General features: G+C 55.6%; 6 protein-coding genes across 15 annotated transcripts; 2 read left to right on the forward strand and 4 right to left on the reverse strand.

Annotated features, from left to right (window-relative positions):
* Positions 1-26,739: 26,739 nt before the first annotated feature.
* On the reverse strand, positions 26,740-40,191 carry IL9R (interleukin 9 receptor). 2 transcript variants are annotated; one of them, XM_045540962.1, is made up of 8 exons: positions 34,577-40,191; positions 34,085-34,196; positions 33,787-33,965; positions 32,971-33,116; positions 32,129-32,330; positions 31,481-31,586; positions 29,954-30,038; positions 26,740-28,238 (listed from the first exon to the last, which is right to left on the reverse strand). In XM_045540962.1, the coding sequence occupies exons 1-8, from the start codon at positions 35,019-35,021 to the stop codon at positions 27,768-27,770; spliced, it is 1,746 nt and encodes a 581-aa protein (XP_045396918.1). In that variant the 5' UTR covers positions 35,022-40,191; the 3' UTR covers positions 26,740-27,767. The 2 variants fall into 2 exon arrangements, with proteins under 2 accessions (XP_045396918.1, XP_045396917.1); XM_045540961.1 differs by having other exon boundaries at positions 34,085-34,268.
* A 2,743-nt stretch (positions 40,192-42,934) lies between these two features.
* On the reverse strand, positions 42,935-48,827 carry POLR3K (RNA polymerase III subunit K). Its single transcript, XM_045540990.1, has 3 exons — positions 48,678-48,827; positions 46,884-46,971; positions 42,935-43,432 (listed from the first exon to the last, which is right to left on the reverse strand). The coding sequence occupies exons 1-3, from the start codon at positions 48,786-48,788 to the stop codon at positions 43,305-43,307; spliced, it is 327 nt and encodes a 108-aa protein (XP_045396946.1). The 5' UTR covers positions 48,789-48,827; the 3' UTR covers positions 42,935-43,304.
* Positions 48,828-49,039: 212 nt separating this feature from the next.
* Positions 49,040-51,758, forward strand: SNRNP25 (small nuclear ribonucleoprotein U11/U12 subunit 25). The gene is made up of 5 exons (XM_045540991.1): positions 49,040-49,268; positions 49,899-49,989; positions 50,224-50,329; positions 50,898-50,972; positions 51,393-51,758. Exons 1-5 carry the CDS (start codon positions 49,227-49,229, stop codon positions 51,448-51,450), a joined length of 372 nt encoding a protein of 123 aa, XP_045396947.1. The 5' UTR covers positions 49,040-49,226; the 3' UTR covers positions 51,451-51,758.
* Positions 51,759-52,406: 648 nt separating this feature from the next.
* On the reverse strand, positions 52,407-67,067 carry RHBDF1 (rhomboid 5 homolog 1). Of its 5 annotated transcripts, none has more exons than XM_045540944.1 (17): positions 67,000-67,067; positions 59,140-59,502; positions 58,027-58,240; positions 57,364-57,573; positions 57,167-57,289; positions 56,936-57,093; positions 56,195-56,449; positions 55,963-56,074; positions 55,765-55,839; positions 55,508-55,669; positions 54,769-54,869; positions 54,550-54,613; positions 54,079-54,173; positions 53,762-53,837; positions 53,592-53,692; positions 53,323-53,476; positions 52,407-53,084 (listed from the first exon to the last, which is right to left on the reverse strand). In XM_045540944.1, the coding sequence occupies exons 2-17, from the start codon at positions 59,454-59,456 to the stop codon at positions 52,665-52,667; spliced, it is 2,637 nt and encodes an 878-aa protein (XP_045396900.1). In that variant the 5' UTR covers positions 59,457-59,502; positions 67,000-67,067; the 3' UTR covers positions 52,407-52,664. The 5 variants fall into 5 exon arrangements, with proteins under 5 accessions (XP_045396900.1, XP_045396898.1, XP_045396899.1 ...); XM_045540942.1 differs by having other exon boundaries at positions 59,140-59,542; positions 67,000-67,066; XM_045540943.1 differs by lacking the exon at positions 67,000-67,067 and adding an exon at positions 60,935-62,782.
* A 6,212-nt stretch (positions 67,068-73,279) lies between these two features.
* On the forward strand, positions 73,280-79,482 carry MPG (N-methylpurine DNA glycosylase). The gene is made up of 4 exons (XM_045540978.1): positions 73,280-73,375; positions 74,474-74,707; positions 77,499-77,703; positions 79,037-79,482. Exons 1-4 carry the CDS (start codon positions 73,352-73,354, stop codon positions 79,411-79,413), a joined length of 840 nt encoding a protein of 279 aa, XP_045396934.1. The 5' UTR covers positions 73,280-73,351; the 3' UTR covers positions 79,414-79,482.
* On the reverse strand, positions 79,444-120,575 carry NPRL3 (NPR3 like, GATOR1 complex subunit). 5 transcript variants are annotated; one of them, XM_045540955.1, is made up of 15 exons: positions 120,362-120,541; positions 115,982-116,051; positions 111,954-111,992; positions 108,240-108,369; positions 106,420-106,494; positions 101,281-101,434; positions 99,430-99,511; positions 90,830-90,967; positions 89,419-89,575; positions 85,079-85,185; positions 84,532-84,661; positions 82,360-82,549; positions 81,302-81,494; positions 80,266-80,427; positions 79,444-80,092 (listed from the first exon to the last, which is right to left on the reverse strand). In XM_045540955.1, the coding sequence occupies exons 1-15, from the start codon at positions 120,477-120,479 to the stop codon at positions 79,807-79,809; spliced, it is 2,031 nt and encodes a 676-aa protein (XP_045396911.1). In that variant the 5' UTR covers positions 120,480-120,541; the 3' UTR covers positions 79,444-79,806. The 5 variants fall into 5 exon arrangements, with proteins under 5 accessions (XP_045396911.1, XP_045396912.1, XP_045396913.1 ...); XM_045540956.1 differs by lacking the exon at positions 111,954-111,992 and having other exon boundaries at positions 120,362-120,575; XM_045540957.1 differs by lacking the exons at positions 111,954-111,992; positions 120,362-120,541 and adding an exon at positions 114,505-114,568.
* Positions 120,576-121,896: the final 1,321 nt, after the last annotated feature.

Consider the following 121,896-nt stretch of genomic DNA (forward strand, 5'->3'; position numbering starts at 1 on the left):
AGCAGAACAATTCACAATTGCAAAGATGTGGAATCAATGTCAGTGCCCTTCAATTCATGAGGGGACAAAAATGTGTGTATATATGTGTGTGTGTGTGTGTGTGTGTGTGTGTATGTATATAAATCATGAAGTACTATTCAGCCATAAAAAGGAGGGAAACACCATCCAGAGCAAGAGTGAGACCCAGTCTCTAAAAAAAAAAAAAAAGAAAGAAAGAAAGAAAGAAAAGAAAAGAAAAATAAGGCAGGCATGGTGTCATGTCCCCGTAGTCCCAGCTACTCAGGAGGCTGAGACAGGAGGATCACTTCAGCCCCAGAGTGTGAGGTTGCAGTGAGCTATGATCATGCCATTGCCATGTATCCCAGGAAACAGAGCAAGACCCTATCTCTAAAAAAAAAAAAGGACTGAAGTAATGTCATTTGCAGCAATGTGGAGGGAACTAGAAACCATTATCCTAAGTAAACTATCTCAGGAATGAAAAACCAAAAACCATATGTTTTCACTAATAAGTGGGAGCTACTAGGTGGATATACATGGACACAAAGTGATATAAAGGACATGAAAAACCTATGGGGGGGGAGAGAGGGAGAGTTGTTGTAAGATAAAAAGTTGCCCACAATGAACACTATTCTGGGGATGGACACACCAAAACCCTTGACTTCAGCATCATACAAGACATCCATGTAACAAAAAGACTTGTACCACCTTAATTAGCATTTTGAAATAAAAAATAACATTGTACTGAAAGTTCTATCCAGAACATTTACATAAGAACAGGAAATAAAAGGCATCCATATGTGAAAGGAAAGTAAAACTATTCACAGATTCCGAATCACATGATCTTAAGTATAGAAAATCCTAAGGAATTAAAAAAATTATTTGAGCTAGGAAACAAATACAGCTTAGTCACAGAACAACATATTAATGCACAGAAATCTATTTTATTTCTTTACACTAGTAATCGACAACAGGGAAATAAAATTAAGAAATAAATTCCATTTGAATAACATCAACAACAATAATCCAGTTAGGAAAAAACTTAACCAAGGTGCAAACCTGTATGTGGAAAATTACAAAATGCTACTGAAAAAATTAAGGAATATCTAAATAAATGTAAAGATAGTCCATGCTCATGGACTAGAGACTGAATGTGTTTGAAGATGGCCATACTACACAAAGTGATCTCAAATTCAATGCAATTCCTACAAAAATCCAAAACGGCCTTTTGGCAGAAATGGGCAAACTGACCCTAACATTCAGATGGAATTTTAAGGGAACACAAATAACCAAAATCTTCTTGAAACAGAAAGACACACTTGGAGCCTCACACTTCTCAATTTTAAATCTTAAACCTTACTGCAAAGCAACAGCAATCAAAACAGGTTGATACCTGCATGAGGGTACACATATAGATCAATGGAACTGAACTGAGAGTCCAGAAATAATTCCATACCTTTACGGTCAATTGATTGTAAACAAGGCCCGAGGTCATTAAATTCAACAAGTGATGTTAGAGAACTATCCACATGCACAGGAAGGAAACTATACCCTTACATCACATCACACACAAAAAAATTAACTAAAAACGGTCCAAAGCCCTAAATGTAAGAGATAAAAACATAAACTCTAGAAGAAAACACGGAGATAAACCTTCATAACTTTGGGTTTAACAATGGCTTCTTAGATCTGACACCATCAACACAGCAAGTAAAGAAAATATTTCCTGAAAATTGAAAACTTTTGGGAATCCAAACACACCACCAAGAAAGTAAGATGACAACCCACAGAGGCGTGTTATATGTGATAAGGGTCCATTATCAAGAGTATATAAGTAACTTTTAAGACTCAACAGCAAAAAGACAAACAACCCAATTACAAAATGGACAAAGAGCTTAAAATACACACTGCACAGAAAAAGACAAGCAAATGGCCAACAAACACGTAAGAAGATAGTACACATTATGAGTTATTATGGAAATTCACATTCCAACCACAATGACATACCCACTCACACACACTAGAAAGGCTACTGTTAAAAAACATTAAAGATATGTGTCGGCAAGTATGCAGAAAAACTGGATCCCCTTAAACACTGCTTGTAGAAATATAAAATGGCACAGCCTGTGCGTAAAATAGTTGAATGTTCCCCTCAAAAATTTATAAGTAGAATTACCATGGCTCAACAATTCCATTCCGAGGTATACACCACAAAGATTAGAAAACAAATGTTCAAACAAGAACTTGTACATGAACATTTATAGCAGCTCTGTTCACAATAGCCAAAAGGTGTAAACAACCCAAACGTCCATCAACAGATGGATGGATAAGCAAAATTCGATACATCATAAACTAATATGTTTATTATTCATCCATCAAAGGGAAAGAGAAAACTGAAATGGAGCAGTTGTTATGGAACACAATATGGCAATACCTCAAAAATTAAGGATGGAATTAACTTACAACACGGTGATTCCACTTCTTGGGTATATACTGAAAAGAACTGAAAACAGGGACTTGAATACCCACGTTCATGGTAGCATTATTCACTGTGCCAAAAGGCCAACACAAGTGTCCACTGACAGATGAGCAGATAAATAAAATGTGGTCCATCCACACAATGAAATATAATTCAGCCTTAAAAATGAGTAAATTCCGACATATGTAACAACACAGATGAACCTTGAGTCACCGTGCTAAGTGAAACAACCCAGGCATACAAAGACAAACAGAGTATGCTCTAGTTATGAGGCACCTGGAGTAGTTCTCAGGGGCTAGGGGGAGAGGAAATAGGAAGCGGGTGTTTAAGGAATACAGGGTTCCACTTGGGGAAGATGAAAGAAATTCTGGAGATGGATGGTGGTGATGGTTACACAGCAATGTGCATGTGGTTCATGCCACTGAAGTGTGCACTTAAAAATGGTGAAAATGGTGAATGGTGTATGTATTTAATCATACAGAAAAAAGGAATGAAGTACTGATGTATATCGCAACATGGATGAACCTCCAAAACGTCCTAAGTGAAGGAAATCAGACACAAAAGGCCACATATTATATGAGTCCATTAGTATGAAATGTCCAGAGCAGGCAAATCCATGGCGATGAAAAATAGATTAGTGCTTGCCAGGGACTTGGGGGACAGGGCAAGGAAAGTGACTTTGTAATGGGCTGTGAGTTTCCTTCAGAGGAAGAAGAAAAGCATCTGGAACTATTAATAAATACATGGTGGCACAACACGGCCAATGTATGACACTCCATTGAATTATATATTCACAAGTGGTAAAAATGGTGAAATTTTAAAAGGTGCTTTCCAATATTTACATACATTGTCATAGTATAGACTAGGACTTTGTCATATCGATTGGTGATGTAAACATAAGTGTGCAAACCTGAGATACCTCGCAACTGGTGGACACACGTGTGCACACACACGGCTAGAGAACACAGCAAGGTAACATGGGGTTCAGTAAATTCTTATGAAATTTCCATGATCAATTAGGCCATTTGCCTTTCATTTGGCAGTGAGATTTAATTTTTCTTTACTAATTATCTAAAATATAAACTGTTTTTGACTACTATTTCCTTGGTCTATATATAAATCTGAGTCTCACAAATGATACACTAAATAGTGAATTTTTTTGCCTTTTGAAAAATCACATTATCAACTTTTCTACTGTTAGATACTACAAACTGCTGTGACTTTAAGGCTCTAGCTGGGCAAACGCTTTGAAAATTTGCTAAGGGTGTCCACTGGGTGGATGCCTTGAGAGACCCTGAATAAAAACCCTGAGACACCAAAACCCGGCTGTGTCCCTGAAAGTGAGAGCAGAGTAGACTGCAGGCAGCTGGGGTAGACTGTGTGGGAGAGGGGAGCAGGCAGGACCGCTCAGGGTCTGGAGGCCATGGCCAGTCCTGCGTTGTTTCTCCAAGGCCAGTAGGAAACCACTGGGAAAGTTATAAATCAGGAGAGCGACATGACGAGACTTGAGTCTGTAAAGCGCTGTTTGCCTTTGTCAGGTTGAGACCACCAGTGTGTGTGGGGGGGGATCTGCGCTCCCCCTGGGGGGCTGCACTGAGAGCACGGCATAAACACAGGGTGTTCCTGCCCGGAATGTGGGGTCTGCGTCTGCTCAGGAGGAAGCGCTGCCCAGACCAACCTTGGAGTCATCTCTGCTCTTTAGATCTGCCAAGGCTGGGAAACTGAGGGATAGTCTCAGAAACAGTTCCAGAAAAAGAAAACTGGAACCGAAGGGAAAGACACATTTTTCTCCCAGTTGGGGAAGGCGGTGAAGTGGGCCTGGTGGATCGGACTGTCAGGGAGAAAGGTGTGTTTCCTGATTTGGGGTTAACAGTGATGACCTGGGAGTGTGTGGCTGCTGCAAAACACACGGTGAAACACACGGGAGTACCTACCGTGCAGTCGCAGACCTCACACAGCAATGACGCTGGAGACTCTGAAGGCAGGACACAGAGGACTTTGCGCTGCGATGGCACGTTCCCTGGAAGGAGGAAATTACTGTAAGGAAACTACGTTTATGAACAACCACCTGCACACCCTGCCAGTGAAACAGAGATGACAACGAACTCCCTCACAGAGGCTGAGCCAGACCCACGTCCAGCTCAGAGTCTGATACTCCATTAGGGTAGAGAGGCCACCGCGTGCACGTCACACCCGTGGCTACCACGTCCTGGGCTTGGGGGACCTCAGTGTGGTGGAAACTGTGGTTCCCCGTTTCCAAATGTCCACCCGGAGCCCCTCCCGGGTCTCTGAGGACCGGCCGCCCCTCAGCAGGCGGCTGCAGACAAGAAGGCACTGTCCCCGGGGCTGGGACCGGAAGGTGGGACTCACCCTCGGGGCCTCACCTCTGGGCACGGGAGGGCCTCACTCACTGGCAGCCGCATCCTCTCACACAGGGCGTGACGCCAGAGGGCAGGAGCAAACAGATGGTATATCTGATATACCATCAGAACAGAAAATGAAATAACTTTTTCAGACCAAAAAATGAAAGAAATTATCACCACCAGATTCTCATTACCAAAAAAAAAAAAAAAATTAAAAGAAATTCTTCAAGCAAAAGAAAAATTAACCAGCTGGAAAGCTGGATCTGCACAAAACAACGAGGATGACAAGAACGATGCCCTGTCCCCATCCAACGATCCTGCGTTTTCAGACCAACTCGCAGAGTCCCAGAGGGAGGGACCGTCTCACCCACGCGCGCAAACGCTAACCTCGGTGACGGCTCTGCCGGGTCCCCCACGACGGGGCCGACACAGACTCGGCAGTGGCGGGTCAAGGCAGGGGCGGCAGCTCTGCCTGGGCGCCTCAGCCCTTCCCAGGGGTCACGAGAACACGACTTCCCCAGAGCCCAGGGGGACTCAGGGCTTCACGGTGTGTCCCGAGCCCCGCGGGGCCGGAGGGCAACACCGGCTGAGCTGTGGCCGCCTCCTCCAGGGACGCTGTCGCTATGGCCGTCTGGGAAGGGAACGCTGGCACCTGCCATGTGCAGAGCGCCGTCCGGCCACTGCTCCCCCCCACCCCATGCAGAGAAAGAGACTGAGTCAGAAGCCAAGGAGGGCCCTGCTCGCCCCTGGTCACTGGGCCACAGGGGACAGCTCCAGGGCAGGGACCCGGTGGTCCAGCAGCTGAGGCCCCAGCGGCAACGCCCTCTGCCCCCCACCCTGGCGCCATCTGCCACCTCATGGCCAGGCCGGGGCATCTGCCCCCCCACTGCCCGCCATCGGGCAGACGTTACCCGCACTGCAAGGAGCGCAGAGGAGACCACAGCCTCTCAGCAGCCCCTGCCGGCCAGTCACACTCAGCTTTCCCACGAGCCCACGGTGCTGCCTGTGCCTGACGCCTCCAGACCAGAAAGCGGCCTCTCAGCTGAGCTGCGGGTTTGCTGTGCTGTTACCTTCAAAGGCCAGGGAGAGGTTCACCTGCTCAGGCGCCAGAGGAGTTTGCGCACACCTGGCGAGAAGCTCACCAGGTGACCCAGGAGTTCCCCCACAGGCTGCTCAGACGTGGGTGCGGGTCCCTGCTGCATCCTCCCCGTCCGCGGCCCAGGCGGGAGCCGACAGGCACCAGAAGCTGCTGTGTGGTCAGCACACGGCTGGGAGAAGCCCCGGGGACAGGCAGGGCCAGACCAGGCCCGCATCAGATGATTCAGCACCGGCCATGCAGGAGCCCAGGGCAGGGCAGAGCCCCAGCCGTGCCCCTCCACACAGCGCCCTCCCCACAGTGCAGACGCTGCCTGCTTCGTGGTTCTGTGAAAGAGGAAGTAAATCCAAGCGTTGTCCTTGTGAGGACACAGCAAGGGCAAACCCCAACCTGGGAGAGCTGGAGGCTGTGCAGCGGCCAGGCCATCCCTCCTGCTTCCCAAGTATTTTTCAGCTCAGACAAGGTAGTTTTCATTTATGTAAGTTTCATTTGGGTCTTCTTTATTTACATCTTCTATACCTCTGCTTTGAACACGTTGATGCAGTTATGACAGCTGTTTTAATGCCCTTGTTCTCTGCTGACATCTGTATCAGTTCTGGTTTGCTTTCAATTTATTGACTGCTCCTTAGTATGGGGGTCATATTTTTCTGCTTGCTCGGACATTTCGTTGGATGCCAGACCTTGTGGATTTTACCTTGTTGGGTGCCAAGTGTTCTTATGAGGCTACGAATACTCTTGAGTTTTGCTCTGGGATGCACCTGGGCTTCTTGGAAAGCATTGACCAATTCGCATTGACCAATCAGGACTCAGCCACACTAACCAATCAGGACTCAGCTGCACTGACCAATCAGACTCAGCTTTAGCACATCTGGAGCTCACATGCATTAAGCAATTAGAACTGAGATGCACTGACCAATCAGTCTCAGCCACACTGACCAATCACACTCAACGGCATTAACCAATCAGACTCAGCTCCATTGACCAAACAGGACTCAGCTGGACTGACCAATCAGATGCAGCTGCATTGACCAATCAGGACTCACCTGCATGGACAGATCAAGTCTCAGATGCATTGACCAATCAAACTCAGCCGTATTGATGAATCAGGACTCAGCCGCACTCTAATCACACTCGGCAGAATTGACCAGTCAGACTCAGTCTCACTGACCAACCAGACTCAGCCACACTGAACAATCAGGACTCAGCCTCACTGACCAATCAGACTCAGCCTCACTGACCAATCAGGACTGAGCTGCACTCCAATCAGACTCACCTGCACTGATCAATCAGGATTCAGCTTCCCTGACCAATCAGGACTCAGCCACAATCCAAACAGACTCAGCGGAATTGACCAATCAGACTCAGCCTCACTGACCAAGCAGACTCAGCCGCATTGACCAATCAGGACTCAGCCTCACTGACCAATAAGGACTAAGCCTCACTGACATACCAGAGTCAGAGGCACTGACGAATCAGGACACAGCCGCACTGACCACTCAGGACTCAGCTGCACTGATCAAACAAGACTCAGCCGCACCGACCAATGAGATTGAGCCACATTGACCAATCAGGACTCAGCCTCACTGACCAATCAGGACACAGCCACACTGACCAATCAGGACGCAGCTGCACTGACCAGTCAGGACTAAGTCGCACCAACCAATCAGGATTCAGCCGCATTGACCAATCAGGACTCAGTCTCACTGACCAATCAGACTCTGCCACATTGACCAATCAGGACTCAACTTCCCTGACCAATCGGAACTCAGCCTCATTGACCAAGCAGACTCAGCCTCATTGACCAATAAGGAGTCAGCCTCATTGACCAATCAGGACTCAGCCTCACTGACCAACCACAGTCAGCTGCACTGACCAATCAGGACTCAGCTGCACTGACCAATCAGAACTCAGACGCACTGACGAATCAGGACTCTGCCGCACCGACCAATCAGGACCCAAGCGCACTGACCAGTCAGGACTCAGTCGCACTGACCAATCAGATACAGCCGCATTGACCAATCAGGACTCAGTCTTATGACCAATCGGAGTTAGCTGCACCAACCAATCAGGACTCAGCTGCACGGACCAATCAGGACACAGCCACATTGACCAATCAGGACTCAGCCTCACTGACCAGTAAGGACTCAGCTGCACTGTCCAATCAGGACACAGCCACATTGACCAATCAGGACTCAGCCTCACTGACCAATCAGCACTCAGCCTCACTGACCAATCAGACTCAGCCACATTGACCAATCAGACTCAACCCTATTGACCAATCAGGACTCAGCATCACTGACCAATCAGGACTCAGCCTCACTGACAATCACTACTCAGCCTCATTGACCAATTTGGACTCAGCCTCACTGACCAATCAGGACTCATCTGCACTGACCAATCAGGACTCAGCCTCACTGACCAATCAGACTCAGCTGCACTGACCAATCAGACTCAGCCGCATTGACCAATCAGGACTCAGCTTCACTGACCAATCGGACCAAGCCAGTGAATCCCTCATTTGTATAATGAACCTGACCGGAGCCTGGGCGGGAACTTCCGCTGTGTGACCTGAGCCTTCCCTGTGCTCTCTGGAACGGCCACCCTATCACCCAGAAGGCGCGGTCTCTGGAATGAGTCTCTTTCCTTCAGACTCCTTTTTAGAGAACTTCTGTTCCCGACATGCGCGCGTCCAGCAGACCTTCCCCCAGCTGTCCATACCCGCGGGCCAGCCCGGCCCCGCCCTGCACCCTCCCCAGACCTCCCGCTCAGGCTGCAGCTCATCCCTGCCCGGGCTGCACGGGAGCTACTGGAGCCCCGAGGGCACGGACCTCGCTCGCTTGACAGTGGGCTGCATGGTCGCGGTGCCCGGCAGAGGCTGCCTTGCTCCCGCGCATCATCTGGTTCTGGCGAGCAGTGGGGCCCCGGGGTGTGTTCCCTGGCAAGGGCTGTCATTGGGAGTGTGCAGATGTCCGGGGGACACCTGCTCCGGACACCAGCTCCGCCTTTTTCCTCTCACTTCCTCGGGAACAGTGAAGGAGACCTGCCGGGCTTCATCCTTTCCAGCCTGCAGGTTGCCCGAAGGAAGGGCAGGCACACCCGGCACCCTCGCGGGGCTGGGGCGTCACTGGAGGCAGAGACCTCGTCCCAGAGACCTTCTGGGCCAGTGAGCAGCCTGAGGCCGGGCCCCTGGGCTGGGCTAGAGCTCAGCAGCCCGGCCGTGCCTGGCCCCTGGGTGGCCTGTGCCCGCAGGGTGCGGGGACAGCGCTGTGGCTCACAGCAGCTCAAGCTTCCGTGGCTTCTGCTGGGTGTGCGGGGGAGGCACAGACAGCCAGTGCCGCTCTGTGCCGCCCTGGGAAGCTCTCCCTGTCTGGGGCAGCGGCCGCAGCCATGACAAGTGGCCACTCACATGGAGTGTCCCGAGGAGAGGCGGAGGATTGCCCTGCTGTGACTGGAAACACGGACAACCGCCCCAGGGCCCCTGCACTCGACTGGACTGTGAAAGAAGAGCTGAGAACGCCCAGTGTGGGAGCTTGGTGCCGTCTGGGGCGTCCACAGCCTTTGAACGGCCTTTGTTCCCCTGGGCCTGTTCACTCGGGCCCTGGGGACCCCGGGAAGCGCTGGGCTCAGGGACGCAGCACAGAGAGGTGAGTTCTTCAGGGGTGCCAGCCACTTGCTCCCACCAAGGGCAGTAGGGAGCCTCCCTCCCCCGACTCCAGACTGCTGCAGTCTTTCCATTTCACTGTCCCCAGGCCTCACTGTGACCACCAGGGGTCTCGAGAGCCCCAAGCAGCCGTGGCCCAAGCGCGGCAGGCAGGTGCCTCCCCTTGCCCCGCGGCCCGGCCTCCCTCTCGGGGGCTGCAGCTGGCTTTGGACTTAGCTGGGGGCTGTTCCCCTCCTATCCCTGTCTCCTCTTCCCCACCCCCTGTCAGCTTCCAGGGACCAGGCCATCATGGAGCCCAGGGCATGTTCTGGAGAGGCTGTCTGGGGCCCTGGCAGGACTTGCCTCCGTGGAGACCCGGAGGAGCCAGAGCTCCTTCCCTTTCCTCCTTTTCCTTCTGCCCACTCTGGGCTAGGCAGGCTGCCTCTGAGGGTCCAGTCACGTCCTGCCTCACGACTCAGCTGCACCGACCAATGAGGACACAACTGCACTGACCAATCACGATGCAGCCGCACTGACCAATCAGACTCAGCCATATTGACCAATCAGGACTCAGCTGCACTGACCAATCAGGACACAACTGCACTGACCAATGAGGATGCAGCTGCATAGACCAATCAGGACTCAGCCGCACTGACCAATCAGAACTGAGCTGCGCTGACCAATCAGGACAAAGCTGCACTGACCAATCAGGATACGGCTGCACTGACCAATCAGAATTAAGCCACACTGACCTATCAGAACTCAGCTGCACTGACCAATCAGGACACAGCTGCAATGACCAATCAGAACTGAGTCTTACTGACCAATCAGGACTCACATGCACTGACCAATCAAAACTCAGCCTCACTGACCAATCAGGACACAACGGCACTGACCAATCAGGACTCAGCTGCACTGACCAATCAGGAGACAACTACACTGACCAATAAGGACTCAGCTGCACTGTCCAATCAGGACACAACTGCACTGACCAATGAGGATGCAGGTGTATTGACCAATCAGGACTCAGCCACACTGACCAGTCAGAACTCAGCTATGCTGACAAATCAGGACACGGCTGCACTGACCAATCAGAATTCAGCCGCACTGACTATCAGGACACAACTGCACTGACCAATCAGGACTCAGCTGCACTGTCCAGGTGCTCTGTCCAGCCCTCGCTCCCGTCTGCCCGGACCCCCATCATGGTGTGGAGGGCGCCCCCCTGCCCCCCGGGAGGGGAAGGGACCCACAGTGCCGCCGGCCAGGGTGGCCTCTGCGCACCTGACTGAGGCATCAACACCCAGGCGGGCTCTGGGGAGGCCTCGGGAGGGTCCTGCCATACCCTGACCTTCGTTCCTATGTCACCGAGGCTGCACAGGAAAGGAGCAGACACATGACGCCAGAGGTGAACAGGCCAGTCACCCTTCCAATGTCACAGAGCACATGATGGGGACTCCTGGGACTGCAGGACACGGTCTGCCATAGGTGTCCAGGATGACAGGGTCAGACAATCGGGGGAAGGCATCTTATTTCCAAACTCCTTTTACTTGGGGGACCAGAGAGCAGGCTGTCAACACCCCGATACATTATTAAGACTGTGTCACCCCCACCAGGAGGCTGCCAGGGCCTTCAGAAGGGGTGGCAGGTCCTTCAGGCGTGGGGAGGCGGCGTGGGTGCCCGTGCTCATGGCCCATTTGCTATTTTAAAAACTACCCGTGACAGGAGCCCCCACAGCAGAGCTGCACCCCTCCCACCGCTCTCCTGCAGAGAGACTCGCCCAGGGCCCACGGGGGTCCGCAGGTGAGCCAGGGGCGGGGTCTGCCAGTCACCCCGCGCTCTCCATGCAGGAACTGCTGCGGGACCCTGGTCCCCCTTCCCTGGGTGGGCTCTGGGTCCGGAAACCAGCTTGGGTTAGAACTGGGCGTGAAAAAGTCATTTTCCACTTGCCCCCACCAAGGCCACCTCGGGCAGAAGAGCGGTGACGTCCTTTTGTTCTCAGATGTGGGCCCCAGGGTGCCCTCACTCTCCCCAGCTCTGCACCACCTTTTCTTCCTTGTCTACGGCGGTACCACCCTGAATGCGCCCGGTCCTGGCTCATCTCGGACGCTAAGCAGGGTCAGGCCTGGTTAGTACTTGGTGACCCCAGCAACCCCAGCCTGCTGTAAAGGCTGCAGTTGCCCCACCCTGTGGGCGGAAGTCCTGTGCCAACCCCACATCCACAGCCCTCGCTGCGCTCCCTGACTGCACCTGGACAGACCCGGGGCCGGTCCTGGGGCAGGACCCCAGGCACAGGCTCTCTGAATCATCTCTGGGTGTCTGGAATAGGTTCTCTGCTCCGACCTGCAGGGCATTCACACCCTGCTTCCCGAGGTCCTGGGTGCTCGTTGCCCGCAGGACTGGCAAATAGTGGCAAAATACTAAAATTGTCACCTACAGGTACATCTGTAGTCAAGTGTGGGAGGCGACTAAGTAGCTGCTTCTAAGCGTGTTGCAGAACTTGGGGGAAAAGGGGAAAGCCCCCAGTTTAGCACCAAAGGTCCCGGGCAAACAGGGACAGTTGCCATAACAGATGGAGACACTGCTCCGAGACCAGGGAAGCAGGCTGGGAGCGCCCGAGTCCCAGCCCCTGTTGGTCTCCTGCACAGAGGTGCAAAGTCTCCGGGCCCCAAGCAGCCCGGGGAAGGAAATCCCTGCACCTCCTCTGCAGCCAGGCCTCTGGCCCAGGGGGTGTGACCCTCAGTTCTCTTAGGCAAGGGACCTCCAGCCAGCCTGTGGCAGGGATCAGGCCAAAGCTCTGCCCACCCCGCTCCCCGCAAGGACTCATTTGGCCTCTGTCGCCTCACCGAACGCTGCAGATGGAGCAGCCTCTGCCAACCAGGGAGGGCTGCATGTTCCCGGGAGGGGAGGGCACTGTCCCAGGCCAGGGCCTGCCTCCCCACCTGAAGGACCGCAGGGCCAGCACGGATCCCATCCCCAGGGTACAGGGGTACCAACCTGGCCCTGACTCCAGCCCTGCAACGGGCACACACGTGGGCATTTAGGGCTGCACTGGCTCTTGTCCCCAGCAGCGACAGAAGCTGTGATCGAAGCTCTCGCCAGACCCGTCCAAGGCACCCGAAGCCCGGGCTCAGTCTCAAGCTCTGGGTGGACTTGGCTGACCCTGAGCAGGCCGAGCCCCCGTCACTAGGAAATTTACCTAAAATCAGGAACTTGCTCACCACTTCGAGTCCCCTCGACGTTGGCTAAACTAATAGTAATTGCATTGAAAAACGTGTCTGCCTTTACTCTTACCTGAGACTTTGACATTCAAAGTGTCTGTCAGTTCAGTCGTCAAGAGTAGTTACTGCTGTGTCACGTTTAGGTGGGTCTAACCTGACATTCAGGCCAGACGAGGGTCAGGCGAGGGCTGGGTGAGGGCTCAGGCCCAGCTCTGGCTTGTGCTGTCCAGGGTTGGAGTCCCAGGCCTGCTTTGGCCTTTTCACTGGTTTGTGTGTCTCAGTTTCCCCACGAGGACGACCAGAATAGCTAGTGCCTGTGAGCGCTGTCCCCGCGGACCACGAGCTCGCGCTGCACGATCTGTTTCCGCCAGCCACGTTCAGCGACTCATTACAACGACCGTCACGATGCTGCTCGCGGGGAGTGTCAGGCTTGGCCCGCCGGGGACCGCGGGGTGCCCCGGCCCCGACCCCACTCCTCTCCCCTGTCCGCCCCGGCCCCGCCCCTCCCGTCCGCGCCCAGCCCCCCAGCCCCGCGCCGCGGCTCCGCTCGTCACCCCGCGGCCACACGGGGGCGCACCCGGACATCGGGCGAGGGCGGGGCGGGGCGCGAGGACCGCGATTGGGGGAGGACGGAGAGTGGCGGGGAAGGGGGCGCCGGGGAGGCGGGGGTCTGGCGTGTGGCGGGGCAGGTGGCGGATGGGAGGGGTGGGGGGGTGGACGGGCAGGTGGAGGATGGCGCGGGAGGTGGGCCCAGGAGGTCGGCCCTGGGGCGAAACTTTGGGGGGGAAGCCCTGAGGGGTCCCCAGGAGCGAAGCCTTCAGCCCGCGGCCTTTCCCTCCCAGGGCTGGGGGTGCGCTGGGCCCCACGGCCCCCCGGAAGGGGTGCGGGGTCTCGGGAGCTCCTGCCAAGGCTGGTCCGCTCCGGGCCGACCTAGGAAAGCCCAGGAAGCGCTGGAAAGTGGGAGGCGGGGCCTTTCCCTCCTCCGCGTTTAAGGCTTCAGGTGGCCCTGTGGCCTGGCGGGCCGTGGAAGGCGGAGGAGGTGGGTGTGGTGGCCCCTGCCGGGCACCAGGTGCTCCTCCCAGGCCCAGCGCGCGCCAGGCCCCACCCCAGCGCCTGGCCGGGTGCAGACGGGTGCGCTGCTGTCTGCTCAGCCCCCATCCCGCTAGGTCCCTGGCTCAGGGCACATTCCCAAACCTACCCCAGGATGAGGGCAGCTGCTGCCACACTGCACTGGCTGGTGAGAGGGCGGGGACGTAGGCTCCTTCCTGGGGACCGTCTCCAGCCTGTCTGCCCAGTGCACGCCCGGTGAGGGATGCAATCCGGTGTCTCCCCCAGTGCCCCGTAAGCAGGGTGGGCCCCGTCGGGCTGGCACGGCGTCTCCATCTGAGCCAGCCCCGCAATGGCAGGAGCAGCCCCCTCCCCGCTATGACTCAGCACACACACGTGTGCGGTTCAGGCCAGCCCAACAGGTAGAATCTTCTCTTCTCTCGACAAAGGATGAAGGTTTCCCTCTGCAGAGCGAGGCTTCCCAAGTCCCTCAGCAGACCTCAAGGTCACCCGCATCTCGGACCCGGGGTCTGAGCCTTGGGGCAGGCCCTGCCCCGCGAGAGAAGGGACAGGGTGGCAGGACATGGCTGTGGCTCTGGTCAGGTCCCTGCCTGGCTTGGACAGTATGTTTCCCCGGCCGCACTGACCAATCAGAACTAAGCTGCACTGATCAATCGGGACACAACTGCACTGTCCAATCAGACTCAGCTGCACTGAACAATCAGGACTCAGCTGCACTGAGAAATCAGACTCAGCTGTATTGACCAATCAGGCCTCAGTTACACTGACCAATCAGAATTCAGCCACACTGACCAATGAGGACACAACTCCACTGACCAATCAGGACTCAGCTGTATTGACCAATCAGGACTCAGCTGCAATGACCAATCAGAACTCGGCTGCACTGACCAATCAGACTTAACCGTATTGACAAATCAGGATGCAGGAGCAATGACCAATCAGAACTCAGCTGCACTGACCAATCAGGACAGAACTGCACTGACCAATCAGGACTCAGCTGCATTGACCAATCAGACACAGTCGTATTGACCAATCAGGACTCAGCTGCACTGACCAATCAGAACTCAGCCTTACTGACCAATCAGGACTCTCCTGCACTGACCAATTAGAACTCAGCCTCACTGACCAATCAGGACACAACTGAATGGACCAATCAGGACTCAGCTGCACTGACCAATCAGAATTCAGCTCTCCTAACCAATCAGGACTCAGTTGCACTGACCAATCAGAACTCAGCCACACTGACCAATCAGGACACAACTGCATTGACCAATCAGGACTCCGCTGCACTGACCAATCAGGACACAACTGCACTGACCAATCAGGACTCAGCTGCACTGACCAATCCGACTCAGCTGTATTGACCAATCAGGACTCACCTGCACTGACCAATCAGAACTCAGCCTCACTGACCAATCAGGACACAAGTGCACTGACCAATCAGAACTCAGCTGTATTGACCAATCAGGACTCAGTCCCACTGACCAATCAGACTCAGCAACACTGACCAATCACGACTCAGCTGCACTGACCAATCAGGAATTGGCATCACTGACCAATCAAACTCAGCTGCTCTGGCGAATCAGGACTCAGCCTCAGTGTCCAATCAGACTCAGCTGCATTGACCAGTCAGGACTCAGCCACACTAACCATTGACACTCAGCTGTATTGAGCAATTAGATGTAAGCCGCAGTGACCAATCAGACTCATCTGTATTGACCAATCAGGACTCAGGCACACTGACCAATCAGACCAAGCCAGTGAATCCCTCATTTGTATAATGAACCTGACCAGAGCCTGGGCGGGAACTTTCGCTGTGTGACCTGAGCCTTCCCTGTGTTCTCTGCAACGGCCACCAGACCAGCCAATTTTCACAAAGTCCCCGTCTGCCAGGGTCAGAGGCCCCACGTGTGTCTTGAGCATCTCCCGAGTTTGGCTTTTGTGTCCCTGGTGGATTTTGAGGTGCTTCGCAAGGTGCTCACAAGTGCTCACAAGCAGGAGCTTTGATCACTGCCATATTGCCTCAGTCCCCCGACCCCCAGCAGCTGCCCACTCCAAACAAAATGATGGGGCACGTTGGGGAGGCCCAGGAACACAGACACGGCTAGGACCAGGCAGGTGAGCTGCTGAGCTGGGTGGTTCTGTGCCCAAAACAGGAACCAGATCGAGGCCCCTGTTCTGGCATCCGGCTGCTCGATCCCCACGTGGCTCTAGTGAGAGGGCCCTGGCACTGCCGCTTGAGGACAGAGCCTGCCCTGGGCCAGGTCCCTGGGAGGGGCCCAGCAGGCCTGAGGCTGTGGCAGTCAAACTCCAGGGCCAGGGGCCAGGTGTGCTGTGGGCTGGGTGGTGTCTGACGGGGCTGGTCCTGCCTTGCCTCTGCGGAGGGGGAGGGTGTGAACGTTGCTGTCTCTCCAGGGAGAGGCTGAACAGACGTCCAGGAGTTGCTGTGGCCAAGCATGACCGACCACCCACTGCCAGCAGCCCCAAGGCCACCTGGAATGAAACTCCAAAACCCGGAGCCCCCCGGTGGGGGTGGGGGGGTGAATGCTGAGGGAGGAGTCACACCATGCAGGAGGGACAGAGAGGGGCCTGCACGGCCCGGGGGGGCGGGCAGAAGCCCCTTAGCCCCTGCACAGTCCCGCACCTGTGGATTGGGCACAGGGAGCTGTCCAGGAGCCCTGTGTCCCTGAGACTTCTGCACCCCACAGCCACATGACACCCCGCTGCCAAGTCAGCGTCCTGACACCCTCCTGGCGCAAAGCAGTAGCCCAGGGCCTGGTCACCCAGAGAGGCTTCCAGGAGGGAGAGCTGCCCCCCGTCCCCACCCCACTGCTGCAGAGGACAGAGGGGTAGGACAGGTGTGGACACAGGTCCCCCAGCTCCCCTCTCTGGGCTTCCCTGGGAGGCTTGGTCCCACCAGGGCCTGCCCCACACCTGGCTGTGTAGATGCCACTGGTTCAGGAAGGCCCTGGGACTTTCTACCAGGTTCACATGGTTGGGGAGAACAGGGGGGCTCCGTGACCATCCTTCGGTAAAACTGAGTCAGTTCCATCCACGGAGCTCCAGGGCAGGTGGCACTCCCAAGATGTTATGTGGTGTTGCTGTGCCGCCCAGGTGGCCACACCTCCTACTTGCTCCCTCCCTCCTGTGTGTGTGTGTCCATCTCTGCCTCTTTGTCTCCCCTGTTGTCTGTCTCTGTCTCTGTCTCCCTCACTCTCTTATCTCTGTCTCTCTCGGGAGGTGCAAGGCCAGCCGCAGAGTCCAGAATCTGACAGGCAGGGAGTGGGCACAGCCCAGCCAGCTCAGGCATGAGCAGAGGGCAGGGGAATGCGCACCCTCGAGAGCAGGCCTCCTGAGGGGACCTCTGAGCTCCCAGCTGTGCACAGGGTCCCTGGGCAGGGAGCTGAGCAGGGCCACTGGGGACCTGGCCCTCCGGTGAACACCCCTGGCAACTGCTCGTGCCGCTGGTAGAGCTGCTGTGATAGCACCCCCCAAATTCGCATCCACCAGGAACCTCAGAATAGGAACTTATTTTAAAATAGGGTCTTTGTAGAAGTAATTAAGGATCTTGAGATGGGGGCCCCTAAATCCAGTGACAAGTGTCCTTATAACAGACACCCCAGGAGGAGGCCCCATGAGGACAGAGCAGAGGAGGAGCTGGTGGCCACAAGCCCAGGGTGCAGGGAGCCACCAGACGCTGGAGACGAGGAAGGGTCCTTCCCTGGAGCCTCCAGGGGGCACATGGCCCTGGACATCTGGCCTGCTGGCCGGAAGACAGGAAGCTCCTGTTCTTTAAGCCACTCGGTTTTCCAAACACAACTTCTGTGAAGAAGTTCGTTCACTGATGGCGAATCGGTCCTTAAAAACTGGAAGGTAAATCCGTGGAAGTTGTCCAGGTCTTGTCAATGGACCAAGAGCCCAGAGCAGGGTCAAAGGGCGCACTGGTCAGGTGGCCATGGCTGGTGAAGGGCCACTAATTCCCAAACCAGGATCTAATTTTCCTGGATGAGCAAGACCCTATGCCACTATTTTCAGTGATTTTCTAAGTGCAGACTGAGCTGACTGCCTGCTAGGAAATGACTCACCTGCCATCTAAAATCAACTCCATTCGCAGACAGTCAGGAATGGTCTTCATGAGCTGGCTGGCTCCTGGTGTGACACTGGGGCCCTGTCCGGGAGCAGGGCCTGGCTTTCCGGTGGTGCTGCACGGCCGGCCTGGTTCTCCTCTGGGCAGGGGACTCGCTTAGCTCCCTGGGCGGCGACCGCCTGCCTGCCTATCCTGGAATAATTCTGCTCCCAAAGCCGAGGCCACCTCTAGCTGTGACTCTATTGATAAAATCACTGAATTTATGTCAAGAGGATTGGTACTCGTTTTGAAAAATGGACTAGTCACCTTTTGTGTGTGCATACACACACACACACACACACACACAAATACATGTATAAATATCACTGTGTACTACTCAGCCATAAAAAGGAATGAAATAGCAGCCTGAGCAAGAGTGAGACCCAGTCTCTAAGAAAATGAAAAAATTAGCCGGGCATGGTGGCATGTACCTGTAGTCCCAGCTACTCAGGAGGCTAAGGCAGGAGGATCACTTGAGCCCAGAGTGTGAGGTTGCAGTGAGCTATGATCATGCCACTGCACTCTATCCCGGCCACCAGAGGGAGACCCTGTCTCTGAAAACAAAAGGGAATGAAATAATGTCATTTGCAGCAATGTGGGGGGAACTGGAGACCATTACCCTAAGTGAACTATCTCGGGAATGGAAAACCAAACACCATATATTCTCACAAATAAGTGGGAGCTACTACATGGATACACAGAGGCACATGGCAATATAAAGGACATGAAAAACCTAGAAGGGGGAGGAATGGACAGTGGGTGTAGGATAAAAACTTGCCCACATGAACACTATAATCTGATGACGGACACACCAACACCTCTGACTTCAGCACTACACAGATAGCCATGTAACAAAAATACTTGTACCACCTTAATTAGTATTTTGAAAGAAAAAAATAAGATTGCACTGACAGTTCTATACAGAACAATTAGAGAAGAACGGGAAATAAAAGGCATTTGTACATGAAAGGAAAGTAACTCTATTCACAGATTCCAAATCACATCACCTTAAATATAGAAAATCCCAAGGAATTCAAAAAAATTATTTGAACCAGCAAACAAAAACGGTAAGTAACAGAACAACATTTTAAGTACACAGAAATCCATTTTATTTCTGTACTCTGGTAATCAAGAACGTGGCAATAAAATTAAGACAAAAATTCCATTTGAATTATATCAACAAAAATAACCCACTCGGGAAAAAAATTAACAAAGGTACAAGACCTGTATGTGAAAATTACAAAACATTATTGAAAAAAGCTAAAGAAAATCTAAACAAATGTCAAGACACTCCACGTTCATCGACTGGAGACTTAATATGTTTCAAAATGGCCATACGGCACAGGTGATCTCAAACCCAATGCAATCCCTACAAAAATCCAAAAAGGCCTCTCGGCAGAAATGGGCAAACTGATCCTAACATTCAAATGGAATTTTAAGGGAACACAAATAACCAAAACCTTCTTGAAAAAGAAAGACAAACTTGGAGGTTCACACTTCCCAATTTTGAATCTTAAATTTTACTGCAAAGCAACAACAATCAAAACAGGATGATACTGGCATGAAGGTACACATGTAGATCAATGAAGTTGAACTGAGGGTCCAGATATAAATTCATACCTCTATGGTCAATTGGTTGTGCACAAGCCCTGAGGTCCCTCAATTCCACAAGTGATGTCAGACAACTAGCCACATGCACAGGAATGAAACTGTACCCTGACATCATACCACACAGAAAAACTGAACTCAAAATGGTCCATAGGCCTAAATGTAAGAGGTAAAAACACAAACCCTAGAAGAAAATATGGAGAAAAACCTTCATAATGTTGGGCGTAAGAATGGTTTCTTAGAACTGACACCATAAGCACAGCCAGTAAAGAAAATTTCCTCAAAATTAAAAACCTTTGGAAATCCACTCTGTGTAGTGTCTACACAGACAGCATCATTACATTTAAGCAAAGAGGATGTGTCTTCAAAAAAAAAAAATGGAGAAAATAGTCTTATCCTTGATAGTTAAAAACTTTTCACTGTTTGTAAACCTTAACTTGGATTTAATATTTAATTTTTTTTACAGGGTGATAAGGGTTTTTTTGTTCGTTTGGCTTTTTTATTTTTCCTTTGTCATTAGAGGTAGCATGGCAAAATGATGAAGAGCACAGACTTTGAGACACAACAGCTCAGGTTTGAATCTCTCCTCTGTCCTTTACTAGCACAGTGACCTTGGGCAAATCACTTTAACTTGCCATGCCTTGTCTCAGTTTCCTTATATGAAAAACAAGGGGGATAGTAATTGCAGCAAACTCATAGGGTTATTGTGAAGATTAGATGAGGTACCATTTTTAAAGCACCTGAAACAGTGCCTGGCTCATAATGAGCACAGCAAAGATAGGTAAACACAAGTTGAGCTCCTTCTTACAATACATTATTTTCAGGTTGATTTAGGAAACACAGATCCTCGACCTGTAGTCTCAATAAAGGTATTTCCGTACTGTGTTCCGATATAGGCTGTCTTGTGTTCCCAGTGACAGTCTAACCTTAAGAATTCTTCCTAAATTTATTTGTTTTTTCTTCATTCTAGTAGGAGAAGGAACATGTGTAATGCATGCCCATCACTATTTTTTAAAAGCTGCCAGTATAAAAGTTGCCTATTAGAAATGGTAGTTTTAGTATTTGGAGCTCAAGTACCATATACCTTAGGTTTTGAAACCTCATGTGCCCACAGCATGGATTTAAACGAAATTCATAAATAACCTAAAACCTCATTCATCATTGATTTTGACTGTTGTTTCCTATGATAGAAGTTATACTTAGACAGTTTCTGTGTTTAGTTTGCTTTGTTTCTGCTTTGCTTTTCCCAGTGTGCTCTTATTATTTTTTTATAAGTCATATTAAGAATAGAAGGAAGCAGAAAATGGACTGTCACATACACAGAAGGTAGTCATAATGGTTTACGAGTCAAATCCAATTCAGAAAAATAGTAATTAAACTAGTGTGGAAAGGGATGAGATCTGAAATTATGGTATGACATATTCACATGTTATATGCCTTGTCTTATTAATTTGTGTTTAACTCTCATAGCATACATCTGAATCTCTGCTTTTGCACATTAGTTATCTGCAAATGTTGGAAAATAAGCATTCGTTACACTCCTGAGGGCTTGTTTACTTGAAGCAATTTTAATATTTTTTATCATTACTCAGTCTTTGGTGAATAAAAAAATACAAATATCTGAAATACACAGTGTGAGAGTTCTTATTTTAACCATTGATTTTTTTTTTTTTTTTTTTTGAGACAGAGTCTCACTCTATCACCTGGGCTAGAGTGCCGTGGCGTCAGCCTAGCTCACAGCAACCTCAAACTCCTGGGCTCAAGCGATCCTCCTGCCTCAGCCTCCCGAGTAGCTGAGACTACAGGCATGCACCACCATGCCCGGCTAATTTTTTCTATATATATTTTTAGTTGGCCAGATAATTTCTATTTTTTTAGTAGATACAGAGTTTCGCCGTTGCTCAGGCTGGTCTCAAATTCCTGAGCTCAAACGATCTGCCTGCCTCGGCCTCCCAGAGAGCTAGGATTATAGGCGTGAGCGACCGCGCCTTGCCTTCAATTTTTCAATATTGTTTCAACTACTCTAATGCTGTAAGAAAACTGAGCCATTAAAACATGAATAAAAGCCTTTATATGGGGTGCACACGTTTCCTTTGAGGCACCTGCCCATCCCTAACTTTCACCCCAACCGTCCTGATGTTGCATCTCAGCATTTCTCCCCAGGAACAATCCCAACTCTGTAAAACATATTTTGGCATGCTTTGTGGGTAAGCAGTCAAAGCCTCAATGGAGGGATACTTTTGTAAAATAGGACTTCTAAACTAGTACACGAGAAAGAAATACAGCAGAGCTCCCTCCTCAGCACTCAGGGCTGGGAAAGGAGGCTTTTTCCTCACATGCCCCCAGGTGTCCTGAACCCCTCTCCTGGGTGGGTTCTGAAGAGGAGGAAGGTCCAGTCCTCACCATTGTTGCGGCCCCCAGGTGTCCCGTGGCCTCTCCTGAATGGGTCCTGAGGAGGGGATGCCTGTGGTGGATTGCAGATGCTGACGTGGGGGTCAGGGAGGGTCACGGGCCGAGCCTGCATCGCTCTCTGCTTGGCCGTGGCCTTGTGCCTCCTCCCAGCAGTCCAGTGAATATCTGAAATGCAGTGGTTAGATTATTCCAGGCCATAATTTCAGAAATTCAAACCAAAATACAGCCCACTCTATTACAGATATAGACGGTCAACAGACGAAAGTCAATTGATTTCCTTTATATCAGCAATAATGTATAGAAATGATTATAACATGAAATTTTTAAAAATACCATTTACAATAGCACCCTAAAAATTGAATCCATTAATTATAAATCTAATAGAGAAATATATACAAATATGTATTCAGAAAACCTTGAATCATGGCTGAGCATAATCAAAAGAAATATAAATAAATGCAGAGATAGTCCTCATCTAGGAGCAGTATGCTCATTATTTTTAAGATGACAATTCTTCCTACCTTCATCTAAACATTCAGCCAAATCCCAATCAAGTTCCAGGCAAAGAAATGAACGGTCTGTTTCTAAACCTAGAATAGATGACATAATACTGAGTGAGAACAAAGTTAAAGAACTTACATATCTGGTCAGGTGCAGTGGCTCACGCCTGCAATCCTGGGCACTCTGGGAGGCCGAGGCGGGTGGATCGCTCGAGCTCAGGAGTTCGAGACCAGCCTGAGCAAGAGCAAGACCTCGTCTCTACTAAAAATAGAAAGAAATTATCTGGCCAAATAAAAATATATATAGAAAAAATTAGCTGGGCATGGTGGCACATGCCTGTAGTCCCAGCTACTCGGGAGGCTGAGGCAGTAGAATCACTTAAGCCCAGGAGTTTGAGGTTGCTGTGAGCTAGCCTGACGCCACGGCACTCACTCTAGCCCGGGCAACAGAGCGAGAGTCTGTCTCAAAAAAAAAAAACAAAAAAAACAAAAAAAAACCTTACATATCTGAATCCAAACACTTCTCATAAAGCTACAGTAACAAAGAGAGTGTGATATTGGTGAAGGAAGAGACAAATATAAGTTGAACAGAATAGAGAGCTCCAAAAGAACTGATTTTGTCAAAGGAACGAAGCCAATTCAGTTCCTTTTTCTTTCTTCAGAAAGAAAACTCTGTTGCACAAACGACAATAGAACAATAGGAAACCATATGGGAAAAAATGAACATAGACACAAACTTCATAACATACCCCCAAAATTACTCAAAATTGTTCATAGACTTAAATTTCCAAATGCAAAGTTGTAAGAAGAAAATCTGCATTGCCTTGGGCTGGGTGATGAGTTTTTAGATGGAATGTCAAAAGCTAGTCCATGAAAGAAAAAAAAACATTGACAGTGCAGACTTTATTAAAATTTAAAATGTCTACTCTGCAAAAGTTCCTGTTAAGAGAACCAAAAAACAAGCCACAGACTGAGAGAAAATATTTAGAAAACACATCAGAAAAAGGAATTTTATGCAAAATATACAAAAAAAATCTAAAACTCAACAACCCAATTAAAAGGTAAAGATATGAACAGATACTTCATCAAAGAAGATATACAAATGGTAAACAAGCAAGCTTGCTTATCATGGGGAAAGCAAATTAAAATGACAATGAGATAGCACTAAATGGCTAAAGTCATCTTTAAAATGCAACAGAAATTGCAACAGGATCTGTCATTCATTACTGGTGGAATGCATAATGGTACAGCAATTCAGGAAGATGGTTTGGCAGTTTTTTCCAAAGCTGGACGTGGTCTTATCATATAAGCCAACAACTGCACTCCTAGATACTTAGACAACTGCTTTGGAAATTTATACTCAAATAAAAACCAACATGCACTTATGCACAGCTGCTCTCTTCATAATGCCCAAATCCTTTAAGAAGTCAGGGTGACCTTCAATAGGTGAGTGAATGACCGAGCTGGGGTCCATCCATGGAATGGAATACTATTCAGCAAGAGAAAGGGGTGATCTATGAAGCCATGCAAAGACACGGATGAATGTGTCATGCATATCGCTGGGTGAAAGAGAGATCACATGCTGTATGATCTCATCTCTATGACGTTATGGAAAAGGAAAGACTACAGAGATGGAAAATGGATCCGTAATTGACAGTAGGGGCCGGGGAATGATTTAAATAGGGGAATAGGATGATGGATGCGGACACAAATGGGCCAGGTGGGCATGGTGAGATCATGCTGGCATTTGTGTGCTTATTGACACTGGATTTGTCAATGCTTCTTGGATATGACAATGAATGCACAGAAAACAAGAGAAAAATAGAGAAATTGGAATTCATCAAAATGTAAAACTTAGTGCATCAAAGGACACTATCAGGATAGTGAAAAGAAAACCAACAGAATGGGAAAAAATATTTGCAAGTCATACATCTGATAAGGGTCTAGTATCCAGAATATATAAAGAACTCTTACACCTCAACAGCTAAAAGACAAACAAACCAATTTTTAAAAAATAGGCAGAGGACTTCAGGAGACTCTTCTCCAAAGAAGATACACAAATGGAAAACATGCTCAACGTCACTAGCCATTAGGGAAATGCAAATCAAAACCACAATAAGATACCACCTCACCTCCATTAGAACGGCTATTATTTAAAAAAAAAAAAAAAAAACGCAGACACTAACAATTATTGGCAATGAAGTGGAGAAATGTGAACATTGCTGATGGGAATGTAAAATGATGCAGCCAGTGTGGAAAATACTTAGGAGGTTCTGCAAAAAGCTAAACATAGAATTACCGTAGGATCCAGGAATTGCACTCCTAGATATACACACAAAAGGATTGAAAACAGGTACACTTATGTTCATAGCAGCATCCTTCACAATAACAAAGAAGTAGAAACAACCCAAATGTCCATCAACAGATAAACAGGAAAACAAAATCTAGTCTGCCTATACAATGGCATAGTACTTGGCTGTAAAAAGGAACCAGGCGCTGATGCTACAACATGGAGGAACCTCCAAAACATTGTGCTAAAAGAAAGAAGCCAAACACGAAAGGTCACACGCTGAATAATTTCATTTATATAAAATATCCAGAATAGGCAAATCCGTGGAGACAGAAAGCAGATTAGTGGTTGCCGGGGTCAGGGAGACAGCAGATTGCGTAGCAGCTGCGACATGATAGGAGATTTCCTTTTGTGGTGATGAAAATGTTTTCGAAGCAGTGATGGCTGCACAATATTGTGCATGTACAAATGTCACTGAAGTGCACATCCTAAGACAGCTAATTTTACCTCAATCAAGAGGAAAGTCCAGTCGCCAGCGTTCCCTCACCGGGGCGAGCCCTCTCCCCGCGGTGCCCCCTGGGCCTGGTGTCCAGGTCCCCCCAGTGCAGCGCCGCCTGGGCCTGGACCACGTTCTGGACACGAGCTCCGGCCACACCACCCACCGGCTCCTACACCCACTGGCCATTGCATCATTCCAGGTCCAGCTCACCTTCCCCCTGATGCCTTCACAGACGCCCCCGCGGCTCACCCAGGAGGGTCTTTCTTCTGCACCGTGCCCTGCCGTCATGCAGGTCTCCCAGGGTTGTCCGGTCTCAACAAGGAGAAGTCGGTGTGTCTCAGCGCCACTGTGTGCAGGTGTCTCGCTCAGGGGGACTCACAGCAACTCTGCCAGGTGTGGCTGGTCCCGTGTGCAGGGGAGGCAAGGCGCAGCTAGCTACATGACTCACCTGCAGTCACACAGCCTCTAGGTGGCTGCGCACTCAGGTTCCAGCCCAGAGCGGGGTCTCCAGGTGCCACTCAGGAAAAAATTGTGAGTCAAATGAACATGTGTCCAGGCCACCCTGGAGAGGCATCCCAGCTGTGGGGGTCACTTGTCTGATCATGAGATGGCCCAAGTCCCATGTGAAGCGTCACAGGCCACACAGACACTGCTGTAAATACACCGGCCCAGGGCGCCCCAGAGGGCGACTCCAGGAAGTGGATTCACACGAGTATTTTTATACTTGGTTAGAGCTGAAGATGCTGCACCTCGCTTCCATCCACATCCCTCCTGCTCTCTGGACGCTAAAGATCTAGGGCCTGCCTGGCCCCTGCTAACCAGGATCCGGCTCCACTGAGGCTCCCCACAAAACCTTGGGGGCCCTGCAGATATGCAGGGCAAGAGGGATGTTTATCTGAGCCAGAAAGGGCTCTGGCCTTTGGGGGCCTGGGGCTGCAAGTACTTCTTTCTGCCTAGGACACGGGGAACATGGGAGCCCCCGGGAGAGGGGCCCCGTATGGCTTAGTGTCCAGAGACCAGCCTCCATTTTATCCTACCCCCAAAATTTCAGCATCCCCAACCCCAGAATGGTCCCATCCCAACCCTCTCTAGGCAGAGAAGCCCAGCGCCAGCCCCAACCCTGGCTGTCAGGGCCTGCTGTGATCTGCCTGGGGCACCCAGGAAAGGGATGGGGCGCCTTGGGAGGGGCCCGGCACCTGGGGCCAGCAGGGATGGACGTGGAGATCACTGGCAGAGGCAGAGACAGTTATGGGTTGACTCGTGTCCCCCAAAATTTTTATGTTGAAGTCCTAACCCCAGTACCTGCAAATGTGACCTTACGTGGAAATAGGATCTTTGCGGACAATCAAGTTAAGGAAAAGTTATAGGGCCAGTGTTTTAAGACACTACGATTGTGTCCTTACAAAAAGGGCAAATTCAGACACTGAAACACACAGGGAAGACGTGTGAAGATTGGAGCTTTACTGCCACAAGCAAGAAACTACCAGAAGCTGGAGAGGGGCCTGGGACCCCCTCCTTAGCACCTGCAGAGGGGGTGCAGCCGACAGACTCCAGACTTCTGGACTTCGCAGCTGTGAGACAACAAACTTCTGTGGTTCGAGGCCTCCCAGTCCGTGGCACTTTGCAATGGCAGCCCCAGGACACCCCCACGGGCACGTCCCGCTCTGCCCTCCACTCCCGCTTCAGACCAAGCTGCCCGTGGGAGGGCGAGGGCCCCTCACAGGCCACAGCCACTGCCGGCTGGTCATTCCTGCCCGGCTGTCTCGAGTCAGCGCGCAGCCTCCTGGGGCCAGTGGAAGGACAAGGACAGGAGGGGCAGGAGGGGCAGCGTCCCTGCAGCCGTCCCTGAGCCTCACCCTGCTGTGCCTCGAACCATCCACCTGCTGTCCCTGGAGCCATCCCTGGGCCTCCACCTGTGGTCCCCGGAGCCCAGAGAGCCCAGGGCTGGCCAAGCCCCCACCCCTCACACCTGCCCTGGTCCCTCCCCAGCCACCAACACTTGGGAATAGCCATAGGTCCCTTTTAATCTCAGTAGCAAAGGTGCCACAGGAGGGCACAGAAAGAGGTCACACCACCCAGTCACAGTGTCCCGCGGGTGTCCGCTGGGCCCAGGCTGGCCCTTTGAGAGGTTGAGGCCCGTCTTCTCAGACGGGCTGCAGTGAAGCCGGGGACAGTGAGGGGCCACCAGGGGCTGCGGGCAGCGGGCCGAGGGTGGAGGCCCCTCCGCACAGGTGCCAAGCAGGGAGGATGACGAGGGACTCCAGCCTCTTGCAGACAGGACCTCTGACCGCAGTACGGTGCCCCCTCCCGGGAGGTCTGGGCTCAGCCAGGGTCAGCTCCAGAGACTTCAGTCCATTTTCCCCAAAATGGACAGGATGCAGCTGGCTGAGGCAGGGTTCTAGAATTTTCAGCACTGAGCCTACTGCCTGCCTGCCAAGGACAGAAGGGAGCACACACACTGCAGGTCCTCATGGAGCCCGTGCCTCTGACCGGGACCAAAGGCCACCTTGCCGGGTCTCCAGGTCCTGCTGGTCGCAGGAAAGGCCACAGGCCGAGGCCGGGATGGGCCTGGGGCTTTGGGTATTGCCCGGGACGGCCAAGGGCTGGGGCCCCTCATAGCAGCCCAAGGCACAATAGTCGCTGCTGCTGCTGCCGCCCTCTGACCCTGGGGGAGCCGGCCCAGTGGGGGACACATGGGCCCAGTCATCCTGCGGCAGGTAGGCAGGTGGCTGTCCCCCCCACTCTGTGCACCCTGCTGGTAGCCCATCCTGGGAACTCCGAGCCCCCAGGGTCCCAGTGCCCTCCTCCTCCTCCGCGCGTGCGGGTCGCAGGCCAAAGGTCAGCAGCACAAAGGCCTCCTGGACGCTGGACTCCGAGGCTCTCCGTGGGGATCCGTCCTGGCTCCACTGCACACTGGCTCTGTGGGTCCCCGTCCAGGTCTAGGACAGAGCACCAGAGGGGACAGGGCTCAGGCGGTGTGTTCAAGATGCACACTGGGAGCAGAAGCCTCCTCCCAGGCAGGCCCAGCCTCCTTCCTCCTCCAGGAAGCCCTTCTGACATCCATTCCCAGAGGCCAAGTAGCACCTGTGATCAGAACATTCTGTCTTCTCCCCATGTGCCAGCCCAGCCTCAATATGGGACCCTGAGTCCCTTCAGGCCCCACGCCACTTCCCCAGAGCAAGGCCTGGTGCTCACAGCAGCCTGAACCAGGGCACAGATGGTGACAGGTGCAAAGGGCGAAGCAACCCGACAGCATGCCACCCCAGGGCTTCCAGCAGCTACAGACACCGGGCACCCCACCCCACACCCACCTACTCAGTCTCACACACACACACAAGACAGCAGACGCTGCCAGGACTGGCAATTTTCAAAGGCCGGGCTAAGGCCAGCAGACCTGGATCCTCCTGTGGGGCCGTAGGAGGCTACACCTCCCAAAGGAAGCTGCTCCCCTGGCAGGACCAGTAGCCTCCAACAAATGCACCACACACACCACAGCCCCATCACCGTGCTGCTCCCTGGAGAACCCACCCGTGGCGCCAGACTGCCACAGGGGGGTCCCAGTCACTCCTGGCAAGTACCCAGGTTCTACGGAGAAGCACCGGAGCCTGCAACTGGGGGACACAGTCCAGGGCCAGTCACAATCTCTGCCCAGAGCTCCTGACAGGCACACCCGCTGCCCTGGAGAAGGGGGTGGACTCTCAAGAATCAAGTGCTGAGTGTTAAGCTTCAAATCACATTTTTGGACAAGAATCTTGAAAACTAGGCTCCCCATTGACAGAGAAAAAGATTTTTCTGCACAGTAAGCTGGCGCCATGATGGGAGGCAATGTCCCTGCCCCAAAGTCCAGGGAAGCGCTGGGGCCCCAGGAGGGGGACTCTAGAGAAGAAGGGGCAGCCTGGCCCAGAGCCTGCGGAGGCCCCGTGCCACCTCCTGCCCTTTGCCCAAAGTGAGCAGCCTGAGAGGCGAGACCAGAGACCACCCACTCGAGCTGTCTTTTCCCCTTCCTCCTACCCAGGCGGCATGAACTGCCAGCTAGTCGGGCGGGAAGGGGTCTGCACAGACCCTCTGAGTTGCTCACACTGGCCCGTGGCCTGTGGGAGCCCAGCGGGGCCACCAAGGGGGAAATGTAGAGTCCACTACAGGCCACGGTGCCAGCATGCTCCCCAGGGACCAGGGGGCGCAGCGCTCCACACAGCCCACCAGGGCGGGAGCCCCAAGGGCAGCACAGACACTAGAAGAGACCCTTCCGCATGGCCACAGGACACAGACAGCTTTGCAGAAGGAGGAGGTGAGACACGGGGGACAGGGGACACAGACCACAGCCCCACAGTTTGCACCTTGAACTAGCAATTTACCTCAGCTGCAAACAAGAGGGAACAGAAAAGCCATGAGAAAGTTACGCTTTTTCTATCAACAATGAAACTCTAGATAAGAGAACAAAAGTAAATCAGCAATGGAAAATGAAGCTAATTTTTTTGCCCATTTGAGACAGTGTATAAATTTAAATCCATTTATATATCACAAAAAAGGCTCAAAGCACTGGCAAGGTCCCCACACTTGCCCCCAACCCTCACCAAAGCCAACAGCCTGGGCAGGCCACACCTTCGGGCACCACCTGCCCCAGGCCCTGCCGTGGCCACGGTGGCCCACACACCTGGAAGTTCCCATTATGCACACGGTACAGGGGCTGGAAGAACACGGCTGGAGAAGGCACATTCTGGTGGAAGGATCTCTTCACCCTGAGGCCAGGAGAGCACAGTCAGAGGCCTGAGGGGGTCACGTGGGGGCTCCTCGGAGGCCCCGTCCAGACCACCTGGGTCACTGCGGGAAACAGCTCCCTGGCGCCCAGCAGACGCCGGCCGGGCCGGCCCGTCCCCGCTGCTGCCCCTCGCCCCGCCCGCTGCGTCCAAACCCGCTCTCAGGGCAGGAGACCCAACTTGGCATCCTCCCCGGCTGATGGCCGTGTAGACGTGGCCCTCACAGCCTGAGCAGTGACGGCCGGTGCGGGGGCGAGCAGTGGCCGGCAGGACCCTCAGCCGGCGGGGGAGCCTGCACCTCCAGGAACCGTCTTGCCCTCGGCAGGTCTGCGGCTCCCACCCGCTCCACGGCTCCCTGAGCACCAGACCTGCCCGCCCAGAACCCGCTGGTCCTCCCGGGCGGGTGTCCCACAAGCCAGCGGGTCCCAATTGGTCCCGTGGACCCCCCAGCGGCCTCGCCCTCGATTCCCCACCTCAGGGCTCCCCACTCACACCTCATCCGCCCACACGGCCCAGTTTCTCCCCCTGAAACCCTGGCAGTTCCCTCCGTCTCCACTTCTCTCCCAGGCTCAAGCCCTGTCCTCTCTCCACAGGCAGCACACGTGTGCCCACCAGCCTCCCAGCAGTCCCCCACGTCCCCTCGCACCCGGCAATCCTTTCTCAAACACACCAGGTCATGCCACGCCGTTCCACACCCTTCAGCGTGTTCCTTCGCTCCAAGGAGAAGCCAGGCGCCCGTCCACCCAGCCCCAGCCGGCCCCGTCCTCCCCACACCCTCCGCCTGGCGTCCTCTCCTCCGCCTGACAGCCGCCTGTGCTCCCTCTTGTCATCCGACATGCGGCACAGGAGGCAGGAGGGCTTATCTGATCTGTCTGGTTTTCTACGGCGTCCGCCAGGCCTGAGGGTGCGGCTCGCACACACCAGACACCCAGAGCTGCATTTTCACAGGACGCGTAAACAGATGAGCAAACCGCCCAAGGCCCCCAGAGGCAGGACACAGGACCCTGGGCCTTTCCCTCTGGGTGACGCGAGGTCTGGTCAGGGCCAAGCTCATCTCTGGCCTCTGCCACAAACCCCCCTTCCCTTGTCTGCCCTGGCAAGCCCCCGCTGGCCCTGGGTGGGAACTTGAAAAGCCCACCCCATTCAGGACCAGAAAGTAGACAGGGGAGGAGGGGAAGGATGGGCGTGGGGGGCCTTGCTGCCCCTCCCCCCATCCCCCACTAACATGCATGCACACACACTAACATGCGTGCACACGCTAACATGCACGCACACACTAACATGCACGCACACACTAACATGCACACGCACACTAACATGCATGCGTGCACACTAACATGCGTGCACACACTAACATGCACGCATACACTAACATGCGTACACACACACACACACACACACACACACACACGGGGGCTACCTACCTGGGTGACAGCTTGAACAGCAGGTAGGTCAGGCCGGTCAGCAGGAGAAAGACGGACACAGCAGCAAGGGTGCTGTCTGGCCGGGCCCAGGGGGAGGCCAGGGGACCTGTGGGCAGGAAGGGCCGAGGGCTGTGAGCGGCCTCAGACTAGGAGGCTCTCCCCAAACCCACCTGACAAAGGAGCCCCTGTCAGTGCCCTGGGCCCAGGTGGGAACTCTGTGCCGGGCGTGGAGGCTGGTGTCACGCCCGCTGAAGTGCCTTGGGTGACCCAGACCCCTGGGCCTCGCCCTTCTCGCCACAGGCCAGCTGGGGGCCCGTGAGCCTCCCCGGCCATGCTGCGCACAAAGGTCAGCCGGTCCTCACGGAGGACACTGAGGTCACCTCTGGCCTCCGGATAGAGCCACCAGCTCTGGTGAGCAGCCCTAGGCCACTCTCGTCCCTAATCACAGCCACGACGATGGGTCCCCAGGAAACCTACAGGTTGGCAGGGGTTTGTTTCCGCCTTACACACCTCCGCTCTCCAGGGAAGGGGCCGATGGGGGCACGACCGGCTCAGGCCACAGTTCCAGGAGGGCGAAGGGGCTAAGGGCAGGAGGAACAGGGAGAGAGGCCCAGCCCAGACCACGGAAGCGGCCGCAGCAGCGCCCACCTCGTGTCTGCGGGGAGGTGAAGCGCACAGGCCGGCTCCACTCGCTCCACTGGCCCGCGTACTGCTCCCCCTCTGCCACGTCGTCCTCCAGCGTGGCCATCTGGACACGAAGCCTGGCCTCGTACACGAAGCCAGGGTCCAACTCGGTGGCTTCAAGGTTGAGCCAGGTCACCCCAACAATGTGGTCCTTGTGCCGGGCCAACTGTGGGGTTGGGGACAGTTAGCAGGTGCTGAGGGTGGGGCTGGGTCCCTCAGCCCTTGAGAATGTACACACACACACACGAGGTACAGACACACCTGTGCACACACAGCCACACACATCTACAGGCACACTTTCACATGTGCATGCACACTCACACACATGTGCACAGAGTCACACTCGCCATAGTCACGTACACATTCATGCACATAGGCATACCCATGTGCACACTCACACACACGCATGTGCACAGAGCCACACTCACCATAGTCACGTATTCATGCACATAGGCATACCCACGTGCACACTCACACACACGCATGTGCACAGAGCCACACTCACCACAGTCACACATAGGCATGCCCATGTGCACACTCACATGTATGAACAAAAGGCACAGGCATACTCAAGTACACTTATATGCAAACATATCTGTGTGCACATGCACACATCCACTCACGCACAAAGACACAGATATACTCAAACTCACCCTACTGTCACACACATACACACACACATGCACACGCATGCACACATCTGGCTCTGCTCTCTCCCCTCCCCGTCATTCCCTGTGAGAGTGAGGAGTCTGCCCTGGGCTGCTGCTCCCAGGAGAGGCCCTCGGGGAAGCCAGCCCAAGTGTTACCTCCCAGGCCTCCTCCTGCCGCTTGAAGGCCAGCTCGTAGCTGAGCAGTGAGGTCATCGGCTCCAGGGCAGGGCTGACGCCCCAGGTCAGGACGCAGGAGCCAGAGCTGATGTTGCTCTGCAAGTCAGAGGGAGGGTCCAGCTTAACTGGAACAGAGTGAGGCCGTGTGAGGCCGCAGCCACGTGGGTCTGGGTGGCCGCTCGACACACCCAGGACTGGGCATCTGAAAGGTTCCAGGGGAAGGTCAAGGCCCTCTCGGATCAGGTGCCTCCCAGGGAAACTGGTCCAGAAAAGCCCCCAGTGGAACCGGACAGCAATGCCTTCCTCCAGCCCCCTCAGCTAGACAACGCGGTTTCCGAATCTTGCCTTCCCGTTCCTTCACAATCTGCTGCTGGAAGTTCTTCCCAGCATCTTACTGGAGTCCTTCCTGCTATGACTGCAGAGCCTTTCACATGACTCAAGCTGCAGTCCCTGCCCTGGCTCGCAGCCCTGTGTTTCTGTCCTCTGCCAAAATCCTGCCCCTGCGGTAGGGGAGCATTACGGGGCCAGTGGAGCCAGCCTGTGTGCTCCCTTCCCCCCCGAGACGAGGTGGGCGCTGCTGCGGCCACGGTGCTTCTGGGGTCCACCCTGGCCCTCGGCCCCTTCACCCCTGCAGTAACCCTCCCCTCCCCCAGGGGCCCCGCCTGCCTCTGGCCCTGGGCCTCACTTGGCAGGGACTGAGGGCACTCACTGGGCCACAGGGTCACAGGCCGCAGGGCCCTGCCCAAGCCCCCCAGCAGCCAGGACATTCCTGCCAAGGGTGCCACCCCTGCTCACCATGCCTCCGGGGCAGGTACTGGGGATCCACCAGGCTGACCAGCTCCTTCCCAGAGACGCGGTGGTGGAAAGTGACGCTGAAGCTGTCTGAGGGCAGGAGCACACCCTCGGGCGGCAGCTCCACGGAGCACTCGCTGCCCCGGAAGGTGCACTTGTGCGAGCCACCTGGCACCTGGTTGCTGGGAAGGGGCGGCATCGGCACCAAGGGATCGCTACGCCACCCTGACCACAGCTGCTGCGACCGTGGGGCCCCCTCATCCCTGTCCCACACCTGGGGGGCCTGGCCCTCCACCCTCACCTGGTGAAGAGGAGCCAGGGGCTGGAGCCCTGGCCCGGCTCTGGGGCAGACCAATGGCAGTCGATCCTGAGGATGTTGTTGGTGAGGCAGGTGAATGTGCCAGGTCTCGGCCCTGGGGACAGTGACCGTTGGAAGCCCACGGTGGGTGCGTCAGGGGAGAGCTGAGCCACGGTTGGGGGAGGATCTGACAGTTGACATCCTATCAGGGTAGTCGCCAGAGAACAATCCCGGCATTCTTCAAGGCCAGAGCTGGGAGGCCCAGGAGGCGGTGGGCTCCAGCCCGTGGGCAAGTCAGGCCCAGAGAGGCGCCCAGAGGGCGAGGCAGGGAAGACTAGCGGTGGTGGGGCCGAGGTCCAGGCTGACCCCTGACAGACATGGCCAGCACAATTTGGGCAAAACCCTTTCCCGGGGGCGTGGCAGAGGGCAGGCCTGTCTCCCAGCATGCCCGAGTTCTCCACCCGGCTGACACAGGCACTGGCGCCCCGCCCTCACCTCTGCCGTCCCCGGGGACAGGGGCTCCCAGGCAGACACAGGTGCAGACACAGGTGCAAGTCAGGAGCCAGGTGCCCACGTCTCGCCGCAGGGCCTCACTCTCCAACATCCAACCTGCAAGGGACCAGGCCGCGGGGTCCGGGGTAGACGCCCACCCCTGGGAGGGGTGCTCCCCAAGAGCTGCTCCCCAGCGCAGTGCTCTGCGTGGGCTGGCACCCAGACCCTCACTGTGCCCCGTGAAGCAGGCTGTGCACCACGGTCCAGCCTTTACCCAGAAGAAGCCGAGCTCAGAAAGGTCACCAAGGACCCGGGCTGCAGCGCAAGACGCAGCCCTCAACTCAGATCTCCTGGTGGGTCCCGGACTCAACTGGGTCTTAACGAAGGCTCCTCTCAGGGACTGGCATCCTCCTCCAGCCCAGCCTCTGTCCCTGGACCCAGGCTCCATCCTGCAGGGCACTCGGGGTTGGGGGAACAGGTTACCACCAACAGCTACCGCAATAAGTCACCGAGCCCTCGGCACTACACCCCGTGCTGATTGCATGACATGTATTTTCTACCTCAATTCTCACACCAGCTCTGCAAGGGGGAGCCTGTCCGTGTCCACAGACGCTGAGTCCCAAGAAGCAGAAGCCTCTGCCCAGGGTCACACAGCTAAGCTCCAGGCATTCTCTCTCCCTTTTGTGTCCTTAAATAGAGACCCATTCCAGGGTTCTGCCCCAGGAAAGTGGACAAGGATGGCAGTCGGGGATCCATGCAACAGACGGCACTTCCCGAACTCTCACACCCCTGTTCAGAGGTGCCCTGTGAAGGACAGTGCCCCCAGCAGGGCAAGGCTCTCAGCTGCTGGGGTCCTGAGCCCCGGGATCCCTGGGGCCCCAGAGGTCGGCTGGAGATGAGGGGCTGTGTGTCAGGAAGTGCCTGGGTGTGGGCCGCTGCTGACGCCCTGTCACCCCCTTTGCAGCTCCAGATGCCACACTGACAGCCCCTGAGCAGGAAGCAGGGCCAGCCTGGTTATGTAAGACTGATCAGCGATAAGGAGAAAGAGGAGCAGACACGCACACAGACCGCAGCAGGCACCACGCCAACGCACCCCGGCCCTGACTCCTGGCAGCCTATCCACGTTTCGTAGGACAGACCCCTGTCAAGACCAACGATCAAGCAGACCTCGTCCCTCGCTAGAATGCAGGACCAAGCCTGGCACCAGCAGCCACAGCAGGAAAGACCGGCTGGTTCTCGGCAGCAGCATCTGTCCCCTCCTGGGAAGGTGGGGATGGGGCAGACAGGGAAGCAGCCTGAGCAGTCAGCCTGCTCTCGGGGTGTGAGGAGCAGAGGGAGGTGGAGCCCCAGCACCCGGGGGAGGCTCAGGCACGGCAGCCACTTCCCGACCGAGGGGGGACAGCCACTGCCCCCGCCGTGGAGGGACACACACCTCTGTGCAGAATCAGGCCAGCCCACCTACGAGCTGACCAGGGGTAGGTGGTGGGAGAGCAGGGGGGATGGCTCCAAGCTCAGCAGGCCCTGTTGCTGGCACACGGGTGGGAGAGGTAGGGCAGGAAGCCCCACGTGACACCTGAGGGCAGCAAAGCAAGAGGCCAGGACACACCCTGGGGAGGCACCGGAGAGTTGGGCACAGCCACAGGCAACATGACCATCCGGGGGAAGGTCCCTGCTTTTCCTCTGCACAGAAAACTCCCATCCATACCTAGTAAGCCAGGTAGGACAGCATCACCACCCTCCTACAGACAAGGAAACTGAGGCCCAGAGAGACCTGGGACCTGCCCAATACCCGGCCACCTGACGCCTGATGCCTCTGTTCTTGGCACAGGTCCCACCAACTTCCACACAAGCCGTGAGAGTCTGGGAGCAATGCCTGGGAGATGCCCCTCAGCACATACCCCCACAGAAGACTCCACAAATGCCACATAAACAGGGTGACGCTGTGGGCAGAATCCAAGCTCCCCCCTCCCCCAGAGCATCACTGCCCCCTCTCTCTTTGGCGTTCCTCAGGCATGAGATGGGACATTACTGAGACAGGGTCACCCCCATCCTCAACCACAGACACCAGGCCAGGCAGCCAAGGCAGGTGCTGTCACACCCACCACATGCTCCCTGGTCCTGGATGGCACCAGGGAGGCCTGACCACTGCTCAGACAACACCAGGTCACAGGATGGTTGTGAGGACAGGAGGAGAAGCCAGTGACTGCCACCTGGGACAGTGCTGGCACCTGACAGCCCCAGTCCTGCTGGGAAGCCTGGCTGCCATCGCTCCCAGCACAGCCTCTCCCTTCTCGGGTCTGTGGATGTAGCCTTCAGCCTGTGGCCACTCTGGTCCCCTCTCAGGGCCCCACCTTGGAGCTGAGGTCTGGCCCAGAAGGCCACCGGGCCCCACAGCCTGCATGCCATGCCCCGTTTCCCGGGCTGCCCTGCAGCTGCGTCCCAGCCTCAGGCCACAGGCGGATCTCCAGGCAGGCTCACCCCTCACCTTCCCGGCCCTCGTGCCCTGAGCACTCACCTGAGGCCAGGTGGAACCTCAGGCCAGAGTAGGCCACCGTCACGGGGGCTGGCCAGGCAGCCCTGGGCTCCTGGGTGCCTCCAGCACAGTCCCCGAGTTAGTTACGGGTCCCTGCACCCGCTCACTGCGACACACGCCTATTTCACACATCGTAACGGGAGCGAGGGGTGAGATCCCCGTCCTCCTGGCCCACGCAGGAAGCTGGGATGCAGAGGTGGGTGGGACAGAGGTTGCTATTTAAATGAACACTTACCCAGCATTGTCTTCTCTCTGCTGGGGGAGGATGCACAAATGCAGACCCTGGCTCGCCAGCAGCAGCTGGAGCCTGGGGGCCACGGAGGCTGTGCCAGGAAATGGGGCTGGAGATCGGGGCAGGAGGCAGCCCCCACTCTGGGCCACAAGGACACACAGGCCGGTCTGGCACCTGTGGGAGGCCCCAATGCTCCTGGGCACAGAGGGTGTGAAGACGCTGGCGGGGCAGGCAGGGGCAGGAGGGACGGAGGCAAGAGGGCCAGCGGGGGCCAGTGCACAGAGCCCAGAAAAAGAGGACACACCAGGCACTCAGAGGAGGTGCAGGGAAGGCAGGAGGAGGAGGGAGGGGACACTTTCTGAGCAGGGGAAGGGCCGTGGTGCTGCCAGCGATACAGAGGTATTGGCAAAGGCACAGACCCAAGGCAGAGGGGGCAAAGGGCAGGCTGCAGTTAGAGGAGCATAGAGACACGGGGGGGCACCGTCCCCTCTGCCTGGCTTCCTTCCCCATCACATGCCGCTCCCTCCATAAAGCCCCCCCAGCACCCCCATCCTCCCTTCCCAGCCTCACGGCACCTGAGCCAGGACCAGCCTGCTGGCGTCCTGCGTAGCCCTGAATTGACAGGGTCCAAGGCCCGGGCAGGGACCGTGGGCCAGGGTTAGGGCCAGGTACTGACACAGCTTTCTTGGGGGGTCTGGCGGCAAGGTGGGGGGAATGCCGCCCCGATTCTTCCTGCTGTCTTGTTGTGCCTTCTGCCTGGACTCCGGCAGCCCGTGCAGCCCTACTGTAGCCCCAGCTCCCCACTGAGCTGCGCCCCTGCAGGAGGCACCCGTCTGGAGCTGCGTCCGTGCACCCATGCCTGCCTATCTGACACCCGCTGCCTAAGCCTCCCCACACAGGCCGCCCTGCCTCTGGATAGTGTTCTGCTGTGGGCTTGCGGGAGGGGCTCAGGGGTAGTACCTGAGGACGCACTGGGAGGAAGCCCACTCTTGACCTCCCGTGGCGAAGCCCTGGCCATAGGGTGAGGTCAGAGCAGCGTGAGTCACAGAAGAGCAAAAGGGGTCAGGGAGAGTGGAGGAGGATCCCAGCAGGGCCCACATCCTCAAGCTCAGCACAAGAACAGACTGGCCCAGACCCCAGGAAACTGAAAGGGTGATGTTCGTTCCGTAACAAACCTCCTCTCCTTCCGCCGGGTGGCCAAGCTGAACCTCCTTCTGGAACCCACCCTCGCTCGCTGCCTCCCCCACCTGCCTCCAGTAGGGCATCTTCATCCTACCAGCTCCTCATCTTCCCTGAAGCTCCACAAATGCCTGGGGATTTGGAGGGGCTCCACCAAGCCCGGGACCCAGACCTCAGCTCCACCTCGCGGCCAGCGCAGCTGACTCCGTCCAGCACAAGGCTGCCCACCCCAGCACCCACAAAGGTCAGTTCAATCGTCAAGGAAGCAAAGTTTCTTCTGTAATTAGAAATTCTACCTGACAAGCCCAGTGCCCTGCCCTCTATCCGGCTGGAACGTGGACACACTGGTCACAGCAGCACCCCCTGCCCCCACAGGCCTGGAAATTCGTTTATAATTCTTACGGTCAACGCTGCAAATTTTGCCATCTCTGACAGATGCCCAAGGCCAGGACACCAGAAGAGGGAAAGCCAGGGTGGTGCTCTCCAATGCCACACTTCCACCGGCTGCTCCCTGGGCCCAGGGACAGGACCACTCGTCCCTCTCTGCCTCCTCAAGTTCATGCTGACTGCAGAGGGTGGAAAGCCCCAGGTACAGACTCACCTTCCCAGATGCGTCTGCCCAGTCCCATCACAAGTCTGAGGCACCCCAACCTGGAGGTGACTTGTCACCCAACTGTCCCTGGGTGTGCAGCAAAGCCCCTCAGCCTGATTCAGGAGATAACTGCAGCATCTGGTGACGTGAGCTTTGCATAGCAGCCTCCCACAGGCCGCCCACATCTGAAACCACGAGCACACTGCAGAGCTGCTGTCCCAAGCAGAGCTGAGAGGCGACTGTCACCACTCATCACCTAAGGGAATTGTGAGGCCGAACACCCTTTCCCTCCCCACAGCACTCAGGATTGCCAAATGTGAATTTCACTGATTTGTCTCTTGCCTGGCAAATGAGCGTCTTCCATGCTCCTCCCAAGCAACAGCCCTGGCCGGGCGCGGTGGCTCACGCCTGTAATCCCAGCACTCTGGGAGGCCGAGGCGGGAGGATTGCTCGAGGTCAGGAGTTCGAGACCAAGCAACAGCCCTGAGCTGCATTCGACCAGCCCCAGGGGGAAAGGACCCTGGCCAGGCATGGAGCAGTGGCCTTGTTCCCTTCTATGCTTTCCCAAGACCAGAGGTGCAGGCTCAGCCGTCAGCCTGGCAGCCCTCTTGTTCCTCTGGCTATTTGCAACCTCTCTCTAGGTCAGGACAGAAAAACCTACCTCATGCCTTTCATGGCAGTATATGCCACGGTTTACTAATCCCTGCAACGCACATTTGGACTGTTGCCTGCACTCACTGGTTTACATGAAGGTGGTGAACAGTTCTGGGCATGGATCTTCAATCAACAGAATGAGCACTTCTGTAGAAACATCACTAGGGTAGAATTGTGGGGTCTCAGGGTTAGCATTTTAAAATGCTGATACACCAGTGCCTGGCTAGCTCCGTTGGTAGAGCATGAGACTCTTAAAAATACTGACAGAGATCAGGTGTGGTGGCTCACGCCTGTAATCCCCACACTCTGGGAGGCCGAGGCAGGAGGATCAGTAGACACCAGGAGTGTAAGACCAGCCTAGGGAACATAGTGAAACCCTGCCTCTACCAAAAATAGAAAAAGTAGCCAGGCATGGTGGTGGCACCTGTAGCCCCAACTACTCGGGAGGCCGAGGTGGGAGGATCACTTAAGCCCAGGAGTTGGAAGCTGCAGTGAGCTGTGATGACACCACTGCACTCCAGCCTGGGCAACAGAGCAAGACCCTCCTTATCTCTAAATACTGGCAGATATTGCCAAGCAGCCCAACAAAGATTTTGCACAAACTTCTACCCAGTAAACATTATCAGTCTCTAATCTTTGCCAATACGATAAGCAAAGATATTTCAGTTTTGTTTCAATTTGCACTTCCTTGATTATTAGTCAAGATAAGCATATTTTCATATATTTATTGGCTGTATTCTTTAGGGTCCCAAATAAGATATTTCAGTGTGTGTATGTGTCTGTATATGTACGTGTGTTTATATGTGTTTGTAAGTGCACACGTGTGTTCATGTGTGCGTAGTGTGCATCATAACCTCTTTTATAAGGTTTGGGTAAGACTGCAGCTCTCTGGAGTCTGAGAATACCGAGACCCACAAAGAGATGGAATCAAAGGCTCACACCCACGAAACACCTTAGCAATGACTAGGCACACGTTACATTTCCTTCAACTATTTAAATTTTGATCAGCTGCGTAACCCATCTTTCCTGCTACGAGCACACACTGGAGCCGTCCCTTCTTTAGTATCCTGACAAAAAGAGCGTGCTTCTTTCCTTTAAGGTCCCTTCCACCTTGCTGAAGCCAGATTTTACTAACGTAAGACCAGCAGACCACACTACCCACACCCTAACCTCAGAAGCAGAGACCGCAAGGGCTATACGAAGAGGAAGGAAATCCTGGAAAGAAAAAAGCTAGAGAGGAGAGCCCCAAGTTCTGCATCTAAACTCTACCAAATCTCTGGATGACCCCTGAACTACATACGTGCAGGCCAACCCCAAGCACCCCAGCTAAGGTTAAACAACATGAACACAAGTCTCAGCTGCTGTCCACCTCAGAACACAGAGTCTGCAGCCTGCTAAAACAACAAACAAAAACAAAACAACTAATGTTCTCCAGAGAAACAACAGAATCCATAGTCTCAGTAATGCATATCACTCACAATTTCCAAGCTAAATACAAAATTACTGGGCACAGGAAGAAACAACTCTGTGACTCACACTTAAGAGGAAAGACCATCCAGCGGAGGCCGACGCTCCTGGACCAAGTCGCGGAAGCAGCAAAGGTTTCAAACCTTGCTGGGACACAGCAAGGAAGATGTGCTCCCGACGGACACACGGGAAATCTCAGAGCAAAAATAGAAACCATAAAAAAAAAACCTAAAAGAAAATAAGTAAGTGAAAACACATCTTAAATAAAAGGAATAAATCCTAATAGTGCGTAACACCAGATGAAAAATTAACCCTAAGGAATCCCTCAAGGAAGGCGACTGAGATTTGCCTGAGTTGACAGGAAATCACATCCTAAAGAATGTCCGCGAGAGCTGGCACAGGGCCCTTCCGGAGAACAGGAGGGAGACGGAGCCCCGGGTAAGCACCAGGGTTGGAGCCCTGAATGAGGGGAGGCATGCCTCCCCAGCTTGACTCTATGCCAGTTTTACATCAATAACATACACAAATTCTGCTCCTGCAGTTCCATCCCTTTCAGTTATTCATGCCCTGGAAGCTGCTGCAGCTGGAAAGGAGAGCACTGAAGTGTGGGGAGAGGTGGCACCTGTATGTCTGCACCTGCCACATCAGGAGCAGCAATCAGAACAGACAGCCCCAATTTTCTGGAAGACGGGGCCCTCACGGCTCACCCTGACTTCCACCAGGTGTCAGGAAGCTGTGCCAGGAACACACGCACGGCTGCCAGCACCAGGACTGAGGGCTGCACAGCTGCTAGGAGCTGAAGTTGGCTGATGTTAACCTCAGTTTACCGTCCAAGGCTTCCCCTGGAGGTTGTGAGCTTTGGAAGAGCCTTGAGAGTCCCAGAACAGTTACATCAGACTCTGCTAGTGCAATTGTGTCTAAGGGGAAAGACAGTTCCCTGCTGCTTCCTCATCACCATCTTCCCAGAACCCTATGTCCACGACATTGTTTTCTGTTTTTTCTTTTAGAGATGGGGTCTCACTCTGTTGCCTAGGCCGGGGAGCAGTGGCACAATCACAGCTCACAGCAACCTCAAACTCCTGGACTCAAGTGATGCCCCCGCCACATCCTCCCAGGTAGCTGGGACTACAGGCGCGCCACAACCCCCGACTTTCTGCGTCCACAGTTTTATTGAAACACCACGCTCAATTATGTATCGTATGCAGCTACTCTGCACTATGGCTGTGACACATTTTGCAAGGCTACCTGGCTCACTGCAAGTCAGTGTTGCGGTTATAACCCAGGATATTTCAAGGACCACTATATTGTCACATTGTAACATGTTTTTTTGCTTATTACCAGCGCATTCTGGATGTCATGTTCTTAAGGCATAGTGGAGTGTGGAGTGTTATCAAACTGGATGGCAAAAGATTGTTTATTTTGCAACAACACTATAGCTGATTGACGTTACCAGCCTAAGCAATCATCACTAGAACTATTCTCAATATACAACAGAATTTCTTAACAAAAATTAAAAATGAAAATGAGGCTGCAATCAAACTAAGTACCCAAGTAGCTCTTGTTAGCCAAGCAAAAAGAAAGCGATTTACTGATGGTCACTGAGTAAATCATGTTAGTCGGGCATGGTGGCGCATGCCTGGAGTCCCAGGTACTCAGGAGGCTGAGGCAGGAGGATCCCTTGAGCCCAGGAGTTTGAGGTTGCTGTGAGCGAGGCTGACTCCACGGCACTCTCCTGGGCATCAGAGTGAGACTCTGTCTCAAAAAAAGAAAAAAAAAAGGGTGTTGGTTGGTGGTAAGGGAATGTCAACTGCCCAATACATGTAAAAGATGAATATACAGGACCTTCAACAGAGAATACTTAGGTATAGGTCTCCTCCTCACACATAAAAACTCCCTGGATATTAAAAACTTCATCCACTCTGATAGGCAATTGGGCTACTTCTCTTCACACCTGGCCCTTCACCCCGAAAGGGTTAGTTTTGTGCCATACCAGCAAAATTACACAATGCCCCCAGCTGAGAATCCACCTGGGGGACAAGGTAGGCAGACACGCAGGCAGCTGGGCCACCTGGCCCTAGTCCCTCCAGCGGTGGCCACACTGAGCGTTGCAGCACTTGTAGAAGGTGGTCATCGGCTCGTCTGCAGAGCGGGTCTGAAGCTGCATGAAGTAAGCACGAGGATGTTCGCATTTGGGACATGGCTCTGGCAATGAGAAAAACCAACAAGTGATCCACGTTATACAAAAGTGATGCTCATGACAAACATACCTGTTAAGAGTATTACTTTATACCTTTAAAGGTGGTAAAATCCCTACCTGCTCGTCTGCTCTCCTTTGCCAAGGGTAAATCTAAAAACGGTGACATCACTCCCACTACGCTCTAACCCTGAGGGAACCAGGGAGACCTGTGACATTGAAAATACTACTCCGGGCCGGGAGCGGTGGCTCACGCCTGTAATCCTAGCACTCTGGGAGGCCGAGGCGGGTGGATCGCTCGAGGTCAGGAGATCGAGACCAGCCTGAGCGAGACCCTGTCTCTACTAAAAATAGAAAGAAATTATCTGGACAACTAAAAATATATATAGAAAAAATTAGCCGGGTGTGGTGGCGCATGCCTGTAGTCCCAGCTACTGGGGAGGCTGAGGCAGTAGGATCGCTTAAGCCCAGGAGTTTCAGGTTGCTGTGAGCTAGGCTGACGCCATGGCACTCACTCTAGCCCGGGCAACAAAGCGACACTCTGTCTCAAAAAAAAGAAAAAAGAAAAAGAAAATACTACTCCTTCCCCTCCCTTGGTCCCACTTTTCTTCTCAAACCTGGTTGAAGACTGATTGGAAACATAACATGGAAGGTGACTGAATTATTCTGTTGTGTGCTGCTGTGACAAAATGCCTGAGACTGGATGATGGGTAGAGGGTGAAACAGTTTTGAACATGCTAGAAAATGCCTGTATTACCGTGAACAGAGCATTAAGGGTGATTATAGTGCGTGCTCAAAAGAAGAGAAGAGGCCGGGCGCGGTGGCTCACGCCTGTAATCCTAGCTCTCTGGGAGGCCAAGGCAGGCGGATTGTTTGAGCTCAAGAGTTCGAGACCAGCCTGAGCAAGAGCCAGACCCTGTCTCTACTAAAAATAGAAAGAAATTATATGGACAGCTAAAAATAGATATAGAAAAATTAGCCAGGCATGGCGGCGCATGCCTGTAGTCCCAGCTACTTGGGAGGCTGAGGCAGGAAGATTCCTTGAGGTCAGGAGTTCAAGACCAGCCTGACCAAGAGCAAGACCCTGTCTCTTCTAAAAATACAAAACTTGGCCAGGCGTGGTGGTGGTGCCTGTAGTTCCCAGCTACTCGGGAGGCTGAGGCAGGAGGATCACTTGAGCCCAGGAGTTTGAGGTTGCTGTGAGCTAAGCTGACGCCACGGCACTCTAGCCCAGGCAACAGAGTGAGACTCTGTCTCACAAAAAAAAAAAAAAAGAGAGAAGAGCTATAAGGAAAATCTGATTCTTCTTATAGATTATTTAAGTGATTCTGAACAGAATGTTGGTAGAACTACATGGACAGCAAAGACTATTACTATTCCGATGAGGTCTCAGATGAAAATAAGGAATATCTTGTTGGAAATTGGGGAAAAGGCCATCCCTAGTACAGAGTGGCGAAGAACTTGGCTGAATTATGTCTCTGTCTTAGGACTTTGTGGAAGGCAGAACTTCCACTAAGTTCTAAAGCAATGAACTAAGATATCTGGCAGAAATCTCTAAGCAGCAAAGAGCTCAGGGTGCTGTATGGCTTCTAATAACTGCTTATGGTAAAACTGTAGAAGAGAAACAATTTAAAGCCAGAATTTATACTTAAAGGGGAAACAGAATGTAAAGATTCAAAAAACTGTCAGCCTGGCTACGTAAAGAATACAACAGTGTGTTTAGGAGAGAAAACCACAGATGTGGTCAAATAGTTGTCTGGTAAGATTAGTATGGACGGAAGGAAGGCAAAGGCTACTCATCAAGACAATGGAAGAATGACCCCCGCCAAGGCATTTTAGAGACCTCGAGGTGGGGGGGTTCCCTGCTCATCACAGGCTGAGATTGCCGGGGCCTTGGGGGCAGAGCGGTTTCGAGGGCAGGGCCCAGGGCACCCATGAGACCTCGGGGCTCCCCAGGGCTCCCTTGGGTCTCTGCTCCCCGCATTCCAGCACACTTCGCAGTCAGATCCTCACCAGACACCAAACATGCTGACAACTTGATCTGGACTTCCCAGCCTCCAAAATTGCAAGAAATAAATTTCTTTTCTTTATTAATTACCCAGTTTGTGGTATTCTGTTAGAGCAGCACAGACTGAGACAGTGACTTACGTCTGCTGTGTGTATTGCACACGGTGTTGATTCCCCTCCTAAGTGCATCACCTTCCCCTGGGCTGGGACACTCCCGCCCTTTCATCTTCCCAGCGGGCCACTGCGACCAGGGATCCACTCTGGCAATAGCTCCTAAGGCTACTCTTATCAACACCTTACCACACACCCCACACCTTTCAAAGTGCCCCAAAGCATGTTTACATTCAAAGTGACTTCACTTTGAGAAACTGATCCTGCTCTTGATAGAAACACCTTCAAATACTCTCAAACTCTATTTCGTTTTTTTTTTTTTTTTTTTTTGAGACAGAGTCTCGTTCTGTTACCCAGGGTCAAGTGCCCTGGTGTCAGCCTTGCTCACAGCAACCTCAAACTCCTGGGCTCAAGCGATCCTCCTGCCTCAGCCTCCTGAGTAGCTGGGACTACAGGCATGCACAACCATGCCCGGCTAATTTTTTTCTATATATATAATTTTAGCTGTCCAGATCATTTCTTTCTATTTTTAGTAGAGATGGGGTCTCACTCTTGCTCAGGCTGGTCTGGAACTCCTGACCTCGAGCGATCCTCCTGCCTCAGCCTCCCAGAGTGCTAGGATTACAGGCATGAGTCACCACGCCCGGCCTCAAACTCTATTTCTAACATTAGATACATCATCCATCTTTTAATTACAAATTCTGCCAGTGCTAACTCTTTAACATAGCAGATTTGTATGTTCTTCTATAGGGGGAAAAAGAGAGTACTAATCATGAATTAGCTTTTCCCCCTCTTGATACAGGTTATATCTAGGGCCCTCCTCTTTCCTTCCCTGCTCAAATCTATCAGACATGAATCAAGATTTGAAATAAACATTTCTTTTACCCGAACTGCAGTTTAATTCTCCCTGGCATTAACTTCTTAAGCCTACATTAGAACAAAAAGAACATATTTTTCTCCCGAGATTCTGATCCTTATTACTCCAGTCATCAGAGCTACCACCTGCTGAGTGCCCCTCACAGACCAAGCACTTTATGCTCTCACAACCCAGGACTGCGGATTAGCCCCAGACAGGTCCCGAGACCCAACCAAGGTCCTACGATAATAGGAGCTTGTCCTTAGAGTCTAACTGAGGCCTGGATGACCCCACGGCTTATACCAATATTGTTTATGTAACAAATTATTAAATATCAGCAAATACAAATAATCATTATTAAAGAAGAAAATGTTTTCTATTTTAAGAAGCTACATCACACAAGCACTCAGATTCGGCCATGGAGTGGCATGGGCGACAGCCTCACGCTGCCCCCAGCTCAGCAGTGGAGAAGGCCTCCCTCTCACCTGCAGTGGAGTCGACGTTCTCCCAGGCAGCTGCTCCCCCAAGCACATCATCCACTTCTTTCAGCTTTGGATACTTCCGATTTGTTACCTGCCAAACAAAAACAAGCCTTCAGACTACAAGTAAGTGAATGGTACAAACCTGGGACATCAAACCACAACTGCTGTCAAGTGCCTCCCAGACTTCCTTCCTGCAACAAAGAATGGAGGGACACCAAATAAAAACAAAGCTCCTATCACACAGAGCAGCAAGCTCCACTGGAATTTAGAGGATCCATGACTGGGATGTCTCCCAAGCAGAAGAGAGAGATTCAGCTGTCACAGATCTTTGCAAAGACTGGAGAGTCACGCCAGTAATCCCATCACTTTGGGAGGCCGAGGTAAGAGGATCACGCGAGGCCAGGGGTTTGAGACCAGCCTGAGCAACAAAGCAAGACCCTATCTCTACTAAATAATAAAAAAAGGCAGCAAGGCATGGTGGTGGCTCCTGTGGTCCTAGCCACTCAAGAGGCTGATGCAGGAGGATGGCCTGAGCCCAAAAGTTCAAGGTTGCAGTGAGCTATGATAGTACCGCTGCACTCTAGCTTGGTTGACAGAGTGAGGCCTTCTCTCAAAAAAAAAAAAAAAGGCTACAGAAAGCACTGGAACAGGGGGAGGAAAAAAAAAAACAAAACATCTTAGGTGTGACTCTCTTCTTCTCCCATACCTCTAAGAAATTTGACTACGCAAGATGAAAGAAACCAATACAACTGAAGCCAACCAATATCATTTAGCTAAGTATCCCAGCCACTCCCTCCCTGCAGACAGCTTTCAAAGCAGGTCCCACTTAGTGTCTTTCCCTAGTTTTATCATCTGTCCCTGAAATTTCAGGGTTACATAAGAGTTCACTCTTCCCATAGTTTCAGACTCTACACTCCCCCACGACACAGCCATAGGTCTAGCACAACAGTATGCGAACATTAAGAATGAGGTAGCACCGATGCGCTCTAACTTCTAAGACATAAAGGTAGTCTAAAAAGTAAAGATGCATTATCAAGGGAAAGTAACTTAAAGTTATAGCACATTGTGCATCATTCGCTTACTGAATACCCACTATATTCCAGGTTTCCTTCTAGGCATTCAGGCCAGAACATAGCAGGGAACAAAACAGAAAAATCCCTGCCTCCGGAAAGCTTATGCCCTAGTATTAATAAACGAAGCAGTAAGTAAATTACGTAATGAGGTAATGAGCCCAGTGAAAAATTTTAAACAGGGAAGGAGGGCATATTGGAGGGAGGGGCTACAATTTAAAATACGATGATCATTTCAGTAAGGCGGCTGTCTAAGTGAAGAGTGAACCGGGCAAAATAGCGTGCAAAAGCCCTGTTGGTGCCACGTGCAGGTGGCAGAGCCTCCAAGAGGCCGGTGTTACTGGGGCAAACGAGCAAGGACCCGAAATCAGAGAAACGAGCTGGGAGGGGTCGGTGTCACAGCCCGGTCGGCCCCGGCAGAACCTGGGCTTCCACTCTGCGGAAGGTGTCTGCGCGCGGGACGGCCGTTATCCCACCGGGCTTCAGCAGGAGCGCTCCGGCCGCTGTCCGAACGCAGCGAAGGGAACCGGCGCGAAGAGGAGGTGCCTGCGGCTGGGCCGGGGCGACGGCACCGGGGGCTGAGAAACGGCGGCGGGATCCTGGGCGTATTCGGAGGCAGCGACCACAGGATCCGCGGCCGACAGGAGGCGGCCGCCGGGGCCGTGGTCGCATGGAGCGGGCGGCCTGCGAGAGGCGCCCGCTGCCCGCGCTGGCCCCCGGGGCCCACCTTGCGAGTGACGTTGTGCACGTAGGGGCACGTGTTGCAGGCGAAGCGGTGGCAGCGCTGCCCCTCCTCCACGATCAGCCCGTTCCCGCAGCTCGGGCAGAAAAGCAGCATGGCCTCCGACTCCGCCCTCGGGCTCCCGCTCCCGGCAGCCCCCGCGGCAGCTTGGCGCTGCGTGCCGCCCGCCTCCAACTCACATTGGTCCTGGCAGCCGCCCTTCCCCTGAGCCAACCAATAGACACGCCGATTTCGCGCTCCCAGTAGACCTCGCGACAGGCCGTTTGGCATTTCTCATTGGTCATCGCAGCCGCCCGGCGCCGGGCGCACCAAGGGCTGGGCTGGCTGCCTGGCTGGGGCGGGCCGCAGTGTCCGCGCGTGCGCGCTCCGCGTCCTCCGTGCGGGCTGGCGGCGCCCGCGGAGCCCAGCCAGGGGCTGGCGGCCCCGGAGGAAGCGGAGGCCGCGGGTCGGCTCGAGACGCCGCAGGACGATGAGGACGAAGAGGAGGCGCTGCCGCACTCTGAGGCGGTGGACGTGTTCCAGGAAGGTCTCGCCATGGTGGTGCAGGACCCGCTACTCTGCGATCTACCGATCCAAGTGCGCGGGCGGGAAGGGCCAGCACGGCCCCTGGGGGTGCTCGTAGGGGGCTGCGGCCCGATGAAGGCGCCTCTGGGCGCAAACGAGGGTCTTAACCTGGGCCGGGGGTGCGCGGGGTGAAGCCCGCGAGGCATTTGCCTGCGGCGCGGAGTTCTGCCCATCACGTGGGTGGTGAAGATTAACTTGTATTTCTTCACTGTTGTATTAAAGTTACTATTACCCTTACTGCTTTTTGGCGCCTTGGTAAATTTTGCACACCCGCCTTACCCTAGTGCTGGGACCCTGGCCCAGATCCTGGTGATGCATGACTCTCGGGGTGAACTGACAACCAAACCCAGTGTTTCCCTACCCAGATCATGGGGCTGATCCTCCTGTGGGTTCATCCTCCCTGCCTGTTTCTTTGCACTGCTTTCCCCAGAGACTCTGTCAACTTTGGATGTTAAATTAAGACGTGGGTGGAACATGAGATTGGGGTGCTGAAGAAACCCTTACATGCAAGAGCCCCTTCCCTTCCTTGCCCTTCACAAAATGGAGCATCACTTCTTGGCAACTGTCAGCTTGTTTTCTTTGTTGTTGTTTGAGGTAGTTAAGAAAGACAGGGTTCCTGCTTCCACCCTTGGTCTTTTCTAGGTTACTTTGGAAGAGGTCAATTCCCAAATAGCACTAGAATATGGCCAAGCAATGACAGTCCGAGTGTGCAAGATGGACGGAGAAGTGATGCGTAAGTGCTGCCCCCCTCCCTTCAGGCCTGTGGTCCAAGCTGTCACAGGGGCAGGACGTTAGGCCAGTGAGCACAAACTCACAGGCCATGCCCAGGGGTGTTGGGACGACCACAGACCTGCCCCGCCCAACACATCAGAGCTCAGCAGAGGTTCTGGGTCACTCTCCTGCCATCTGAGGATGTGGCTGTGGGTTCCCACGATGGATCTTCTCCCCTTTGTGTCCGTTGGCGCAGCTGTGGTTGTGGTGCAGAATGCCACGGTCCTGGATCTGAAGAAGGCCATCCAGAGATATGTGCAGCTGAAGCAGGAGCGGGAAGGGGGCATTCAGCACATCAGCTGGTGAGTGGAGCAGCAGCTCCCAGCTCCACCTGGGCATGTCACCACTGCAGTGACAAGCTCCCTGTTCCAAGAGTTCCAACAGGGCAGGTGCTTCTGTGCCTGAGACTCCTGCCTCAGCTGTTCTTTCTAAACATACTGGCTCTTTCATGCGCATCACCCCACCCAAGCTGCTTGGTGTCTTCACTCGGGGACGCCTTAGACCATTGCCAGTGTGTCCGGAAGGGGCCTCCTTAGTTACAGATGGTGCATCTGTCAAGGCTCTGTCCCTCCTCACGTACGTGTCGCCAGCCCTCACTCTCCTGGATGAAGTGTCCTGTTAGCTGAGTCTTGGCACTGTCGCCTATTTTATGAGCAGTGTTTGGACCCACTGCCCCATACAGCCCTTCGAGAACAGTGCCTCCTTAAAGCTGCCTCAGGCCTGATGCATAGATTGTGGGGGAGAAAAGCCCAGATGGGGAGGACAGCTGCCTCGGGCCCCTTAAGGCTGATGCCTCAAGTCCCTGTCATGCACAGCAACCCGGCTCGCCCTGTTCAGGGCATCTAGTTTACTTGAGTCCCCTTCTTGCAGGTCCTATGTGTGGAGGACATATCATCTGACCTCTGCAGGAGAGAAGCTCACAGAGGACAGGAAGAAGCTCCGAGAGTAAGTATAGACCATATCTTGAGCTGTAGGGGGACATCTGGTCTATCGCCCTCTAGTCCCCAGTGCTCTGCCAGAGTGGGGCAGCCCCCTTCCAGGAGGTGATGCCCTCCAACAAGGAGGCACGCTGGGGCTGTCCCCACGAGGAGAATGGCAGGCAGAGGTGCAGCTCGAGGGGCCCTGCCGTTTCTCACTAGCAGCAGCTCAGGGCTGCACGGTGCCAGCAGGAAGGGCGTGGATGTAAAGGCTGCCCTGCTGGTACAGTGTGGGTCTGTGGAAGGGCGGCCACTGCCACCTCCTGGCCTTCCTGGATGCCACACTCGTCCGTATCTGTTGTTGTTTCCTGGTCCCTCACAAGCGTCTGGTGGGGAGTCACAAATGAATCCTTCTGTGGGTCAGTTTGCACCTTTCCTTCTCTTTCAGTTACGGTATCCGGAATCGGGATGAGGTTTCCTTCATCAAAAAGCTGAGGCAAAAGTAAACCTCCAGCTGAGGACAACTCTATTCACTGGTGGTCGAGCTTTTTCCCAGAAGGATGGTGCCCTCAAGTCATTGTCCCTCTCTCACAGAAAGGATGTTGAGGTGGCCTCAGCCCAGCTGTGTCCACCTGGGACTGTGAGCACGAACCCTGCAGCCCTCGGGACTAGGACTGGGTGAACCAGTGCTCCTCTTTCCTGTGTGCTTGGCCTCAGCCTACCTCTCCCTGGGCCCAAATACCCCGATCACACGGCCAATCCTACAGGGCTATAGGCCTGGCCCTGCGTACAGAATAAACCTGTTTGGTTCTCACTTTGAAAAAAGTCGGAAAGCCACAGCACCCTGGGCAGGAGGGACTGGGGCTGCCGCATCCCAGAGGGAGGTACGAGGAGATAACTGTTGCAGGTGAGTCCTAAAGCCCAAGATGTCACACTTGAGGCCTGTGGCGACACCACTCCCCAGATCACATGATTCTTTTACCATGATCTCCACAGCAAAGCAGAAATACTAGCGGGGCAGCTCCCTATTTCTGCTTGTGGGGAGGCAAGGGCATCAGAGCCCACAGTGAAAACGAGCAGGTAGCACAGCTGTGGTAGGACCTCCAGCCTCAGCCCGCAGGGCTCACCCGCACCAGCGCCTTCATCAGGCTCGGTGAAAAGGGAGGCAGCAAAGGGTGGGGACTGGGACTGCTGGGGGTGAAGGGAGCACTTCCCCGCGGCGGGGCAGGGTGTGTGATAGCTGGGCCTTGCCCAGCGTTGGCTACCAGCCACTCTAAGGAAGTGGGGCAGCAAGGTGCACCTACCTGGCTGAGGGACTTCACTGGGAAATGAAAGAGCCTACGACTGCATCTGACACTTAGTTGGATGTCCCGGGGAAGTGTGAGTCGGAGGCCAGGGGCCTGCAGGACCTCCCCCTCCAGCCCCCAGCCAGAAACCAGGTGGAAGGAGGAAGACGCCCTGGTCAAGTTAGTGGCAGCTAAAACGCTCCCAAGTCCATTTATTGGCCACACGAGGTGGTCGTCAGGAGACTGGTTAGAAGATTATCACAGGAAGTAGTGTAATAAATGCCCGGCAGTATGAAGGGTTCAGCAGACGTGAATAAGGCACAACAGGTCTGTGTTCAGGAACCAGGTGCATCCCATGGGCCTGTGAAGCTAAGGATGATCCTGTCGGTCTGGCTCCGGCCTGAAGCACGTGGCCGCCAGTGCCGGCAGCCAGCTCAGTGGAGCTGAGCATCCAGCTCGTACTTCTCACAGAACTTGTCCGTGAAGGGGATGCAGGTCAGGAATTCACACCACTCACAGCGGACAGGATAGAAGTAGAAGAGGACCACCAGGCCAGCTAGGAGGCCCAGGAAGACCACCTGAAAGACGATGATCTGGCAGCGCTTGCGGTACAGGTCAAACTTGCCAAAGCTGATGTAGGGCAGGAAGGCAAAGGAGAGGAAGAGGCCACTGACGAAGCCCGAGATGTGGGCGAAGTTGTCAATCCAGGGCAGCAGCCCAAAGGCGAAGAGGAAGAGCACCACGGCCAGCAGCTTGAAGAAGGCGCGCCAGGGCCGAGCCAGGATCTGCCAGCTCTGGAAGAGCTCCACGAAGAGGCAGGCCAGGATGCCAAACTGCGAGCCGGCAGGGCCCACCTGGGAGGCAGTGGGGGTGGCTGTGAGCCAGGGGGGGCCGAATGGGCCCCCCTGGACCCAAGGCCCCGTCTCCCCGCCCACCTCCCATGGCCAAGAGCACACCAGGACTGAGGAGGCAGATGCGGATGCCCCCAGGCTGGGCTCTGTGAAGACCCACACTCAGTGCTTGACATGGACGGAGTTCACCCCTGACCACAGGTACGCCCAGGAGCGTCCCCACCCTGAGGGGCAGCCTTACCTCTGCCCGGTATGGCAAGAAGATGGCACTGGCCAGGTTGCCGGTGACACCACTCAGCAGGTAGATGATGGCTATGCGGTGCCAGCCTGCCAGCTTCTCCAGGTCCCGCAGGACGGTCATCTGGAAGCAGACGGATACCAGGCAGTGCAGGATCCTGTGGGGGTGGCAGTAGGGAGGCACTCAGTGGGGACGGGGACATCTCTGCCACTCCCAGCGAGCCACTCCTGGAGTCCCCGAGACCACCGCACCCAGCCCACAGGGTCACTTGCCCGGCGTGCAGGAAGAGGGACAGCCACAGGCGGTAGAACTGGTCAGGCACCTCAGGGTTGAGGAAAGGCAGGAGGCCACACACGTCATCCATGCAGTGCACCTGTGCAGAGCGGCACGTCAGGACCCACAGCGGCTGGGGAGGGGGAGCACCCTCGCCCTGGGGACCTACCTGGGAGCACAGTGTGGCCTCCTCGTGGAAGTAGCCCCTCATGAAGTCACAGTACTCGCGGGAGGTGATCTCACACCTGGAAGGTCAGGCTAAGGTTTGGAGGGGGCCGCTGTGCAGAGGGGGCCTGCTGGGCTCCAGGAGCTGCTTCCAGCCCCACCCTCCCGCCTTTGTTGGGCCTGAGCAAGTCCAGACCCTTCCTCACCCCACACTCCTTGATATGCTGGGTCATTCCAGGATTCGGTGAGGGAGAAGGCCGCAGCCCCAGGGCAGTGCTCTGAGACCAGGGACCAGCTGCACACTCACACAGGTACACCCACCTGCCCTTGGTGCCGATGCAGCAGGGCCGGCCTGTTATGACACAGTCCATGTGGGGATGGTTGGTGTGGTTCCCAGCACTGTTTTTGGTGCAGATCTGGGTCACAAATGGGGGTGAGATGGGTCAGCACCTCCTCCAACCCTCCACCCGACACCATGTTTGGGGTTGAAGCAAAGATGGACAAGCCCATGAGGTAGAAAGCAGGCCTTCCTTGACTGCAGGCTCCCCCCCCCCCCCCCCCCCGAGCCTTAGCTGGGCCATCTGTCAAACTGGAATAACATCATTGGACCTTCGAAGTTTTCACTGAGCTCTCTTGCTCGGACTGCTTGCTCAGAGGGGCAGGCCAGGCTGTGCAAGGCCAGGGGAACTGCGTCAGAAAATGTGTGAGTCTCTGGCATTACTAATGGGTGGGTGTGGCTTCCTCCACCACATGACAAGGAGGACTCACCAACAACCGCCCACCCCAGCTCACCGGCCACTTGGTGATGTCTTCTGGCCACTCATGGGGGTCTTCGGATGAGGGTTCATCACACACCCTGCATGAGCCAAGTGTGTGGTCAGGCCCTGCTTCAAACCCCTAACATCGGTGCCCTTCCACCCCACTCAGCACCGAAGGGAGCGTCCCTCCCTCACACCCCCCAGGAAGGCGTGGGGGACAAAAGCAGGTGGGAGAGTGGCCAGCAGGACTGACCTGGGGTCCTGGTGGCAGACGGAGCCAAACTGCCTCTTGTGGCCTGCCAGGTCTGGGGCACTGGGATGGATGGGCCACTTCACCCACACTGCCAGGGTGGACTGTGGAGGGGACACAGGGTCAGCCCCTGCTCAGAGCCCACCCCTTACCTAGTCCAGTCAGGGCAACCTGGGGGCTCAGGGAGTCGGGGGTCAAAGGCAAAGCCAGTGAAATCCTCCCTCTGACTCTACAACTCGGCCTCTGTGAATTTATACTCTTGAAATGCACATGCATGTTGGTAGAGATTCTGTTACAAGGCGTTCAGCAGCATAATTACTATTAACTTAAAATTAGAAACGACCTCTGTGTCCTAAATCGGAGAACTGGTATAAACTATGCCACCTGCATATAAGATGATGTGATGTGATAAAAGTTTGCATGAATCTTTTTAAAACCTGTTTAGTGGGAACAAAGGCAATACCACTTACGCAAACTTTAAGATACATGCACACAAACAAGACACACCCTCAGTGAGTACACCTAAATCAAAAGACCAAATCAAAAAATCAAACGATCATCTACGGGGCGAGGAGCTGGAGCTGCAGGAGGATAGGATAAGAACGAACGAGACGGGAAAGGCCTTGCGCATGCGGACGGCTCTACGTGCCGAGGATGAAGGTAAAGGATCGCTCAGCCGGGTCGATCTGACGGCTGAACACACAGCACAGGCAAGGGTGCGGGCCGGGGCAGGGAAACGCACCGAGCACTCCTCCTCCGACGTCTGCACGCAGCCCGACCTGTCGTTGCGCACGCAGCAGGCTGAGTGCTTTTCGCGCTCGCGCGCCGCGTGGATGAAGCTGTGCACCTGCGGATCCTGGCGCATGCAGGGCGAGAACTTGGCGCCCAGATGAATGAGAGCCTCCTGTGGGTGAAGGGGTACGTGCAGCGGCGGCCCCAGGCCCCAGACCCCCTGCCCGCGGGGCACCTCCAGGCTCCGCCCCCTGCCCCCGCCCTCACCGAGCTGGGCCCGATCCAGAAGTTCTCCTGCTGCACGTACTTGACGTTCTCGTAGACCCCGCGGTTCCGCAGCACCTAGGAAGTTGGGGAGCGGGATCAGACAGGCCAAGGTGGCCCCTGGTAGCCCCTCTTCTCCCTGACCAGGGCAGGAGGGGGCCCGAGCCCAGACTCCAGGCATCTGGGCCCAGGGGGGCTCACCGAGTCCACGGTCTCATGCTGTGAGAAGCCCACAGGCGCGATGCCATAGATGCACACGGCTAGAATGGTGACGAGCGAGTGCACGAAGGTGAGCCAGTAGGTGAAGAAGGGCCTGCGAGGCGGAGCATCAGCAGGGGCGGCATCCCCAGCCCACAGCCCCACCCTCACCCGAGAGCCTCCATCCCACCCAGAGGATCGCCAGCCCGGGCCTGTGTCCCTACCACACACCTACCTGTGGTCATCCATGTCCTCGATCTGCCGCTTGACGTAGCTGTCTATGCGCTTGCGGTAGGTGCGGTTGGTGAGCCGTCCCACCATGCCCAGCCCGTACGGCCGCTTCTCCCTGGCGAAAAGCTTGCGCACCGGCACGGCGATGCGCTGGCCCCGTCGCGGCCCGGTGGTGCTCACCACCTCCTGCCGAAGCCGCACCTTGGGCTGTGGGGCCGCGGCGCCCTCCTTCTGCTTCCGCCAGCCACGCTCCAGGGGCCTGGAGGGAGCCGGCGCGTTTACCTGCCTCCCCAGCCCCCCGACCTGCTACCGTTCCATTCCTCACCTCGGCCTCCGGGAACCGGGGTACCCGTCTGTCTCCATCCCGCCCAGGACTGGCGGTGATGATGCTAGGTGAGTCATTCAGCATCAGCCTCTTCCTTACCAGCAAAAGGGCAAGCCTGCACCCCTCTGGGGACGGCAGGGAGGAGGGAACCAGGACGCGCGAGAGGTTCCGTGCTTCGGCGAGTATTAACTATGTCACCGGCTGCTCCCCGCTGGATTCTGTCCAGCCCCTGGGCTCTGGGACTGCTGTCCCATCCCACAGATGGGCAGTTGCGATGGGCGTCACGCCCAGCCCCGGGTCTCCCACCTGTGCTGAGTTCCCGGTCCGCGAGGCAGCCCTGTCCAGCACCCCAGACTGGGAGCGCCGGAGCCTTGCCCAGCTGCCCCCGAGGCTGGACCCCTCACCGCCTCCCGCACTCACAGCATCAGGTGGCTGCGCTCAAGCTCGCTGCGGTCTAGGGCCCCGCCGGTGAGGTCCGCCTGCTCCGGGGCTTTCTCCCAGTCCTTGAGCGCGGCCTCCGACGGCGACTCAAAAACTTCGTCCGGGTATGTGGACAGCTCCTCATGGAGGATACCTTCCTGAGCAAACAAGTGAGGTCAGGGCGGGTGCAGAGATGAAGAGGATCGGGGCGACGCCCTGGGTGCTTCTTACCCGGGCAAAGAAGGATGTATCCAGCTCATCGGGGAAGTCGGCTGTGTCTTCCTCCAGAAAGCTGGCAGGAGTGAAGCTTCGGCGCTGCACCCGGCGCAGTGTGCCATCCCTGACAGAGCGGCCCTGGGGGCAAGGAAGTGAGCGTGGGACCCAGAACCGGCTCGGTCCCCATCCCCACCCTTGGCCCCTGCACCCACCTTCACCAGGGCCGCTGCCGCCCGGAAGCTCATCTTGGCCACCGACTCGCGCTTGCGCCGCCGCGGGAGCCGGTTGAAACCTGAGCGGGAGCTGGAGAAGGAGCAGAGGGAGGCGGCACCTGGCGTGACGGGAGTGTGCGGGGCACTCAGGCCATCCACAGCATCATCGGCCACCCTGAAGGCCCGGCCGCGGGCCAGGGGGTCTATAATCTGGCGGAGGGGAGGGGACGCTGGAGTCAGAGCTGGGTCAGCAACGTGGGGGCTCCCGACCCACCCAGACCCACACAAGCCCTGTGTACAGAGTGCGACTGCTTCCCCTCACTCTTCGTGGGCCCCTGGACAGCTGTGTGGGCACCATACCCACCCTACAGCCCCTGGAGGGGTCCTTCTCCCTGCTAGGAGGGCGTTGGCACTGCTGCTCAGCCTGGGATGCCTTCCCATCCAGGAGCTGGGCCTCGGGTGCAACCCCAGGACCCTGTCCCCATCACAAGGGGGAAGGTCCCCCTTCCCAGAGAGGATCTCAGGTCCCTTCATGGGACTATCTGACTGCTCTCCCAGAATCTGAGCTCCTGAGGAAGCTCCTCGGCTCAGGCAGGCTGTGTCCCTGGCCCCAGCCCCGGGGAGACGAATGAGGGGCTGCAGGGGCGGCAGCAGGCGGCATACCTTCTGCATGCCCAGCTGGCACGGCCCCACATACAGTGGGGGTGGCGTCTCAGTGCTGGTCAGTGACACGTTGTCCTGGCTGGGCAGGTCCAGTTCCCGGATGACTTGGGGCTTCAGCTTCCCATAGCGCTGGCTGCAGTGACGGATGCTCTTGCGCTGCCACTTCTGGGTGCTGTCACTGTCCTTGCTCACTCCAAACCAGTCAGCTGTCCCCCTGGCATAGGAAGGACTCAGCAAGGGGCAGCCAGATCTCCCTGCTCCTAGGCAGGGGGGTTTCAAAGGCCCTCCTCGGGGACAGCATGCCCTGCCCCTGACTTCCAGTCACCCCAAGGCCCGGGGTCTGGGTAGTCACGGTCTAATTAAGAGGATGAGTGGGTGGCATCCCTGGCCACACCCTAAACAGTTAGCCAACTCCAAATTCCCACTAGACCACAGCTAGCAGGCCTCACCTAGTTGAGTGCCTCACATGGGCCCTCACCCCACCCCTAAAGGGGGACAGAGGGGAGACGCTGAGTCCAGACAGGAAGCCGAGAGCTCAGCCCAAAGAAGCCTGGCCCCAGGCAGCAGCCAAAACCCAGGACAACACAAAACTCAGAGGGCAGGTGTGACAGGGCCCAGAAGGCCGCACACAGCCCTGGGACATGCAAACACAATCACTTCCAGCACCCGCTGTTAAGAGCCCCGGGGAATGCCAACCACGCTGGCAGCTCCCAAGACGCCGCATGCCATTCACATGCCGAAAAACACCAACACACTCATGACCTGTAGGAGGCACCTGAGCAGGGACCAAGACAGAGACTGGCGCGGCGGGAGGGCCCTGCAGGCAGCCTGGGCACCCAAGAGGGGCAGAGTGTGCACACGCCCGAAGCGTACTTGTCGGCTGCTGAGAGGCCAGAGCACGAGGGAGGTGGAAGGAGAGCACGGGGGGACGGGGCGGGAAGAGGGGTAACGGGAGAGCAGTCAGTCCCCAGAACAGGAGGAGACAGGAGATATGGGGACCAAGACCGAGGAGAATACTGGGGCAGGAGGGGCCCCGCCCCCGCCCCGTGTGCCTGCCTCTGTCCCCACAGCCCCCGGCCCCCGGCCCAGGCAGTGGCCGGCACGGCGCCATACCTGCGAATGGTCTGTGTGATGGACGTCTGCCGCTGCAGCACTGGCCGCCGGGGCTCGGGGTGGGGCGAAGGGACGCGGGCTGTCTCGGCCGGCATACTCACACTCCGCAGGAAAGCCTGGCGCCTCAGGGGCTGGGCAACAGGGTCACGGTGAGGGCACGGGATGGGGTGCACCCACGGCCCCCGCTGACCAGGGCCTACCTGCAGGAAGCTGGGCTCCTCTGTGGCCGGGGGCACCACGGCTGGGATGTCCAGCTTTAGCCAGGGTGGCTTCTTGCGCTGCAGACTGCTCGTGCTGTCTCTGCGGGCCTCACTCATGGCTCCAGGTGCAGCGAGGCAGGCCCGGCAGCAGGGCTTGGGGGTGCTGTTCAACCGTGCGACACAGACAGACCTCTGAGGACTCACTGGGCCCAAACCCGGGAGGAGGGAGAAGCAATGATAAGCCCCACAGTGGTGCTCATGGCTGCTGCTGTCAGAGACCTACTGTGTGCTCGGCACTGACATGCTCACCCCAACAGACAGTGCTGGGCACACCCTAGGTCTTCAGACAACATAAATGTTCCCCAGACAACTCTCTGAGTGCCTACCACGACCAAGCCACTGTTCTAGGTGCTTGTGACACACTGGTGAATGAGCAAGACAAAGTCCCTGCCCTCTTGGAGTGTACAGCCTAGAGAATAATAAACCTACAAGTGAGTCCATGCACCGTTAAAAGATGCTAAGTGTGACTGGAGAAAAGCCAGCACATTACGGCTGCTCGGTGGGAGGCGACATCTGAGCAAAGGCTTGAAGGAGAAGAGGGAGGGAGTGTGCTGGGCTGCGAGGGTGTTCCACACACGCAACAGCCAGCGTGAGGTCTCAGGGGGCACGGGCTCACCCCCATCTACACAGGGCAAATCTCTGGCCTGTCTGACCCGGACTTCGTCCCCTTAACTGTGACTTCCACTCCAGAGACGGAGTGCCCGCTGTGTGCACAGCAGTCTGCAAGGGGGGTGTGATCAGTCCCTGGCATGGAGCCCCCACATTCAGAGGAAGACGTGGCTCCCCAGGGAGCAGAGCAGCTGCTGGTGGTGCCAGGCTCCCGTGCACAAATGGCTTTCCAAAGCCACCTGGGCACAGACACCACGGTGACTACCAAGTGGTCCCACGTGCCCAGAAACAGAGGTGAGGGGGCTCGACACAGGGGCAGTGGGGAGCATTGCATGGTTGGCACTACCCTGAACACCTCAGACCCCAACCCCAAACCTATCACTTGGGCACAGGGCAAGAGCCAAGCGCAGAGAGGCCAGGGTTCGATTTGGAGTACCACTGCCTGGCAGTGTGACTGTGAGACACGGCATGGCCTCCTGGGGACGCTATTTTCCCCCATTATACCTTGGGACAGATCTGTACCTCCCCCACCAAGAGGGACAACAGGGTCTAGGACGTACAGATCCAAGACTGGAAGCACAACAGGGACACAGAGAGTGTGGGGGACGGCTGGAACTTCCGGGAGCCATTTTGGGCAGAAAACCCAAAATGCCTCAGCCTCTTCAAAGAGCTGCAGACCCTGACAGGCTCCGGGCTGCAGCGTCTATAACCCCCCCACTGAGGCCCCCAGAAACGGCTTCCACTTGCGAGTCTCCCTCTCAGCTGCTTGACGGGGACACGAAGAAAGCTCCCCCCATACTGTATAAGCAGGGAAACTGAGGCCTAGAGAACAGAGGCTTGCCTTGCTCAAGGTCACATATTCAGGGCAGCACAACGAGGGAAAGGCCCAAGACGCTGCTCAGAGCTCCTAATGGTCTTATACCAACCAGGCCCAGTCCTAGGACAGTGCTCACAGCTCCTAGCGGCCCTGCACCAACCAGGGACAGCTCCAGGGACTGCTCTCAGCTCCTCCTGGTCCTGCGGGGGCCAGAAATAGGCCCGGTGGGAGGGGGTCCTGCAGGATGCCTCCTCCTGGCTCAGCCCACCCGCACATTCCAACCCCATCTCTGAGCTGACCACACACTTCGGGTCCCAGGGGGCAGTTGGGGGCAAAGCTCAGGGGGGCTTCCCAGGCACGGTGCCCAGGGGTCTTTCCACCCACACGGCCCCCCAGCGCTGAGTTCCTCTCCATGCCCTCCGCAGCCTGATCTCAGGGCAGCATTTGTCTGCACAACACTGGGAGGCCCTGCTGGGCCCCCTGCCCGTGCTGAGCCCACAGTGTTGAGGCGGCCAGTGTCCGGCATGAAGGCGCCTGACGGAGAATTCCAGCAGTCAGCATCTGACTCTACCCCAGACTCAGCCTAGACCTGTGTGTCCCCCGATGTGGCCCAGCCACAGTACCAACAGGGCACAGGTCCTGTGGATGGCAGTTCCATCGCCCTGCTGGTAGGGAAATGGCCAGCAGGGGCCGCCTCTGAGTCTCAGACACCGAGGGTGGGACTTCCAGCCGGTGCCAGGCGTGGTGCCAGGCGTGTGGGCAAGGCCATGGGGCTCGGGAAGGAGCTTCCTAAACCGACGGTGCTGCCACACCCTCCCAGCCACAGTCAGGCCGGGCCCACCAGGTGGGCGTGCTGACCCTCAGGCCGTGTGGGCCCCGCCGCAGGTAAGGGGCCAGGCACCAGGCAGGATGGAGACCCCCTTAACATGTCAGGTAGGGGAAGCCACGCTGCCTTCAGTCCACCCTGAGGGGCCGCTCTGGCCCTGCCACCCGACAGTCGCATGCCTCAGCCAGCCTTGGTGTTCCTGCCTAGAGAACAGGCCGCTGTGGGGTCCAGAGAGGAGCAGGGCCACCACTGGAGTCCGCAGGCTCCGTGCCGGGGGCTACCCCTCCAGGAGCCTCTCTGCCTGTGCTCGGCAGCCCTAGGTGACATCAGCTGGCCCTTGGCTCAGAAACGCAAGCAACCTTTGCCACCTGATCGACTCACACTATCCATAACCCTCCACAGCACCTGCTTCCCCCAGCAAGGCCTGTCCTCACACCTGGCTCCCTCCCATCCGGGAGCCCCCGGCAAAAGGACTCTGCCCAGCCTCAGTCAGGCTGCCCCACTGCCAACAGGTGCCCCTCGGCCTGGATCCCCGGGCAAGGAGCTCGTTCATACGTGTGCGGTCCTCTGGCCTGTCATTGTTGAGCCCACAGTGCCCAAGACAGGCCTGCTCTGAAGCCACCGCTGGGTAAACACTGCAGGGCACAGGCTGGCAGGGGCCTGTATCCATGATCTGGGGTAACAGAGGATTCCTCAGGACCCTCAACTGGCTCTGACAGACATGCACGGGTGGGAGTGGGAACAGCACACGTCAGGAGGTGAGAACGGCTGAAGCTGTGAGCATGCGCAGCGAACCTGACATGCCCCAGTCCCTACCTTGGCCTGGGCCGGCAGTTGGCCCCGGGAAATGCTGGAGAGTTCCGTTCACGAACCCCCATGCCTATATATCCAGGTCTCCTGGGGGGCCTCACCACCACCCAAACCCCTGCTGTGCCGGGGCTGGAGGCAGGAAGGAGTTTGAGAACCACACAGCTCCAGGTCTGGCAGGCGGCAGAGGACGCCCACCCTGCCCTCAGTACTGTGTTCCTGGCCTACCACGACGTGCCTGGCTCCCCACCCGGGCCTCAAGTGGGTGGGATTCGCAAGGCACATGGTGGGGAGCGCCACAAGCAGACACGGGGGGGGGGGGGGGACAGGCCCAGGCGGGACAAAGAGTCGGGGCAAAGAGTCGGGGCCAGGGAGCTGCGCGTTGCCTGCCCAGAAACAGAGGCTCAGTGTCCAGGCCTTCCCCAGGCGCACAGTGGGCTCTTGTTCCCAGACAGCCCCTCGAGGGGAATCCCAACAGCGTGTCCCCTCCGCTGACCCCACAGTGCAGGGGAAACTGCGGCCATGGAGAGCCTGACCGCCGAAGGGTCACACAGCATGAGTCACTCCTGCCCACCCGGGCCAAGCCCCATCCGAAGGTGCCACATGGGCATCTAGAAGTGAGGTGGGAAATACTGAGGAGTCAACGCCAGCAGTGGTGACAGAGTCTGGCAGGGGGACAAAGCAGCAGCACATCCCAGGCCGTCTGAGCAGCTCAGGACCGGCTCTGAGGCACGTGGCAGGAAGCCCACCCTGGCTGTGCGGAGACCAGTGTGGAGGGGCAGGGGGCTGGGCGGGGGGCTGGGCGGGGGATGGGGGAGAGTCCTGCCGACTCGGGTTCCTGCTCTGGGCACGACTGGGGACCCTTCAAGCTGGCCCTGTGCACAGGAGCCGACACAGGGGGGCCAGTAGGGACAGCCCAGGGGAGACACTGCGTTCAAATCCAATTTGTCTCCACCACCTACAACCCTAATCTGAAAATAGGGGTCATAGCAGTGCCCAGCACACAGTAGGTGCACAACTTTTAACAGCTGAGCCAACAATAGAACATCTGGTGCTGCCTGTGGACCCTGGGGCAAAGCTGCAGGCAGGAGCTGGAGCGCAAGAGGGCCCCGCGGCACATGCACCAAGAGGGCAAGCCTCGGGAGGCCTGCAGGCAGGACCCTTCAAAGGTGTTGAGTTTAGGAAGTGACAGGAGAGGTTCGGGCCTGCCTGGGCCTGGACAGTGGCCACAGCCAGCATGAAGCCACATTCTCAGGTGTGAGCAGCAACCCCTCATCTCATGCCTGCCCTGTACATTCCCACGGCAACGCTGCCAGGGACAACTGAAGGCAGAGCGGACGGCCAGCCCAGGGCCAACAGCATCAAGCCTGGGCCCTACTCTGCCCAGGGGACTGCCCACTGCCAAGGTCATCTGGAGCAACACACCTTCCCAGACTCAACTGGCCCAAGCCTGGTCCCAGGAGGTGCTGGCTCCTCTAGCATCTCTGCCCGCACCTTGGTGTCTGACATTCAGTCTTCTATTTGACCCCTACTTTGATGCCCAACCCTGGACCCCCTGGGAGGGGAATCACCGGCTGTCTGGCAGCCTAGAATCCAGAGCTTCTCTGTGCCTCGTCTGCAAATGGGACCATGCCAAGAATGAGATGTGCCAGGCCCTTTGCAAACCACAAAATGCCCCCCACCCTCCCAGGGACCCCTCGACTCTTCTGTGGAAGAAACAAGTTTCAGGGTGGAGCAGGGCAGGACTGAGACCTGGCCGGTGGCCTCTGCATTGCCCTATCCCTGTCCCCAGAAGGACACGCTAGATCCCTGCCTGCCCGCATCACCCATCGCCTGCAGCACCCCAGACGGCATGCATGTGCAGGGCAACAACGGAACTAGAGGCTTCCTGCTACAGGACGCCTGCGAGGTAAGCCGCACGAAGCCCTGGAGACACAGGAATCCCTAGCGACAAAGACACACCGGGACCTGACCTGAGAGTGTGGTACACAGGGGAGGAGAGGGGCCAGCCCTGGAGAAGGGACACTGCCCTACAGCTCAGCCGGCTCACTTGGCACAGGGTCAAGACAGCCCCTGGCCCATCTGACAGGGGCTGACATGACAGGCCCACCGGGGGGTCAGTGAGCCTCAAGGCTCAGGTTAGGGGACCTGTCCAGGCCATATAGTCAGAAAGAGGGTGGGAACGAGGACTTAGCTGCACCAGATTCTGGGTGTAACTTTCCCTTTAAAAGCTGGATACTTCTGGTCCCCAGTCTGGAGTCCAGCCAGGTCCCTGAGTTACGTGAAAGCACCCTCTCTAGGCTGGAGAGGGGAGAGGGCCACATCCCACCGACAGACCTGCCAGAGGGCGGAAGAGCAGCCCGGTCACCATGAGAGCCCTCCAGAAGTGTCCCTGGCTGACCTTGCACACATGCTGCCTGGTGCCCAGCCACCCCCAGGCTCAGCAACCCCCTCCCAGGAGCCACAGGCAGCAGGATAGGACCGGAGAGGCTCCAGGAGGGGAAACCAAGTCAGAGCAGAAACAGCTTCAGGCACCAGGAGCCTGGCACACCTGCCTCAAATCTGATCCTGACTGACCCCATTGACCTGTCATAACTCCTGGGTGTGGTCTCTGAGTCCATCTCACAGGTAACGAAAAGGCTTTTAGAGGCCAGTCACTGGCTAAGGCCACAGATCCTATGGGGGGGTTCAACGCCTTGGGCCAGGCCTGCCCAGCCGCTGTGGTAGGAGGGACCCCATCTGCCTGCCCACCGGGCCCTGGTTCCAGAGGAGGGGGCAGACCACCTGGGCTCCTCAGCCTCCAGGCTGTGAGGGCTGTCAGACCCCGCTGGGGCCCCAGGACACAGGCCTTACCAAGGGCATCTCAGTTGAAGGAGGAAGGAGTCACCCCAAACATGCTCAACCTAGAAAACAGGCAGAAGCCAAGGAATCCAATCCTTGGGCAGAAAGTCGGTCCTGTCATAGACACTGAAGTGGGGACCTGGGGCTGCTGGGGGGCGGGGGGGGGGCTCACATCCAGGAAGGGGCTGAAGCCACCCAGAAGCAGCTGGGGGTGCCCCGAGCAGCAGCTGGAGCTGCCGGAGGGAGCCCTGATGGTCCCTGAAAGTCAGGGGAGACCTGGGGGATCTCCCCTGAACCAAGGGTGGTCGGCTCACTGATGTGGACAAAGGCTGAGGGCCACAGTGACCCTCCCACTGTGCTGCCCCCCAGCGGCCTGTCTGTGCAATGGGAGGGAGGCTGCTGGGGGGCTGGGCTGGGAAGGGGTCCGAAGCCCACTGCCTTCCATCTGGGTCTACCTGACTCCCATGCCCGTGCTCAGGAAAAGGGACCCAGCGCACCCACAGTGACCCCTGGTGGCAGGGGGCTCAGCCTCAGGGACCCCTCGAGCCCCAGCCAGCTGCTTGGTTCCCCAGCTTCCTCCCAACCTTGGGCTGGGGGCTGTGGGGCTGGGGTTGGCTCTGTGGGGGCGGGGAGAACCCAGCTGGGGACTGCCTAGGCATCTAGCTGGGTCAAACCTGAAAAGCCAGTTTCATCCTTGAATCTTCTGTCTCCAGCAGGAAGTCCCAAGGCGGGGGTGGGGGGTTCCCAGCACAGGGCTAGGCCGACAGACCCAGGCCCACCCACCCAGACACACACAGACTCTCGACTGGGAGCTGACACCAAAGAAGGAACTCTGGTCAGGACCATCCGGGCTGGGGGCAGGCCCGGCTGGGGGGCTCCCCTGCCCATCCATTCCCTCCCCGGCCCTACAGACATGTCCCCAGCATGGCAGACAGCCAGGCTCGGCCCCGGGGCCCTGAGCACCTGGGGTCTGGCTGTCACCCAGGCTGGGAGAAGGCCTGCTTCAAGGCACCCGACAGCGGCGTCTGGCCCAGCCTGCCGCTCCGGGGCTCAGAGCACAGAGTGGGGGGCTGTCTTCGGGAGGAGCTCCCAGCCCACCCCGGGTTTCGGTGTTTCCAGGCGGGGGGGGGGTGCCAGTGAGGCAGAAGCCAGGGTCAGCCCCCCCCGCCCGGCTGCACAGCTGCCGCTGTTATTCCCACCGGGTGAGGACGGCTGGGACAGGGACTATCCGAGAAGTCCCACCCTCTGAGCTGGAGTTTCGCCTCGGAGACACCACCCACCGGTGGTGGCCGGGAAGGAAAACGTGGGGGCGGGGGGTCGGAGGAACCAGGGGACGCCTCGGACTCCGAGCCCTGCGGCTCCCGGGACCCTCAGCTGTCGGGCGGGACCCGGAGCCGCGCTGTCCGGCCGGGTCAGGCCGCCGGGACACGCTAATCCGGCCACAGGCTATTTTTGCGGCGCCGGGTGAGGAATCCGGGGCTGGGCCGCCTCCGCGAGAGGCTCGGGGAACTCCGGGGAGGAAAGTCCGGCCGCCGGGGCGCGGACCCGCCGCAGCCCTGCCCCGGCCCGGCCCCGGCCCCGGCCGTTCCGAGCAGCTCCGGGCGCGGCGGGCGCACGACAGGCCCCGAGCTCGGCGACGCGGCCCCGGCCCCCGCCCCGCCCGCGGACCCCGCGCCCCGCTCCCGGCCGCGCTCGCTCACCGCCGCCGCCGCCGCCGCCGGGGGTCCTCGGAGGGTCCCGAGGGTGTCGGGGAGGGGCCGCCGCCGCTGGCCCGGAGGGCGCCCGCGCCGAGTCCCCGCCCGCGCGCCCGCCCGCCCTCCGGTCCGGCCCGCCCTCCCGGGAATGCCGCGGAGCGAGGGGCGTGCGCGCCGGGGGCGGGCCCGGCCGGAGGGGGCGGCTGCGCTGACTCAGGGCTCAGGAATGCGCGCCGCCCGCCTGCCCGGCCGAAGTCGCCTCCTCCAGGAAGGCCACTGGGCTCCGCACTCCCCAGTGCCCGGCCGCGGGGACACCTGTGGCTGGGGGTGACGAGCGCCTTGGCCTAGGAGGGAGGGCCTGGTGGGATACGGCAGTCAACAGCAGTCCTGGGCTTTTCAGCTTCTCTCTGACTCCACAGTGAGTGGAGACCTCATCCTGCCTTGATCTGTGCTTGAGAAGGTGGGGAGTGAGGCAGGAGGGGCACAAAGGGGGAAGATGACGGGGGATGGGAGACTGTCCCTGGATCCCCTTAAACGGGACCTAGAACCTCCTGCAGAGGTCCGCACTGACAAATCATTTCTCCCACACGCAACCAGTCCCTCGTGAGCACTCACACTCCCTCATACACATCCATGTGCACACACTCATCACTCACAATCACACACACACACACACACACACACACACACACACACACGCTTCTGCATTCGTTCATTTACACATGCACCTGCTCACACACCTGTTTATACAGACTCACATGCACACACCTAGCTCACGTACACACTTTCAAAGGTACTCACACATTCACACGTGCACACACACAATTGTACACACTCTTATACGTGTGTACACTGTGAACTAAAATAAAATTTTAAGGCTCACCCCCCCACCGGCTGACTGAATGGACCCTCTCGTGGCCAAAGGAACATCCTAAAACTTAAATTGCCTGCGAGGAGGAGGGAGGTCAGACATGCCTCATCAGGCCCCCCTCCCTTCTTGGGGACATCCTTTGTAACCCATTAACAAGCCTAACGGTATGCAAGACAAACCTACAGGCCCTCAATTTACCCAACAAATCTATGTCGGTGGCTTGTCCTGATAAACAGCAACTATGTTAAAACATTCCAAATCTTTAGACAAAGCTTCATGTCTTTAACCAATTACAAGCCAAAGAATCTTTAAACCCACCTTATAACCTATAAGCTTCCGCCCCCCCAGATGGGCCACCTTTTTGGGCCAAACCAATGTGTGAGTCCCACGTATTGATTTATGACTTTACCTGTAACCCGTGTCTCCCTGAAATGTATGAAACCGAACTGTGACCCAGCCACAGCGAGTCCACTTGCTCAAGGCCTCTTGGACGTGGCTCTGGGTCATGATCCTCAAATTTGGCTCAGAATAAATCTCTTTAAAATTATTTTACAGAGTTTGGTTTCTTTTCCGTTGACAACACCCTGGAAGTTCATGCATACACTTGATCACACCCACACCCAGGTCGGGATCAGAGCAGTTACGCCCTCCCCAGGCCCCTGTTCCCCCAGCAGGTGCTCTGATGTCGGTTTTTGGTGTCCACTCTGTTCTCTCCCCTTTATCTCAGTGCTCAACCACCACCCCGGGGGGGCTCATCCCTGCACTGAGTTGGATACAAAATGGCCCATCTGCTTTTAGCTGAGACTGCTGGGGGAGTTCCCTGGCATTCCCCTCTCTGGGCACTGGGTGGGCCGACTCACCCAGAGAAAAGAACGGGGGTGGGGGTGCCAACAGCAGGCTACAGGCTGGTAGAGGGCCCCAGGCTTCCTCTGGGTAGTGGGCACCAGGGGCTCCCTCCTTGCTACAGGTTCCTAAGGACCCTTCCACTAGGTGCCCCTCAAGCCTTGAAGGGTCCACAAGCATGTCCTCAGGCCCTGTGCTGTGTGTGACTGCTTCAACCACATCCTCTGGGACCAGGTGGCCCTCTCAGCACTGAGTCGCTGCTACCAAAGGTGCATCCAGTGCCCAACTACAGACAATGGCCTGGTCCTTGGCTACACTGAAACTAAAGTTGACAATCTGAACTAAAGGTGGAGGTGCACTTCCCGGCAGGCACCAGAGCCTGGGCAAGTGGCAGAACCCTCTGCCTGAATCCTTGTCCGTACCACGAGATGGGGGTGCGGGAGGGGGAGGTGGGAGTGTGTCTGCTGCACACAGTGGGTCCTCTGTGAACACAGGTGATACCAACACAACTCCTCAGTAGAAGGGGGCAACGAAAGCTTTGGAGGGGTAGAGGGGAGCCCCTTCACCGGGAGGATGACACCACTGCTGCATCAGGGACATGAGGAAGAGGGAGGCTGCCTGGTGCCGATGCTCAGGGCTCCCGCAGTCTACACGTGCCCCTCCTGTGCCAGGCTCACAGCCAGAGACAGGACAGTCTCCAGGCCTAGCATTCTTGATCCCTGCCAGGGGTGAGCAAGCCCTGCCGGGCCTGCATGCCCAGACTGGCTGGCAGCGGTGTGCTCTCTGGGAAGCCCGGGGCAGGGCTTGCCTCCAAAGCATGCCACACTAGGCCTCTGGTGTCAGCAGGTTCCTCCTGCAGTGGACGCTGCAGGGCACCACCCAGACCCACTCCAAGACCCAGACGCTCATTCCCCGCTGCCAGGAGCACCAGCCACAGCTGAGACACACACACCCCTGCCCGGGAGTCATTTTTCAGTGCGGAGCTGCCTCGTCCAAAATCAGGTGCCTGCCAGAGAAGCCAGTGTGTGTCTAGACAGGTAAAAGGCTTCCCACTGTGTTCATCCAGGATACCTTCAAAGGGCCCTAGCAGCCCCCAAGCTCCGTGGGACACACAGCAGCCTCTGCTGCAAACCCTTTTCCCTCGGCCCTCACAGGTGTTACTCTCCAGAACACGCTCCCAGTGCACCCTGCAGGCAAACCCCCATCCCAGTCTGCCCAGGAGTCCCCAGGCTTTCTGCCCACCCTGGCCTCCTCATCAGGATGGTGTGAGCAGAGAATGCCGGACGCCTGTGTGCTCAGGCCTATACCCAGTCCACACTGACACACGTGTGTGCACACACATGTGCTCTGCCTCATGCTTGCCCTACTACCCTATCTTCTGGTAGAGGAGCCCCCCACATGGAAACCTCTCTTCTCCCTTCATGCCCCCTGGAGAAATGAAAGTCAGCTACGATTGCCTAGCGCTCCTGGAGCTGGTGAGCAGGCATCTGAGGACGGTTGTGTCTGGATCACCCTCAGGGCTTGTGGACCTCACTCCAGGACGTGAGCAGGTGGGAGCCCTGACCAGTAAGAGGAGTCTCCAACAGCTACCCTAGAATCCTCAGCTCAGTTTCCAGACCACAAGTAATCACCCCAGGGGGCCATTCCCTGGGCTTCGGAGGGTCTGTGGGGGGAGCAAAAGAAACTGCCCCTGCCTGGAGAGCAAAGCTGCAGGGATGAGGGCAGGACCAGCCCCTGGCTATTCGGGAAGGAGGCAGAAGTAGGCTGGGCCAGCCAGTGGCCTGAAGTCACAGGCTACTTGTGAGGCAAATGTCCCCTCCCCATGGCCCAGGGCTTGGCAAGGGGGTCCCAGGGCCCAGCAGCACTGCCAGCACAGCCCCAGGAAGGGAGGGTGCAGCCCATACACCTCTCCCTCAGCCTGCCTAGGAGCTGCCCTCTCTGCCCAAGGGACTTTTGACCCTCCCAGGGCGCACCAGACACAGAGGTCCCACAAGCCAGTCAGGAGGCCACAGCCACCCTACTGAGAGGCTGCCAGATGGGTGCTCACAGCAGACTCGCAGGAGCCCCACTCGAGCCCTGCTTCAATAGCTGTCGGCCACCCCTCTACTAGAGAGGAGACTGAGCCAGTGTGCTGGGCACCCCGGGACAGTGAGGCCAGTACTGGAACCCTGGCCTCTGTGCCCAGTAGAGCCACCATCTCTCAAGGTATTGCTTATAAAGGCTCCAGTCATCTGACGGCCTCACTCCCTATGGCGGGATGCAGCTGCAGCCCCTCCACAGCCTGTGTGGGAGAGCAAGGGGCACAGAGCTGCTCACCCCGGCACTGACCCCAGCCCTGAATCCTTTCAAAGTATCAAGGGTGTCCTCACCTCCATCTTCCACCGACATCCTTGCCTCCTCCAACAAGCCTCTCCCATCCCATCAGCAGAGCACACTGGGGACAGAGGAGGCCCCAGGACCCTTCCTCTCACCTGGCATCACCTCTTGCCCCTGGCCAGCCTGTCGGCTGGCTCTGCAGGCCACAGTGGGAATGCTCAGCCCCCCACTTCCAGCTGGCAGGAGACCACAAACCCGGAAGTGAGTGGGGGGAGGGAGGTAGCGGGGGAGGCAACAGAGATTGCGCAAGTCCCCCCACCCCATTCAGGCCAGAACATCTGGAGAAGTGGGTTGCTGGCACTGGCTCCAGCTCCTCCTCCTGGCAGGGGCCACACTACCCACCAATGAGTCTCTCTTTCCTCATTTGAAAGGTAGAGATAAAACCTCTCTGGGAGCCTCTGGACTCTCCACGATTTCTACAAGGACCAGGCACCACTTGAGAAATCAGAATATTAGTACAAAATACAAAACGAGGCCAGGCGCGGTGGCTCACGCCTGTAATCCTAGCACTCTGGGAGGCCGAGGCGGGTGGATTGCTTGAGGTCAGGAGTTCGAGACCAGCCTGAGCAAGAGTGAGACCCCATCTCTACTAAAACTAGAAAGAAATTATCTGGCCAACTAAAAAATCTATATAGAAAAAAAATTAGCCGGGCATGGTGGCGCATGCCTGTAGTCCCAGCTACTCGGGAGGCTGAGGCAGTAGAATCGCTTAAGCCCAGGAGGTTGAGGTTGCTGTGAGCTAGGCTGACACCACAGCACTCACTCTAGCCGGGCAACAGAGTGAGACTGTCTCAAAAAAAAAAACCAAAATACAAAACGACACCCACTCTCTCCCTGCTCCCGTCAGGAAGACAAGGGTCCAGTGGGGGCCTCAGTTTCCCTCCTAGATTGTGGGGGAAGGCTGATGGTGCTCTTCCCCCAGGAAGGGAGTCATTGGGTGGGACGGCTGCAGGGGACAAGGAGGAGGGTGGGGTCACATCCAGGCCTGCCTCACAAGCATGGATTTAGGACACATTCCCCCTCACACAGTGCCACACACAGCTGGGTGGCTTCCAGCAGGCAGCTGGCAGCCCCTCCGTCCCCAGGAAGTCCTCGCTGGGGCTCAAGGGGCGGGACAGCTGGGCTCCAGCCTCGGCCAGAGTTCGGTCCCTGAGCTGGTCAGAAAAGGAGAAACAGTTGGAGACCAGGGTCCCACCCCGCTGGCCGTGCCCTAGGACCAGGCGTCACAGTCACCTGTGGGTCCCAGAAACATGGCCCGTGCCTCTGTCCTGCCCAGCACCTAACATCTGACACCGCTAAATGCCCAATTGCTCTTCCAGGCCTTTCAGGTGCCTTTCCAGGGCCAGGGTCACAGAACTCAAAGTCGGCTCAGGACAAATCCCTCAAGGGTTTTACAGGGAAGGGCGGGTCGTGGGAGAGGGATCGCGCCTGCCACAGCGGAGACCCCTCAAGCGCAGAGCGGGGTAGGGGCCGCCACAGACCCCCGCAGGGGCCCCTCCCGCTGAGGCCCCCTCCCCTCCCGAGGGCGGCAGTCTGGCTGGACAGGTTACGGGGCGGTGGGCGGCAGCGCCGGGTCGCGGGGGCGTCGGCGGCGTCGGCACTTGCACCGCCGGGCCGGTGTTCGCGGCCCCCGCGGCCCGAGGCCCGGCCTCAGCCTGTGCGGGCGGCCGCGCCCCGGACACCCGACCCCGCACGCGGGCGGCGGGGATGGGGGCTCCACTCAGACACCGTCCGCCGCTCCCTGCTCCCTTCCTTCCTCCCGCCGGCCCGCGAGGACCACGGCGTCCCCTTCCTCCTGGACTCCCTGGCCCACCCCGTCGTCCAACCGCCGTCTCCACGCAAATGTCCCCGGAGGTCGGGGAGGCAGGTCCCAAGGGCCACCGCGGCCCGCCGAACGCCTGGGCCCGCCCTGCCCCGCAGCACGACACGCCGACGGGCCCGCGCTCCGGGGCCGCCGGGCGCCCGGGGCACCACGTGGGGGCGGAGAGCGGGACACGGGGAGGGGGCTCGCCCGGCCCCCAGCCACCCCCTCCCGGCTCCCGCCGCCAGCGCCCCACGAGCCCCGGCCTTAGTGGAGAACGGGAGGCGGGAGCCGGGACGGAGGCCGCCCCCGCGTGGCCCGCGCGGGCTGCCCGCTCTCCCGGGGCGGAGCCCGCCGCCCGCCCCCCCGGCTTCCGTCTCCTCCGCGCACGCGCCGGCTCCACCCCCGGGCCCGGCGGCGCTTCCTCTTTGCGGGGTCGGCCCCGACCCCTCCGGCCCGGCCGCCGCATGCCGGCGCGCAGGGGGTCCCAGGTGAGTGCGCGCCCCGTGAGCGGCGCGGACCCCCTAGTCCCGCCGCGCCGACGGCGTCAGGGCGGGGATCCGCAGTGGCCCGAGTGCCCGGGGCCGGCCGAGAGCCGAAGTCGGGGCGAGCGCGGGGGCCGCAGCGCCGCGGAGTCTGAGCCCCCGCGAGTGCTGGCAGAGCGGGCCGGGCTGCGGAGACGGTCACGTCAGCGTCCATTCCCGGCCGGCCGGCCCGCGGGCCCGGGTCACCATGAACGTCAGCACTTATGTTAAAAATAATGGGTCTCTCACATGCCAGGAGGACTTGGGTACCGTTAGAGACCCGCCCTTGACTGGCGTCCCCAGAACAGCTACGGATGTGTGGCCAGGTGCCCTCTGGCCTTGTGGTGGCAGGTGGGCTGTGGACAGCCGGCTGGGTCTTGGCAGACCCTCCCAGCCCTTGGCAGACCTGCCTTTGCCCACTTGCTCATTGTTTTCTATCTCGGGCGATGAAGCAGAGGACAGTTGGGGTCCCCCCGGGGGTCATTCCCGAAGCAGGCCAGGCCGATGGTCAGCCCCATGCTCGCCCATCTGTGTGTCAGGCCTTCTGGGCCATTCTGAGGAGTCTGGCACAATGGGAGCCTGGGTGGGCCGGACAGTAAGAGGTGAAACTCACAATCTGGTTCTGAGCCAGGCCGGGCTGAGGTCCTGGAGGTGTTTCTAAATTCCTGGTCAGGGTTGGGTACAAAAGACAGGGCTCCAGAAACCAGCTCAGAAGTTTACTTGGGGCCCACATGATAGGTGGGAATCGGTTTTCCTGTCCCAGGCTCAGGCTCCCCGACCCTGCAGCCCTGGGCCCCCATGCCGTGCGTCTCAGGGCACCTGCCACAGAGTGGCCACCCTGCCACCGGCCGTAGCACATCGACACGTGCCTCTGAGGCTGAGTGTGTCAGGTGTGGCGTTCTGTGTGTGCCTCCTGACAACCCACAAGGTGGTCACCCCCACTTTGCAGATGAAGAAACTGGAGCAGGTGGTCCAATCCAGTCCTTGAGCTCCCTGAGCCTGACCTCTCACCACAAAACTGTCCTCTCCTATTCAGATGCTTCATTTTTTTCTTTCCCATTACAGCCTTCCCGAAGGATGGGGCAAAAGAAACAGCGACTGGCAGAGGCAGAGCAGCTGCAGAGCCCATCAGGTGCAGCCCAGACGCCTGCCCCCCAGGACCCCTGTGTGGGACTGCCCACGACCCTGGGCCCTCAACGCAGCATCTACTTTTCACGCCCAATGGGCCACCTTACCCGACTGGGGTCGGAGTTTTTCGACCAGCCCGCAGTCCCCCTGGCCCGGGCATTCCTGGGACAGGTAATGTGAACATAGCACGTGCTCTCTGGTGAAGTGCTGGTCACCATGCAGGCATCCCTGGGCCCAGCCCGCTCCCCCGGGGCTTACCTCCCTGGCTTGGCCCTCGGGGAACCCTCTTGTCCTCATGTAAGTAGGTACTTTGCTCACCCTGGCCCCTGGATAGCTTCATCTCAGTCATCTGGGAAGAATGTGAAGATTCTTAGTGCCGTTTGCCCAGTGTGAGAGGGCAGACTGTCTGCTTTCCTCACCTCTTCCGTGTTCTATCTGGAATCGGCCTGAGGGCAAGTTACTTGCAAGGACATCCGTGAGTCCCCTGGTATCTTTGCCCACCCTGTCCCATGACATAGTGCCCTGGCTGGGGCCTAAGTAATGACAGTTTTTAAACATGTGGGAACTGTGGCTGTGGCCACCATTGAGCTGCCTGGCACTAGAATCCCCTCGAGATAGCTTCCCTCCGCTGTGGTGGCTCATGGTGCTGTGCTGGCTTCCCAGGGCCCCTATAGCTCAGTGTAGGTCCAGGATCTGGGCTCTGCCAATCAGACTTGGAGTGGGAAGCAGGGGCTACCCCGGGCCCACCCGGGTGGATTCAGCGGTGCAGCCTGTCACCACAGGTGAATGCCCGCACCTCTGCAGAGTCCTGGCCAGATCCATCCGGAGCAGCGTCTGGATGATGTTCCTGGGTGCCAAAGCTTCAGGCCTGGCTTTCTGGTTCTCCTAGAGGTTCTAAGGCCTACCCTTTGTCCTTTCATGAGTCTACTTTTAGGTTAAAATGGCCAAGAAGAGCCAGTTTCTGTGACTAATATAAAAACTGGTGCCAGGAATTAGGGGCTTAAAGGAACAGACCCTAAAATGTGGGTGTGACCTAGTGGAGAAGGGACAAGATTCTGTCCCCATGAGGACCCTTCTGAAAGCACCTTAAATATGGCATTTATGAGATGACAGAATAGCACCTGGGGCAGCAGCATCCCAGGTGGGGTCAAGGGCCCAAGGGATGTGGCAAGGACCCCCATACGTCTGTCTCTATTCGGCATTCTCGGCATGTTGTAGGGTTTCCCGTTCGGCTCCAGTCATGTTCACTGGAGCCCATCAGTGGACAAGACGGCATCCAGCAGAGACGAGGGTGCCTCACCTTGTGTGTCCCTTGATCAGGGAAGACCCACCTTTTCCATAAGCTCCCACTGGATGCCCTCGCAGACTCTGCAGCCAGGCTTGGGTCACACATCCCTAAAAGGGTCATTGTAGTGAGTTGCCTTGACAACCCAGACTGCCTCCTGGTCTGAGAAGGGTGTTGCCTCCCCGAACCCCAGGACCTTCTGCCAGCTAGGAGAAGGTATGCATGCTTGTAATCGGGGTGGGTGGTGGGAGGCAGCCAACATCTGCCACTGGTGGAAATGATATCAGAGTGAAATTCAGATCAGAGAGTCAGGGTGGGAGGCTGAGGCGGGAGGATCGCTTGAGGCTAGGAGTTCAAGACCAGCCTGAGCAAGAGCAAGACCCTATCTCTACACAAATTAGAAAAATTAGCCAGGCATGGTGGCATGTGCCTGTAGTCCCAGCTACTTTGGAGGCTGAGCCAGGAGGATCACTTGAGCCCAGGAATTTGAGGTTGCAGTGAGCTATGATGAGGCCACTGCACTCCAGCCTGGGTGACAGAGCAAGACCTTGTCTCAAGAAAAGCAAGAAAAGAAAATCAGGATGGAAAAGAAAACCAAGAAAAGGGCTGTGGGAATCTCCTCTGCAGAAAGGCAGCTGGGCCCCCAGTGTGCCCCATGCAGAGTGAAGCCACTGGAGGAACATTACCGCTGAGCTCCTGGCGTTTCTCCCCCACTGGAGACGGTCTGCCCTGCCTGTTCACTCCTGTGCTCATGACTTTGGATGCCTGGGGCATTTCTGGGCTTCCAGCACAGGGATTGGCCGCTTCTTTTCCACACCCTGTCTCCTAGGCCTCCCGAACGCTTCCCCGCAAGCTCCGTGCTCTTCCTCCCATCCTCTAGTACTGACCATGGTCTGAGGCACCACAGGGCTTCCTGGGCTGAGGCCGAGTGGCCTGGCATCCCAGTGACCCCTCTGGCCTAAGGATGAAACAGGTACTGGGGATGTGGCTGATCCCCAAGGCTCTGCTGTGAACCTGTGGAGGCCTGGGGCTCTGGGCACTGGAGCCAGACTGCTGGCCGTTCCCAGCACCACGGTGCAGCTTGGGGCACTGTGAGCTGGTCCTGCTGCTCAGAAAGGCTTCAGAGCCGGTGGGTGGGACCCGGTTGTGCCGGTGCTTTGTCGCTGTCTCTGCATCCCAGGTTGGGGGCACTCCACAGGCTCTGGAACGTCCCAGGAGGCCGTGTGGGGACACCCTTGGGGCCTTGTGCCTTTTGTGCCACCTGGTCTCATGCTAAGTGTTTATGGTTCTCCGAAGAGGCCTCTTTGGGAAAGGAGGAAGTAGGGGAATGGAGGGTCCCACTGGGGGGACTGGAAGGTCCACCTGCATGGCGATTCCACAAGTGCTGGTTTCCAGCCCAGCCCCCGCTGGAGCTTGAGGTGGCTGCAACCTGTGGTCAGGGCTCTGCAGCAAGGCCTGCAGTCTGGTGGTCCAGCAGGGCTGGAGGAGATATCTGGTGGCTGGAACGGCAGCTTCCGGGCTCTGAGCAGGAGCAAGAGGCAGGATCATGGAGACGGCGGGGCAAGGTCCTGGCTGGACCTGGGCACCTGCCACATCCTCAGCTGGGAGATGAGGTCCAGGCTGGGGACAGGGTGGGTGGACCCATCCCTTCCTGCCCTGTGCAAAAACTGCCCACAGGTCCTAGTCCGGCGACTCGCCAATGGCACAGAGCTCCGAGGCCGCGTTGTGGAGACCGAGGCCTACCTGGGGCCAGAGGATGAAGCTGCCCACTCAAGGGGTGGCCGGCAGACCCCCCGCAACCGAGGCATGTTCATGAAGCCGGGGACCCTGTACGTGTACATCATCTATGGAATGTACTTCTGCATGAACGTCTCCAGCCGAGGTGAGCAGCGCTGGGGCGCCAGGGCTCGGGGGAGCAGGAGGCTGGCAGAGCCCTCGCAGCTAGCAGCCACGGGACCCCCAGGGGGGCTGGATGGGGTGGGTATTGGAACAAGGGGGTGCCCTTGCCAGGGCACGGTTTGGGAGCTCTGGCTGCACTGCGGGAGCGAGGTTGGTTAGAGGGGCTGGGGGCCCCCACAGGAGAGAGGCCAAGGGGTGGCCCTGAATGCAGAGCACACGGGTTCCAGGAGGCCGCTGCTGGTCCCAGAACTTGGAGTTGGTGTCAAAGATGGCACTGGGGTAGATTCAGCAAGGGCTGGTCATGGGGAAATGGGTGAGGTCAATTTTGGGTGAGTTGGGCTCAGGTAGGAGCTTTGCCAGGTGGCCCATTATGGGGTCTGGATCCGTTGTTCTCAACCAGAGGAGATTCTGCCGCCCCCAGGGGACACTGGGCAATGTCTGGGGACATTTTTGGTCATCACTGCTGAGAGGTGCTACTGGCATCTAGTGGGTGGAGGCCGGGGCTGCTGCTCACACTGTATAACGCAAAGGATAGTTGGCACCAGAGAGTCATCTGGCCCCAAACGTCAGTAGTGGAGAGATGGGGGTCTTGAGCTCATGGTGGAACCCACTTGCCCCTGTGGGTCCAGCTCTGTGGCAGGCTCTGTCCTTGGTGAACACGTGACCCTGTGTTCCCGGTGGTCTGTCTCAGGAGGAAGAGGTCGGGCAGGGCCTGTCTGGCCGACGCTGGCTGGCCAGACCTAGCACGTCTGCTAAGCCTTCGGAGGGTGCTGCCGTCGGTCTGGGTGGGCTCTCCCAGCCTCCTGTGCACGCTGGTGGCTGCTGCAGGCCAAGCTCCTGGTTGCCCGGCACAGATGCTGGGTGGGTGAGCAGATGAGGAGCCCTGGGGCCTGCCTGGGGATCAGCGCTGGGCCCAGGGCCTCCTGCTTCCTGACAGAGTGGCTGCCCCTCCTCAGGGGAGGACTGGCTCCGGGGACTTCCTTCGCTGGCCTCACAGCTGCCGCCAATCACGGGACCAGGGGAAGCCAGGGCGACGAGCTGATGGATGGCACACGCTCCCCAGGGTGCCCTAGCCAGTTCTGGCTTCAGGGGAACAGCCACGTGGGGGCTGCCCCGTGGGTAGAGGTGGAGGCTCCGCCTGGTGGTGCAGCCGGGCAGGGGGGTCCGGACACAGTGAAGTGCAGACCCCTCCCACCAGGGCAGACCCAGAAGGCAGGGAGCGCAGTGTGTGCGGAACAGGGTCCCTGTCCCACGCAGGAAGGCAGCTGGACGTGCCCAGGGAGGCCCCGCTGCCCAGCTCACCTCTCTGCCCACAGGCGATGGGGCTTGTGTCCTGCTGCGGGCGCTGGAGCCCCTGGGGGGCCTAGAGACCATGCGGCAGCTTCGCACCACCCTCCGGAAAGGGACCCCCTGCCGTGCCCTCAAGGACCGTGAGCTCTGCAGTGGTCCCTCCAAGCTGTGCCAGGCCCTGGCCATCGACAAGAGCTTCGACCAGAGAGACCTGGCCCAAGACGAGGCCATGTGGCTGGAGCGTGGCCCCCCGGGGCCCAGGGAGCCAGCTGTGGTGGCAACAGCCCGGGTGGGTGTCGGCTACTCAGGGGAGTGGGCCCAGAAGCCGCTGCGCTTCTACATCCAGGGCAGCCCCTGGGTCAGTGTGGTGGACAGGGCGGCAGAACGGCAGGCACAGGCCTAAGCCAAGGGCCTGCTCAGATAAGGCTTTTTAATTGTTTAAAAACCAAATAAATGCTTTATTTCTAGAAAACAGTTGTGTCTCAGCCAGTGGTCTGTGTTATCTGGGGCCCACTCTGCCTGCAGGGGTGGTGGGGGGCGGGGAGAGAGTGTTAGGGGGGGGTGTGGGTGGTGCCAGGCCAGGCCCAGGTGGATTTTGGGGGAAGAGTCATCAGCAAGTGCACCCCCGCCAAGGGTGGGCCTCCTGCACCCTGGATCACACCTCTGCCAGCCACAGGGTGTGCACAGGTGACAGCCCAGGCCCCTGAGTGCTGGATGGTCAGGACAGGTAAGAGCTTGGCTATGAGCCTGCTGGTGGCTTATGTGGGACCACAGTGAGGGCTGGGCCAAGAAAGGCTCATGGCAAGCCAGGAGGAGGAAGCGTGTGGCGGACAGAGTTGGTGGTGGCAGGGGGTGCCACACAAGCCCTCCCATGTGGACAGCCCTCAGAGGGGCAGGGATGGGCCAGGCAAGTGTTTCTGCACATTCCCTGCGGGGGCAGGGTTGGGACGAGGGTCTCGGAAAGGCACAGCCCACACCTGTGTGGGACGCAGGAGTCCCGGAAGGCTGCCTCCCGCTCCGTGCCACTAAGGCTTGCCGCCAGGACTCGGTAGGAGCACGGCTGCAGACCCAGACCTGAATGCCTGCGGCAGGGAGGACAGCGGGGTTCTGCGGCCTTCAGCCAGGCCCGGGGTGGCCATGCAGCCAAGGCCACGGCCGAGAGGGTTCCCACGCGGCAGGGAGGGGCCCTAGGGTGGGGAGGGGCCGGCGCCAACCCTCACGCCCCAGCAGCCTCTGCGTCCTCTGCCTGGCTCACGTGAGTAGCGCCTGGAAGACAGCGATGACGGGGTCCTCGTGGGTGGTCACCACCAGCACGCTGCGGAACTTGTCGAAGAGCATGAGCAGCTGGGAGCGCCGCGTGTTCTCGTTGTACATGATCTCCTCCAGGTGGTGGCGGCCGCGGAAGTAGTGAAGGAGCCTGGAGGGGAGGGCCCGGCATGAGCACAGCCGGAGGCTGCCCCCAAAGGCCTCTGCCTAACAGCCGCTGGTGGGGATCAGCCCCGTGCTGCCCAGAGGCCTCAGGGGAGCTGGGGTACAGCAGCCAGGGAGGCAGCCCCACGGCCCCCACCAGCAGGGGCAGAAAACCAGCAGGCAGGCCTGAAGTGAGCTCTTCCAACCTGGGCTGCCCGAGCCTGCATCCCGATGTGGGCAGGGGTCTTCAGTGGCTTCCCTCCCGCGCTACCGCAGCAGAGTCCCACCTGGCTCTGGACCCGGGGTCACTGCTCTGGGGGGTTCTGCTGCTGAGGCTGGCACAGAGCAGCCAGGATGCGGGGCAGGCCCGGGCCAGCAGCTCAGAGAGTCGCAGACAGTCTCTCCAGGGCCCAGTATGACCCTTCACTGGGGGTTTAGCCCCAGTCAACCTGACCTCTCCTGGAAAACCCCACGCACCTATAGTGCCCCCCACGTCCGGGTGAGGGTGACAGAGACCATCCGGCCCCATCACCTATGATGTGGGGGTCCTAGACCCACCCGGGCGAAGAGTCCTGGGGAAATCACTACCACGTCCCCTGTGGGTGAGAACGTGCTGCTGCCCCTCAACAAGTTAAGACACATCTCAGCAGCACAGGGAGACTCGCAGGGACAGGCCCACCGGGCCCCAGGCCAAGGCACTCCCCGAGCCTGGGCGGTGGCACCTGCCCTGCACACAGGCACCAGGTAGAGACACCACCTCAACCAGGGAGCACCACTCGCTGTCAGCGGATTTAAATTTGGGATCATGCTGGGTACGTCCCTATCTACTCTCCATCCCGACCCTGCAGCTGGCCCTAGCCGCACTCGTCATCCTGCCCCACCTGGCAAACATTCGGAGGTCCTCAGGGTTCTGGGCCGCAGGCACACTGAGGATGGCTGCCCGCTCGTGCTCCGACAGGCTGGCCAGCAGGTTCTCTGTCATCCTCTTGTTCAGCGGCGAGTCCCCGCTGGGGAGCAGCTCTGCGCTGGAGTTGTCCATGCTGGGGCTGGTGAGGGTCATGTCATCACTGCTGGCTGTGGGCGGGTGTGGGTCAGGGTGGCAGCAGCACCCAGGTGGAATTCCAGGATGCCCAGGGGGAGCAGCAAGGGCAGAGCCAGCAGCCGGACCCCCAGGGACACCCCCAACTGCCACGACGCCCCGCCTGGTGCCCCAGCTGCACCATCCGTCCCGCTAGGCACCCACTGCCACCCCACACCGTGGGCGTGACAGGTGACAGCCCTCTCGTGTGGTTGACCTGACAAGGAGCCTCCCCCACGCAGGCAGCCTTGAGAGCCCCGACCAGAGGCGTGACAGGCACCCCCATGCCCCAAGGCAGGTCTGGGCGTCCTGCCCTCACCCCACGCGGAGGACAAGGGCCCCGGGCGGGCAGGGTCCTCACATGAAGCCTGAGGCCTGAGGCCGGTTCCCAGCTGGAGAAGGACTTTCAAAGCCTTCCAGCCCTTTCCTTACCCAAGCCTGGGCACTGGGGACGTGGCAGTGGCTGCCTCTGGAGGCACACCGTGGCCACAACAGCTCTTCCAAGAAGCGACTGTGACAGGCCCTGTCTCCTCAGGGCCCTCGGGCACAGAGGTTTCAGCTGTGCTGGTGACGGCGTGAAATCCTGCTCTGATCCCAGGCTGGGTGGGAGATTCCAGCAGTCGCCTGGGGGCTGGGCTGCCCCTGCTGGAAAGCCCAGAGGCAGAGCCTGCTCCTCACGGTCATGGTGGTGCAGGGAGACGGGGGTAGGGGTCTCCTCAGGGGACACGGCGGGTGGGTGTGCACGCGTGTGTGCACAGCCGTGTGAAGCCCCTCGCCCCCAGCAGCACCCATGCGGGGCATCCTAGCTGCCACCCCCAACTGTCTCCCGCCACTGCCAGATAAATGCCCTGGGGCGCCTACTTGGGGAGCCAAAGCTGAGCGCGTTGGGGGTGCTGAGGCTGCGGCCTCCGACCCGGGCGGTGAAGGGGACGTCGTCCTCTCGCAGGCGGGGCTCCTCCTCGCTGGGTGAGGCCATTAGGCAGACGTAGGTGTGCAGCTGGATGAGGAGCCGGTGCTGCAGCATCCACACCACCATCTGGATGAGCTGGGTCTATGGCGGACGGCAGGTGAGGCCTGGGGGATCAGGGAGCCACGGCCCCAGACGCAGCCCAGCATGCTCCCCGGTGCCAACGCCGGGGCAGGGGGCCTCCCCTCGGAACAAGAGCCCCAGCTGCTGGCCAGCTCTACCAGGCCCGGTCACCCCACAGGGAAGGGAGTGGGGCCAGGAGAGCACCTGCCTCACAGCACACACCTGGGCTGCCCCGCGTCTGGCTGAGCAGCGGGACCTGCCACGTGGAGGCTCCTGCACCCCCTTCTCTGAGCCAACTGCCCCCGCTGTACTGCTGGATCTGCCCCCACTCTGCCTCCCTGGCTGGCAGCCCACACAGGCCGGCAGCTGCCCCTCTGCTGGGCGAGCCAGACGTTGTTCAGAAAGAGGCTGAGGACAGATGCCCTGCGAGCAAAAAGCCTTCTCCTTGGGTCCACCTGAGAGTACACCCTGCGCACACTGGTGGTTCCAGAAGGAAGCTGGGGACAGGGAGCCTCTATGTGCCTGAGGGTGGGCAGGAAGGGCCAGCACCTGACCCAGAGCAGTGCAGGGCAGAGCCCAGCACCCCCCAGACACGGATGTGGAGCTCAGACGAGGTCCTCAGACGTGCACGCCTGCTGCTCTGCTTGGGAGGGTGCACAAGGAGCTGCCAGCTCAGGGCCACCTCCAGGGCCATGGAGGACACGCCACAGGCATGTATGATGTGCTCGAAAGCCAACAAAATTCTAAAGGACTGCAAGGTCTCTAGACTTAACACGAAAGTAAGAAATAAAACAAAGGGGCATCACAGCACTGGAGAGCCCGTCCCTCGGCCTGGGCAGAACCGAGTCTGGCTCCATCGGGCCCCCTGACGAGGCCTGGGGCAGCCGCCCAGTCACGGCCTGGAAAATCCACCCCATTATCTCGTCCCCTGGGAAGTTCCTGGTGGGATGGGGGCACTGGCAGCCCCTCCCTGAGCACTGCCCCGGGAGGAAGGGAGGGAGGGGCAGAGGCAAAGTGTGTCTTTTATGCAGCTGGCACAACCTGGCACAGTTCCTGGAAACCAAAGGCTCCATGAAAGGCTGCATTCAGCCCTGTCACGCTCGGCATCTAAAGGAGCTGAAAAACCAGGATCTTATTCTCATTCACAATTTGGGAAAGGAAAGAAAGGGTTTGATTTTAAGGACTGGTTTTGCCCAACAGATCCGGCACTTATTAACACAAATGCTTCACTTCCGCAGACAGAGCACTGAGGTGTCCCCATACCTGTCCTACAGCCCTGCCCTGGGTCCCCGCCCTGAGCTCCGGGAGCTCAGCCGACGGGAGGGGCAAATCCCCCTTGGCTTCTGTGACGCCCTGGCACGAGGCGGTGAAAAGTGACACCCTACGGCCCATGGGGGAAGCCACAGACTAGACTCAGGAGTTCCTCCCACACACCGGTGGGGGCCCTCCCCTCCTGCCACACCTGGCCCCGTACCTGCCGGCCCCTCCCTGACCCAGGCCCCCTAGGCGGCACCGTCCCAGGCCAGTCCTCTCCAGGCCCTCCTGGATGAGGAGACTCTAGGGGCCAGGGACCCCGGACCCACAGCCCCTGCGGGCAGCTGAACCGCAGCAGGGGAAGGGGCGGAAGCAAAACCCTCTTGGAGGGCCAGGCCCCGGGGGAACACAGCTGCTGCGTCTCCTCCCCCGTGGGAAATCCCCAGGCTCGGAACGGGCAAGCGCAGCTCTGCTGGCCCAGGGAAGGCCAGCACTCGCCAAGCCTAACCCTAAGAACCCCCCACCACAACCAGGGTGGGCTCCACAGGGAGGAAACGACTGCCCAAGTGTCCACAGGTGGCCTGGCAGCCGGCTTCTGGGGTGCCCTGGGCAGGGTGGGCAGCATCTGCACAAGTCTCCAAACACCAAGATGAAGGGGCGGCAGGGCTGGGGGCTCGCAGGTGGGACCCGCAGCCAGGTGGGAAGTGCCCCGTCTGCCCCACCAGGCTCCCGGAGCTCCTGGTACTCACCTCCTGCACAGGGGGCGCCAGGGGGTTCCTGAACTCTGATAAGGAGACAGGCAAGGAGAACTTGGCGAGGACGGATGGCAGGTCGTGAGAGGGGAACTGGCGGGAGAACTGCTCGGCCAGCGGGGAGTACCTGAGGGCAGGCGGGTGTGGTGTGAGCTCAGCAACCCCCACCGCGTTCTGGCCACCAGCCCTCAGCAGGGAAACACGCACGGGAGCGGAACAGGGCTGAGGAGGCACAGCGGAGCCCTGCAGGCCTCTGTGCGGCCGAGGGGCTGCAGAAGGAATGAGCACAGGTCACCCCAGCACCCGCGCACCCTCAGGGCAGGTTAGCAGAGCTGCGGGAGGAGGTGGCCCTGATCCGGAGGCCACGCAGCACCGAACCAGACCACAACAGTGACCTGGAGGCCAGGTGTGAGGCTGCAGTGAGTCTGGCCGGGACTTCCGCAGCCTCTGGAGCCTGGCTGACCTGGGACCAGCATGCAGAGGCCCCGCCGGCCTCAGCCCTTCCCACTCAGGCCTCCGGGCTCCGGCAGCCGGCAATACTCACAGACACACTCCGGCATTGGGAGACAGCATGTAGACATTGTTCTCACACAGGGGGTAGACAATGATGGCCTTGCCCCAGTACACCAGGTGGGCCGCCAGCTGGAAAACCTGTGGGCAGAGCGGAAGCAGGGAGGCTGCAGGTAGCGCCTAGCCTGGTGGCCACAGCCCACCTGCCCTGGAGAAGCCGGCCCCCGGCTCACACAGCACAGACTTTGCGGCCATGGCCCCTGCGGACTCCTTCCCTGCCAGCATCTTCGCCACCTCTCAGGGTGCTGGGCACGGACAGCACACAGCGCCTTTGTGCTCAGAGCAACGGGCTCTTGATCGCTACTCCCTGTGCTGTCTTGGCTCCCACTGAGGAATGCTGATCTTAGACCCGGGCCGCAAGCCCCCAAGCATGGGAACGTCTGGGGTGCTGGGGACACAGGGTCAGCCTGGCTGGGCAGGGGGCTTGGCTGGATGTCCGGGCAGAGATACAGCCCTCCCACACCCACCAGGACCCCGGGACCCCTGAGTGGATGTCGGGTCCCTCGGTGTGCTACCCCTGCACACCCAGAGCCCCAGACTCATCTGTGTGCCCCACTCCCCTGAAGAACATCCCCTCCCCTGTTCTCCCGGACCCTCAGACATCAGCAGACACAGACACACTCGGACGCCCAAACTCCCTTCCAGGGGAAACCTCGAGGCATCCCAGCTCCGTGAGGGAGGCGGGGCCTGAGAGCACACACCGCAGCTCTTCATGGACAGGCGTGTAAAAGCCCCAGCAGCCAGGTGACACTGCATCCTCTCTGCAGGCAGCCCTCCGAGGGGGTGAGTCGCTCCCTGCCTGGACGCAGGGCCTGCCATGCCGCTGGGGGTGCGCCTGCCTCATCTCAGAACACAAGACCTCCGGTGGCACCGCCAACCCCAGCACGGCTGAGTCCAGCTCCACTGCCGCCCTCCTCCCTCACCCCAGCGCCACTGGCGTTCCCTCTGAAGCAGACGGCACCCCCTTTTCTCTGTCCCTGCCCCCACCCAGCCTGGCGGTCTCCACCTCTCACCTCTCCCTGCATCGGCCCTCCCGGTCCCTCTGCCCCTCCAAGACACTCTCCAAGGCAGCCAGAGTGCTGTTCTGGAAGCCAGAAGCCCACGATCAGTATCACAGAGCCAGAACCACAGCGCCGGCAGCGCCATGCTCCCTCTGGAGGCTCCCGCGGAGAATCGTCCTGCCTCTTCTTCAGCGGCTGGTGTCCCCTGGCTTGTGGGACATCACCCCCACCTCTGCATCCCTCTTGTAAGGGCCCCGCCAGGATAATCCTCCCGTCTTAAGATCCTTAACCGAATAACATCTCCAAAGTCCCAAAAGAGGTCACATTCACAGGTTCTAGGGATGTGGATGTGGATGTCTGTGGGGGCCATTATTTGCCCAATAAAAGTGATGTACAGGCATGGTCCTAATTTTGTTACTTAAAAACAACACATCTGCAGGCCGGGCGCAGTGGCTCACGCCTGTAATCCTAGCACCCTGGGAGGCCGAGGCAGGCGGATGGTTTGAGCTCAGGAGTTCGAGACCAGCCTGAGCAAGAGTGAGACCCCGTCTCTACTAAAAATAGAAAGAAATTATCTGGCCAACTAAAATATATATATACAAAAAATTAGCCGGGCATGGTGGCACATGCCTGTAGTCTCAGCTACTCAGGAGGCTGAGGCAGTAGGATCGTTTAAGCCCAGGAGTTTGAGGTTGCTGTGAGCTAGGCTGATGCCACGGCACTCACTCTAGCCCGGGCAACAAAGCGAGACTCTGTCTCAAAAATAAATAAAAATTAAAATAAAAAAAAAAACAATACATCTGTATATATAAATTAAAATCTTAGAGGGATCCACAGGGCTTACCTCTGGGATGTGGGATTGTGGAAACTTTCTCTTGTTGTGTCTACAGTTTGTATAATATTAGAATTTTTCTTCCAAACAGATTTATTAAGCATAATAGGCCTTCTCTTCCCGGTTCTTCCCGGAGTCGGGAAAAGCTGGGTTGAGAGGGCAAAAAAAAAAAAAAAAAAAGCGTAATAAAATTCTATATACAAAGTGACCTGGACCTGCTGCTTCAAAACATGATCCTTTCTTACTAATACCTTGATAACACTCCGTAGAGTGTTAAGAAGCAACTTACTCTAAAATAAATAGAAAAGTGCCCAACGTCCATTAAATGAATAGCGTAACTGCTGGGACTTCAGTAGTTCTGAAAGACAATTAACCCAGGCAGGACCGAGTCCCTGTGAGAGGCTACGAGAGAACTGACAGGGATGTCAGCTGAGAGGCCATTGTGTGCACTGCACAACATGATGCCATCACGTTTCTGGACTGTCTGACCCTGGGCACACCCCAGGTATCAGTGGGGTCAGAGCCAGCTTAGCCACTTGCTGGGCTGGACCAGACACCACTCCAGCATGTCCATCTGACAGGTCCCACGGCAGCCCAGACGGCGTCCTTGTACCAGAGTGCACGGACTCTTCACGTGTCTCCCAAGTGTGCTCCAAGTTGCCTCCATCCCACCCACTACCCTCCTTGGCCCGGAACCCAGGTGCACGGCGCATCCTTCCAGTATTTGGATTTTTATAAGAAGAATATATTAACTTTATCATGACAAAAAAAATGTACTTGTAGATTCTCTCTGTACCGAAATAAACATGAGGGATTTTAAGTCATCTGGTGAAATTCACACCAGAGGCAGATGCTCCGCATGGGGCCAGTGCTTCCCAAAAGGCCAGCTGCAGCCAAGAGCAGTGTGGGAGGCTGGCAAAGCGACCCACCCAGGCTCGGCCCCGGGGGGCTTCCACAGAGCCACAGCAGCAGCAAATCCTGGCTGATGTGCACCAGACGCAGGGGTGGGGGTGCGGAAGGAAACAGCAAACAGCCTTCCTCCACCCAGGCAAGGCCAAGGCAGGGAAGTGGACGGGACATCAAAGGGACATCAAAGCCTCGTCCAAGGAGACCCTGACACCAAAGGGAGGGACACAGCATCCAGCAAGGACTCCCCATCGGATGGCCCCAGTGGCCAGTGAGTGGCCAGCTCCTCTCAAAGTTTAACGAAGGACCTGCAAACACTCACAGGTCTCCGCCAAGTGGCAAGTGCTCACGGGGACACAGGAGCACTGAAGCCCTCACTCTGCAGGTACACACGGGATGACAAGTTCATTTAAAACTCTGTGTCTCTCTGTCCGCACCTGCTTGTGGTGAGAATACAAAGCCAGAATCTGCCACGTGCTCTCACAGAGGACGCATGAAGGGTCCTGAGGTGCAGAGGAGGGAGAGACTTACTCAGAAGGAAGAATCTAAAAAGGCTGCTTTGGGGAAAAACGGCCTGCGACTCAGGCCCTGTTGGATGAGCTCCCTAATGTGCTTCCCAGGCCCAACAGAGCCCCGAGCCCGGCCCTGAGCCAGAGGGATCCAGGTGGGCCTGCCTCACGCCTGTGCTCCTCTTCCTCAGCCGCCCGAGAAAGAGGCCTCGGCCTCTCGACCCTTCCAGGAAGCTCGGGCTTTCGCCGCCAGGCCTCTGCCGCCGCCTGGTGGCCGCGGGGTGCACACCGCCACCAGACGGGGGTCTCGCCACCCACAGCATCACCTGGCTCGGCCTCAGGCTGTCATCCGGACGGCGCCACGGCCCTGGGCAGCCCCCCAACACTAGATCCGCAGCCTGTCGCTGGGGGCCACCCCGTCTTCGGCCCCCTCTGCTTCCAACTTCTCCCCATGCTTCTCCTCACACCCAGCCCAGGCTCCAGCCAGACCCACGGACAGGGCAGAAAGCGCAGCCTCTGCACAGACAGCCCACGGCACGCGGCACGCAGGGAGGTGGCATCCTGCACAAAGAGCCCAGGCCAGCTCGCGTGCACAGCTAGGTCCCTGCTCTGCATGCGGGCAGGCCCCCGTCTGAGCTTCCCGCCCTCACTTCCCACACGCTGGCTCACGTGCTGCCGAAAGGCTCTCATGAGCCGGCCCGGCACCCTGCGTGCTCCTGCCGGCACACCCCGGCCCCGGAGCCCCGTTCTCCAGCGCTGGGAGCACCTCACTCTTCCTCACAGCCTCGCTCACCTCCTCTCGAGACGGAAGAGGAAGCCAGACTCGCGACTATCGGTAACGCACAGAGCCAGCCCCAGACCCAGGTCTGACGGATGCCTGAGTCTCCAGCCACCCCAGGAACCACCCCGACCCCAGGCAAGTGGCACGGCAGCTCCCAGCTGGACAGAAGCCCCGGGAACGCAGTACAGCGGGGGGCCTGCCCTCCGGACACCCCAGTGCCTCCCACGTCCTCTGGATGCACTCAGGGCCCCTCCCTCCCGCCCATCCAGGCCCCCAGGGCCACACCTGCAGCAAGGCCAGGTCGGCATCCTGGGCCAGCTGCTGCAGGTTCTTCACAGCGGACGTGGTCTTGATCACGCGCACCAGGGCCGGGGAGCAGTCAACGGGGAGCTCGCCCAGCAAGGTCTTCTCATCACTGAGCAGCAGCAAGGCGTGGTAAGGGCTGCAAAACAGTCCCCTGTCAGGGCCCCCGGCCCCCAAAGGTGCAGCTGGAGCCCTGAACTGCAGAGAGAAGAGGCCACGGCAGGCACCAGAGAGAAGGGCAGCAGTGTGTCCAGGGGCCTTCGCAACATCTGCGAGGGTGACTGTCATCTTCCGGAAACACAAATGAGAGAAACCTGGGGAAGGCGTCAAGACCCGATGGCACATCCCAGCTCTGGGACTGCCCAACAAACGTTTGCTGACTGAGGAAATGAATCAGTGTTTCCTAAGGAAATAGTCTCAAATATGGGAAAAGCAAACCCCTTTCACAAATGATGAACAGAACTACTTAAAAATATGCTTAGCAAGGAAGACTGGGCGGGAAAGACATCAGACCTGGTGCATGGACAGGGGGAGGTGAGGGTGGGAGGAGGGTTTGGAAGAGCTCTGCTTTCTGTCATTTCCAAATTTTCAAGAATATGCCCAGATACCTTTTTCCAATTAAAAAATATTCAAGGGCAGGGTGAGATGGCTCCGCCTATAATCCTAGCACTCTGGGAGGCAGGAGGATCGGTTGAGGCCAGGAGTTCACAACCAACCTGAGCAACACAGCGAGACCTCATCTCTACAAAAAATAGAAAAATTAGCTGGGTGTAGTGTTGTGCACCTGTAGTCCCAGCTAGTCAGGAGGCTGAGGCAGGACGATCACTTGAGCCCAGGAGTTTGGGGCTGCAGTGAGCTATGATGACACCACTGCACCCTAGCCTGGGTGACAGAGTGAGACCCTATATAGAAAGAATAAAGTATATTCAAGGAAACAGGGCACTTGACGGGGTGGGGGTGGGGAGTCAGATCGGGCTCAGCTCTTTCCTTGCAGGAAATCAATTACATTAGGAAACAGTTCTGATTCAAATGCAGAAGATGCAGTGAGCAACACCATGAAGACAAAATCCTTCCGGCTTCTCCCCAGGATGCTCAGCCCCACAGACCCGCCCAGGCTGCCCTGTTCCCCGAGGCAAGGGCCTGGGCAGGGAGCCCCACTCACCCAGTGGTGCCGGGAGGGCCCAGGGAAACCTGGGATTGGTCACTTCTGGTCAGAGCTGGATATAAAACCATGTGCTTTAACATCTATAAACAGCAGAGCCCTACTTGCCAACTTCTGTAGTAGGAAGAGGAAAAGAGAATTTCTGGAGCAAAGTAAGTGGTCAAGTCTCAGGCGGAAGCTAGAGGGAAGGGCCCCGGCAGGCAATGTGCGTGGCACGGGCTGGGCACTCACCGGATGGCCTTCAGGCTCCGCTCAATGGCCTCAGGGGGAATCAGGCTCGAAGCCGCATAGTGGATCTTGTGGGGCAGGCAGAAGCTCACTTCCAGCCAGCTGTTGATGTGGAGCCGCACCACGCCAGACGTGCACAGGCTGCAGGGGGCGGACACCGTTACCGGGGCAACATCCACCCGGGCACAACAGACACTCTCTCAACACCCTGCTCAAGGTGTGCTGATTCCCACGCACACGGCTCCTGCTGGCGGGAGGAAACTGCAAGTGAAGACCTCATGGGCAAGACAGCATCTTCTCAGACCTCAGTACGTTTAGGAAAACGCATTAGGAATACACACACAAAAACTGTACTTCTGGCTAGCCCTGGAATGTGTGGTCCGACCCTGCTTCACGAGAAGCCCCTCCCTCTGTCCTGGAGGACAAACGCAGGAGAGGCATCCTAATCCAGCCCTGCCTGCCTGGCCCCCGGCAGACGCCAGCACCCACAGTGCATCCTGCGAGTGGGGGGCCTGCCCTGCACCCCTGATGAAGGCCCAGGCACAGGTGGGCAGCCAGGCAGGGCAGTGCCTGTCTCTAAAGAGGAGACGTGGGGGGGCGGGGTGCTAAGCCCTCCAGAACATTCCAGCGGTGGGAAGCACACAGCACCCTGCACCCTGAAGATGCCAGCAGCACCCCAGGAGCAACGTGTCCACACAAGCCAACCGTCCCACCCAGCCCCGCCACCGCACCACCATGGCAAACGTTTCGCTCCACATTCTCTGGGTAATAGCAATTTGGTTCTTTCAGGCCCCAAACCTTGCTCCGGCCAAGCATGGCGACACCATCCCTGACTCCTTGTGCTATTATATCCCACAACAAACCGTTGGCAAATCCTGTCTGCTCCACCTGCATGGACGTCCAGAATCCAGACCTTTCCACACCACCCAGCCCAGGCTGCCCACAGCACTGGCCCCTGACCACCCCTCCATGGCTCCCACCCGGGAGGCCCAGCCAAGGCCCTGCAACACGACATTTCTCCAGCCTTATTTCCTACATCCAGCACCACTCGGGTGCAGCTGCTCCCAGGACCCTGGGGCTGGCCCTCAGCCACGAGCTTTCTCACCAGACACCCAGGGCTCCTTCTATCTTTTTTTTTTTTTTTTGAGACAGTCTCACTCTGTCACCCAGGCTAGAGTGCCGTGGCATCACCATAGCTCACTGCAACTCAGACTCCTGAGCTCAAGCAATCTTCCTGCTTCAGCCTTCCGAGCAGCTGGGACTATAGGCATGCGCCACCACTCCCGGCTAACTTTTTCTATTTTTAGTAGAAATGGTGTCTTGCTCTTGCTGAGGCTGGTCTTGAACTCCTGACCTCAAGCAATCCTCCACCTCAGCCCCCCAGAGCGCTGGGATTACACACGTGAGCCACGGCACCCGGCCTCCTTCTATCCTTCAGTCTCAACTCAAGTGTCGCATTGGCAGTGAAGCATCCCCTGACCCCAGCCCCACTTGCATGCTGACCCCTCACCCTGCACACACTTGTCCTGCGCACTTGACCACAGGATGCTACTTGTTCTGGTCTCCCCGACCAGAACTTGCTCACAGGGAGGGGCCTCTGGCTTTTGCTCCCTGCTCACTGCACATGGGGTGGAGTGCTGGGCACGTGGCAGGCACAGAGAAGCAGCTTGTGAATGGAAGAAAGAAAGGGGCCAGGAACACCCCGCCCTCTCTGGGGGCACTGCCATTCCCAGAAAGCCCCCGCCCTGAGAACAGGCTCCACAGCGGTGTGTGGGCCGGTGTCATTCCCTGGGGGAACCACACAGAGGGAGGAAGAGGTTGTTTCCAGGAGGAGCATCCGAAACTCCCTGATGGAGAAGCCAGCCCCCACCACCCTACCCGGCCCCACAGCTCAGCCACACCGTCCCTCACTAAGTGCCAACAGCAACTGCTCCAGCAAAGCCTCTGTGGCCGGTCCTCACTGTGTCCCCCACGGCTCCAGGCTCCAGGTGGTGAGATCTCTACCCACTGTGTCAAGGCCTGGCCTCTGCTCCGAGCCAGCCAGGCTGAGAAGAGCCTGGGGACAGGCACCCTCCCTGGTCCTGCACGGGGAGCACACGGCCCACAAAGCCTCGTGATGACAGCACCAGCTCTAAAACAGGAGCAAAACACACATTAGCTCTTCTCCAAACTGCCAATTTCGATAATGCCTCCCCCATGTTTCCTCTGCGCACTGCCCCCACCACCCAGGAGAGCAGCCAAGTGGTGCTTTTCCCATCACCCCTGACCCTGCTCTGCTATTCCCAGATCCCGGCTGGCAGGACTGACCAATACGCCCACATCCGGCTGAGCGTGCAGTGGGCCGACAGCTCCAGGAGGGGTGGCCAGACTTCTGCCTGCGCCAGTCAGAAGGTGCCAACAGCCCCTCAGACCCCTCTCTGAGACAAACCAACGTGGGGTGCTGAGAGACTCCCCTGACAGGGAGGCAGCCCCCCAGCCCTCACTCCTGGCACCCACTGCCCAAGCTTAGAGTCTTTTCTCTGCAGCCTCAAGCGACAGACCAACAGCCCCAAGCTTCCCCGTCAGATCCCCCCGCAGGGCTGGCAGAGACTGTGGCCAGCAGTTTTAAATGCAAAAATGTCTTTATTCTCTCAAGCAGGGAATAGGCAGAGGGGAAAGGAAACAGGGGGAGAACACAGAACACATCTGTCACACCCAGGACCCCTGTCAACACCAAGCATCTGCTCACTGCAGTGCCCACGGCTCCCAAACACCCCGCCTGCCCTTCCTCACGGGCATCAGAAAACCCACACCTGCTTTTCCCACTGCAGAGTCTCTGGGGAAGGGTGCAGGGGTGGAGGCTGGAGGCTGCGGCTGAGTCTGAAGGCAAAGGTTGGTCACTGCTGGTCCACGGGCCCTCAAGAGTGAAACACATGAGAGGGTTTGGTGAGTGTCAAGATTTGGGGAGAAGGGCCAGGCGCGATGGCTCATTCCTATAATCCTAGCGCTTTGGGAGGCCAAGGCGGGAAGACTGCTTGAGGCCAGGAGTTCAAGACCAGGTGGGCAACATAGTGAGACCTATCTCTACAAAAAATAAAAAAATTAGCTGGATGTGATGGCACATGCCTGTAGAGAGGCTGACCCAGGAGGATCACTTGAGCCCAGGAGTCTGAGGTTGCAGTGAGCTATGATGACATCACTGCACTCTAGCCCTGGCGACAGAGTGAGACTCTGCCTCAAAAAAAAAAAAAAAAAAAGATTTGGGGAAGAGACCTGGGGTCCTTTCCCAAGGTCCCAGAGGAGGCTACCACTCTCGGCTCCTTCCAGAACTGAGTGCTAATCAAGCCTGTCTGAGCAAATGGAGGCTCTCAGAGCCTCGTCTCTCTTTGGCCAGGGTCTTTGTGGGGTGGAAATCTCGCATCAAACCCTGAGAAACAGCCCAGCCTCTTAAGGAATCAAAGATCATACCATGAGAGATTTGCCCAGGGGACCCAGGTTAGCTGCTCAACTTGACTAACGCAACAGTTAAGATCTCAGCGTGCAGGCCAGGCGTGCTGGCTCACGCCTGTAATCCCAGCACTCTGGGAAGCTAAGGCGGCAGCATCACTTGAGCTCAGGAGTTCGAGACCAGCCTGAGCAAAACTGAGATCCTGTCTCTACAAAAAAACAGAAAAATTAGACAGGCATAGTGGCTCACACCTGTAATCCCAGTTACATGGGAGGCAGAGGCAGGAGGATCGCCTGAGCACAGGAGTTTGAGGTTGCAGTGAGCTATGATGATGCCACTGTACTCTAACCAGGGCAACAGAGCAAGACACTGTCTCAAAAAAAAAAAAAAAAAAAAAAAACTCAGCGTCCAGACGTGAAAGTGTGAAAGCCGAGGGAAAGGAAGTCCTGTGTACTATGGCACTATCTCCATGCAAAACCACTGGCCAGCCTCCTCTACTTAACTTTACATCTGGCCAGAAACTGGGCCAGTTAAACACAAAAGGTCTGTTGTTTTTTTTTTGAGACAGAGTCTCGCTCTGTTGCCCGGGTTGGAGTGAGTGCCGTGGCGTCAGCCTAGCTCACAGCAGCCTCAAACTCCTGGGCTCAAGCGATCCTCCTGCCTCAGCCTCCCGAGTAGCTGGGACTACAGGCATGCGCCACCATGCCTGGCTAATTTTTTCTATATAGATTTTTAGTTGTCCAGATAATTTCTTTCTATTTTTAGTAGAGACGGGGGTCTCGCTCTTGCTCAGGCTGGTCTAGAACTCCTGAGCTCAAACGATCCTCCAGCCTCGGCCTCCCAGAGTGCTGGGATTACAGGCATGAGCCACCGTGGAGGCTGGTGTTTTTTAATGAACTAACCCAGCTTCCCAATATGAGACACCAAGTGCCACCAGCAGAAGAACCCCAGGGCCAGCAGCAGACCTGGGAGAATCCCTGGAAAACGTCAAGGATGGCTGCACTGGGAATGTGCCTGCCTGACCTCCAGCCTCCAGCTCCAGGGAAGGCCTGCAAATACCCTACCGCAAGATGGTAAGCCAGGAGCCAAGCTGATGTCTGCAAGAGGAGGGATGAGAAAGGTTTGTCTGTTTTTAAATTCTACAGTTTTAAGACAAGATCCCTTACCAGAGAATGATTTGGGCCCTGAAACGTTTCCTACTACTAAGTTTGTACTTTTATTTGCAAGGTGTTTAGCGGGTTGGTCTGAAAACACTCTGTAGGAAAACATCATTTGCCCTGAGGCTTATCCAGCTCCCCCTATAGCTCCAGGCCAGCCAGGAAAGCCCAGCCCAGTGTGTGGTAGGAGATAGATGCTCCTGCCAGAGCCTTGCGTCTGGACACGATAACTGTGCACAAGGCAGTGGCTGGCCTTTCAAACATGCTCTTATCTCGTTCACACTCAAGATGGACGTGTACACAAACTTACTCCTTTACCCTCACATTTCAGCATCTGAGAAAGAATGGCAATTTCTAACCTTTAGCTCCTAACTGAATTGCTATTTTTTGGTTTCCTTCTGGTCATCCCTCTTCCTGCCCCAGTACAGAGACCTGCGAAGCTTTGCTGTACACCCTGCTTTCCCTGGTCCCCCAGGGCCAGGCTTCCTACCACAGGTACTAGGACACTGCATGACTCCCGAAATCTACGTGAGCTCCAAAGGCCTCCCTTGAATTTCAAACAGAAGTTTATGCACAGGTGCATTTTTACGGATACAGGGCCTGTAACCCTCAGGATACTCAGAAGCATCCCGGGGGCCGACCCTGCTCTGAACAGTCAGCAGCGTGCCGGCCACCAAGCACCATGTGGCCTGGCCAGGCCCCGGAGGGCATTCCACAAGCTGAGCCTCCCACGCCGTGCCACAGGCTCTGTTAACTCAGAGAACCATTCCACAAATCACTTCTTCACACCCCACAGAATCTACATGTCATTACTGTCCACTGTCTTTACTCCTGTCTACACGTTCCTTCAACTGCTAGTGGACAAGCCGTGCCTCCGCATGCTGAGCCCAAGGCCTGCGGTACAGAAAGTGAGGGGACGGCGACGCCCTTCCAGGGGACACCACCCGACAAGCACACAGATGAGTAAGATGTTGTCACGAAGGTCACTGAGCTCCACAGGGAGACACAGGTGCTCGGGCAGGTGGGATGGCCTCCTGAGGGATTCGCACTCCCAGCCTGTATTCACAGACACTCAGGCCTCAGGGGACAAGGACTTGAGGCTACTCAGCCACATTATAACCCTGGCTTTTAATCAAAATAGCAAATCCAGAACAATTCCTTCGAAACAATTCCACCCCAATCTCAACACTCATTAAGTCTCACAGCTTCGGGTCTTTCAGTTCTGCTCGGAGAAAGCTTTCTCAGGGATCTGGCAGAAAGTCCCTGTCAGGCCTACCACCGCACCACCCCGAACACACCCAACCTCGTCTGATCCGGAAGCTAAGCAGGGTTGGGCCTGGTTAATACTTGGATGGGAGACAGTCACTCGGGAGAAAGGGGCTCTGTATTTTATGCTACATGATCACTAACGGAAACCCGGTCTCCCCTTCTCAGCACAGAGGAGCAGCTCATCCTGCAGGAGCAGCGGCAGACCAGGCCCCCGAGGCCCCCCGCAGACCTGGCAGGACGAGGAGAGGCCAGAGGGGCTCCCAGATGGATGCAGAGCCGTGCGGCCCCAGGCAGGTGTGCGGCCCAGGAGAGCACACCCCTGCCAGGAACCCTGCCAGAGGAGCCCGGGGCCCAGCATGGCTCCAGAAGTCTCCAGACCCAGGACTGGTGGGGGTGGGAGCTGGCCTGGAGGAAAGGCGCCCCGGGCACTAACACACACAATGCCTGGCTGAAGGGGCAGCACCCAAACTCAGATTCCTGTCCTTTAAAGGAGTGCCCACCAGGTGGCGCTGGCGGCCTCCAGCTCTGAGCTGATACACCCACCACTGCACTGGCTGGAACCCACCAGCCCACCAAGGCCCTGAGCTGGCAAAGCAGGGGGAAGGGGCATCCTGTGTGCCACTGGGGGGAGCAGAGAGGGAGGCACAAACCCCACGGAGAGAAGCAAAACGCATCTCAAGCGCAGTTTACCCACTTGCGATGCTTTCAGGAATTCACCCTACGGATGGATACAGCAGTGCACACACACACACACACACACACACACACACAACACGCAAATGGTTAGGAAGAAGGCTGGAGCCAACTAAATGGTGGGGAGTAGGGGTAGCTGACTATGCAGCCAAAAACAGAATGAAAAGTCCTTTTGTAACAATACACACAGAGGTCTGAGCTGTACTCTCACATTGTGAAAGCGAAGGGCAAAACGGCACATGCAGCGTGCTACTGCCGTGTACCAAGAACCACAGATCTGTGTCTGCCTGTGTGTGAGGAATGACGGGTGACACACGGCTGCCTGCTGGACGCACCCTGCCACCAGGGTGGGGACCAGCTGGGGGCACAGCAGGAAGGACACAAGGCACTCTGGCTTTCAAACTTAATATGTCACCTTTTCAAAAGCTGAAGTTAAAAAAAAAAAAAAAGAAAATGGGCCAGGTGCGGTGGCTCATGCCTGTAATCCTAGCACCCTGGGAGGCCGAGGCAGGAGGATCATTTGAGCTCAGGAGTTCGAGACCAGTCTGAGCAAGAGTGAGACCCTGTCTCTACTAAAAAATAGAAAGAAATTATATGGACAACTAAAAACATACATTAAAAATTAGCTGGGCATGGTGGCACATGCCTGTAGTCCCAGCTACTCGGGAGGCTGAGGCAGAAGGATTGCTTAAGCCCAGGAGTTTGAGGTTGCTGTGAGCTAGGCTGGTGCCACGGCACTCTAGCCAGGGCGAACAGAGCGAGACTGTCTCACAAAAAAAAAAAAAAAAAAGAAAATGAAAATTAGCAAAATGTTAATTGTGATCATCCCTGGGTATAGGATTATAGATGACTTTTACTTTATATTTTTCTAAATGTTCTAAATGTTTATAATGAACATGCACTGTTGGTAAAAATCAGAAAACATATTTAAAATTTTTTTAAAGAAAGAAATGATCCTGTACGAAATGTCAATGCTCACACCCCACTGGGCCATGGGCACTGGAGCTCACCTGCCCCCCTCTCAGGTCAGGCCCACCTTGAGGAGAATCCACAGGGAGCCAGGAGTCCACCCGGAGGGAGTGAAGCCCCAAGAAGGCCCCAGTAGGGGCACTGACCCGAACGCACGGTAGAGGGGAACGCAGGAAAATTAGGGGAACTGGAAGGAGGGAGACAAGGCTGGGAGACGCAGAAAGAGGCCCAAGGTGGCAGGGGAGGCGCAGAGGGAATGGCCATGCCTATCCTGAGCACTAGATGTGCTGTCTGCCCCCAGTGTTCCCGGTGCTTTGTGGTCCCCTCAGCTGTGACAAGGCACCATGTGAATGGGCCCTTGAGCTGCAGGGGTGGGAAAGGTCCTTGTCCTCAGCTGCAGCCTCAGGGCCAGGGAGGAGCCGAAACTAGCACCAGGACCCAGGGCTACAGGGCAGGGGTCACACAGATGCCCTCGATAAGAAAGGACGTCTTGGCTTGTCCAGATTTAACAGAGCTGATGGGCAGCCACCAATGCAGCCAGAACACCTGTAAGGTTTCACGATGCCCACAGCGCTTGCTGCCCAGTGTCCCAAACCCCAACTCCTCCAGAGCAGCTGGTAGCATAGCCAGCCCCGCTCCACGCACTGGGCCGCGGTTTCCTCATGGATGAAAAGGGGGGTCAGTGACAACCACCTCATGAAGATGGACCCAGGACTTGGTATCGTGGCATTCTCAATAAAATGTCACTTGGTGTTTGATGATTCAAAAATACTTTCAGACCCTCATGCATAAATTTAGGCTCACTTTTCTATTTTAAGAGGAATCTGGAGGTGACTGTCCCAGCTGAGTGCACTCCACTCAGCAAAGGGGCTGGCACTTAGAAAACAGCCACCAAAATTACTTCTCTCAAGAGCAGCCACACAGCCGTCCCTTTCTAGTCCTCTCTCGCCCCAGTCTCAGCAGAGCTCTGACACCTGCACACCAAGAGGACGGCGTCCAGCACAGGGGAGCCCCACCTGTGGGCGGGGAGCCCCACCGGTGGAAGGATGGCCAGCGAGGAGGTCCATGAGCATGCTCACTGGGCTTACCTGTCGTAAGCCTCCTTGAGGTCCCTGGCCAGCTTGCACTTGGGCAGGATGTGATGGAATGGGGACTGGGGACCTTCATTTCCTGCAAGAATCACACATATCACAGAAGAATTTAAAGCTCCCAAAGCAAGGAAACTTTTATAGACCAGAATAGGGTATACCTTTAAAAACTAGTTTAACTTAAAAAGAATTTTAAGTGAGTTTAAACCAAACATCAGGAAACTTCTCACTTCTTTTTATAAGATCTATGCATCAATTCGAACTAAAATTAGACTTAGGCTGCTTTGTTCAACTACCTTGATCTGGAACATTTGTATTTACACTTTACCCTGGCCCTCCCCACCCGCAGTCATAGCACTGCTGAGCAAACCATCTTGTGGGCCCCGCCCTGGGCTTCTCCCTCAGACCCCCAAACCCTGTCTCTGTCTCGGGGGTCAGGTGTTCCCATGCCACGTCCCACTCCTCCCCGTCAAATGTGTCTGCTAGTGCAATTTATTTTTGTGATCAAAAAGTCTTTTGTTAATCCTTTTTCATAAGCTGAATTTTTTACTTTCTGTGATAAAGTCACAGACACCAAAAGAGAAATGTTTAAAAAAATAAAACTTCTGGATTGTTATTATCACAATTATAATTGCAACATAATTGGCCAAAACAGAAATGTATTGCAAATTTTGGCAGCTAACTGTCAAACATAAAAAGTAAATTTTTACTGACAATGCACCTAAGTCAGACACGGATGTTCTTTTTCTGTTGTTAATTTACATATGACAATCGATACTTTTATTTCTAGAACAACTAGATCTGACTTCAATTTTGTTCCTAGTTTTTGTTTTTTGTTTTTTTTTGAGACAGAGTCTTGCTCCTTCGCTTCGGTAGGGTGCAGTGGCGTCACCATGGCTCACTGCAACCTCAAACTTCTGGGCTCAAGTGATCCTCCTGCCTCAGCCTCCTGGGTACGTGGACTACGGGTAGGTGGACTACAGGCCTGTGCCACTGCACCCAGCTAATTTTTCTATTTTTAGTAGAGATGGGTCTCACTTTTGCTCAGGCTGGTCTCAAACTCCTGAGCTCAAGCGATCCTCCTGCCTCGGCCTCCCAGAGTGCTGGGATTACAGGTGCTAGTTTGCTCTTTTATAATTGAGACGCTAACCAAAGAAAACAGAGCTGCAGGGTTTGTTGTATGTATCCTTCCATGCTTTGAAATCTTGACGGCATGCCAAAAATCGTACAGTGATCAGCAAAACTTATTTTTAATAATTGGTTAGCTGATGACTCAATTAGGTCATCCTTCAATTTGGTTAGAAGTAAAGAACCAGAGACCGCCCACCTCCCCATCTGCATATGCCCATCGGCCCCTCCCTGGGTCCTCCTGCCCCAGGGTACCACGTCTAGCAGGACCAGGGCCAGACGGAGGTGCCCATCTTACGTGCGGGGTAACCATCCAGCAGGGTGTGGAGAAGGAGAACGTTTCCAGTTGGGAAATCAATTTCAGCACATCCACCCAGGGAAGCAGATCTACAAGTGTGCCCCCTGGGGAGTCTTCCTGTATCCCCCAGGCATAATCAGCCCAGAGTGAAGATAATGCATCTCTCTAAACCTCAGTTTCCACACCTGCAAATGGGGGTGCCCACGGCCCCCACCCCACTAAGCTGCTGTGAGGACATCCTTTCCAATGCCCGGCTCACCGGAGCGATGCCATCACCAGCTCCTGACCTCTCTGTCGGAACTGGGGTGGGAGAGGCCCCCCCACCACGTGCACGGTGGCCACTAACCGACAGCTCCTCCACGGAGACCCCACTGCAGAGAGGCAGCAGCCAGCCCGGCCCCTCCCGTCATGCCCACCACACTCACCGTCAGCCATGGCGGACACCTCGTCCTGCAGCGCCAGGATCAGCTTGGCCTCCCGGGTGAGGTACTGGCAGCGGCGCTCCTCGTGCTGTAGCACCGTGGCGATGCGCCGGGACAGGCTATGCAGACAGTTTATCACTGACGGGTCAGCGTTTGCCTGTGGGAGAGGGGCCACGCTCAGACTCAACAGTACGCACAGGGACACGGCTCGGCGCAGTTTAAATTGAGCTAATATGTGTGCCCAGCAGAAAATCAAAAGAAACTTTCTCCACTCTTTTTCCCCAGGCTCCCCTGCAGAGGCCACTGCCGCCCCCAGTTTCCTGAGTCCCCTTCAGTGCCCACCCACAGAAACACCGCTGCCAGCCCCCAGCCTCTATTCTTAGGGATGGTCACCTGGATGGGAGCACAGAGATGGCTCTGTGGGGGACACAGACATTTCCACTGTGCCAGGGCTGTGCAGAAAGGCAGGGTGCAGCTGAGGGCACAGATCCTGCCTGCCCACCTGTTGTGTGACCACAGGTCACAGGTCCCCATCTGAGAAAGATAGCAATGCACCTCCCTCACCAAGGACTAGGTGGAGGGAATTAGTCAGACACATAAAACACTCCGAACAGAGCCCGCCCTGGGCAAAAACCCTGCAAGTGTCTGTGGGCATCACTGTACTGCTGACTACTGGTGGACATGATCGGCCTATAACACGTAAGGATTCAGCCGGCTGCGGTGGCTCACGCCTGTAATCCCAGCACTCTGGGAGGCTGAGGCTCGAGCTCGGGAGTTCGAAACCAGCCAGAGCAAGAGTGAGACCCTGTCTCTACCAAAAAGAGAAAAATCAGCCAGGCATGGTGGTGCGAGCCTATAGTCCTAGCTACTTGGGAGGGTGAGGAAGGAGGATCACTTGAGCCCAGGAATTCGAAGTTGCAGTGAGCTACGATGACACCACTGCACTCTAGCCCAGGCAACAGAGTGAGACTCTGTCTCAAAAAAAAAACAAAAAGGTAAGAATTCAGTCACAACAGGCCACATCATTACAGGGGTGCACAGGGCAATAACCTAGCACTATGCTAGCTGTTCACCGAATACTTTCTGCTCCCAAGGATGAGCAGTTCCTCCCCACAGGAACGACACTGGGTAACTGGAGAGCCGGCAGGCCCCAGGCCCGCATCCCTGCCCCCGCACTCCTCTATGCATTCACGCTGACCGGGTCACAGGAGGGTGCAGGAGGCTCTCAGGAACAAGCCGGGCCCTCGCCCCTCCTCACCCTATCAAGGGCCAGAGAGCCAAGCAGGCGCATCTGCCAAAGCCAAGGGTGGGAGGGTGCAGCTGTGGGGTCTGTGGAAGCACTTGGGGGAGCAGATAACTGGGTGAGCCATGACCTGGTGCTTCTGGAGGCCAAGAGGGCTGCTGAGTCATCTACAGGGGCGGAGGTGGGACACGGGAGAGGGACGGATGGTGGCGCTGATTAGGAACCCTGGTGCTGCCTCCCCTCCTGTTTATCTGGCAGGCAGGGCCACACCCCAAGTGTTCACCGCCAGACTTTCGGGCCAAAACCTGACCCAGAGAGTAAACACTTTCTTCACCTGGAGCTGGAGAGATTCTCCATACTCTCAGCTGGTCCCGTGTTCACAAGCAAAACTCACACCTGCGCTGACATACGACAGAGCGGCATGCCCTGCCCCTCCGTGTCAAGCTCATCCCCTCAACAGCGTCCCCAGAGCTGGAGGGCCGATGTACAGAGTATACACAATTGCCTCAAAACAAAATACGTATTTGGAAGAATCTGTATCAAAATACTCCCACCAGCAAAGCAGGGAGAAGGAGGAGAATGAGCCTGGACACATGATTATTCCCTTGAAGAAGGGATCAAGTCACACCTGAGAGCCTGACCCTCTGCTGAGGGCCCCACCAGTGGAGCCACCACAGCATCCCTAAGTCAGATGTCCGGGGACCACCCGCTTGACTTTCCCAGACGTGCAAGGTGGTCCTTGCCCCAGGGGGGGCTCAATGACCTGCTCCGACAGGGTGTCCCGCATGTCCTGTCTGCATAGCCTGACACTGAGTGAGGGACATGCTGAGAAAGCTGCCACCTAGGGTGTGCCAGCCCTGAGTGGGAATGCTTAGAAACTGCACAGTTTCACCCTGTGTGATAGGAAGTGGCATTAAGTTCAGGGCATCACTCATGAGACTTTCTCACCCCAAAATCTTGTACCCAAATACAACCAGGCCTTCAAAGTTAACTTCTAGTTTGTAGGAAATACAGGGACAGAAAGCAAGATCAACTGCACAATGCGACTAGTCCAAACATGGAATATTAGAGGGGAGAAAGGGTGGGGAGAACTCTGGGCTGGCAGAGACGCCAAGCACCGGACAGGCTGGGTTTGCATCCTGGCTCAGACAGTCTAACAGGGAAAAATGTTTCTGTGATCAGTAAAAGTTTCAGTGGACCAGGTGCTAGCTGATATCAACATATTATGGCAAATTTTGTCAGACGTAAAAAGGGCATCGTGGCATAAAATAAGTGCCCATATTTTTTTAGAGATGCCTTCTGAAGTCTGTGGGTATGAACAGCCGTGAGGTCTGGGAGTTGCCTTGAAATACAGAGAGGGGAGGGCAGATAGAGCAAGGGTGCAGGGCAGCAGCTGAGACCTAAGAGACAGATGCACGAGGTTTGCCAGACTGTTCTCTCTAGTTTACGGTTTATTTAAAACTTCCCAAAGGAAAAAAAAATAAGTGTACATTTTTGAATGACTACTGAAAGGAAGGGAAAAAACATGTCCACTCTAAAGTACCAACTCTTCACACTATTAAAATTTTTCCCACTCTTCCACGTCACGGCCAGCTGAAGGCTTTCACCCGGCGGTGACCGACCTCCACTCCTCCAGGCTCTGGTCTCATCTCCGTTTCTCATCCTTGATGGCCAGAGGGTGGGCCAGTGTGTGACAGCAACCACGCTGTTCAATCCTTCCTCAACTGCTGGACACCAGGGCTACTTCCAGTTTAATGATTATTATACAAATCTTTATTCAGTTACAAAAGCTGCTTGTTTTCCTGATAAGGTTTCTAATGATGGGACTGCAGGCCCAAGGGCGTCACACACTCTGCTGTCCCGTGCTGCTCCCCAGAGACGACAGGCTGCCTGCAACGCCCAGACGGGGCCAGGGCTGCTTCTCGCCCGTCCCACAGGGGTTATCAGTGCCGACGGGTGGACGGCACTCGTCACGGACTTTTGTTATTCACGTGCTTGTTTTTTATTTAATTTATTTCTCTTCGTGGCTGTTTGTATTATGTAATTATATAACAAATACAAAGATACTGTGAAAATGCAAACACCGTGACAGTGTATCAAGCATAAAGTGAAGACCTTTTCCTGGAACTTTATACCACAGGGACAGCCACTGTTAACAAATGATTTTGTTTTAATTTGCGAGTCTTTATTTATCAACAAGGTAACCCGGTCTTAAAAATGAAGCTCGGCCGGGCGCGGTGGCTCACGCCTGTAATCCTAGCTCTGGGAGGCCGAGGCGGGTGGATCACTCGAGGTCAGGAGTTCGAGACCAGCCTGAGCAAGAGTGAGACCCCGTCTCTACTAAAAATAGAAAGAAATTATCTGGCCAACTAAAAATATATATACAAAAAAATTAGCCGGGCATGGTGGCTCATGCCTGTAGTCCCAGCTACTCGGGAGGCTGAGGCAGTAGGATCGCTTAAGCCCAGGAGTCTGAGGTTGCTGTGAGCTAGGCTGATGCCACGGCACTCACTCTAGCCCGGGCAACAAAGTGAGACTCTGTCTCAAAAAAAAAAAAAAAAAAAATGAAGCTCCATTTAAAAGCTTTTCTCTACCATCATTTTGATTTTGAGCCACTTACAGTGAGATGTACGGTCTCCAACCAAATAAACCTCAACGGAAAAAACACTTGAGATTTAGAGCGGTGTCTAATTTTGCAGGTTGTCAGAGGACACACGGTCCTTTGTCACTGAGATCTAGTCAATTCCTTGCTGTCACTTTCTGCACATAAGCCACTGTGCAAATCACTTGTGCCCAGCTAGAAAGAACTACTGGACTCTTTGGTGAAAACTGATAGTGAGGTATTTCAGAATTCCATTATTTAACAATCACTGAAAATAAATTTCCTAGGTATTTCAAAGTCCTTTTCATAATATAAGCCAGTCCTCACCCAGCAGTGCATTTTCTGGTTATTTGGATCCCTAGTGTTTTAACAGGTTTTAACAGTTACATTCCCTAAAACAAACGCAAAACAACAACAAACACCCAGTCATAGTTCCTACAACTAGTGAAAACAACCTCAAAGAGAGCTGGAAACTGTCTCAAGAAACAACTAGGCTTAATCAACAAAACGGAAAATAACAAGTGTTGGTCAGGATATGAAGAAATTGGAACCTTCATGCATTGCTGGTAGGAACGTAAAATTGTGCCTCTGTGGAAACAGCTTAGCAGTTCTTCAGAAGGTTAAACACTGAGTCACCACATGACCCAAAATTCCACCCCTAGGCATATATCCAAGAGAAATAAAAACATGTGTCCACACAAAAACTTGCATACAAATGTCCACATCAGCACTGTATAATACATAATGACAACGCAAGTGCCCGTCAAAAGACAAATGGATAAACAAAGCGTGGTCTATCCAGACAATGGAATATTATTTGGCCATAAAAAGGAATAAAGTATGGACACATGCTACAACATGGATGGACCCCAAAAACATGCTGAGTGATAAGCAGGCAGGCAGCACAGGTCATGAACTGTATGATCTCATGTACATGACACATGCAGAACAAGTCAATCCACGGGGACCGAGAGCAGATCAGTGGTTTCCAGGGGCTGGAGGGAAAGGAGGGAACGGAGAAACTGCTTCATGGGTACAGGGGTTTCCTTCTGGGGTGGTGACAATGCTCCGAATCGAGACAGTGGTGATGGCCACACAGCATTATGATTGTCCAGATGTCATCAAACTGTACACTTAAAAATGGCAAATACTGTCAGGTGTATTCTACCACAACAAAAAGAAGGAAACAGGGAGGTAGACTCTGCCCACGCTCTAAGTCGACGATGCACTCATTGGAAATGAGCTGCTTTTCCCCTCAGCCTCCTCCCTGATCTAAGCCATTTATACAAATACTCACCCTCAGCGCAAATACCACATTGAAAAGAATCATGGTAGGTGCTTCCCTTTTCGGGGATGGATCTGTTTTGGAGACCTGTAAAAGAGGCAAAATTCTAATAAACTGAGAGCTGTGACTTTGCAAGGAAAGCTGTTTAAAGCTATTCTACTTCAGGCACGGGAAAAGGCCCCAGAATATAGCAGAACCAGAGAAAAACAGACCCCAGGGTCTTTGAAAAGCAACTAGTGACTTTGCTCTGGAGGGGTGCCCACTGGAGAGAGAGTCACAGCTGTGACAAGAGTGAGAAGGTCAGTACTCTGACCACCCCAGTCCACAGGAGCGGACAATGCCCAGAGCAGATAGATGTAGAGGGCTCAACGGGATGGAGGACCCAGACCCACACCCCGCTGCCATCCACAGTGTCTACCTGCACCCACCCAAGCTTCTACACCAGGTAGGACAAGTACTCAGCACAATTTAGACAGCACAGTGCTTACGGCCAGCAGAGGCCTGAGCAGGCCGTGGTGAGGCGGATCCAAGTACTTATTTCTGTGCTCCTCGCTCTGGCACCCAGCCAGCTTTGGTCCCAAAACCAGGGCACTCAAAAGAAGCACTAGAAGGGGCACCACAGAGCTCTGGGAAGTCAACTACAAGCACTGCCACCAGGAGGAGTCAGAGCCATGGCTGCCCCAGCACACATCCCCACCCCTGCCAGTGGCTCCAGCTCTACAGAGCGTGACTGTCAGCAAGTGGCCAGCTGTCCCCTCCACCACCCACAGACAGGGGACTGAGCCCCTGTGGGGGTCCTGGTATGAAGGAAGGGTGCTGTCCGTGGGGCCAAACAACACCCAGCTGCCTCAGAAGCTCCTTCCATGGGCTTATTCACAGAGGTTTGCAAATCACATCACAGAACCTCACACAATTTCTGCAGTGTATAAATGTTGCTAAACCTTACACTGTTGCACAGAACCCTACAGAATCTGTGTAACGTTGTCACTGATCCTGCCTGCATGGAAAGAGCTGACTGGCGGGCCCTGGTGCACAAGTCCCCTTGGGTATTCCATCTTGCTAACACTCCTCAGTGCTATGACACTCATTCATTGGGGAACACATGTAGAGGTTTAGCACAATGGTAAGTGCTAAATAATAATAATATTGGCTATTAGAATATCATTTAATAAGAAGAAATGCTTGCACCACTTTGAAGGAAGTTCAGGAGTTTGACAGATGCCGGTTAACTCATTCTCTTGGCTTCCCCTGGAAATAGACATCCTACACATAAAGGGACGGATACAGCAGAGACCCAGAATGCTAACAGCAAAAGCTAGGAGAAGGGACTGAAATATCGGGGGGCAAGGCCACCTGTCTTTTCTTCTGCTGGATCCCCAGGGCCTATGAAGATGCACAGCTCATAGCAAGTGCCTGATCACATCTGCAGCCCAACGGCTACCTTCACCAGAGCTGGCATCAGCCTCAGTCTGAGGCCCCCACAGCTAGGATGGGCCAGGCCTGCCTGCCCAGGGAGGGCCACACCTGCCCAGGGAGAGCCTCACCTGCCCAGGGAGGGCCATACCTGTCCAGGAAGAAGCAAGCCTACCTTCCCAGGGAGAGCCATACCTGCCCAGGGAGGGCCATACCTGCCCAGGAAGAAGCCCACCTGCCCAGGGAGAGCCATACCTGCCCAGGGAGGGCCACGCCTGCCCAGGAAGAAGCCTACTTGCCCAGGGAGAGGCCTACCTTCCCAGGGAGAGCCTCACCTGCCCAGGGAGGGCCATACCTGTCCAGGAAGAAGCAAGCCTACCTGCCCAGGGAGAGCCATACCTGCCCAGGGAGGGCCATACCTGCCCCAGAGCATGCTGCAGCAGTGTTGGGTGCCCAACAAACCGTACATTATCAATCTTCAGTTCAAATTTTTGGCCACACATTTCAGACTTGGTTGCCAAAATTGTTGCCAGAATAACATCTGAAAATCTTAAAATCAAAAAAAGGTAGAGTGAAAACATGTTAACAAAGTATCACAGCACCATGCCCCACCAGCCCCAGAGGGGAAGGGTCTCAGTATATGGCAGCTTCATGAAGTTGCTCAGCCCCCACTGCTGATGGAAGCTTCTATCAGTTGCCCTTTTGAAGCACTCCCCCAGGGTAGGGATGTCAAATCACCAGAATTACAAGGTAAAAGGCATGAGAAGCACAGACTGAAGGCACATGCTGTCATTTCTCGGCATGCTCTACAAAATTCAGGAGAGAAACAGTGGCAGTTTGCTTTCGAAAGGAGGATCAGCTGGAGCTGGCACTGGTCTGAGGGGCTGCTCCTTAAGGCTCATGGGCATAGGGGGGCCTCTCCCGACTGTGCTCAGGTTTGCTGGGCTGCACCCTTCAGCCACCAGCCCCTCCCCCCACAGTGCCATGTAAAGGGCAGGGGGACAGAGCTCAGCCACGCGTGCCAGCTGCTGACTACCCTGCTCAAAGCATGGCTCCCTGGCCCTTCACTCGTGCCAAACACCTAAACTTCCCAGATTCTATCAGAGAAGAAACTTTGTGTAAAATGTGCAGACCCACTGTGATTACAGTTACTTCCAAACGGCACAGACACAGAGTGCACACGACTGGGTGCCACGGAGCAGTGGGAGCAGCTGTGCTGCGGGTGAGAGCTCACCCCTTTCTAAGGGACATCTGTACACTGTGTCTCCTTACTGCACCCCTGGTCCCTCCTGCCTGGGGGGATCCGGATAAGGCAGAGTCGCCTGCAGGGGTGCCTCGGGTGGGCGCTGGCTCTTATCTCTGAAGGCCTCTGCACTAGGAACACAGATGCACTGTGTCCGATCGGGGCCTAGAGGACAGAGAAGTCCCATGCTCGTCTCTCCACCCAGGGAAACTGTTTCTGGTTTCTGAGTCAAGAGGCTGCGCTGTCTTGGGGAGGGCAGCTCCAGCTCCCCCAGAGCCGTCTTCTGCCCCTGTGCAGGGAGACTCCTAGAAGAGACCACTGAGGAAGGATGCTCCCGTGTGTGTCTGTCATGCTTCTCCCCTGGAGGCCCTCTCGGTGAGAGCGGGGGACTAACATCATACCTCCTCCCTTTAATGATGAAAAAGGAAGGTCTGCTTCCAACTGCTGCCACAGCTGCTCAACTCTGTAGCAGCAAATGATCTAGGATAACACAGACCTAGGAATAGGGCCGTTTGTTCCAGGCAACCTCACACAAAGCAGGGCTATAAGAGAACTGACCTAGAGTCATCCTTGAGCAAACAGCCCAAAATGCAAGACAAGCAGCTGTGGGATTCCTTCTAAGTCTCTCCCAGGCCACCGGGGCGCCTGGGGTGGCCAAGGTCTGGGGGCTCATGCTGGTTTCCAGCCTTCCTCCACAGCTGGCACACCTCACTGTCCCAGTGCCCCCAGGCCGCGGACACACAAGGTGCAGAGGGTGTGACCTCAACAGGCTCCTTGCCTCCCACATGGTCGGGGGGTAGCTGGACCTTCCAAAACCAATCTTGTCAGACGCATCCTGGGAAATGCAGACCCATGGCCAAGTCTTTGGCCGTCCATTGCGGGTCTCTCCTTCCCTGGAATACGGCTCTCTGGAATGACTAAACCAGAGGTGCAAGATTCCGGAGTCTCAGCCACAGGCATCGTGTGCTTTCGTCCAACCTTAAAGGGCTCGCTCTGTCCTGTAACTCACATCTGAGGTGACATGGTGATGTTTAAGAAGGGTTTGGGGAATTTAAGCCTCACCAAACACTTCTGCTCCAGCAACTGGTCCAGTGCCAACATTTCACACACCATCTAAACAAATAGCGCCCCTCCACTCTGCCACCCTGTGCCTCATGGGACGCAGAGAGAACAGATAGAAAAATAACCTCCCCTACTCCAGAAAGCTCAATTTCTCCTGTAATAGCCAAAAATCTCCACCGAAAACCGCTGGTCTGTCATGAAGAGCCAAAGAGATGCCTCGGCCCTGGCCCTCAGGCACCAGTCCAGGGACCCAAGTTAGTTGGCTTGTGGGATGGGGCCCGGGACTCTCAGAGGCAAGCCATGGTAGCCCAGTTCACAGCTACAAATACCTAAACCCCAAGGCTCCACTGGACACCAAATAGAAGGCTCTCTCCTCGAGACTGCAAAGGGAACAAACTGGAAAGCCGTGCGCTGCTGAGGTTAAAAATCGCACTGCCAGATGATGTAATATTAATCATCTTCATATTACACATGTATGATGAAAAAACACTTGAGTGTCTTTATATTTCAATAGTGTGTCTGATAATATAATTGCACAAAGACAGGATTATATCAAGTAATCGGGGGAGGGGGCATAACTTACAAATAGCAAATTGAACCACAAACAAGTGACAATGTTTTTTGGTTCTAAAATCTGTAAAAGTCCTTTACCCCCCCCCCCTTTTTTTTTTTGAGACAAAGTCTTGTTCTGTCACCCAGGCTGGAGTATAGTGGCATGATCATAGCTCACTGCAGCCTCGACCTCCTGGCTTCAAGCAATCCTCCTGCCTCAGCCTCCTGAGTAGCTGGAACTACAGGCAAGTGCCACCATGCCTGGCTAATTTTTTAAGAAAAGTTTTTGTACAGACAGGTCTCACTGTGTTGCCCAGGCTGGTCTCAAACTCCTGCCCTCAAGCAGTCCTCCTACCTCAGCTTCCCAAAGTGCTGGGATTATGGCATGAGCCACTGTACCTGGCCATTTTCCTTTGTTCTGATGGTAAAAGGCCTGATAAATGTACTGCAACACAATAAAATAGCTGTTACAAAAACTAAAAAATCCTTGAATAACTTGGAACTTCAAGGAAAACACATTTAGGAAGATGAAGCAGCTTCCCTGGAAAACAGGCCAGGACCTTCTACTCCTGCTGAGCCACTCTGGAGCAGGGCTTGTTCTCTATTCTGGCCAAAAAAGGGAAGGGAGGGCAGCCTGGAAGGGAGCTCAAGTCTCCCCACTCACCTCCTTGCTCGGGCTTACGGGCCTGTGTGACCTCCAAGGTCCAGAGGAGGTGCACTGTCAAGGGGAAGACAGTCCCATCACCCTGCCCTCCTGGGACAGCACTGTACCAACTCCGGGGGAACAGTCTGCCTCTACTGGGCACATGCAACCCCACCTAGGCCTGAGCATCACGCTTAACGCCCAACCCTTGGCCCCTCTGAAAAATGAAGAAAGGAGTAATGATCACTGATCTCTCTAGGGTGGCAGTGAGCTAGGGAGCCAAGAAGCCTCACCCCTGCTCACCCACACCCCTTATAAGACTACTGCTGCCTACCTGGAGGAGAAGGAAATTTGTGTGACATGCCTGGTCCCAGAAGTCTCCGTGGTGCCAGCTAACCATGCCTTGGCCTCTTGGGTAATACGACATAGCTAAATAACTGGGCAGAGAAAGGGCAGGGCCATGGGGGAGTCTGGGCACTTGTCGGGGGACTGGGGCAGTGAGGTCCAAGCCACGGTCTTTGTGCCTCGTTAGTCATTCTTCAACATTGAGGGAAATCAGGAATGAAGCACAATTACAAGAAGAGAAGGCAGCAGAATCAAGACAGAAAGATGGTGGAGAAGTCTTGGTCTTACCCTGCAACCAATTGCTCATCGGTTGGAGGACATGGCTCGCTGAAATAGGAACAGGACCATCAAGACCAAACAGAAACATATTGTTTTGTTTTTTTAAAAAAATAAAATGAAAAGTTACAAGGCTGTTTTATAAAAACAGTGTTACAGTCTAGCAGAAGTACCACTATTAAGCATTAACTGCTGGGTGTCAAGACTAAGCAACTTACTGGACAAGAAAGAGGATATATACGCTCCCCATGTTGAACACTTACCATGGGGTTTTCTGACCAAAGTTCAAATTCTCATACATAAATACAGTTTGGGCAGGAAGGAGAGTCACTTTTCAGAAGCAAGAACAGGGCTGGAAGACCTGGGTGAGACCCCAGCACCGTATGTATTAGCTGGATGCCTGTGCACAAGTATCCACAAAACCAGTTTCTTGGTTTCTCACCCGTGTGGTAAGAAGTTGTCTACATGGGATCACAAAAGACCTGCACAGGCAAACGCCTTCCGACAGCTGTAGTGTCGTGTGAGTATCATCAGCCCCAGTTCTTAAGATACTGTGAGTGTCTGCACAGCTGACCTCCCTGAGCCTCTGCCTGGAGCGACCGGACAGTCGTGGTAGATCCACACATATTTGTGTCAGAAAACATCTGGGCCACTTCACTATGCAACTTGCATTTTTTACAAGAGTTTAAGACTTTATGTTCCTTGGCAGAGATTTTTGTTCTGGGACATGCTGCTTTTTATGTATCCTGAAAAGAGAAAAGGGTCCCGAATCCAAGAGTGGAAACGAGGCGGGAGCCCTGCCGGGACACACTGCCAAAGACCCACACGAGAGAAATACTCAAGGAGGGAGCCCTTCCTCAGCAGCTCACAAACTGTAGCTCATCGGGGTGTGTGGTATTACAGGGTTAAGTTTGATGGACTTCTCCAAGATGGTCCAGAAAGTCAGAATCCTGCACGCCGGAGTCTGAGCTTCACCTCCTACAAATGGACAAGGCTCGATGCAAGCCCTTCACCCCCCGAGGGAAGGAGCGAGCACACAGGGCTTCCGAGCGTCAGCAAAGTCCCACTTCCTGACGGGAGCACAGTATGGACTTGTCTCTGCCCCTCTGAGGAAGGCGCTCACTCACTGAGACATGGATGTTCCCGTGGCATTGGCTGGCTCGGGGAAGAAGAGGTGGAGGTGACTGGCCACCCTCAGGCGTCTACAGCAGACAGTGACGTTAAGGCTCAGTCCACAGAAGGTGCCCACCACACACTGTCGGATGCACAGCGAGAGTCCAGCCTGAACCCCTGAGCCTGCACCTGGCCCAGCACACTGCCCTGCAGCGTGGGCGCAGTGGCTGGGCCAGGGAGGAGGTGGGGAAGGTTTAAACTTGGGGACACAAGGCCACCGTCTTGTGTATCCATCCCAGCTACACGAATAAACGGGCATCTTCCTACCACATCAGTGTAGGGCTAGAAACACACATGCCAGTAGAGGAAAAGCTGTGGACAGAGGCCGGGTGGAGGCCCGTGTGTACCGGGTGGGAGGACTGCGTGCTGTGAGCTGGACAGTGCCTGCCCAGCCCAGGCACCCGGCCTAGGACCCAGCTGCACCGCAAGCTGGACCCACTGCGGCAAGACAGCGGCCAGGCCTGAGGGGGGCAGCAGTGTCAGCAGATTCCACAGCCTCACAATGGTATCCGCATCCGAGAGTTAAAGGGCAGAGATGGAACTGGGAAGGTCTTCTGGATTGTGTTTAAAGTATAACGATTTCGGACAATTTTGACAATAAAAGGAATCACCTTTTCTCCAAGCTTCCCGCTCCCCGTTCTCTGTGGCAGTGGCAGAGCACGGCTCGAAGTCTCTGAGAGCGGGGCCAGGAGATGGCTGTCCATGTAGGGAGGCGGCAGCCGCACATCAGCCTTTCTGACAGACACCAGGTTTTCCCTCAGACTTCTCTGGGTGGCTTTTCCCCGGCCACCATGGGGGACACATTTACGCATGAGCTCCCCAGCCCCTAACACCCAACCCACGGGAACACTACAACTTTTCCGACCTTGAATTTCAAGTTTGAGAGACGTTGGACAATATCCATTTTCTTTTCTCCTTATTGAATTCTAGGAAAGGGTTATAAAAAGTAAGTAACAGCTAATCCTGACACCCTGAAATGCATCTTGATCATGCACCTTACAAACCACACCAGCCTGCTCCCTAAGCCAGCACTGTGTACCATGATGGAAATATTCCCAATCTGAGCCATTGAATACAGTAGCCACCGGTCCCGTGTAGCCACTGAGCACCTAAAATGTGGCCAGTACAACTAAGGAAATGAATTTTATTTTATTTAATTTGAGTTCATTTCAATTTAAGCAGCCAACTGGCTAGACAGGGTCTGCAACGCTGGGCAGCACAGCTCTGCTGTCCTCACTTCTCTGAGGCGGGCCACCAGCACTCAGAGTCAACGCGCAGCCTCGTAACGCTGCCTCAGTCTGGCCAAGCAGGAACGTCCCACTGGTTCCAGAAAGAAAAGCACCTTTGAGAACAACCATCAAGGAAGACACAGAGAACGGGCTTGACCCACCTTCGCTGCCTCGTTCCAGGAAGGTGCTCCGAGCTACGACGGGGCAGAGCAGGGCCGGGGGGGCCTGTGTGACAAAATAAAGCAGGAGGGGAACTGGGGCCCTAAGGATATTCACCTGCACCCTGAAAACACTGGGGGTGCACAGTGGGATGCACAGATGCTACGTGCTAAAATTCCCAAATGGAGCAAATCTTAAATTTAATAAAAGAGATTCCAGAGAGAACCACTTCCCTCCCACAGTTTTCCTTCTTCATTATGTTAAATATTAAATTAATTCCCTAGAAAACATCCTCATGGTCATTTTATCATAACTCTCTAACATGGGGGGTGGGCGGCAGCAAGTTCTGCTCTAAGCTTATCTGTGGCACCAGTGGAGGGAGGACAAGACACAGCCGGCCAGCGTGAGGGGCAAAAGCTTTCTATGTGCCTCTGACAAACAAGAGTTTGTTCCCCGCCACCACTTCTAAAGGACAAAACAACCATAGCTCTACATCAAGAAGGTCATCCCCTGGTGTGTCCAGCAACTCCCCCATCCCCTGCTACCCCCGCCTGCCGGTCCCTCTGCCAAAGATCACTCCCCTCAGAGGCAGTCATCAGTCATGCCAGAGGCCCCAACATCCTCACAAAAGAGGATAAAAATCACACTCTTGGAACTGCACGTTGTTATGGCAGGTGTGGCGTCCTGTCAGAGAACTGGAAGAAACAGTGCGAGCTCACTGCCTGGCAAAGGCCCGGCGCGGGGATCTCAGCTACCTTCTCCTGGGACAGGGGAGGTCAAGTCCCTCTCCCCATGCAGACCCCATCTGTGTTTAGGCGAACCCCCAGGCAAGTAACTTACAATCTTTTCTCCTTTACTTAGGCCTATGTTAACATTTGCTAAGTTTTAAAATAACATTAAAAGGCAGAAATAGTCATTTCTGAAGTTTCTACTCTCATAGCACCTACCGGAGAGAACAGAGGGAGCAAACACCGGAAGGAACAGGACCCACCTTTCATCTGTAACTAAAAGAGCGTCCAGGGTCGTACCACCCCAGCTCTCAGCCCTCTGCCCGTACCACCACCTTAGCCCGGCCACCCGGAAGGGACCTGACCAGGCTGTGCTGCACCTGAGCACCTGACCTGACGTCTAGGTAACGCGCAAGGAATTAGATCCAAGGACAACACAGGGCTCTGCTTTCCTCTATGTTCTCTCATAGGAGATAAACACCCCACATGGACATGGCCTCATCTGTTCTCAGACCTGCTTTGACAAGCACACAGCCCAAAACTGGAACGCGTGCCCAAATTACTTCGGCAAGCCAGAGACTGGCAACGCGATCCTCAGCTCTGTGCTACCTGAAAGCACCCACTAAATGGGAAAAAAAAAGGACACCGGATTTCTCAAGGGAGAAAACATCTGAGTCAACAGAAAGCTGGTGCTTTGCCCAGGCCTGGGACCAGGATGTCCCCCACCCTGGAGTGACCACAGAGTCCTTACCTGGAGTCGCCATCCTGGTCTTCAGTGTGGTCGCCCATGTTGTTTACAGCATACCTGCTACGTGGCTTATCTGGGCGAGGGCAGAAAGGGGAGAATGGCTAAGAAAGCATGATCCCTCCACATATAGGATTACGGAGCCGTTAAAATCCATGTTTTCTAAAAGCGGTCTACCCATACAATAGAATATAATTCAGACAGAAAAAGGAATGAACATGGATGAACCTTGAAAACATTATGCTGAGTGAAATAAGCCAGACACAAATATTGAAATATCTAGGCCGAGCACAATGGCTCACGCCTGTAATCCTAGCACTCTGGGAGGCTGAGGTGGGAGGATCACTTGAGGTCAGGAGTTCGAGAGCAGCCTGAGCAAGAGTGAGACTCCGTCTCTACTAAAAACAAAAAATAGAAAGACTTAGCCAAACAACTAAAAATAGAAACAAAAAATGAGCCAGGCACGGCAGTATGTGCCTGCAGTCCCGGCTACTCAGGAGCGCTCAAACCCAAGAGTTTGAGGTTGCAGTGAGATATGAGGAATTCAGTAAACCATGCTGTAAACAGATGTATTGTCATCCAGACAGAGAAGATTTAGCATAATTCTGAAGGGCCCTAAGACTTTCAGGCTGGTAAATGAGCACTGGCTTCAACTTAAGATCACTAACTGCATTAGCCTCTAACAAGAAAGTCAGCAAGCCCTTTGACGTTCTGAAGCCAGGCTTCTCTCTAGGTGTGAAAGTCCTAGATGGCACCTTCTTCCAGTATAAGGCTGTTTCATCTACACTGAAAATCTGTTGTTTAGTGCAGCCACCTTCATCAAGGATCTTACCTAGATCTTCTGCATAACTTGCTACAACTTCTACATCAGCATTTGCTGCTTCACCTTGCACTTTTATGCTTTGGAGATGGCTGCTTTCCTTACGTCTTGTTAACCAACCACTGCTAGCTTCAAACTTTTCTTCTCCAGCTTCCTCACCTCTCTCGGCCTTCACAGAATTAATTAGAGTTACGGCCTTGCTCTGGATTAGGTTTTGTCTTAGCCAGTTTGATCTTCTATCCAGACCACTAAACTTTCTCCACACCAGCAATAAGGCTATTTCATTTTCTTATCATTCAGGTGTTCACTGGAGTAATACTTGTGGGTTTTTTTGTTTTGTTTGTTTGTTTTTTAAAGAAAGTAGGTCTTGCTATGTTGTCCAGGCTGGATGTAAACCAGTGGACTCAAGGAATCTGCCTGTCCTGCCTCCCCAGTAGCTAGGACTACAGGCACTCACCTTTGCACCCAGCTTGGAGTAACACTTCCAATTTTATTCAAGAACTTTTTCTTTGCATTCACAACTTGGCTAACTGTTTGGGATAAGAGAAATAACTTTCGGCCTAGCTCAGCTTTTGACACACCTTCCTCATTAAGCTTAATCATTTCTATCTTTTGATTTACAGTGAGAGACATGAGACTTCATTTCACTTAAAAACTGAGAGGCACTAGGGTTATTCATTGGCTCAATTTCAATACTGTTGTGTCTCAGGGAATAGGGAGGGCAAAGAACAGGGAAAGAGATGGGGAACAGCCAGCCAGAATAGTCAGAGCACACACGTTCATTGACGAAGTTCGCAGTCTTATGTTGGAGTGGTTTGTGGCACTCAGAACAATTACAATATTAATATCAAGGATCACTGATCACCATGATAGATATAATAATAAAGTTTGAAACAGTGCAAGAATTACCAAAATGTGACACAGACACACAAAGTGAGTACATGCTGTTGGAGATAGCACAGAGAGACTTGCTTGACACAGGATTGCCACAAAGCTTCAATTTGTATTAAACACAATAAAATGAAGTGTGCCTGTATGCCCACACACAACCTCTCAGTACATGATGGAAATAGCATAAGCAAAAGAAAGAATTTTTAAATGTACATACAGCAATAGCCTCCATATACACAAATAATAATACTTTACCAGAGTAATAAATCTTAAAAACCGAGTGATGAACCTAAGAAGAGTGCAAAAGGCCCACAAAGATAATGGTAATGCTAACAAGGGAGAAAAGAACAACTAGAAAATCTAGCATGTTCTTGAGTGGGAAGATTCAACCTAAAGATGCCTTCCCAGTTAACACATTTAAAACTACCTCCAATAAAACACCAGTGGCTTGGGGGTGGGCCCTAATACACTTGATGCCAAAGTTTACAGGAAAAAGTAATTAAGAACAGTCAGGATAATGCTGAAAAAGAAAAATAATGACAAAAAATTTATCTAGCCTAACAGTATAATAACATAGTATAAAGTTACAATAATTAATTAGTATGGGACCCACACATAAACAGATCATTGAAAAAATAAGAAAGGTGAAAAATAGATCCAAATTAACATGGAAATTTAGTATGTGATAAAGGCAACAGAATCAATCAGTGGAGGCAAGGTGAATTATTCAATAAAATCATGTTAGGACTAGGTAGCCATATAGAAAAAATTATGTTGGCTCTTGGACCAATCTCACTCCCTGGCCGTAGTGCCCCCGTTAGCCGCGTCTCTGTCATAGCTCCTGTTCCACAGGGCTCCAGATGCAACCAAGCGGTGCAGCCACAACTCTCGGCAAGTGCCCAGAAAATACCAGCTCTTAGGAAGAGGCCTCACCTTACGCCAAGATAAACACATTTAAAAACAAGCCAATGAACATTCTAGAGAAAAATATGGAAGGCTTTTCTTTGTTGTTAATAATTTTGGAGAGGAGAAGGCCTTTCTATGCATTACAAAATTCAGAAAACAGAGGGAGATAATCATCTAAAAGCTGAGGGGAGAGGCCTCAGAAGAAACCAACCCTACATCTTGATCTTGGACTTCTAACCTCCAGGATATGAGAAAATAATTTTCTGTTGCTTACGTCATCTAAAAAACAGAAAACTTCAGAAAACACAAAAGATCAGACTGAGATTCTGACTCCATAAAAATCAAAACTCTGCCTGGCAAGTACTACACAGAAAAACTGGCTAAGTATTTATAGCTTTGTCACGAAGACCTATTTTTATCTTAAATATATAAAGAGATCCTTCAAATCTATAAGGAAAGAGTCAAATAATCCAAGAGAAAGTTAGGCAAATTAGGCAAAAATCCAAGCGAAAATAGGTCATTTCACTGAAAAGGAAATGCAAATGGCTCTGAAAACAGGAAAACACACTTACTCTCAACCACAAAACAAATGCACATTAAAAGTAGTATCAGATACAATTCCACCTATAGATTAGCAAAGATTGAGAAATCTAACCTATTAAAAATAAATATGGTCATTATCCTTTAGACCCAACCATCCCACTTCTGGGATTTCATACTACAGGTATGTCGCAAAATGATAAATATATAGAAAGGACATTTGTACTGCTTGTATTAGCAAAAGATTGAAACAACTTAAATGCCCATCAACAGAGGACTGTATGAATACATCACAGTAAGTTCATTTCATGGAATCCACTGCAGTCATTGACAAGGACAAGGCCTCTCCGTGGGTTCTGATTCTATATTCGAGGTGTAGACGTAGGTGAAAATGAAAACGGGCAGAACAGTATACATGGTGTGCCTTCCCTTGCGCTCAGACAATAAAATAATGCACGCATACGCTCGTATTTACATGGAAGGCTGCGGAAAGACGCACGGGAACAATGCTCACTGGAGCTGTCCCCATAATGGAAACTGGAGGGCTGGGGGTCAATGGTAGGAAAGAATTTTCTTTTCCTAGTCTAAACACCTCTGCACCTTTAAAACTCTGTGCCCTATCAACAAGTTTAGAAATAATTTAAAAACAAAATATAAATCAAAAGCTGAACACTCGTAATAGTGAAAAGCCGCCAGTACGGCCGCCACGAAGAGGCCGATCCCTGTTTGCTGCACCGGACGGGGCTCCACGGCAGAGGGTTTAACGGGGAAACGGCGCCGTGCAACAATGTATCTGTGTGAGGGAAAAACCCTAAACAACATTCTGCTTTCCTGCGGACACACGCTCGGCATCTCTGTACAGAAGGGACAAGGGACAATCACCAAGATGGCAAGTGCTTATCCCTGCGAGGGGGAGGAGCGGAACTTGGGGGAGGTGGTCAAGGACAAGGCTAGACGTGTCCGTCACTGCGCATTTTGCGGAGATCAGCGCGTCATAAATTCTTTTTTTTTTTATAGGCTGGAGACTGATGAAATGCTAACAATAGCTGTTTTGGTGTGGTGAATAATGAGTGATTTTTCTCTTGCTTTTCCTTTTCTACACTTTCCAAATACTCTGTAAGGAGCAGTATCGACTGCGCGCTCAGGAAAGAAAAGTCACAGGAATGCGGCGGCCACGTGCGGGGCGGCCGCGGTCCGAGCGCCGGGCCCTCCGCCCAGCACTCACTTACTCGTCTGGGACGCCGGGTGCTCCTGGCTTCTCTGGAAGGGGTACCTGAACAGCAGCTTGTTGCCCCTGCTGCCCGAGCTCACCAGAATCACGCTGATGGGGCTGGTGCTGTCCCCCATCCTGCCGTGGAGCCGGGCCTGGGCGGAGGGGCCCGAGGAGGAGCCGGGCCTGGGCGGAGGCGCCCGAGGAGGGGCCGGGCCGGGGCGGAGGGGCCCGAGGAGGGGCCGGGCCGGGGCGGAGGGACCCGAGGAGGGGCCGGGCCGGGGCGGAGGGGCCCGAGGAGGAGCCGGGCCGGGGCGGAGGGACCCGAGGAGGGGCCGGGCCGGGGCGGAGGCGCCCGAGGAGGGGCCGGGCCGGGGCGGAGGGGCCCGAGGAGGGGCCGGGCCGGGGCGGAGGGGCCCGAGGAGGACTGGCCCGACCGAGGCCGAGGAAGCCTGCGCAACCGTCCTGTACTCCACCAGTCCCGGACCCGCCAGGCTCGCGATACTTCCGCGACGCGGCCAGAAAGGGGCGCTGAGAGCGAGCGCCGACTCTCCGGCCGGGGGAACTGAGCAGACGCAGGCGCTCGTGTGCGCAGGCGCGGGGCCTCCCGGAAGCCTCGGTCCCGCTCGCTCCGGCGCAGGCGCGAGGCGGAGGCCTGCGCTCGCTCGTGTGGATTGGGAAGTGGTGGTTTTTTTATTATAGGAGTGAGGCTTGCTTTGGGCAGAAAGTTCCAACTTGAAAATAAAAGTATAGAAAGATAAAAGTTAAAAAAAATCATTTCAATGCCTCACAGAAATAAATGTAAGGACTAAAACTGCAAAACTCCTAGAAGCAGCCGGCTGTGTTGGCGCCTGCAGTCTTGGCACTTGGGGAGGCCGGGGCTGGAGGATCGCTTGAGGCCAGGAGTTGAGGCCGCAGGGAGCTCTGATGACGCCGCTGCACTCCAGCCTGGGTGACAGAGCGAGACCCTGTCTCAAAAAAGAAAACGTCTTAGAAGCAAACATAGGGGTAGATATTCGGGACCTGGGATTAGGCAATGGTTTTGAAAAATGGACACAGGATATGGGTAGATATTTCTCCAAAGAACATAAACAAATGGCTAATAAGCATATGATAAGATGTGCAACATCATTAGTCGTTAGGGAAATGTAAATCAAAACCACAACAGGATGCTACATTGTGCTCACTAGCAAGGCTATAATCAAGAAGATAAAATAACAAGCGTTAGCAAGGACTAGAGGACATGGAGAAATTGAAATCTGCACGTACTGGTGGTGGGCATGTAAAAAGGTGCGAGCTACTTAGGAAATAGTCTGGCATTTCCTCAAAGGGTAAACAGAGTTAACATACGACCCAGTAATCTCCCTTTTAGATATACAGCCAAAGAAATGAAAGCGTATGTCCACACAAAGACTCATATGTTCTTAGTGATATTATTCCTAATAGCCAAAAGTGGAAACATCCCAAATGTACATCACCTGATGAATGGGTGAATAAAATACGGTATAATCCATACAATGGAATACTATTCAGCCATAAAAAGGAATGAAGTAA

This window comes from Lemur catta, chromosome 2 (assembly GCF_020740605.2).
Source record: "Lemur catta isolate mLemCat1 chromosome 2, mLemCat1.pri, whole genome shotgun sequence".
In the NCBI taxonomy this organism is placed as follows: Eukaryota; Metazoa; Chordata; class Mammalia; order Primates; family Lemuridae; genus Lemur; species Lemur catta.

What these genes read in the sequence shown, in the direction of transcription:
- SNRNP25 (XM_045540991.1), top strand. Translation starts at nt 49,227, where the DNA reads ATGGTGGTGCAGGACCCGCTACTCTGCGATCTACCGATCCAA. An exon ending in GGCATTCAGCACATCAGCTG is followed by an intron (nt 50,330 to 50,897) that starts GTGAGTGGAGCA and finishes CCCTTCTTGCAG; the next exon opens with GTCCTATGTGTGGAGGACAT. An exon ending in GACAGGAAGAAGCTCCGAGA is followed by an intron (nt 50,973 to 51,392) that starts GTAAGTATAGAC and finishes CTTCTCTTTCAG; the next exon opens with TTACGGTATCCGGAATCGGG.
- IL9R (XM_045540961.1), bottom strand. Translation starts at nt 35,021, where the DNA reads ATGGAGCCTGGGTCCAGGGACAGAGGCTGGGCTGGAGGAGGATGCCAG. An exon ending in TGTCCCCGGGGACGGCAGAG is followed by an intron (nt 34,269 to 34,576) that starts GTGAGGGCGGGG and finishes GTCAACTGTCAG; the next exon opens with ATCCTCCCCCAACCGTGGCT. An exon ending in CACCTCCCCGCAGACACGAG is followed by an intron (nt 31,587 to 32,128) that starts GTGGGCGCTGCT and finishes TCCTGCCCACAG; the next exon opens with GTCCCCTGGCCTCCCCCTGG.
- POLR3K (XM_045540990.1), bottom strand. Translation starts at nt 48,788, where the DNA reads ATGCTGCTTTTCTGCCCGAGCTGCGGGAACGGGCTGATCGTGGAGGAG. An exon ending in TGCACAACGTCACTCGCAAG is followed by an intron (nt 46,972 to 48,677) that starts GTGGGCCCCGGG and finishes TTTGTTTGGCAG; the next exon opens with GTAACAAATCGGAAGTATCC. An exon ending in GAACGTCGACTCCACTGCAG is followed by an intron (nt 43,433 to 46,883) that starts GTGAGAGGGAGG and finishes TCTCATTGCCAG; the next exon opens with AGCCATGTCCCAAATGCGAA.
- NPRL3 (XM_045540955.1), bottom strand. Translation starts at nt 120,479, where the DNA reads ATGGGGGACAGCACCAGCCCCATCAGCGTGATTCTGGTGAGCTCGGGC. An exon ending in GCACCCGGCGTCCCAGACGA is followed by an intron (nt 116,052 to 120,361) that starts GTAAGTGAGTGC and finishes GCCCTCGCCCAG; the next exon opens with ATAAGCCACGTAGCAGGTAT. An exon ending in ATGTGGTATTTGCGCTGAGG is followed by an intron (nt 101,435 to 106,419) that starts GTGAGTATTTGT and finishes CCTCTCCCACAG; the next exon opens with GCAAACGCTGACCCGTCAGT.
- MPG (XM_045540978.1), top strand. Translation starts at nt 73,352, where the DNA reads ATGCCGGCGCGCAGGGGGTCCCAG. An exon ending in CGGCGCGCAGGGGGTCCCAG is followed by an intron (nt 73,376 to 74,473) that starts GTGAGTGCGCGC and finishes TTCCCATTACAG; the next exon opens with CCTTCCCGAAGGATGGGGCA. An exon ending in CATGAACGTCTCCAGCCGAG is followed by an intron (nt 77,704 to 79,036) that starts GTGAGCAGCGCT and finishes CTCTGCCCACAG; the next exon opens with GCGATGGGGCTTGTGTCCTG.
- RHBDF1 (XM_045540944.1), bottom strand. Translation starts at nt 59,456, where the DNA reads ATGAGTGAGGCCCGCAGAGACAGCACGAGCAGTCTGCAGCGCAAGAAG. An exon ending in TCTGGATCGGGCCCAGCTCG is followed by an intron (nt 55,670 to 55,764) that starts GTGAGGGCGGGG and finishes CTTCACCCACAG; the next exon opens with GAGGCTCTCATTCATCTGGG. An exon ending in GTCTGCCACCAGGACCCCAG is followed by an intron (nt 54,614 to 54,768) that starts GTCAGTCCTGCT and finishes TGGCTCATGCAG; the next exon opens with GGTGTGTGATGAACCCTCAT.